This window comes from Lepus europaeus, chromosome 14, assembly GCF_033115175.1.
Source record: "Lepus europaeus isolate LE1 chromosome 14, mLepTim1.pri, whole genome shotgun sequence".
Classification (NCBI taxonomy): Eukaryota; Metazoa; Chordata; class Mammalia; order Lagomorpha; family Leporidae; genus Lepus; species Lepus europaeus.
In genome coordinates, this window is record NC_084840.1 from 88,997,825 (window position 1) to 89,119,720 (window position 121,896).

The 121,896-nt window shown below is 45.8% G+C and overlaps 2 protein-coding genes and 1 pseudogene across 6 annotated transcripts; all 3 read right to left on the bottom strand.

Moving 5' to 3' along the window:
- Nucleotides 1–1,870: 1,870 nt before the first annotated feature.
- On the bottom strand, nucleotides 1,871–8,856 carry BAMBI (BMP and activin membrane bound inhibitor). Its single transcript, XM_062211096.1, has 3 exons — nucleotides 8,732–8,856; nucleotides 4,146–4,433; nucleotides 1,871–3,641 (listed from the first exon to the last, which is right to left on the bottom strand). Exons 1-3 carry the CDS (start codon nucleotides 8,805–8,807, stop codon nucleotides 3,223–3,225), a joined length of 783 nt encoding a protein of 260 aa, XP_062067080.1. The 5' UTR covers nucleotides 8,808–8,856; the 3' UTR covers nucleotides 1,871–3,222.
- A 22,228-nt stretch (nucleotides 8,857–31,084) lies between these two features.
- On the bottom strand, nucleotides 31,085–121,472 carry WAC (WW domain containing adaptor with coiled-coil). Of its 5 annotated transcripts, none has more exons than XM_062211099.1 (14): nucleotides 121,375–121,472; nucleotides 120,361–120,397; nucleotides 118,807–119,002; nucleotides 67,815–67,921; nucleotides 62,183–62,298; nucleotides 61,512–61,624; nucleotides 56,100–56,408; nucleotides 46,086–46,331; nucleotides 42,909–43,031; nucleotides 41,702–41,850; nucleotides 38,562–38,680; nucleotides 36,939–37,125; nucleotides 35,587–35,714; nucleotides 31,085–32,521 (listed from the first exon to the last, which is right to left on the bottom strand). In XM_062211099.1, exons 3-14 carry the CDS (start codon nucleotides 118,943–118,945, stop codon nucleotides 32,452–32,454), a joined length of 1,806 nt encoding a protein of 601 aa, XP_062067083.1. In that variant the 5' UTR covers nucleotides 118,946–119,002; nucleotides 120,361–120,397; nucleotides 121,375–121,472; the 3' UTR covers nucleotides 31,085–32,451. The 5 variants fall into 5 exon arrangements, with proteins under 5 accessions (XP_062067083.1, XP_062067082.1, XP_062067081.1 ...); XM_062211098.1 differs by lacking the exon at nucleotides 121,375–121,472 and adding an exon at nucleotides 120,749–121,063 and having other exon boundaries at nucleotides 36,939–37,122; XM_062211097.1 differs by lacking the exon at nucleotides 121,375–121,472 and adding an exon at nucleotides 120,749–120,885.
- LOC133773845 (cyclin-K-like) lies at nucleotides 92,259–99,514 on the bottom strand (annotated as a pseudogene).
- Nucleotides 121,473–121,896: the final 424 nt, after the last annotated feature.

The following is a 121,896-nucleotide window of genomic DNA, read 5'->3' on the forward strand; positions in this document are numbered from 1 at the left end:
ATTAAAAAAAAAAAAAAAAAAAAAAAAAGTCAAGTAAAACCTCCACTGTATAAATAAAGGGCCCATGTTCACAAATTTCATGGAATATTGCTGGGCTACTCGAGTACTAGCTGCTAGTAGAATCAGCTATAGGGCCTTCCAGAATAATCCTATCGTGTCATTTCCCCCAACTTGCAGGCCACAAAACTGAGGCTTCCGACAGCTTACAGAATTTGCCTGAGTTCACACAGCTATGCAGGTTGAAAAGTTATTTGAGCCAAGAGGCGGGAGAGAGACGGCCAATTAGAGGTAAGGGGAAAAAGCTGGCCTGGCCAGCCACCAGTGTCCCCAGCACTGGGAGCCGCTGCTTTCAAGCTCTCGGCCTGTAATCAAGCCATATTGAAACCAGATTTACGAGCGAGCGCTTCAGAGGAGAGCTTTGTGATTTTCTAAAGCAGACATGTTTGGTATTTTAGAAGGTCAACCCCCCTGTGGTGCAGTGTTTTTAATAAAATCAGTACAGCAGAAATTAGACACACACTAGCCAACCTCCAGGAAGCTCCTGAGCTGTTCGAAGGAAGAGGAGAAATCACTTACAAAGTCAGAACCACGCACACGCCAATTTTTTGCAAACGGGCAGGTATAGAAACATCCTGGCTATTTGAGTCCCATTTGTCTCTGGTTTGGGCAAATTTCCACTTAAAAAGGGGAATTCCTTTTGGGAGTTGTAAGTCAACGCCAGATACAGAGCTGCTCCTGGGAAGCCCACCTTGTACTGACAGCTCAGAACAAGCAAAAGCAAACCCCTCACGCAGCTCTTAGTAACGTTCAAAGTGGAGAAATCCGCGGCATACCCTTGGAATAGCCAAGTTACATGCAGGTCTGGTGTCCAGGTTGGTTGGTGTTGGTGAGGACGGTTGTGAACAGTAAATGAAAGCTATGAGAGGCCGGCACCTTGGCTCACTTGGTTAATCCTCTGCCTGCAGCGCTGGCACCCTGGGTTCTATTCCTGCTTGTTCCTCTTCCAGTCAAGCTCTCTGCTGTGGCCCTGGAGGGCAGCAGAGGATGGCCCACGTGCTTTGGCCCTGCACCCGCATGGGAGACCAGGAGGAAGCACCTGGCTCCTGGCTTCAGATAGGCGCAGTGCCGGTTGTAGCGACCATTAGGGGAGTGAACCAACGGAAGGAAAACCTGTCTCTCACTGTTTATAACTCTGTGTCTCTCTCTCTAACTCTGCCTGGCACTCATTTTTAGGAGACCAGCTGATCTATGATATGGCTAGAACCTGAGCCCTAGAACCTAGGGGCCATCAACATGGCGCCAGGACCCCAGGGCACAGGAGCTGTGAACAGCAGGCAGCTGGAAGGGAGGCAGGTCAGGGCACACAGAACCAGGCAGACACTTGGCACTGACCTCTGTTACAGTTCCGGAATCACCCCACGCCAGCCCCAGGCCTTTCCTGGAGGGTGGAATCTACATTTCCAAGTCGATTCCTAGTGTCTAACTTTAAATGCTGCGCACATAGTCAACCAGTGCTTGGAAGAAAGAGTCCCCACACAGCTCACCCAAAGGCTGATGCTGTAGCCGCACTGAGAGTCTGAGGGCCAAGCAGGCTTTCCCCCTTTGTGCCACAAGATGACTCTCCTATGATGGATCAGAGCCGTGGAGTGCAGCAAACGGTGGGAACTTCACCGACCACCAACTCTGATCAATTCTCTTCTCTACGCAGGTTTGAATGGTTGTGTCCAAGGTCTTGCTCCCTTAAGAACGGCCACACATTAAGACTTAACATCTTTTAGACTTCATAGGCAAGAGCGGTTGATCTCAAAAAGCACAATACAAACTTCATCATTTAGGAAAATGGGCATTTATTCCATTGCCTGATTTGTTGGGGGGCAGTGATCTACTGCTTGTTAAATAATCTAGGTACTCAGTTTTCTACTAGATTCTTCCATGAATGTGCTTATACCTGTTGTCTGAAGGGACTACGAAATATTCTGGTAAAAAATATGCCAAAAAAATCTTCCTTAAATAAAACGCCATACTCAAATATGCAGGCCATAAGCAAAGGTCTCAATTATACAGAATTGAGGAAAAAAAACTTTTGACAGCAAATTATTCTCACAGTTAACATAACCAAGATCCATTTGATGGCCAAGTACACAACATGGCACAGGTTTAAGTTCAGGCTGGCCAGTTATTACCACACAGGAAAGTCTCATTGTTCCTTAACTGTATTACTGGCTGAAGCCAACGTTCCACTGGGTTCTATTAACAAAAGGATCATTTGGGGGGCAAGAAACCAGTTACTTAAATCTCAATCAGCTTAACATTCATTGAAAGAAGTTTTTAAAAAGTGTAACAAATTGAAGGTTGGAAAACTAGGAGCATTATACAATAAAATTTGGCTTATCTGAGGACCAAACATTTAATTTGGTTTGAGATAGAATACATCAATTCATTAATATCAAATTACAAAAAATTGCATTTCGCTGGTTTTTTATCCCCCCCTCTTCTGAATGGAGCTAGCACATTTTCTAAGGTTTTCCAACACAACCAAATCAAGTTGATAAACATGATAAACCTTTGCTAAGGCAACTTCAGCAGCGAGTTCTCTTCAATGAAAACCAGCAGCCAGAATTTTGCTTACAAAAAGGAGGCGAAGACACCAAATGGTCAGCACAGACGCTTCCTCACTGCTAACAATGTGTGTGCGAGCACACGCAAGATCTTGGCTTCATTAAATAATGGCAATCAAACCAGACCCAATCAAACGTTCGCATTTGTGTAGCTAACGTGCACCTTCTCACACGCTCCACTTGAGTTTTTAATTTATGAAAAGACACCGCTATATTTCAGACAAAATATATATATATATTTTTGAAATCTTTACAATAAATCACGACGTCTGAGCGTCCACAGAGCACAGGTTAGTTTATTGAAGTACTCCGTTCCCACTCCCGGGAATGCAAATAACCCTGGTAACAGTGTGTACACAGTTTCCTCTTTGCTTTTTTTTTTTTTTTTAATCATTTTAAAGCAAATAATACATTTGACTGTAGGTCAGTCTGTGCAAATAATCCTTTGGAAGGAAATCCCCCAGACCCAGGTGGCAGAGGGCGGTTCTGTGTCTGAGATGTGGCCGCAGGTTCCAATTCTTCAGATAAAGTGCTCTTGGCCCTGCCAGCAGAACCCAGAGGCCTGCGAGGCCTGCGAGCGCTGGGGCCGCGCCCTCGGCCTCCGTCATACGAACTCCAGCTTCCCGTGCCCACTGTACATGCCCCAGTGCACCAGGGACAGGACTTTGTCGTGGCTGAGGTCGGCGTGCCGGAGTTTGTCGCAGGCCGCACAGCAGCTCTCGTGCCCGCTGACTGGCACCACGCACTCCAGGTCCAGCTTGGCCACCTGGCCCTTTTTGGAGTGATGTCCGTGGAAGCTGTAGTGCAGCCGGGACAGCATCTGCTGCCTCTGGTCCTGCAGTCTCTTGTTCTCGCTCCGCAGCATCCTCAGGGCCAGCATGATCAGCAGCACGAGGATCAGCCCTCCCGCGATCGGCACGGCGATCACCGCCGCCCGGAACCACAGCTCCTTGGAAGAGGTCAGCTCCTGCACCTTGGTGATGAGGTTTCTGTTCCCGTCATGCTGGTACCTGTTCCCTTGTCCTAGAGGAGTACAAACAAGGACACGATCAGACACTGGGGTGAACTCCTTCCGTGCAGTCGCTGTCACCTTCACCATCACCATCACCACCATCATCACCGTCACCACCATCGTCACCATCCACCCATGTTAAACAAGGACGCAGCCTCTGATGCCATCCAGCACATTTAGAAAATAAATACAGCAAAAACCATCCAGGGCAGCTCACAGCCACATCTGTTTATGGACTGACAAGTAACAGTCTCTGAATGTCTTCAACATGTTGAAAAAACAGGCAAAAACCTATCAGGCAGACAGACCGCTAAGGCTCAGGCAGACATGAAAGGCGCAAGAGAGAAAGGGGGGTGGGGGGAGTCCCTCCAGCAACTCTAATCGCATTAGCAACAGAATCAATGGCAGAGACACACACAGACACACACACACAGACACACACAGAGACACACACACAGCCGCTCACCGGTTGTCACCAGCCTCTGGGGGGAGGGGGCCCGGCTGCTTCCACCTACCTGGGGCCTCTCCCCTGGGCGCAGGGAGAAGGTCGTGCAGCCCTCTGTAATTGCACATGTCCTCATGACAGCATTCCAATGTGGGCACGCCGGTGCCGGAGTGGTTGTGTGTCTGTTTGGCTTGGCACACGTCTGCTGAGCTTGCGACAGACTCCAGGCAGCCGTGGGTGAGTGGGGAGTTTGTGTTCTGAGGATCCAGCAGTCTGGAGAAGCAGGCGCTGAGCTCCGACTTGCACATGTACCCAGTCGCCACGCAGTGGGCAGCATCACAGTAGCACCGGATTTCACCTGGAAGCCAACGAGAGCTGGGGTCAGCCTTGGCCTCAGACACAAGCCACTACCTTGAGCCATTGTGAAATCGCATATCCGGAGACTAGCAGCCTGTCTAAGACTGGAAAAGCCCTTGGAGCAGTTGGGGCTGAAGCGCCAAGTTGCTAAAATGCCATTTCACAAATGTGTTAATCCCAACAGATTTCTGATGAGTTCGTGTCATTAAAAAAATAGTTTTCGGGGGTTGGTGCTGTGGCTTAGAGCATTAAGCCACCGCCTGCAATGCCAGCATCTCATATGGGTGCCAGTGAGAGTCCCGGCTGCTCCACTTCCAATCCACCTCCCTGACGAGGTGCCTGGGAAAGCAGCGGAAGTTGCCCAAGTGCTTGGGTTCCTGCCACCCACGTGGGAGTCCCAGCTGGAGATCCTGGCTCCAGTTTCAGCCTGGCCTAGCCTTGGCTGTTGTACCCATTTGAGGAGTGAACTAGTAGATGGAAGATTCTCTCTCACTCTGTAACTCTTTCAAATAAATAAATACACTTTGGGAAAAAGAAATACATCGGGGGCCGGTGCTGTGGCATAGCGGGTAAAGCCACCACCTGCAATGCCGGCATCCCATACGGGCACCAGGTCGAGTCCTGGCTGCTCCACTTCTGGTCCAGCTCTCTGCTATGGCCTGGGAAAACAGTAGAAGATGGCCCAAGTCCTTGGGGCCCTGCACCCACAAGGGAGACCCGGAAGAAGATCCTGACTCCTGGCTTTGGATCGGCGCAGCTCTGCCCATTGTGGCCATTTGGGGAGTGAACCAGTGGGTGGAAGCTTAAAAAAGTATCTTGGTCCTTCCATAAGGCAAATGAGATTATGTTTTCATTCTAATCCTATACAACAGAAAAATGCTAGGCTTTTCTATTTTGTCAGTATAAATATTTGATCGGAACTACTGAATTGTTTACTATCCCGAAAGTCTGTGCCAAGGTTGAAGAGCTTTAGGTAACACCTTATAAAGTTATTAACTAGAAACACAACTATTAGAAATCGCTGAGGTCAGGTCTAAAACCCATGAAACGGGCAGCCATTTGCAACCTCTCTAAAAAGGCAAACTTTGCCTATAAAGATCTTTCCACGCAGAGGAGCTTTTAGTCAGTATATTGTAAAACAGGAACCAGGCAGTTTACAATTAGTGGTTTGCTTGCCAAAGTCAATTTCTTTCGCCCCAAATGGAAAGTCATAAAAAGGGGGCGGGGAGGAGGGGAGGCGTGCAAAGCTATAAGGCTAACTTCTCCCCCCAGGCTCCCACCCCAGCCTCGCATGTCATTCAACATGTGATCCGACAGGGGAAACGCTAAAGCCGAGAAACCCTCGGGCTTGAATGAAAAACCCGTAAGGAAACCTCGGCTGCTTCTACAGGAAGTGATTACAAGTTTCCTTTATAAAAGCGATTTTGTGAGCTGCACGCCTGCGTTAGCATCCTCTCCCCATGCATGACTTCCAGCCCACATAACCTGGGCTCTCCCAATCACCGCCCCATCCCACACCCACGCCCACGCCGCTGGTCACCGCCAAGAGATGCCCCAGCCCCGCTACTGCAAATGGAAGCCGCGCGCGCACAGCCCCTTCCTGGCTGCCAGGGGCCGGGAACCTCCACTCAGACTCCCAGACCCCGCCCACCTCCACCCTGCTGCCTCCTCTCCATCAAAGCCTGATTAAGGTGTCTCATTTAATTATCCGTCCAAATTCCAGGCCAGCGCTCGGAACCCTTGGTTTTCAACCAGCTCCAGATATGGGAGAAAACACCAGTCCCCCCCACCACACACACACCCCCACTCTGGTGATCCCTAACGGTGCAGAAGTGGAGTCCCGGCTCCGTCATCCGCACGGAGTGTCTCGGCTTTGCTCCGGCTCGCGGTCTGCACAGTGCTCCAGGGTCTTGGGCGGGTCAGCACACCTCCCTACCCCATAAACTCCCCAGAGGCCGGAAGAATCGCACAGAATAGATTCAAACTCCATCCAGGCCACCGGACTCGGACCCAGTGCCGAAAGAGACCTGGCCTGCCTATTTAAGGCTGTTTTCGATGGCCTGAAACACTCTGAATAGAAGTTGGGACAGGTTAACTGGGAAAGGTCTAACAACTTTTTAAAAAAATAAAAATCAAAGCCACGCTGAAGCCGGGAGAATGGACTTTTGTGTAACTGTATGAAAATTGCATTTCTGCAGTTTCATAAAGTTTCTTCCTGGGGCACGATGAAGGCGGGGGCGGGGGGGGGACTGGGGTTCTGAAGCCGAGAACAATGCCCCTGTGTGCCCCCTTTTCCTGGTTACTGTACGTGGTGATTACAGAAAAATGCCTGCTTTCGTCAAGATGGCTACAGGAGACACTGCAGGCTTTTGAAGTCCGCAGCAGTCAGAAATGTCTGATCCCCTAATTATATCATTATCAGGCACATAGTTTCGGTATCTGTGACTTCACGTCGCCCCTCCGCAGGCTGGAGGGCTGTTATTTAGGGTTAATTACACCCTTCCTTCCAAAATAAATAAATACTGTAGCACATCACCCTCGCTGGGGTAGCCGATCCTTTAACCTCCTGCCTGCTCTACATAGCAATTAGAGAAAAGTGGGGGGTGCAGAGCCTGAATAACGCTTCCTATTTAGAAAGAAATGGCCCCTTCCTGGCGAGGCCAGCGGAGTTCAGGGCCGGGAGCCCGGAGTGTGGGCTGCTCCACTCCAGGGGGCTGCCTGCGGGGAGGGGAATGGGGACCGGGCCCACGGCCGTTCTCCTCCGTTCTCCTCCAAATCGGCCGTTCTCCTCCAATCCGAGGCGGTGGGAACCAGCAGCAGGGACGCAGGCACACACCCCGGCCCGACGCTCCCAGGAGATCTGGGCAGTCACAAAGACACACGCTCAAAGGGACTTTTAGACGGAGACCCGCTCCCACACGCCATACAGAGATGCACTCACAAGACTGACACAGTCACAGCCCACACACCTAGGCACACGCACCCCATACATAGAACCTGGACACACCTAGAGACACACATACCCCTACACACTCAAGGAAACACTCATACAACCTAGACACACACTCACACACTCACTGAGACACACTCAAGTGCATACACACCTAAAGACACCGAAACACATACATGTAGACACACACACCTGGAGGCACACTTAGACCCTGGGACACACACACACACTCACACTCACACGTGGAGACACACACGAGACAAACTGACCCAGTGACAGGCACACTAGACTCACACACACACGTAGACACACCTAGAGGCACGCTCAGATCCCGGAACATGCACGCTCAGAGCCACACTCAGACCCCGGGACACACACACACACACGCAGACACACTCACATGTAGACACACAAGAAACAAACTGACCCAGGGACACACACTAGACTCACATACACACATAGAGACACACACCTAGAGGCACACTCAGACCCCAGGACACACACAGGCAGACACTCACACGTGGAGACACGCAAAGAGACAAACTGACTCAGGGACAGGCACGCTAGACTCACACACACACGGAGAGACACACACCTAGAGGCATGCTCAGAATCCGGACATGCACACTCAGAGCCACACTCAGACCCCAAGACACGCACACACGCACACTCACACGTGGAGACAAACTGACCCAGGGACAAGCACACTAGACTCTCTCACACACATACACACACAAACTTAAAGACACAAACCTAGAGCCACACTCAGACCCCGGGACACGCACACCCAGAGCCACGCTCAGACCCCGGGACACGCACACCCGGAGCACGCTCAGATCCCGGGACTCGCACACCCGGAGCCACGCTCAGACCCCGGGACTCGCACACCCGGAGCCACGCTCAGACCCCGGGACTCGCACACCCGGAGCCACGCTCAGACCCCGGGACTCGCACACCCGGAGCCACGCTCAGACCCCGGGACTCGCACACCCGGAGCCACGCTCAGACCCCGGGACTCGCACACCCGGAGCCACGCTCAGACCCCGGGACTCGCACACCCGGAGCCACGCTCAGACCCCGGGACTCGCACACCCGGAGCCACGCTCAGACCCCGGGACACGCACACCCGGAGCCACGCTCAGACCCCGGGACACGCACACCCGGAGCCACGCTCAGACCCCGGGACACGCACACCGCGACGCGCCAGCCGGGGTCGGGCAGGGGGCGGCCGCGACCTCCGAGAGCCGAGCAACGTGTCGCGACCTGCGGCTCCGGCGCGGGAGGGCACGTCGCCCGCCGCCAACAAAGCCTCGGCAGCCGGCTTCGAAGCCCCGCGGCGGGCACCCCACCTCTGGTGAGCAGCACGGCCATGGCGCAGAGCTCGAGCTGCAGCCACACGAAGATGTAGCTGGAGTGGCGATCCATGGACGCCGCCCCTCGGGGCGCGCCGTCAGCGCCGGGGCCAGGGGCCGGGCCGCGGCCGCAGCATGGAGAGCGGCCGCCGGCTCCTCCGGCCTCGCGCGCCGCCCGCGCCGTGGGCTCCCGGCCGCGGTGCGCCCCCGCCCCGAGCGCCCACCCTCACGCCGCCACTCGGCCGAAGATCCCGGGAGCGCCGCCGCCGCCAGCCCCGCCGCGCGCCGTAAATAGCGCCGGGCGCGGGGACCCGGCCCGTGGCGCCCCGCCCCGGCCCCGCCCCGGCCGTGCCAGCGCCCTCCGATTGGCCGCAGGGCTGCTGTCAGTCAGCCCCAGAGCTCGAAGTGGGAGGGGAGGGGAGGGGAGGGGAGGGAGGCGGGCCGGACGCGGCGCCGGCGTCTGAGGTGGCGGCGCCGGCGTCTGAGGCCGTGTCCCGCGCTCCCCCTTGCGGAGGCCCGCGCGCCCCGAGACCCCGAGTTTCCTCGCCCCCGGGGAGAGCCCCGGGGACGGGGTGGCGGCCCCCGGTCGTGGTGCGCGCGCGGGGGACCTCAGGGGTGGTGGTCTGTTTCCCGCCTTCTCCCCTCACCCGCCGGCCGCGTCCGTCTCCAGCCGGCCGGCCCTGGGATCGATAAAAGCGCAGACAGACGGCCGCGGAGGGCCGGGAGCCGCGGGCTTGCTCCCGGGGTGCCGGCTGCAGACGCCTCACGAAAATGAGCAGATGCGAGCGCGCCCGGCGCCAGCGAGACGACGCGGGCCGGCCCGGGCCTCGGGGAGCCGCCCCCGCGCGGCCGCCGGGCGCGCCCTCCCGGGAGCCCCGGGCATTTCCGAGGGGGCTTCGCGGGGCTGCTCGGGGGTTCGCTGTGGAGTGGGTGGGTGTGTTTGCACGGCGAAATTCAGCCGGAAACGGTCCCTGTCTGTCTGAGCGCATGCTCTTTTTTTTCTCCTCTCCCATCGCACAGCAAAAATTCCCTTTTTCGGGTCAGTGATTTTCCTACCTGAGAGGCTGGCGGGAAAGAGAGGGGCGCAGTTGTTCGATGTTTGGAAAGTTCAAGTTGTTAGGCTTGCAGGAAGTGCACACCTGACCGTGGAGTCGAGCGCCCGCAGCCCTGCAGCGGGGAATGAGTGCACCTGCTATTGAGAAAGTGTTCTCTAAATGCAGAAAGACTGAAGTTTTTTTTAAAAATGACTTATTTATTTGAAAGGCAGAGTTAGAGAGGGGAAGGGAGGCAGAGAGAGAATCTTCCAGCCCCTGTTTCACTTCCTCAAATGGCCACAATGGCCAGGCAAAGTCTAGGAGCCAGGAGCTTCCTTCGGGTCTCCTCCGTGGGTGCAGGGCCCTAAGCACTTGGGCCATCTTTGGATGCTTTGCCAAATACATTAGCAGGGAGCTGGATCAGAAGTGGAGCAACCGGGACTTGAACTGGCGCCCCTATGGGATGCCAGCATCACAGGTGGTGGCTTAACTTGCTACACCACAACCTCCTAAATGGAAGTTTTAGAAGTGGGTGTTCTATGTTTGAGTTAAATCAAAAATGCATCTCAAAGGAGAGACAGGCAACACCACCAAAAGTTTTTTGGGGGAAAAACAAACAGGTGTTTCTCAGGGGAGGGGCTGCCAGCCCGTTCTGAGCACTTTGATTGGAACTCCAGAGGGAGGTAGAAATGCTAACGATTCAGACAGTACTCTCTCCATGTCATGACACACTTCCTCTCGCGAGAGTCAGTTATTAGCTAGAAGGAATCTTCTGGGGTCTAGTCTTTCTGTCCTGTTGGAGGCCAGGCTCACAGTGTCTGGGGGTTTCACAGTTCTGGGGAGTCAGAGACGTGGACTTGGGTGATGGGGAGGTTCATGTGCACAGTGTTCCGATGCATAAAAGAGAGGGTAAACTAGCCCAGGAAAGGGAGGAGCTCCAGGAGGCTCTGCTGGAAGCCAGGGAGCAAGAGGATTGTCCCATGGGAAGCAGACAGGACTGGGTGTTTCCAGAGTGAAATGAGGAGGGGGTGGGTAGATGGGACTACAAGAGATTGTAGCTGGAGCCTAAGTGTGAAACAAGGAATGGGAAGAGGCACCTGGAAGTGAATGCCACTTAGCTTTGGTGCAGGTAAGTGCTAGCCGGATGAGTTGACCAGAGTTGTTTTGTAGCAGGCACTAAGCATTTTCCCAGCCTGTTTCAGGGAACACCCCTTCTCACTGGAGTGGCCCTTAGCAAACAGCCTAGAAGGTTCTGCCCTGTGGCCCAAGCTATTAGATTCTGCCCTCTGGGTGGTCGTTGCACCAAAAACGTACAAGTTCTGAGCTACAGGGCCACTGTATCCTGCTTGCAAAGAGACAGTGATGGAGATGTACAAATTGTAAACTCAAATGATTTCTATTCTCCTGGCTCTGCTGTTTAAAAAAGGTTGATTTATTTCAAAGGCAGAATGACAGAGAGAAAGGGAGAGATCTTCCATCTGCTGATTCACTCCCCAGAAGCCTACAACAGCTGGGGCTGGGCCACAGCCAGGGGCCAGGAACTTCCTCAGGGTCGGGTCTCCCAGCTGGGTGTCAGGAGTCCGAATACTTGGACTATCTACCTGCTGCCTTCCAAGCGTTCACATGAGCTGGGAGCTGGGTCAGACGTGGGGTGGGACTTGAACCAGGCTCTGATGTGGAATGAGGGTACCTCAAAATGTAGCTGAGCCCTCTGTCCAAAGTGCCCACCGCGGCTTCACTTCTGGTCCTTGGGTTCGTGCTGCGGTCAATGCAGGAAACTTAAAAAGTCCCTCCGTTTACTAAAAGCTCTTTTACTAGCATCCCAAATGGCCCAGGCTAAACTTTCTATTTTATAAACTCACACTGATTTTTATCACTCCATGTCACTTTGTTGTTGTTGTTGTTGTTGTTCTAAATACAACTCGGTCAGACAGTGATTTCAACTCTTTCGTTTTTATTATTAATGGGCAAATGTTCCAAATGGCTACAAATTAGTTTTAAGAGAAACAAGTCTGCACTTTATCTAATGGTTTTGGAGCAGACGTAGCCTTTTCAACTAAGTGAAGGAGAGTGTTTGAATCAATGTGGAAAATCAAAATTAGTTTAGGGATAATATGTGAATTATGAGGCCATATCAATAGTTGAGTGAATAGGCAACAATTTTAATTCAATTTAAGACTCTTAAGGCAAATTGCTTCTCTACAGAATTTTACTTATGCTCTGGACATAATTCAGTTATGATTTTCCTATGTGAAGGTTGGTAACTAGAGGGAAAGTTAGTAAAATCTAGTGTCCTTTGAAGTTTAAATTAGGAAGTCAATAACCACCACCCCAGTTTATGCATATAAAGAGAAGTCTGAAAAATGTACCTGGGAACAAGCTATCTGTGCCCCCAGAGCAGAAAAGGATTTCTGACAGACTGAAATCATTACACATTATAATACGTTGGTTCCGTTGCCACCAGCTTCTAGATGTGATTTCTCTGTGGTTACAGGTATTATATAATCACAACATCTCACTAGGATACATTCTTACGGTTACCCTGCATCAATGAGATCCCTTTGCCAACAAAACTGTACCTATGCCACCCATCTCTGCTTACTTGGATCACGCCATTGTCCTCCAATGATCCTCTCCTCAGCTATGCCTCTCTCTCTCCTCAATACCAGAGAAAAAGAGCTGTTGGTGTTTTTTATTCCAGGGAAGGGCAGTTGTGTTTGCGTTCCTGGCTAGCAGACAAACAACCCTTGCAGTCTAGTGATAGAATCTAACGATTCTACCTATGGCACAAATTCACCAACTAATAATCCACAGAGCTTGGGTGACACTTTGAATCCCCACTAGCAGATTCTCTTTGAAGTCATTTGTTCTCAGTAGAAGTTAGGAGTTCAAATCTAGACTTTACTTGCAGCGAACAAGCTCAAATGTGAGAAGTTAGCCCAGCTGAAAGGAATGGCTGTCCCTTCAGGGTTTGGGGGGTGGATTGTTTTGTTGTTTTGGGTGGGGGGTTGTTTGTTTTCGTTGGCTGGTTTTTCACTTTTCCTGCAAAATGAAAAATGACAGAAGTCTCCGACAGCCAGGTCTGGAAGATGTGGCAAGAAAGGACAGAACTGAAATTTGTATTCCCCAAAGCCCAGCCTCCTACCAACTAGCAAAGACGTGTTAGGACCCTGTAAATGAATCACAGAAGAGCTAGCTATTGTCTCAAGCTTTCCCTAAGAAGATCTGTTTTAAATTTATGTAAGAAGCAGCGAGAGAGCACTACCATTTACTGGTTCACTCCCCCAAATGCTTGTACCTATGTGGGAGACCCGAAAGAAGTTCATGGCTCCAGGCTTCAGCCTGGCCCAGTCTTGGCTGTCTGGGGAGTGAACCAGCCAATGGAAGATCTCTCTTCCTCTTCTCTTTTTCTCTCTGTAACTTTGCCTTTCAAATAAATAAACCTTTAAGAAATAAAGTCATCAATTGCATTTTGCAAGAATACAATCATCATTAAATATAGTCAATATGTGCTGTGCACTAACTCCCCATACAGGACCTCTGTCCTCAATGAGTTGTATTGAGAGTTAACTGTAAAACCAATTCTCAGTTTTGTGTGTGTGTGTGAATTGTTGAAATCTTTACTTAGTATAGGGTTGGTCTTTTGTGTACAATGTTAATTGCAATTGAATCTTAATGGAGAACGGGACTGGGAAGGGGAGAGGGAGGAGGAGGAGCGGTGGTAGTGTGGATGGGAGGGTGGGTATGGTGGGAAGAATAACTGTGTTCCTAAAGTTGTACTTATGAAACTTGTATTCCTTAAAAAATAAATAAAAAGAAAATGTTTTCAAAATAAATAAATATAGTCAATATGCTGTACCATGGATTTCTTGAATTTCTAAGAATTTTTAAAGTTCATTTATTTTTATTTATTTGAAAGGCAGAGAGACAGATATAGAGATCTCCCATGGCTGAGTCACTACCTAAATGCCTACAACAGCCAGATTGAAGCCAGGAGCCAGGAATTCAATCCGGGTCTCATACCTGTGTGACAGGGACTCAAGGACTTGTGCCATCCTCTGGTGCCCCTCAGAAAGCTGGATGGGAAACACAGCCCAGAGTCCGATCCACACGTTCCACCCTTTCCTTATTTCTAGCTTCTGCTCTCTCCACACCCTGCGTACCTGGAAGCCACACTCCAGAGCGCCCTTTGCCTTCTGCCTATGTCGCAAACCACTCCAGCCATACGGGTTCCCCATTCCTAAGGTACGTCTGACACTCGGGCTGCACTGTTCTGTTCAGTTTATGGAGCTGCCATCCCCAAATGTCCCACCTGTGGTCCACTCGGCTGCTTTAGAGTCCTAGCTGATGTGAACCATGGCTGCTGCCCCCACCCCCAGCCCCCAGAGTGAGGGCTGTGAGCTAGAAAGACCATGTAGAAGGAGGCATTGGAAGGCCGGCTCTGCAGAGCGCGCCACCTATCCACACAGCTAACACGCCTATAGAGAAAAACACTAAGGAGTGCAGTTGAGGTTATCATTCCAAATTATTATTTCTGGGTGAGTCCATCATGTAAATGTTTGCTATCATCTCAAATAAATGTAGGGGCAGGCAGTGGTTCGACCTGGCAGTTAAGACACAGGTTAGCAGCCCGGATTCTACAAAGAGCACTGAAGTTTGAATCCCAGCTCTGGTTCCTGACTCCAGCTTCCTGCTGGTGCATGCTTGGAGGCAGTGAGATGGCTCCAGTAGTTGGGTTCCTGCCACACACGTGGGAGACCTGGGTTGCAGTCCTGGCTTCTGGACTTTGTGAGCGTTTGGAGAGTGGACCAGCAAATGGCATCTCTCTCTCTCAAAAAAAAATTTTTTTAAATAATCTTCACGTGGTTCTGTGAAGAAACAGCATCTTTTTAAAATATATATATTTATTTACTTATTTGAAAGGCGCAGATAGAAAAAATCTTCCACCCATTGGTTCATTCCCTAAATGGCTGCAAATAGCCATGCCTGGGCCAGGGTAAGCCAGGAGCCTGGAACTCCAACCAGGTCTCCCACATGGGTAGCAGGGGACTGTGTACTCAGGCCATCCTCTGCTGCCTGCCCAGGCACATTAGCAGGGAGATGGGTCAGAAGCTGAGGGTGCCCATAGGGGATGCCGGCACCACAGATGGAGGCTTAACCCACTACACTACAGTGCCAGCCCCCAAGAGACAGCATTGTTCACGGGATTAGTTAATGTCCCATTTCTATCCAGTTCCTCAAGGAGATTATACACCCCTTCAAGATAAGAGAGCGCTTCTCTCCTTCTCTGTGTTCCCTTGGGTGCCTCTTGCAAGGTCTGCCTGGCTGAATTTCAGATTTTGAATAAAAAATGTGTAAGTTCTGTAGGAGAAGAAATGGCTCCACAGGAGTAGAATAGGAACCTGGATACCTCAATCTGTATCCAGGTTCCACACTACTCAGTTTTTATTATTATTATTATTATTATTATTTTATTTATTCATTTATGAAGCAGAGCTACAGAGAGAGGGAAAGACACAGATTGATCTTCCATCTGCTGGTTCACCCCCCAAATGGCTGCAATGGCCAGAGCTGAGCTGATCTGATGCCAGGAGTCAGGAGCTTCCTCTGGGTCTCCCACATGGATGCAGGGGTCCAAGCACCTAGACCATGTTCCACTGCTTTCTCAGGCCATAAGCAGGGAGCTGGATCGGAAGAGGAACAGCCGGGACTCGAACTGGCATTCATATGGGATGCTGGCACTGCAAGCGGAGGCTTAGCCCACTAGGCCACAGCGCCAGCCCCTCCTCAGTGTGTTTTTATTATGAGGACAGATGTGGTGGGTAGCCCGGCTGCCTCACAGAGTGTCACGGGGTCAGCAGAAGGGTGCATTATCCACGCAACCCTGCAGACATGTTGCTGACACCAGAGGTGGCACCCCTGGATGACGGTGGCTCAGGACTTCCCAGGTGATTTTAGGGTTTTCTTCTCCCGGCAGCTGAGGATTCCAGGTGCCGGTAGGGCCACTGCCAAGCTGCCTCCAGCATGGCCAGGGGGATGTACTCACTCGCTCTCTTCTTTCTCTCTGTCTCTCTCAACACAGCATGGATCTTGCCAATAATGGTTTGTGCCCAGGAATGGAGATGGTCCAAAAACCAGCAGAGACAAATTGGTCAGGCGGCCTTATCGTTCTGCCAGGAGAGATGGTCAAGCTTCTCTCCCTGAAAACACCCTGCACATAGAAAACCCTGGAGTGTGCCTGGACTGTGGCACAGGGGGTAAAGCCACCACCTGCAGTGCCAGCATCCCATTTGGGAGCTGGTTTGAGTCCCTGCTACTCCTCTTCCAAACCAGCTCCCTGCTGATGCGCCTGGGAGAGCAGTGGAAGATGGTCCAAGTGCTTGGGCCCCTGCACCCACGTGGGAGACCCGGAGGAGGCTCCTGGTCCAGCTCTGCCATTACAGCCATCTGGGGAGTGAACCAGTGGATGGAAGATCTCGCTTTCTCTGTCTCTCCCTCTCTGTGGTTCATTTAAATTAATTAATTTAAAAAGACCCTGGAGGGATCACCATCTCCAAATTCAACGGCATTTTTCAAAGAAGTCCAAGGTTGCTGATTGGACTATCAGATGGACACATCCCCCAGTAAAATCTTCATTAACTGGGGCGGGCATCAAGCCACAGCCTGAAGTGCCAGTATCCCATATGGTTGCTGGTTCAATTCCAGGCTGCTCCACTTCCCATCCAATGTGCCTGGGAAAGCAGCGGAAGATGGCCCAAGTGTTTGAGCCCTTGCACCAACATGGGAGACCCAGAAAAAGCTCCTGGCTTTTGCCTGGCCCAGCCAGCCCTGGCTGTTGCAGCCATTTGGGGAGTGAACCAGCGGATGGAAGATTCTCTGTTTCCCTGTCTGTAACTGTGCCTTTCAAATATATTAACCTTTAAAGAAAGAAAAACCCTCATTACTTAGCGCTATAGTCGTCTTGAATCAGTGAAATCACGGATGTCCCAGCCCTCAAAATGCTTACAACCCAGCGCCTTCCTTTAGGTGATCTGCTCTTTGTAATACAGGCTTGCAGGTGCGACTGGGGGGAGGGGAAGGAGCAGCTTAGCTGCTGGCGGTGCACAAGAAACGAGGCTCAGCGTAGGAGCACCCGGTGCGGTCTCAAGGCACAGCCGAAGCCTTTCCAGGTTGGAAGCCTTTTGGTTTCCATCGTCCCCTGCCCACCCCCCACCCCCGCAGGTAAAAGGAGAGGTGCAACAAGGGAGTGGCAGACCCCGGGAGCTTGGGGCATTCACCGCAGGCCCGGCGCAGGTGCACCCTGCCTGTACGCCGCGCCCGCGTCCGCCCCATCTCCCCAGCACAGGCGTGGGCCTCGTCCCTCGGTGCGGGCTTCGGTGCGGACCAACTCCCAGCCCCATCCCGGCACAGGTGCGGCTCCACCCGTCGGTGCGGGCCGCCCCGAGCGGCGGCAGAGCGTCCTTACTGGCTGCTGGGGGCGGGGAGGCCAGGGCCGGGCCCGGAGCGCGCTCGGAAGCCGGGAGGGCCCGCGGAGCAGGACGGAGAGGCCGCGAGAGGGCCCCCGGGGGGGAGCGGAGGCCGAGCGAGGCGCCAGTTACTGTAATTGGAGGGAATGGCGCTTCGCGCGGCTCTGTGTCGCCAGCCTGGACAGACGCGCGCCCAGCGCGGCCCCGCCCCTGGGCCGGCCAGCGCCCTCTCTGTCTCTCTCTCCACCCCCACCCCCTACCCTGCCCCTCTCTCTCCCCACCCCTCAGCCCTGGGGCCCTGCCGGCCTGTCACTGTCTCGGCTCCCGGTCCCAATCTGGGTCATCAGCGCCTCCCTGCAGGCTTTGGCTCTCAGTCCCACCCCCACCACAACCCTTTCCCTGTCTCCCTTAACTGGGGGAGAATTTAAATGATGAAGTGAGGTCTCTAAGTAGCCTGCGTCCCACAGAGCCTGGTGCACACCCTGGGAGGCAGCGGCTGGTGATGGCTCAAGTGATGGCAGTACAGGTGGTGTACTTGGGCCCCTGCACCCAAGGGGAGACCTGGATGGAGCTCCTGGCTCCCACTACGCCCCGTCCCTGCTGCGGTGGTGGGTGGTTGGGGAGTGAACAGTGGATGGAAGTCTCAGTCTCTCTCTCTCTCTCTCTAACTAAATGAGTTTTCCATCCACTGGTTCACTCCCCAAATGGCCACAACAGCTGCAAGCCAGAAGCCTGGAACTCCATCTAGGCCTCCCACGTGGGTGCAGGGGCCCAAGCACTTGAACCATCTTCCACCTCTTCCCCAGGTGCATTAACAGGGAGCTGGATGAGAAATGGAGCAGCTGAGACTCCAACTGGTCCCCATATGGGATGCTGGCATCACAGGTGGCGGCTTTACCTGCTACACCACAACGCGGGCCCCAGGATGGATTTCTGATTACAAGAGTAATGAGTCGTCCTAGCAAACGTGGACAGATAAAGGGGTGTGGAGGCCATTGGCTGTCACTGTGGCAGGGGGTGGTAGGGGGGTCTCCAAGGGCTGTGCTCAGCAGCGCCACCCGCAGGAGAGAAGTGGGAGTGCAGGGCCCTGAGCAGTGCGTGGCTTGGGCCAGGCATCAGGCTGCCTCTGCAGACTTGGGCTCTGTACTCGTGTCTGTGGAGTTGCAGAGTGACTTCCAGGGCACCTCCAGGCAGGCCCTCCTAACCTGGCAGGACCGGCTCATGGGTGATTACGGCTGGGGCTGCAGAGAGCAGAGGGCCCACGTGAAGACAGCTGTGTAGCTGGCTACACATTTCTCCCAGACCTGCGCTGGACCAGGGGCAGTTCCTGTCTCTCCTTCCTGACAGCTGCTGAAATAATGCCTCTTGTCCATTGTCTTGCCATCAGCAGCTGGACAATTTTCACTTCCTCTCTTTTAAAATAACATTGTTTATTTTATTAGAGAGAGAGAGAGAGAGAGAGAACTCTTCATTTACCAGTTCATTTCCCAAATGCCTGCAACAGCCAGAGCTGAGTCAAAGCCAAAGCCAGGAGCCAGGAACTCAACCTGGGTCTCCCACGTGGGTGGCAGGGACCCAAGCACCTGGGCCATCAGCCGCTGCCTCGAAAGTGTGTTAGGGATCAGGGATTCAAACCCATGCTCTTGCAATGCGGGAGGTAGCTGCCCCAAACACTTGCCCCAGATTTAATTTTCTAAGGGAATAAAGGAAATTCTCTCTACCAATGTGCCTCCTAAGCCAATTCACAGCATAAGATTCCAGACTAAAAAAAAAGGAAAGAAAGATAAAGGGAGGAAGGAGGAGAGAGAGAATGGGAGGAAGACCCCAGGGAAGTCGGGTATCTTTCTCCATGGTAGTCATTTTTGCCGGCTTTTGCTGCACTTTTCTCCACGGTCAATAGGCGTTCCAGAACCAGGGACAAAATGACACCAGTACAGTCCTCCCAGTCCCCGTCCCAAATGCCCAGCAGGACGCGCGGCCCTAGAGCAAGGGAGGCCGCCCTGTGAAGGAGACTTTGTCCCTGAAATCATCACACCTCCTTGCTACACGTGCATCAGTCCATAGAGAAAATTCATTGTTCCAGGTTCTGAAAGGTTGTGGGAAAAACCAACCCCAAAACGAAAAAAAAAAACCCCACCAGAGTAACCTTAGGGCACCCCGGGACTTTGGTATCTGCTATCACTGTTTATTTTCCAGAGAATAATATGCATTGGCCAACGCAGCCCCTCAATTGTCTCATGTTGTCTGGCATTGCAGGTGCACAGGGAGAGGTCCGGTCGCATGTCTGTATCGCCCTCTGGTGGCGAGAGAGGGAAGCACGACCAGCAGGGACGGTGGCTGTTTGCTGTTGATACAAGCAGCAAGGTGAAAAATGTGCCATCCACTGGTTCCCTTCCTGAATCTGGGGCCAGTGCTGTGGCATAGTAAAGCCACCACCTGTACTGCCAGCATCCCATATGGGCGCTGGTTCGAGTCCCAGCTGCTCCTTTTCCAATCCAGCTCCCTGCTAATGCACCTGGGAAAGCAGTGGAAGATGGCCCAAGTGCTTGGACACCTGAACCCATGTGGGAGACCTGGAAGAAGCTCCTGGCTCCTGGCTTCGGTTTAACCCAGTTCTGGCCATTGTGGCAATTTGGGGAGTGAACCAGCAGATGGAAGATTTCTCTCTCTCTCTCTCTCTGTAACTTTGCCTTTCAAATAAAATAAGTCGTTCTTAAAAAAGAAAAGATCTAAATGTGTGGGTTCTTTCTACAAATCTGTAGTTCTGACCCACTTGGGTTTTAAGAAGCCAACAGTAGGCCCCCAAGCCAGTGAATTAGGCCAAGACATGCCCCTTTCCTGACCCATGCGACACCACTGGATGGGCCCCTGCATTTCTCCCTGACTGAGCCTGGCAGTATTGTAATGGATGTGAAAACCCCTCTCAGAGACTCACAGGGAAGTTCAGCCTCCAGCTCCCGCCAGTCATCTGCCTGTACAGTCAGATCGACCCCATAGCTCACGTGAACGCCAAGAGCTGTGTGCGACCATGTCCGCCACTGTTTAAGTCAATGCTGGGACCATCACTGCAACCGTGGAACAGCGATGTTGCAGCCTGCAGTGTAACAGCTCTGAGGCCCCACCGCAGCTGCCTGCTATGTCCTCTGCCTCCCAGAACAAACAGCACCATGCACCTGCTGCTCAGACGGAGGGGAGAGCTAGGAGGACCAAGGGCAGGTGGAGATGTTGGTGGTTGATAACCTACTTACCGCCAACCATCCTGGCTGATGAGAACTCCGTGTTTCCTACCTGTTCGTGGTTGGGCACCCCATGAGGTCTGAGGCTTCCCAGAGAGCATTTCCCCCATGAGAGAGGGCCCAGGTGTGAAGAGAAAACAGCTGCAGGTAAAATCTAGCATCCAGGAATCCAGGGAGGGAGGGAGGGAGATTTTCCACCTGCTGGTTCACCCAAATGCTTGCAACAGCCAGGACTGGGCCAGGCTGAAACCAGGAGCCAGGAACTCCATCTAAATCGCCCACATGACCCAAGTACTTGAGTCATTGGCGCTGTCTTCTAGGGTGAACATTAGCAGAAACTGGGAACCAGGAGCAGAGCTGTGACTTGAACCCCAGAAACCGGGAACCAGGAGCAGAGCTGGGACTTCAACCCAGACATTCCAGTATGGGATGTGGGCAGCCCAAGTGGTGTCTTAACTGCAGTGCCAATGCCCCCCCCCCCAATAGAAGCAGCATTTTTAATGTTACTTTTTTACAGGCAGAGTTAGTGAGAGAGATAGAGAGAAAGGTCTTCCTTCCATTGGTTCACCCCCAAAATGGCTGCTACGGCCGGCGCACCATGCTGATCCGAAGCCAGGAGCCAGGTGCTTCTCTTGGTCTCCCATGGGGTGCAGGGCCCAAGCACTTGGGCCATCCTCCACTGCACTCCCTGGCCACAGCAGAGAGCTGGCCTGGAAGAGGGGCAACCGGGACAGAACTGGCGCCCTGACCGGGACTAGGACCCGGAGTACCGGCACCGCAGGTGGAGGATTAGCCTAGTGAGCTGCGGCACCGGCCTAATGTTATTTACTGTTTAAATTCACATGTTCCTGTCTCCCTGCTCATGGTCCCTGGGTTGCTGACAAACACACAGATGATGCCAAATGCTACCAGAATTTGGGCTGCAGGATCACTAAGGCCCAGGGTATCCCCAACCCAGTCCATGGGCACTGGAGAGACGAGATGGGGGATGGGGGGCAGCAGTGGCCCCAAAGGCATGCCTGTTCCACCTGGATCAGGCCCGGTAGCAAACAGCCAATCTGGCACAACACACAGATGTTTGCCATCCTACCCAGAACGGAACATAGGACGCACAAGAAAAGGAATCCACACATTAGGACAGGTTAGCGCAAGGTTCATTTTCTTTGAAAGCAACAAAAGTCTGACACCCTTTCTGCCCCTCTGGCCTGACTCCATGAGCTCAGGCTGGAATGTGAACTTGAACTTTCACATGTGTGGCACCACCGACTATAACTCAGTGTAAGCGTACTTTTTATTTTTTTAATTTGATTGAGTGTTCCAATTTACAGCACCCTTCCTGAGGCCATTGGGTTAAAACAACATGATCTAATGCCATAAAAACCAGCCAAAAAAAAAAAAATGCATAATTTACTCCCAGTAGCATGAGACCCACTGGATCTGCCCGAAGTACACTTAAATGGTGTTCATCAGCCCAAAGACAAGATGGTTTTTCCCTCCTCCTTGGCGTCCACATAGCCGATGAAAAGGCTGCTCAGTCTTCCAATGGTGTCTGGAAATACAGGCTTTCAGGACCAAGCAAGCATGAGTGAGAGCTGAAAGCAGAGCCTAAGGAGGTTACTGAGTAAGCTGGAGACAGATTAGGCCAAGAAGGAAACGGACTTAGCCTTTAATAATTAATTCTAATTCCGCAACTCCTGCCAGGAATGTGGGGTTCACTCCTGCCAGGAATGTGGGGTGTAAGAACCGTATAATACCCTTGAGAACTTAAAGCCAGGAAAGGGGCCAGGAGAAGAGAGGGCTTCACTTGATCTCAAAGGACAGGACTTGGTGGATAAAAAGGAGAAGCAAAGATACTCTGGGTCATGGAACCCTTCAGGGAGAGGCAGGGAGCTGCAGTTAAGTGTGGCTACTCAACAATACAGATGGATGGCGTACTGGGGTGCCAGGGCCTGGACCAGAGGTTGGGATCTGCCCGTGAACTTGAAATCTCCTGGGAGGGGCAGACAACCACGCAACATGCAGGGGCTCCAGAGCTACCGAAGCACCGTGGGGAAGAACTGAGTGGAGGGAGGAAGTTAGGGTCCCAGGAAGTGAAAACACACTGCCTCTGGGGCTGGTGTTCCGGCACAGCACACTGGGCCGTTTGTGATGGGGATGTCCCATAGCATAATCCTGCATCATCTAGCCACCTACTAATGTGCTTGGGAAGCAGTGGGTGACACCAGGATGGTGGCCACATTTACACAAAACAAAATAGATTTTCAGGCAAAAGCTGTCACAGGACACAAAGAATGATAAAGGCAATGATAGAAGGGTTAAAATTCTCCAAGAAGATCTAACAGTCACAAATATATATGTACTCAACATCAAAGCACCAGGGGCTGGTGCTGTGGTGCCAATGCCCACCCCACAGAAGCAGCATTTTTAATGTTAATTACTGTTTGAGTACATCCAATCCAGCTCTCTGCTGTGGCCTGGGAAAGCAGTAGAAGATGGCCAAGTCCTTGGGCCCCTGCACCCACGTGGGAGACCCGGAAGAAGCTTCTGGCTCTTGGCTTTGGATTGGTGCAACTCCTGCCGTTGCAGCCAATTAGGAAGTGAACCATTGGATGGAAGACCTCGCTCGCTCTCTCTTTTTAAAAAAAAAAAAGAAAGAGAAAAATCAAAATTCATTTGAAATTGCAAAGGGCCTAGGATAGGCCAGCCTTGAGAAAAGAGAATAGGGCTGGAACCTTCACACATCCTGACTTCCAAACAGGCTACCAAGCTGCAGTCACTAAAGCAGTGTGGTACAGTCTTGAAGCCTGACATACATAGGCCGGCACTGTGGCGCAGTAGGTTAAGCCATCGCCTGGGCAGCCAGCATCCCATATGGGTGCTGGTTCGAGTCCCAGCTACTCCACCTCTGATCCAGCTTCCTGCGAAGGCACCTGGGAAAGTAACAGAGGATGGCCGAAGTGTTTGGGCCCCTGCACCCACTTGGGAGACCTGGAAGAAGCTCCTGACTTTAGCCTAGTCCATTGCAGTCACTGCAGCCATTTGGGGAGTGAATCAGTAGATGGAAGCTTCTTTTCCAGCTCCCCTTCTCTCTATCTCTAAGTCTGCCTTTCAAATAATCTTAAAAAAAAAAAAACAAAGAAAACCACCTGACATGTAGACCAGAAATAATGCCATGAATGTCCACTCAAATCATCTTCGACAAGGGTGCTATGAGTCTATGGCAGCAGAAAGAGAACCTTATCAGCTGTGTGAGGACAACTGGGCAGGTGCGCGAAAATCAGGAAATCAGACCCCTGTCTCCTACCAGCCACACAAACCCACTCCAAGGTGGCTGTCTGGTCTAGAGATGATCTGCTGCTCAGGACACGTGCCCCCCACGTCAGCGTGCCGGGGTTCGAGTCCCAGCTTCCTGCTAACGTGCACTTCTGGGAGGGAGCAAAAAAAGGCAATGCAAGTTCTCTTCCGGAGGCTCCCAGGTGACCTCATGTAGACTCAGAGAGTGATAAATGCTGTGTGGGAAATGTGCAGTGACAGGAGAATGAGTGACCAGGGTCAAGCCCAGTCTCAGAAGGCGTGAAGGAATCAGCCAGAGAGAGGACACAGGTAAGACAGGCTTTGCTCAGCAGGGTGAGAGGCGGGAGCGCCTGGCGGCGGGGGAAGAAGTCATTGAAAACCCTGAGTCCTGTCCACTCCACTTAGTGGGGAGGCTGACACCCCCCAACAGGGACCACAGGGTGTTCTGGAGGAAGCTTGGTGAGGCAGCCAGGCTGGGGGCTTGAATGTCTGCAGCCACACTTAATTCCAGGTGGCTGTGCGCAAATATTGATTCTCTCTCTCTCTCTCTCTTTCTCTCTCTCTCTCTCTTTAAAGATTATTTATTTGAGAGGTAGAGTTACAGACAATGAGAGGGAGAGACGGAGAGAGAGAGAGAGGTCTTCCATCCGCTGGTTCACTCCCCAAATGGCTGCATCGGCTGGAGCTGAGTTGATCCGAGGCCAGGAGCCAGGAGCTTCCTCTGGGTCTCCCACATGGGTGCAGGGGCCCAAGCGCTTGGGCCATCTTCTACTGCTTTCCCAGGTCATAGCAGAGAGCTGGATCGGAAGAGGAGCAGCCAGGACTCAAACTGGCACTCTGTTATGGGATACTGCTGTTAAAACTGTCCACTGTGCCACAATGCAAGCCTCTCTCATTTGAAACAGATACACACACACACACACACAGCGCTTTCATCTATCCACTGGCTTACCCCTGCAAATGTCCTCAACAGCCAGAGTTGGGCCAGGCTGAAACCAGGGGCCAAGGACACAGTCCAGGTCGTCCACATGGGTGACAGGGACCCATGCAGTTGAGCCATCACCTGCCGCCTTCCAGGGTGCACATTGGCAGGAAGCCAGAACTGAACCCGGACGCTCCAATACGCAATACCGATGTCTTAAGTGACGCTTTACCCTCTCACCCAACACCTGCTCTTGTGCATGTGATGGAATCCAAGGCAGCCTGCTCTGGCTCTGCCTGTGGTGTAAGTGTGTGAATTAGGATAGGTTCTCTGTCGCTTTGCCACATTTCAGGGTCTCCCTGAAACTCTGCATTTTCTCTCCCAGTGTGACCACCCCTTCTCTCCCTCCCTGCTTTCCGGGGAACAGTGCTGAATGCAGCCCAATGCTGCCACCTGGTGTCGGCAGTGGGACCACGCAGGCAGGTGCCGCACACCCCTCCATGCCGTGGCGATGCCAGGAGCCGCTTTAAAAGGTTTGCATTTCTTTTGTGACTGCAAAAGGACGCGCTCTCTGCAGAAAGTTGAAGTGTGTTTGTAAAGAATCGACTCCAGGGGTCAGCGCTGTAGCATAGTGGGTAAAGCCGCTGCCTGCAGTGCCGGCATCCTTTATGGGCGCCGGCTCGAGCCCCAGATGCTCCACTTCCCATCCAGCTCTCTGCTATGGCCTGGGAAAGCAGTGGAAGATGGCCCAAGTCCTGGGACCCTGTACCCACGTGGGAGATCCGGAAGAAGCTCCTGGCTCCTGGCTTCGGACCAGCGCAACTCTGGCCGTTGCGGTCATCTGTGGAGTGAACCAGCAGATGGAAGACCTCTCTCTCTGCTTCTCCTTCTCTCTTTGTAATCTTTAAAGCCCAGTTTACCCTGATTTGACCTCCATGCAGCTATTTCTTAGTGGTTCTTATGCTCAAATCCCATCAGATTGTACGTGCTCTTTAAAAAAGTATTCATTTGAGGCCAGCGCCACGGCTCAACAGGCTAATCCTCCGCCTTGCGGCGCCAGCACACAGGGTTCTAGTCCCGGTCGGGGCGCCGGATTCTGTCCCTGTTGCCCCTCTTCCAGGCCAGCTCTCTGCTGTGGCCAGGGAGTGCAGTGGAGGATGGCTCAGGTCCTTGGGCCCTGCACCCCATGGGAGACCAGGAGAAGCACCTGGCTCCTGCCTTCGGAACAGCGCGGTGCGCCGGCCGCAGCGCGCCGGCTGCAGCGGCCATTGGAGGGTGAACCAACGGCAAAAGGAAGACCTTTCTCTCTGTCTCCCTCTCTCTACTGTCCACTCTGCCTGTCAAAAAAAAAAATTATTATTCATTTGAAAGTCAGAGTTACAGAGAGAGAGAGAGGTCTTCCATCTGCTGGTTCACTCCCCAATTGGCCGCAACGACCAGAGCTGCACCAATCCAAAGCCATGGGCCATCTTCTACTGCTTTCCCAGGCCATAGCAGAGAGCTGGATCAGGAAGTGGAGCAGCTGGGACTCCAACATGCGGGCACTGGAGGCGGTGCTTTACCCGTTACGCCACAGTGCCAGCCCCTGTATGTGCTCTTGTGAGAACGGGAAGGCGCTATGGTGGGATAATGTCCACCTCAGGCCTGTTTGCTTTTTTGGAGTAGTGCCTCAGTGTCGGCAATTGGTTTGCAGCCATCACTTTTTCATTTTCTACATCTAATAGTTGGTCTGCATTTGACACTGGTTCCCAAAACCTTGTGTGCCAGGCCCTCTGATGGACCGGCAGACTTTGGCCCCACAAACAGCAAAATGAACCATGTTCTCAATTCCCAACTCAGGTCTCCTCCTGAGATCTGTGCTTTCCCTAAGGGCTTGCCTTTTCAAGTATCGCAATCTTTCCCTAAATTTTTTTTTTTGTTATGTTGAATTTGATTTTATATATTTTCCTCCATAGAGATATTTTTAGATTCTTTAAAATGTTTTGTTCATTTATTTTCATTTTTATTTGGAAGGCAGAGACCAAGAGATCTATCTTCCATCTGGGGGCCGGCACTGTAGTGTAGCCAGTAAAGCCACTGCCCTGCAGTGTTGACATCCCAATATGGGTGCTGGTTCAAGTCCCAGCTGCTCCACTTCTGATCCAGCTCTCTGCTGTGGCCTGGGATAGTAGTAGAAGATGGCCCAAGTCCTTGGGCCCCTGCACCTGCGTGGGAGACCTGGAAGAAGCTCTTGGCTCCTGTTCGGTTCAGTTCTGGCCATTAAGCCCATTTCAGGAGTGAACCAGCAGCTGGAAGACCTCTTTGTGCCTCTGCCTCTAACACTGCCTTTCAAAAAAAAAAAAAAAAAAAAAAATTCTTCCATCTGCTAGTTCCCAAGTGCCAGCCAGGGACGGGCCAGGCCAAACCCAGAAGCCTAGGACTCCATATGGGTGTCCCACATGAGTGGCAGAGACTCAAGCCATCATCTGCTGCCTCCCAGGGCACACATTAGCAGGAGTCTGACCTCAAATGTGGGAGCTGGGACTCAAGCCAGGCACTGTGACTCGCGATGCAGATGTCCTAAGCGGCCGCTTAGCTGCCTGCTAGTTTTTAGTCTCTACGCAGCAAAAATTCATCCTTGCACTGCATGGCACCCAGCTTTCGTATCTTTGATTAGGAGCAAACGCACCCATTTCCTCTATTTTTCTAAAACTTGAACATTTATTGTCTGACTCCAGGACTCACTGTGACAAGACAGAGACCTAGATTTGTGACTCCCCTAGTCTTGAATACGTATTCTTTCCACAACAATCGTAAATGTTACCTTCGCCGCACCCTCAATTTCACGCTTCTATTTTGTCTGTCCCGGACTATTGCATTCTCACATTGTCTACTGATCACATGATTTGTACATTTTAAGTATTAAGATGTATACTACATAGCATGTGGTTTTACTTAAACACACGCCCATGAGCCTTTCAATCAAGAATTTCCTAATAATCGGTGCATTTTCCTAAACATAGGTATCATCCTACCACATTAAAAAATCCTAGTGATGTTTTACTTGACATTGAACATATTGAGATTTTATCAAAAATACGCATGTTTTCTTTCAGGTGTTTTCTATTTCCCCAATGGAAAAGTTTCGCTGTTTTTTCACATGGACTGTATCCATGCCTTAAGTTTACTGCTATAATCTAAATTTTTACTTCCATTTTATTTTTTAAAACTTTGAAATGCAGAGATAGGGGAAGGAACCAAAGGAGGGGAGAGAAAGAGAGATCACTACTCAAATGTTCACAAAGCTGGGAAAGGGTCAGGTTGAAGGTAGCAGCCACACAGCTGGTAGGGGCTCAGCTATGTGCCACTGCTGTCGCCCAGGGTCTATGTCCATCAGCAGGCGGTGGAATCAGGGGCTTGACCCCAGGCACTTTGATTCATGACACAGGTGTGCCAGGCGGCGTATTAACCCCCTGCCCCAGAGCTACCGATTTCTGGTTGCTAAATTTGTAACTAGAGCCCCTGTTGGGGTCCCTTTTAATCGTTCTAACAGTTACAGTTGAATGCAGTCACTTTCCTTCCTCTATCCCCACGTTCACAGCTCGTTTTTTCCCTGTCTGGTTGCTTTGGCTGCTGTTGTTCAACATTGAAAGCAGTGGGGCAACATTCCTTCTGGCTCTGGGATGCTCAAGGGTAGCCTGTTCAGCCTCCTCTCTCCCCCTCGGGTGTCAGCCCCAAGGGTCCCGTCTTCAGGAAGCCTCTTCCAGGCTGCATGACCTACAACACCCCTGTGTCAGTCTCTTTTCTTCTCGGCAGTGTCTACTGTACATTATATATCGAATCCCTGTTTTATTTTCTATGTTTACAGTTCAGCTTTTGCCTTCACTTAAATGTAAGCTTTACTAGCACCAAGAACTTGGTCTGCCTAAAGACAGCACCCTTCTACATTCTTCCAGCAGGTGCCACGAACCTATCTGAAACACTGAGGACAGAGAGAGGGTGAGACGGGGACGCCTCATCTCTGGGTCACTCCCTCAAACGTCTCCAACAGTCTGGGCTGCCCAGGTCCAGGGCAGGAGCCTGGAAGTGAAGCTGGATCTCCCGAAGAGTTGAACCATCACCTGCTGCTTCCCAGAGCACACAGCAGCCCAAAGCTGGGATCACGAGTGAATGGGATCTTCAAAGCTTAGGGCCTGGATGAGATCATGAAGGCAGAGTGCACTGACGGACACCCCCAAAATTCAGGGGTCAGGGAGAGGATGGCACGGAGCACTCACAACAGGACCTGAAGAATCCCAACTGCAAATCAGGACTTTCAGAGGACTGAGAAGCTGTAGGACTGAAATGTTCCAACTACCATTAAACCTCCAGCAGTAATCTGGTTATTTAATTTCCTTACTCAATGGCAAAGCATGCATTTCTAAGGTTGCTTCAAAAGCAGTTCTGAAGTGATTGCACAGAACAGTCAGGTGTTAACTTCCCAGTGTCACGCCGTACACCCCCGTACACATCACAACAGAAACCTGTGCATCCAAACCAACGGCTAACCGCAGCAGCTTCAAACCCTAGACTCCTGGGTACCCAGGAGTCTGCTCTCCCTCTTTACAGCCAACCTTAAAACAGGGAAACTGGTTCGGAAATGCTAACAATTCGTTCTTTGCAAGGTTCTAAGCACCTCATTCCCAAGATTTTACAAGTGCAAGACATTTACATGATTTGGGGGGGGGGGGGGGAAGAATTGGTTTACTGTAAGTATACTGTTTCAAAAACCATGGCGCTTTCCCATTGTGCTTAAAATCTATAATTTAGTCCAAATTTTACAGCTAAAATGGAAAAAAGAAAAGGAAGCTGGCTCTCCAGGGAGAACACAATATATTTTGTTACAACAGCAACTTTTAAAGTCTGCATATAGACTAATCTTTAAACAAGAAAAAATAAAACCACAAATCCTAGGATTCCCTTAATGGCTATCTGGTATTTCTATTAAATTATGTAGGATGTGGAGCCATTGCTGTGGAGCAGTGGGTTAACACCCTGGCCTGAAGCGCTGGCATCCCATGCGGGCGCCAGTTCTAGTCCCGGCTGCTCCACTTCTGATCCAGTTCTCTGCTATGGCCTGAGAAAGCAGTAGAAGATGACCCAAGTCCTTGAGCCCCTGCACCCACATGGGAGACCCAGAAGAAACTCTGGCTCCTGGCTTCAGATCCACACAGCTCCAGCTGTTGCAGCCAATTGTGAAGTGAACTATTGGACAGAAGACCTCTCGGACTCTTTGTGTTAACTCTTTCAAATAAATAAATCTTAAAAAAATTATGTAGGGTATGTGTTTGAATCCAAAGCAACAGACCCACTACGTAAAGAACATTCTAGAATATTACGCCTGCATTAAGATACTTCGCAGCTTACCTCAAAGTGCATCAAAAAAATTTCCACATAAAATGTTAACTGTTTCAAAAATCCACCACTAATAATAAATTTCAAATTCTAAGTTACAGGACTAGCTCATTTAGGGGTGTTAAACATTTTTAAAACAAAGGATAACAGTGATACAGATTAATAAACTAATAAAATCAAATTCAGGGTTACCTAAAGCACCAGTCAAGCTGCCATCTCACCATGACGCACCTGCTGATGACATCATCTGCCGAGAAGGGCTCTGCTGTAACAGCTCTTCAGGGTTTCATTTACCCACACATCCCCCATAGGGATGACCGTTTCATGATGAGCTAATCCCTATTTGCCTTTTCTTACATCTATTAGTATTGGGTTGCAAGGAGAAAGTTTTCAGCCAAAGTCCTCCTAACTACACTAGAACATTTTTTATTTAATAAAATATCCAAAGCACTGCTGCTTAGTTTTCTAAGTTATTGAGAAATCTGCACATGAGCTCATCTTAAACATCAGAACACAGCACCGGCTTCTGACATCAAAGGCAAGCTGCTGGAGCTGGCAGTTGAGAGCAGATTATCTGTCCCAACAGGAAACCAAAAGCCTCCAAGTTAGATGCTAAGATTTTCAAGTTAAAGATTCTGGGGACTGGTGTTGTGCCCAAGTGGGTAAAGCTGCCACTTGTGTTGCCAGCCTCTGGTATGGGTGTTGGATGCTGTCCTGGCTGCTCCATTTCCAATCCAGCTTCCTGCTGGTGGCCTGAGAAAGCAGTGGAAGATAGCTGAAGTCCTGGGTCCCTGCTCCCCATGTGGGAGACCAGGATGAAGCTCCTGGTTCCAGCTCGACTCGGCCCAAGGCGCTGCAGCCATCTGGGGAGTGAACCAGCAGATGGAAGATTCTGTCACACACTCTTTCAGTACATAAATCTTAAAATCTGCATACAGAAACCCTTGTGAATTGACACGACACTGGCAGTATCAGCCTAAGGCCACATGACTAACACTTAAGCAAAGAAAAAAAGAAAGCCAAGGTAATTTTATAGTAGCAATAGTTTCTTTTTTATTTTAATATACTTTAGGAAACAATATACAAAGCTGAGCTTTCCCACCATTTTCCGATAACAGCAGGAAGCTCCAATTACACAAATTTAGCATTTTGTGATGGCTAAGAACAGCAGTCAGCACCAGACTTGAACAGTCAGCTACAGCACAAACATCCTTCAACAGGAAATGTCAGAGCGAGACAGGCAAACCAGGGCTTAACGAATGACAACCACTTGGGAAGTGACTTCCTCATTCTTGTTGAATTCTGTATCTCATTAAATATCTCATACACATCTTCCCGTAAATATGCTTTAAACAAAACCTCCTTTTAGGAACTGCTTCAATTAACTATAAATATTCAACAAGAATCCCCAGGTAGTTCAAATTCTAATATGCACTGACCGAAGGAAAAGAAAAATAACAATTTTGTTTGTTTTAACATGTTTATTACAACAGATACAATTCACATCTGACTAGCGGTGTTTCCTCCTTCCCCTCCCACAACCATGTTCATGGGCCATTTCCTCATATTGGAGCAATCACTGTACTTTCAGCACACATGCCCAGCAGTACTTTCAAGTCCATTCTTACAGGGTGCAAATGGATTTCAATAATTTATACAAACAAGTGGGTTATGCTCAATCACTGCAATTGTAAGCTACTGTACACAGGAATGAAAAGGTTATAGAAAAGTGCCATAGCAACAGTGCCTTAAGAAAGGAGGAAAAGAGGAGCCTTACAAAATGGATAAAATCAGATCAGGATTTCAGGGGAAATGGAACACACGGGAAATGAAAACATTTCTCTGCAAACAAATGGAGAAGCACTGCTCTCGATCAGGTGCAGGTGTGGAGACGGTTGTTGGATGGTATTTGTACACTGCCTGTATGGTTCAAAATCGTATCCTTAGACACAGATCGCCTGGCGCTTGCACTGAATTTTTGAAAATGCAAGATTTCTGAATGATAAATTAACCCCCCCCCCCGATTTTTTTTTTTTAAAAAAAGCTAATTTTGCAGACAGGTTTCCATGTAAAAGGCTAGGTATTTAGCCACCTCAGCATTGGTTAGTTTTGGATGTCTAAGCTCTGTTACACATGGCTTCCCATGGCTTCACTCTACAAAACATATTTACAACGTGAAGAATACATCTACAAGAAATCTACACTTCAAGGGTTTTACAAATCAATCTTGTATCTTCCCCCTGAATCGACTCTCACAGACCCCGACCCCTTGTCATTTCCTTTGCCCAGCTTAACGGTCCAAAGTCTACTTAAATGCAGCTCAAAAATGTTAAGATTGGGCAATAGATTTACAGTTCCTGTACTCAAAAACCATGTGCAATTGTTCACATCTTCACACCATGAAGGAATTTTGATTTTTTAGCTTTTCAAGTTCCTTAATTTGTTGTCTCAAAAATAGTATCCTGAAAAAAAAAAAAAAGCAGACATCAGACCCTGTGTGTACGTACATACACTTGTACAGAAGAAACAAACTTTCTCACCATTCTAGGAGCTTATAAGTGAGTCATTAAAACAATAACTCAAAATTTAATAGTTAAGGCAAAGTAACTGTTGACATATGCTACATACTAAAGTGTGGGGATGACAAGAACTAGAATATTTCTTAGTTTTGTAACAATTTCTCAATTATTACTTTTAATATAAAAAATGACTTATGGGGCTGGCATTGTGGCACAGCAGGTTAAGCCACCACTTGCAACAACCACATCCTGCATCCGAGTGCCAGTTCAAGACCTGGCTGCTGTTTCCAACCCAGTTACCTGCTAAGGCACACACACAGGAAGGCAGTGGATGATGGTCCGCAAGTGCTTGGACCCCTGCTAACCACGTGGGAGACCAGGATGAAGTTTGATTCCTGGCTTCGACCTGGCCCAGACCCGGCTGTTGTAGTCATTTGGGGAGTAAATCAGTGGATGAAAACCAACCCCCCACCTGCCTCTGTCATTATGGAGTTGCTTTGCATTCCAAATTAATGAATGAATGCTCTATACACTATTATCACTTCTTAAATTTTTTTTTTTAAAATTTCATTTGAGAGAACGAGAGAGAGAGGGAAAAACAGAGAGAAAGGTCTTTCATCTGCTGTTTCACTACTCAAATGGCTGCAACAGCTGGATCCAAAGCCAGGAGCTTCTTGTGGGTCTCACATGCCAGTGCAGGGACCCAAGCACTCAGGGCCATCCTCTACCACTTTCCTAGACCATAGCAGAGAGCTGGATTCAAAGAGGAGCAGCTGGGACACAAACCAGTATCCACATGGAATGGCAGTGCCACAGGCAGAGGCTTAACCTACTGCGACAAGCGCCAGACCCTATTATCACATTTAAAAAAGGCAATATATCTTAAACATAAGAGAACATGAGACGAACTTGTGTCATACATTGTTCTGGCCCACAATATTTTAAGGCTAGAATTAACCAGATTCAAGAGGCTAATTTTTTAAAAATATCTGTTTATTTGAAAGGCAGAGCTGGGGGTGAGGGGTAAGATATCTTCAATCTACTGGTTCACTTCCCAAATGGCCAGGGCAAGCAGAAGCCAGCAGCCTGGAATTCCATCCTAGTCTCCCACACATGTGTAAGGACCTAAGGACCTGGGCCATCTTCTGCTGCTTTCCCAGTGCACTAGCGGGTAGCTGGGATCAGAACTAGAGCAGCCAGGGCTGCTAGCATGGGACGCTAGCATCACAGGTGGTGGCTTAAGCCCCCATGCCACAATGCAGGCTTCCAAGAGGCTAATCCTTTGCAAGAACAATCTCAACAGGAACACGAAAATTTTGAAGACTTTAAAGTACAAATCCCACAGTTTAGTGACCTGGATTTGCATGAACTCCAACATTTCTCCTCTCCTGTGACCTATAATACTTGTCACTACATGGGTGAATGAGATCCTGGCTTGCTACTTGGTTGTGTATACCTTTTTCCTTAGATGCAATAATAAATAGAATGATTTCCTAAAAGTCAAATGATCTGCCTAGCAAGGCAAAATAAAGTTCGTTTGTCAGAACTCCTCTCAGAACCCTAAGGTAACAGAATCCCAACTGATAGTCATAAAAGCAATTCCAGATAGTTCAGTCATTGAAAACGCTAAAAACTCACTTCCCAAGTTTAATATATCCCAATTTTGTGATCTAGCAAATATTATGTTTTCATGACAAGATTAACCCTATGACCCGGTGGCATATACAATGTTTGTGCTCAATCTTTAAACGGACATTAAAGATGCTTGTGTTATTATCGGGACTTACAAGTTCTGGTTAGGGGAAATAACTAAAGAAACTGGAGAACTGAGCGAGCAGATCTGGCACGCCATGATGTGCCAGCCATCACCAACAGGTCCCTGGAAATCATCATCTAACTAGGAATTTGAAATTTCAGCACTAGAGTGCTCATCTTGAGAGACAACTACTGCTGTCAACATTCTCCTTTTTCAATGATCTAGTGCTGTAAGAGAAGCAGAGTTGTAAGAGAAAAAGACTAAGAAAGCACTAACATGGGTTAAGAGATAAAATTTCACGATTATTTACCAGGAATGTTAAATTATGAAGGTTACAGAATGACGATAAAAGAGGTTCTCTACATAAAATTTGATTACTTCAATTTAAAATATAGCAGTCCCCCACTTATCTATGGTTTCACTTTCCCCAAAGCTTCAGGGTCGCTTGAGGTTAAAAAATATTCACTGGAAAATTTCAGAAACAAGGTGCTCCTAAGGTTTACAATGGTCACGGTTCCAAGTGCCTGAATGAAGTTCATCTTCATCTGCTGCTTGGGGTGTGAAGCACCTCTCGCCACCCAGCACACCAATGGTACTCGCTCCTGCCAGCAGACTGGTGTGGCGCCTCAAGTAACCCTTTACTTCACTGCACAGGCCGCAAAGCACACGAGCAGTGATGCTGCCAATTCCAGCAGAGAGAAGACATAGGATGCAGAAAAAAGAATTCATCTTCAGGGCCAGTGCTGTGGCATGGTGGGTAAAGCTGCCGCCTGCAGTGCTGGGATTCCATACGGGTGCCAGTTCAAATCCTAGTTGCTCTTCTTCTGATCCAGCTCTCTGGCCTGGGAAAGCTGCAGAAGATGGCGCAATTCCTTGGGACCCTGCACTCTCACGGGAAACCTGGAAGAAGCTCCTAGCTTCGGATTGGCTCAGCTCTGGCTATTTCAGCCATTTGGGGAGTGAACAGTGAATGAAGACCTCTCTCTCTCTCTGCCTCTCTGTAACTCCGCCTTTCAAATAAATAAATCTTAAAAAAAAAAGGGGGGGGGGGGGAGAGAAATCCATCCTAGCTTCACTGACACACCTCAAACCACAGAAGTCAGTGGTGAGTACTGAGGATGGAAGAGGGTCACTTTCCATGATCACAACCACTGACTGGAGCTACCAGAACAGACCCAAGCGGGTAAAGGTGTGGGGGTGTAGAAACTGTACGGAACTCTAAGAAACATAAAAATGTCAACAAAAAACCTACCTTTGCTCTCGCAAAGTTGCTTGAATTTCACAGACTCGAACTAAAGATCTTAAGTTTTTTAATTCAGTACAGATTTCTGACATATGAACACTTCCCATATTGTGGGCTTCTTCACGCAATCTTGATGCCTGTAATAAAACACAAAGTACATTATAAAAGAAGTCTGCATACATCAAACACTGTTTCGAAGTCAAACTTATTACAGAATAATTCTCCTTAAAATCTGCAAAAATGCTGGTCAAGAAGTTGGAGGTGAGGTGTATGGGACGGTGGAGTTCTCTTAAGAAACTATGTCTAATCATGGAAAATAATCATTTTAAATTCCCTCTTCAGGTCTTTTAGGAAAACAGCCTTTCCAGTATCAGTATGAGGGTCTCAGTAACATGTGGTTAATACAATGTCGGCTCAGGCAAGGACGGTCGTCATCACGAGTTCAGCTGCAGTGCTGACAGCAGAGCACTGCTACATTTCTGTTTTAGGAGACACAACACATCCTCTGTGAGCTTTCAGAACACCCCAGACGGTCAGTTATAAAAAAGGTAAATGGCAGGGCCAGAGCTGTGGTGCAGTAGGCTGAGCCTCAGCCTGTGGCGCTGGCATCCCATGTGGGCGCCATTTTGTGTCCTGGCTGCTCCTCTTCCAGTCCAGCTCCCTGCTATGGCCTGGGAAAGCATCGGAAGATGGCCCAAGTGCTTGGGCCCCTGCACCTGTGTGGGAAGAAGCTCCTGATCAGCTCAGCTCTGGCCACTGTGGCTATCTGGGGAGTGAACCAGCAGATAGAAAACTTTTCTCTCTGTCTTTAACTCTGCCTCTCAAATAAATTAATAATAAAAATAATAAATTTAAAAAGGGCAAATGGCAGTCACTGCAATGTCCTTAGCTGCTGCTGAGAGTCATGGGATGAATATTCTTTACAGATCCCAGAGCCACCACAGCGGCAGAGTGGAAAAGCACACTGGCTCTGAGCCACATCCCTGGATCAGGTTACCATCCTGGGTAACTTACTAAGTGGCAGGGGCCTCAACAGCAACACAGGAAAACTCACCAGGTGCGCTGCTCAGCAGTTTCACGCAATGGAGAAAATAAACGTTAAGCCACTTAGCATAGACCTAAAGGCTGAGGACTTGATGGTGGTGGCTACAAAACTACTAAAATATTTGTCAGTTTTTTCATCAATTACTCTGTAAGTAGAACACATCAAATTAATTAGAAACTAGCTATGAGTGTCTTCAAAAAGTTCACGAGTAGTGCGCGCTCATTGAATTTCACTTTCCGAAGTCCTATTGTTTAGCTTCAATCCTGTGGTCCAGATGAAAACAGAGTGCTGCTTTGCCAGGCACCCACAGCCGTACCTGCTTCTCCGCGTGGTCTGCAGGCCAGCCCTGGACGTGTTTGATGAGACTCTCGTTGAAGTGTGCTGCTAGTGTGGGCGTTAACGAACAAGCAGGGCGGGCAGATGAATTCTGGGGTACGACTGCTGCATTTGACGCGTTACTACTAGAAGTGTGGTTTGGACCAGGCGACGGACTTCTCTGGCTACTAGAAGAGAAAAGAGAACTGAGTGTGTGATATGTTTAAAAGGAGTTTCTAGGTATCCTAGAAATTGCCTGTTAATCTTCCATTAATTTAAAGATATCCAAATTCCTAAGAAAAATGTTCTTTTAATGTCAAATAAATTAACAACCCAAAGAATACTTTTATCATGTATTCCTCAACACATTTGGGGGCTGCTAAGGGGAGGGGCTAACACTACTGTCAGCAGCACTCTCCAAGGAGGAGCGCACAGCCCGCCTACTTAGCTCACCACACAACTATCGAGATGGTGACTAAGAAATGGCCATCTGATAGCAGACACAGCTGAGAGTTGTGCGCCGTTATCTGTTGGGATAAGGAGGGAGAAAATACATGTCTTTGTCCAACATCGGAACAAAGTGCTGAGTCAGGGAGAGAAATAACGTAAAGTAGAAAACAGGCATTTTGACAGGGCGTCACTGAATGGGCATAGTAGCAAAACAAGACCAAAAACGAACTCTCAGAGATTGGTTATCTTCTTTTAAATCCGAATGGTTTGGGCCAGGGTTTGGGGATATGGTGATGCGAACCAAAACTTTAATCACCCAAGTTGATTTCCTACCTGCTTCACCAGACTTGGCTCTGAGTGAATTTCAGTAATTTTCCAAAAACTAAATCTCCCAAAGGATGAAGAGTTTTCATCACTGAGGATATTTAAAATAATACTGCAGCCTCTAAAGACCGTTTAAAAGAAGAATTTCCCAAAACTGTTCTGAGCAATGGCAACATTGCTGGAGTAAGCAGACAGCTTCCCAAGGTGGTTATTTTGAAGGGAACAACTCTCATTTGGAGGTATAAGTTCTGAAACGCTTGTTTAGAAAACAACAATAAAAACAACAGTTGAATTATTCTGCTACCTCATAGCATAAAATAAAAATAGGAAAATCAATCAATTGAAAATCATTCATTCAACAAGTTTCATTTCAAGTTGATTACTAATGAACACATGAAGTGAAAACAATACAGTGGCAAATAGCAGATCTGAAAACCAATCTGTTTAGGGTCAAGAACAAGCTATCAGGAAAGCCTGCCACACGCCGACTGGGAAACACTGGCCCACGTTTGAGGTGTGTGATCATAGCTTCGATACATTCAGTGAAAACTGCCATGAGGTCAATCAAAAGTGAAATAATTCCAACAAATAAAGGAAAATCGGATGTCTTTTGTACAAGTATGACATAATCCCACCTACTGTAAATTCTAAAGAAAAGGGCCACTGGCTTCAAAATAACCCAGACCGCTCTTTCCTTTGTTGTATGGAAGATCTGTCTTTGTACACTGCTAAGCCAGGCTGTCCATGACCTCTCCCAAGACCAGGTTCTAGTCTCCATAATTACAGCTGAACAATGCACTCTGTCATTTTAAAGAAAACCACGAGGCAGTTTCAACACACATCAAGTTACCTTGAGCGCTGAAGACTTCGAGGAGAGACGGGTTCATGAGCTTGCTGCTTGTCAGCAGTCACAGGCTGCTGTGGGGCTGGCTGGGGCACTGGTCCTTGCTTAACTACTGGAGTACTAACCTGAAACAGCAAAACCTGGTGAGGAAGGCTTCAGTCACACAGCCAGCATCGAAATTAGAGCAAAGTCAAAGTGTTACTGTCAATGAAACTTCCTATCATTTCTACTCTCCAGTGATTTTAACAGTTGTCTTAATTCTGTTTCACAATAAAATACATATAAATACAAAATAAAAAGATACAAGCATATTTAATTGTAAAAATTAAAGTTAGGTTCTCAAATCCAATCCATATCTTACCCCAGCAAACCTAGCTAACAATCTTAAAGACTCTTAAATCCAGAATTTTTTTTTTTTTTTTTTTTTTTTTTGACAGGCAGAGTGGACAGTGAGAGAGAGAGACAGAGAGAAAGGTCTTCCTTTGCCGTTGGTTCACCCTCCAATGGCCGCCGCGGTAGCGCGCTGCGGCCGGCGCACCGCGCTGTTCCGATGGCAGGAGCCAGGTGCTTCTCCTGGTCTCCCATGGGGTGCAGGACCCAAGGACTTGGGCCATCCTCCACTGCACTCCCTAGCCACAGCAGAGAGCTGGCCTGGAAGAGGGGCAACCGGGACAGGATCGGTGCCCCGACCGGGACTAGAACCCGGTGTGCCGGCGCCGCAAGGCGGAGGATTAGCCTGTTGAGCCACGGCGCCGGCCTAAATCCAGAATTTTAAAAGAAGTTATCAAATGCCACATAGCTAGAAGACAGACAGCCCAAGAAACTACTTTTGACTACGGCTTTCCTTCCAACCTACTCTAGTCTCTCTTCATTTACTGCTACTTCTGTAATCAAAACAAAAGCAATTAAACCAATTATCTATGTTCATAAAAACATGCACGCTCAGATTTCAATAACTTCTTGAGAAAATAGAGTGGTCCAACCACAGAATGAGCTACAGCCCCATATCTGATTAACAGAGATGTTTATTACCCCATAAGGTTTATGGCTGCCTATGGGACATGTATGTTATTTTTAATCAGGAGCCAGAGAGGGAAGAAAAAAAATAGTAGTTTAAAATAAAAGCCCTAAATTACAGCAACAAAGTAAAAACAGAGGGAGCCGTTTTGATCAAGTCATATCCTAAAGCAGCAGTGTTTTTGATTTCTAAGCATTCACCCAGACAAATCTGGATAGTCCTGACGCTTCAGAATATTACCTGTCATCTCCAATCAACGCTTCAGAATATTACCTGTCATCTCCAATCAAAAAGTCTTTTCATAAAGAACATTATTTAGGAAGTTCCACATAAGTTCAAATATCCAAGTATTCTTAAAACCAACTTGAAAAGGAATTTTGAAAGTGAAGAACTGACTGCCATTGCTTAAGGGATCTGATGCAGTGATTTTCTCCGGGACTAGAAAACTAATATTACCATGCATTTCACTTTTAGGCACTATTTTAAACGGACTGAAGGTAACTTCTAAGCTCTAGAAATAAGATCTGTTCGCTGAAACTCACATTTTCGTTGCTCCCTCATCAAAATGCAGACAAATAAGGATACTCAAAAATTAACAGTTAACTTGGAACTTTTAAAATCAATCCAGATTAATCATAACACATGCCAAGATCATGGCTGAGAAGAGCAGGGATGGGTAAAAACAGGAAGACCAAAGAGATGGCCTTTCAAGCAAAAGTTTAGTGTGTTTTTATTTTTTAGGCTTCCGTTTAGTATTTTACTTCAATATTCTTTGCCATTAAAAAGTTCAAAAGGGTCACTGTTTCACAGCTACTAAAAAGAATTTCCCCTAAGTTTATAAGAGTTGGGGGGAAAAAACCCCAAAACCAAAAAACCACAAGCTGTGTAACACAAACTCCAAACTTGTGAAGTTTTACTAATGGTATGCTAAGAACCAAAGACCAGGGGCTGGCATTACACTGGCACCCCATACGGCTGCTGGTCTGAGTGCCAGATGTCCAACTTCCAATCCAGCACCTGGATATGGAAAAAAATACTCAGACTGTTGTGACCACTTGGGGAGAGAACAAGCAGATGGAGGACCTTTCTCTGTCTCTACCTATCTCTCTTTTAAATAAAATAAATCCTTAAAAAAATAAATAAAAAAGGTGAGAATGAGCGCAACTTGTGGCCAAGACTCCAATGATGCAGTACAAAATTCTACAGTAGCATCATATAGCTCTTTTCACTGTCCAGCAAGTGCAGACCTGTACTTCTCTGTTCTAAGGAGCGGTCCACATAAAATCCTGCTTCAACAAACACAAGCAGCACAGCATAGTAAAATGCGCTCTGTATTGAGAAACGCTCGACTTTCCAATTCAGGCTCTACCACAGAAAGCAGACTTAACTTAAAGTTGACTTTCCTTACCTAATAAAGGAAGCAAATGGTGGTAGATTCTCATGTGAAAATTAAATGTATGCATAAAATTCTTAGTAGATAAAACAGATTCATTTTTAAAATAAGAGTGTAAAACTGACCCATTTTTGAAACAAACATAAGAAAAAAGTCACTTGATGAGGTTCTCTCATGTCTTAAGAGTGTGCCGACTCCATAAATACTAAGACTCACTTAGCACACCCACTCTATCCTGCTCTCTGTGTCACAAATCCGTCAACAGGGAACAGAATGAAAATGTGTATAAAAGTAAGAGATTCGGGGCCACTGTTGTGGCATATCAGGTTAAGCTGCAGCCTGCAGCACTGGCATCCTAAACAGACAACAACAGGTTAAGTCCCAGCTGCTCCACTTGCTCTCCAGCTTCCTATTAATGTGCCTGAGAAAGCAGCAGCAGATGGCTGGAGCTGGGCCCCTGCACCCATGTGGGAAAACCCGGATGAAGTTCCTGGCTTTGGCCTGTGGCCATGTGGGGATTGAACTAGTAGATGAAAAATTTCTTTCTCTTGTTCTCTAACCTTGCCTTTCAAACAAATAAATCTTAAAAAGAGTTAATAGATTCAAGTCCCCTGCATCTACTTCTCACTCAGCCGTCATTTATTCCAACGTCACCTCATTCTTAGGAAGCTTTTTCTGCACTGTGAATTCCATTAAATGAGTTTCTTCTGCGAATTTCCCTCAGAAGTGACATACCTTTGGCTGCGATGAAACAGGAGGAGTACTAATCAAAGGTTTGACAGGGACTGTGTTAGTCTGAGGTGTGCTTATTCTTGGAGACACATATGATCTTGGGGATGACGCATCAGACGTTAAAGACATTGGAGACTGATTAGATGGCTGGGCTGTGAAAGAGCGAAGTAACCGATTTTAAATAAACCAAGAACTTTTGTAGTATGTGGTGAAGTTCTCTGCATCACTCTACGTACCCCCCACAATCCTAGGTCCCCCAAAGAACATTTACCCAACCAAGTCAGAAACCGACATCCGACGTGGACCTCACTGACTAAACGAACTCTGTGTCCGAGCTCAGCACACCCAGCACAGGACTCCAAGGCCACAGCAAGGAGTTAAGGCTGAGCCTAACCTCACACAGCAGTCCCTCAGCACCCTCATTGCTTCGCTGAGGCTCAGGTACTGTCCTGTGCTCAGTTTCCTGCCGCACAGCCTAGTCAAAGGACTTCAAGAGCCTTTGCGACATTCTACTTGAAGAGGGACCACTAGCTCAAGGCAAGAACTGGGTTGTTTCCATATCACGTAGCCAAAAGTCACCTGACATCAGGACAGGCATTATACAAATCATTGCTTGAGACACCAGATGCCAGCTGGGCAATCCTACTTCAGCTCCTAGCTCCTATGCTTCTGATACACCTCCCTGCTAATGGTCCTCGGAGGCAGCAGAAAATGGCCCAAACATCAGGTTCTTGACCCCCACATCTAAGACCTGGATGGAGGTTCCGGGCTCCTGGCTTTGGCCTGGCCCAGTCCTAGCTGTCGCAGCCAGTTAGAGAGTAAACCACTGGACAGAAGATCTCTTTGTCTCTCCTTCTCAAATGTAATGTATTTTAGAATCATCTAACATTAACCTGCCCTAACTTCAGCTCTTCAAATATATAACAATGCTTCCTGAAGATTGAGGGCATAGCACAGTTTACCTTCAGCTTTGGAGTAAAACACTTTTAATTAGCAACTTAAATCACACTATATTACAGATTTACGGTAATACCTTAAGATAAATTCCAAAGCATCATCTAAAAACATTAAAAAAGAGAAATACATATACTAGTATAATGCTAGTGTTACCAAAACCAGCTAAAATAAAGATAGCTAATCTTTAAAAAACTTTTTAAGAAGTGCTGATAAAATTCCAGACAATTGCAGACATTTCTAAGAATACGGATACCTTGTGTTGAGAGCTGTGCAGCTTGAGAGATCAGAGAGGTTATGTTGAAAGCAGACGGTCCAGCAGTAAGAAACTTATGAATTATGGACTGCAGTGAAGCCTGGGTCACAGCTGCTGTAAGAACTAAAAACATTATTTCCTAAATTCAAATAGAAGAACAGTGGCCTACAAAGTATTAGTAACAACCTGGAAACTTGAACAGCACTGGGAAAACAACTGAAGCGTTTACAACTGGAACTCTTGAAATAAAAACCTAGAAAATGGGTGATGGTGTGCACGGTGGTATAGTGGGTCAGGCCACTGCCTGCAATGCCAGTATCCTATACAGGCGCAGATTCCAGTCCCAGCTGTTCTACTTCTAACCAGTTCCCTGCTAATGGGCCTGGGAAAGTAGCAGAAGACAATCTAAGTGTTAGGGCCTGTGGGAGACACAGATTGAGTTCCAAGTTCCTAGAGCAGCTTGGCCCAACCTCAGATACTGAGTGGAAGATCTCTCTTGGTTAACTCTACCTTTCAAATAAAGGAATCTTTAAAACAAGAGAAACAGGGCCAGCGCCGTGGCTCACTTGGTTAATCCTCCACCTTGTGGCGCCGGCATCCCATATGGATGCCGGGTTCTAGTCCAGGGTGCTCCTCTTCCAGTCCAGCTCTCTGCTGTGGCCCGGGAGCAGTGGAGGATAGCCCAAGTGCCTGGGCCTCTGCATCCGCATGGGAGACCAGGAAGAAGCACCTGGCTCCTGGCTTCGGATCGGCGCAGCACCGGCCATAGTAGCCATTTGGAGAATGAACCAACAGAAGGAAGACCTTTCTCTCTGTCTCTAACTCTACCTGTCAAATAAATAAGTAAAAAATAATTTTAAAAAACCAAGATAGACAAAAAACCAAAGAACAAAAACCTACAAGATGGAATATAATGGGTGTAAAGATTTAAGATGGGGGCCGGTGCTGTGGCATAGCGAGTAAAGCCGCTGCCTCCAGTGACGGCATCCCATATGGGCACTGGTTCATGTCTCGGCTGCTCCACTTCCCATCCAGCTCTCTGCTATGGCCTGGGAAAGCAGTGGAAGATGGCCCTAGTCCTTGGGGCCCTGCACCCACGAGGGAGACCCGGAAGACACTCCTGGCTTCAGATTGGTGCAGCTCCGACCATTTTGGCCAATTGGGGAGTGAACCAGCAGATGGATGACCTCTCTGCCTCCCCTTCTCTCTTTGTAGAACTCTTTCAAATAAATAAATCTTTAAAAAAAAGGCTGCCTGTTCCACTTCTGATTTGGCTTCCTGCTAATGTGCCTAGAAAGGCAGCAGTGACGGCTCAAGTAGTTGAGCCCCTGCCCTCCATGTGGGATACTAGGATGGAGATTCTGGCTCTTAGCATCAGCCTGGCTCAGGCATTGGCTACCATGGCCGCATAGGAAGTAAATCAGAGAATGGATGATCCCTCTCTTTCTGTGTCACTATGCCTTTCAAATAACTAAATCTCTTAAAAAATACTGAAAAAGACTAAAAATAATATGAGGTGGATAGAAACTGAGTGAGTTTACAATAAAGATAAATTAAGATCTACCATTAAAACTCCTCTATGTGAGACTTTTTAGAAAACACTAGAGCGTGGCCGGCACCACGGCTCAACAAGCTAATCCTCTGCCTGTGGCGCACCGGGTTCTAGTCCCGGTCGGGGTGCCGGATTTTGTCCCGGTTGCCCCTCTTCCAGGCCGGGTCTCTGCTATGGCCCAGGAGTGCAGTGGAGGATGGCCCAAGTGCTTGGGCCCTGCACCCGCATAGGAGACCAGGGGAAGCACCTGGCTCCTGGCTTCAGATCAGCGCAGTGTGTCGGCCACAGCGCGCTGGCAGCGGCGGCCATTGGAAAGTGAACCAACGGCAAAAAGGAAGACCTTTCTCTCTCTCTCACTGTCCACTCTGCCTGTCAAAAAAAAAAAAAAAAACCCACAAAAACAAAACACTAGAGCGTGTTCTCAGAACTATGGGTTATCCCAGAAACCTAGCCAATTTTATGGGAAGTGCACAGGGCAGTATTTAAGATTAACCAGATAAATGGCTATTTCATATGATTTTTTTTTTTTTTTTTTTAAGAAAAGCAGCAACTCAAACCCTTCAGCCATACACATTCCAACAACCTTTTAAGAGTGAATAGAAAAAAGTTGGTACTTAGGAAACCATGTACTTTTGATACTTAAGAGGCCAGAATTAAACATTGTAATTAATCAGCAAAATTTTATCCAGTACCTACTCCTTCCTCAGAAAATGTTTCAAGTATTTTATATAACTACCTGAACTCCTCATTTCCTAGTACTTAGCACTTACAGAAGTGATTCATCTCTAATAACTACCAGATACATAGCAAGTCTTGAAAAATATACACAAATAAGTATCACTAACCCAATTATATGCCATGACTTTAAGCTATGTGGAACATAAATTCTAAATTCTGAGAAGCTCAAATACCAATTTGAAAAGGGAAAAAAGACTAGTACTAAAGCAGAGATTTACTAATTTTATACAACACAAATACATTTTACAATTTTTTTTTTTAATTTGACAGAGTTAGACAGTGAGACCGACAGACAAAGGTCTTCCTTCCGTTGGTTCACCCCCCAAATGGCTGCTACGGCTGGAGCTACACCGATCCGAAACCAGGAGCCAGGTGCTTCTTTCTGGTCTCCCATGCGGGTGCAGGGGCCCAAGCACTTGGGCTATCCTCCACTGCTCCCGGGCCACAGCAGAGAGCTGGCCTGGAAGAGGAGCAACCGGGGCTAGAACCCAGTGCCCATATGGGATGCCAGCACTGTAGGTGGAGGATTAACCAAGTGAGCCACGGTGCCAGCCCCCATAAATACATTTTAAATACCTTTTCACCATGGGGGCAGGCTTTTAGCTTAGCAGTTAAGAATGCCTGGGTTTGGAGTCCCAGCTCTGTTCCAAATTCCAGCCTCCTGCTAATGCACACGCTGGAAGGCAGCAGGAGACAGCTCCAGTATTTGGGTCCCTATTGCCTACACGGGAGACCTGGACTTCGTTCCTGGCTCCTATTCCTGCCTTGCCAACAGAGTCACGGCAGGTCATTTGGTGAGTGAAACAGCTGGATGGGAGCTTGCTGTTGGTCTCTCAAATCTTTTTGGGGAAAAAAACACGATAACCATTGTTACTATGAAAATTTACCTTCATTTATTTTGGATATGTCCACATTAGAATTATTAAGCTGCAGTGTAGCTTGCAGAGCAGGAAGCAACTGTCTAAGAAGATTTGGGTCCTGAAGTAATGGAGGTATTGGTGACTGCGGAACAGGAGAAACGGGGACTGCTGAAGCGGATGTCGGAGGTGCAGACGTGGGATTCAGTCCAGAGGCAGAAGACGTGGAAGGAGTTGTGCAAGAATGTGATACTGCCTTGTCTCCTGGTGCAGATTCTAAATAAATAAGACAATATGGCTGAAAAAAGTTACCTGAATTTGGCAAAGCAGAACAAGCAAACATATGAGAAACGTCTGATTTCATTTAGTCCGTACAATGGAGCGCAGGAAGTGCTCAGTAAGTACCTGACAAGGTGACATAAACCCAAGTCACAAAACCTGATACCGCATTCCCATGTGTGACATACAAAGCGCCGAGCTCTGCCTACTGGGAATGCTGTCGTGAGCAGTTATATTTAACCGCATATTGAAACAGCTTCCATGATGATAAAGGAACAATTCTACGTGACTAGATTTAGATACTACATAAAATAAGGTGGAAAAAAATGTTATGACCGTGGCAACAACCTACCTATGTGAGACAATGGCCTTACTCTACAAGTCAGGACAGACATCACAGCAGTCACCTCCCACACAGACCGAGGATGTCATGTACTAGAGCTCTGTATTAGCTCAGTTTCAGAACTACAAAGTTCCCTGCTGTAATATTACATGAGGCCATGATTTATCTGTTTGTGTCAGCACTAAAATGAAGTCTTCTACTAGTAAAACGTTTAGTATTTAGAAATTAAAAAACATAAAACACGCATGGAAAATCATGACTATTTGGAAGTTTCTATTTCAAACTCTTTATTTATGGAGATTGGATGCAACAACCACCAAAGCCCTAACAGTGCTTCCGAAACATCTGACAAGCTGGTAATGTAAATTCTAAATGCTCTGAAGATTCCTGGGGTGGCTGAAGAACACAATAAGCAAGACAAGTTCTGTCAGATAAAATCAATTTAAGGTGGACTCAACTTTTAAGTCTTTAAAAACCTTTGTAGTTTTAAAAATCTTTTATAGTTACAAAAAGCTTAACAATTACATCCAAAGTATTAGCAGTCATAATATTTTTAAAAACTTCTATAAATCAAGACTATTCAATAGGAAAGCATTTTTAAAACAAGACATAAAAAGATTTTAGCAAAAACTTGAATGGCTAAGAAATGGGAAAAAAAAAAAGATGCTCCACTTCATTAATGATCACAAAAACATAAAACAGAGGAAGATATTCATTTATATCACCACAAAGATGTAAAGCCTAACAATGACAACTGTGGGCAAGAAGCAAAGCAAGGCTTACTTCACGTTTCTAATGGAGAACACCCACATCAGAGAGCCACTTGGCATTTCTAGAAAAGGATCCACTCTCTGTGCTTAGGTGTACACCCTCAGAAGAACTCAGAGATGTAAGGCAGGTTGTAAGAAAGAGCACCACACCTGCTTTATTTCAGCACAACACCAGAAGTACATGGAGGCTGGACGAGACAAAGAGCACAAAATGCCATCTTCATGCCATGAAATTGTCAACACAGCGGGGCTCTAATGCAAAAACACAGACCCTCAGGCAGCAACACACACTCCACACTGACAAGGCTGGTCTGAAGACCAAAGATGGACACTTGTCAAAGCATTTTTTTGTAGACAGTTAAGATAGCACATACAACATATGACCTTTAGACTTGTTATGAAGTCATGCAGGTTTCAGGAGTACCACAGTTGAGCAGTAACTTTAAATCTTCATTTTCAACTCTCAGAACTAAACATTCACCATCCTTCACATTCCTGGGCAGGTGCCAAATTACTAGCAAGCTTACAGAAAAGGGCCTCCCCATCAGTCTTTGTACAACACTATTACAACGGTCATCAGAATTAGGGACAACAGCTCTCTACAAATGACATATCTCAGAGCTGCTTTCCTTGCATTTCAAAGACATGCTGCTACCCATGCTCCACTGGGTAGGGCTAAGACGCTCTTCTCTACTAAGGCATGCATCTTAAATCATGGTCCTAGATCCAGCAGACTTTGTGCTTGGCTTTCGCTGGTCTGGACTGATAGACAAATAAACCCGAATGAAATGATAAAACATGTATGTTGTATCAGCACATTTCTCCAGATCATATCCCTTAAAGGTTCTTCCACATACAGCTTACAGACATGTTGATTAACGTTCACAATGAAGAAGGTAGAAGGCGATGCAAGGTGTTTTCAATTTTGCCTGGGTGCCGTCCAATCTTTTCACAGACTTGCAAAGTTACAGAGGACCATCCAGCCCCTGGCCCACAAAATTAAATCTATAGCAGGCCAATTTTTAAGTTGATGATTCTGTATGACCTGAGCATGATGCTAGAAATATCCAAATGGTCCTCAGTAGATAAAGGGTCCGTACCCCTTAAAAATTTTTCAGTTGGCCCCTCATGTCAAGCAAAGGAAACACTCCAAATCAGAAAGCCAATATGCATCACTTCAAAGGAACAAAAGTAACAAAAACTTCAACACCCCTAATTTCCAATTACAACAGGGTTATTTATCCTGACTTTTTCAATTTTGTGAGGAATTAAAAATGCAAAAATCATTGTGAAAATCAGTGGAGTCTTCTTCAGACTTGGGCGACCCACTGGGGAAAGGACATCTCTGGAAGTCGGTAGTTCTCTGCTAAAAGGTTTGGTTTTACATGTAAGTTCTCAATAAACAGGAACAGAATCACCTCAGAAGTTTAGAGCCCTCGCCTCTATCTGATGAACCTAGGGAAGCCTACACATACATACGACCCGTGGGAAGTTCAACTTGAGACTCTGGCAACCCTTGCTGGCTCTGAAGAAACATAGTAAACCTCCAAAAACATTTTAAAAGACTGCACAAGGCGGAGTTCAGAGCGGAGTAAGAACAAAACCAGAGAAAGCGGAGACTGTTCAGACAGGTTCTCAGAGTGCCACGCTCACCATCTGTCACAGCCTCCAGGCCTCCCACAAGACACACCACATAAACACCCTTCAGAGCAGCTGCAGGTTATTCAGTTCGTTATATCAGATGTTTCAAAGTACACACGTAACTGAATGTAACACAAATGTAACAATGCGAGTCCAAGTTTCATATTGAAGGTCCTCGTTGGGTAGCACTCCCCTGTGCCCAGAGAGCCCTCAGATCCACCACACTGCCCAGCACCTTTTTACGGTGTAACAACAGTAATTTTCCCTCGCTTCTACTTTAACATAGCTCCTCCAGGAACGGAATCTTGCTTTATTTGCCTCAGTCAGCCCTAGTGCAAGAATCGGAACTGGCACCAGAATGACACCAACATAGATTCGTTGACTGGATGCCTGGTTCTGCTACACAGGCATGGGTACCTATCTATGCATGCTCCATTTCGTAACTTAATCTCTTTTGAAGGCATTTTAAACTTACTTTTCCAATTGACATCTCTATGACTTTAGGCCTCTAACCAATTCTGCAACACACACAACTGTGTGTATATACTGTTTGAATAGGTAAAACTGCTTTCCCTCCTTTTATGTTGTAATTATGAACTGATGTGTACTTCCAATTACTGCCAGAAGGGGGAGGAAACTGCCAAAAGTACTTGTTACTACAAAGTATCTTTTAAAGACTGAACCTAGAATAGCATGGCAACTATTCTAAAGATCCTTTTAAAATACCCCAAAGAACATAAACCAAAGTTTCTTTGTGAGCTATTTCTCTTTGTGATACACAATACAATCTAAAAAGAAACTGATAAAAACAGCACTTTTATCATTAACTTCCTACGGTTTTGACAGTGTGTAACACTAAACAGGACACTAAAGCTCAGTCTGCCTTCTACCCTCTGCAGTGGTGCTCCACAGGAGACGTGGAACACGTTTTGAAGGAAAGAAGATGACACAGCAAATGTAGCAGAGAAAACAAGGCAGCTAGGCCCAATCTCTGTTCCCCGTCTTCCTATGACTTGCATTTCAAGTTACTTGACATACACATAATGAGTATCTTTAGGCATGTATCCTTTCAGAACCTTTTCCATGTATTTATAAATGTACATAAATTTGCTTTACAATAGATATTAACTTTTGCAACTCATCTCATTAAGCTGAAAAAAATATTCGCACTATACAGATAAAACATTAGTGCATTTTTAAACCTTTGACAGATTTTGAAAAACTGACCGCCACATGAGCATTACCTTGCACATTCCCGCCAACTGTTTCTCCACATCCAAACAGTAACTGTCACTAACCATACGCAAAACAGCAGCTCACGTTTTAACCTTAGTTTCCAATATGTATCGGCAATCTTATCCTTGTACCAGCGTAAAAGCATTGCAACATAGCAGACAAAATGTTCCACTCTAAGTGTACAATGCAGGGACGTTAAGTACATGTCAGTCTTGTGCACTGACCACCACCACACATCTCCAGAACCATTCCATCTTCCCAAACACTGCCCACTACGTGGCTAACTCATCACTCACACTGCCTGCCAGCTCCTGTACCCACTGTTCTGTCTCCACAGGAATTTACGTGTGGCCTCTGCACGCAATCATACACGTATTTACCCTTGTGCTCCTGCCTTGTTCCTCAAGGCTCATTCATGCTGTGTCAGGGTATCAGAGCTCCATTTCTTTCATGGTGGCTAAGGCTGCACATACAAAGTATCACACTGTTCATCTTCTCATATCCGATGGCAATGGACGCTGGGGTTGTTTCTATCTAGTATCTGCTGTCAATAATTGCTACCAACAGTGGTGTCTCTGCCTTTATCCAGGAGTGAAACTGCTGGATGCCACAGGTAATCCTCTCAATTCTTTGAGGAACTGCCAAACTGTGTTCCACAGGGGCTCTATCATAAGCAGTGCACAGGGTTCCAATTTCTCTACACCCTAAAACAAACAAATCTGCTCTTTATTTCTACTTTAAAAAACCACAACTACTCATACTAATGGGCATGACAGGCACGGAATTGTGGTTCTGATTTGCGTTTCCCTGGTGATTAACGATGCTGACCATCTTCTCATGTGTCCACTGGCCACCAGAATATGTTCTTTGGAGAAGGATCACTTAGGTAAAGTCTGCCCACATTTGAATTGGGTTTTCTGATGTTACTGTTACACTCCTTTATATATTCTAGATATTAACCCTGTATCACATGTATGATTTATAAATATTTTCTCACTCTAGGGTTGCCTCTTCTTGACTGTATCCTTGACACACAGAGGTTAATACTGGTGAATTCAATTTATTTTTCCTTTAGTTGCCTATGCTTTTGGTGTCATATTCAAGAAATCACTGATAAAAAGTAACATCACGAAGGTAAGCCTCCTATAGTTTTTTTCTGAGTCTATTTTCTTTGACCCAATGTTCTGTATAAATTCTTAACGTATCTTATCAAAATACTGCAAATATTTTCTCCCAAAAGTTGTCTGTCAGTTGACTGTACCTCTGTTATAAAGAAATCTTAGATGTCTTACCTGGTCAGATTTATCAACTTTTTAAAAGGCAAATGCATTTTAGGTCTTAAGAAGGTCTTCCTGGGCCGGCTCTGTGGCACAGGGGTTAAGCCTCTGCCTGCCGTGCTGGCATTCCAATTAGGTGCCAGTTCAAGTCCCGACTACTCCATTTCTGATCCAGCTCTCTGCTATGGCCTGGGACAGCAGCAGCAGATGGCCCCTAGTGCTTGGGCCCCTGCACCCACATGGGAGACCTGGAGGAAGCTCCAGGCTCCTGGTTTCACATCAGCCAGCTTCAGTCAGTGTGGCCAACTGGGGAGTGAACCAGAAGACTTTTCTCTTTCAAGTAAATAGATCTTTAAATTTAAATAATAAAAGTTTTTCTTTAATTAGCATCAAATAATACCCAATGTTTTCTAAAGTTCTTTTGTGTCATAGTTGTTTCTCTTGCGTACCTGTTCAAAATGCCACCTCTAAGAAGTTGATCAAATACTATTTAGTTTAACTAACCAAGATTAAATTCCTCCACAAATATATACTCAGTTACTTAACAAATATTGGAGTAATTTTATGGCCAGTCTTTCTAATTTTTCATGAGATTCAGTATTCCTAAAAATCATTTTGAAGCAAAGCATCTGAGGACTGAAGATGATCCACTATAGCCAATTAATGAACTTCTATGGCTAATGACTTAACACATAATGAAGACTTCAGTTCATTCAAATTTCATGCAGTTGCCATGTACCATAAAAACACACGAGAACTTTATTCTAAGTGACTTACACGTCAAATTACTGCATCACACAAAATCTCCACCCCGCCATGAGGAAATGAGCCATGCTGTTTAGACAGGCTAATCCTCTGAGACCTAAACATCAGGTCACTGAACAGGTCTGCTTCGGTAGCTATTTTGTTTCACTTTCAAACTTACCTATGCCACTAAATCCTAACTCTAAAATACTGAATGAGAAAACTGCTTTTTATGCTCACTAAATTCTTCTAGGGGCAGGCATTTGGCACAGAAGTTAAGCCACTATCTGGGACAACTTCAGCCCACACTGGAGTGCTGGGTTTGAGTCCTGGCTCTAAGCTCCAGTCCAGCTTCCTGCTTATGTGCACCCTGGGAGGCAGCAGGCGATGGCTCAAGTAGTTGGGTTCCTGCCACTCACATGAGAGAACTGGATGGAGTTCTGGGCGCCTAGTTTTGACCTGGCACAGTTCTGGCTGTTGTAGGCTTTTCAAATAAATAACACATTTTTAAAAAATTTATAATTCTGTGCCGGCGCCACGGCTCAATAGGCTAATCCTCCACCTTGCAGTGCTGGCACCCCGGGTTCTAGTCCTGGTCGGAGCGCTGGATTCTGTCCTGGTTGCCCCTCTTCCAGGCCAGCTCTCTGCTGTGGCCTTGGAGTGCAGTAGAAGATGGCCCAAGTCATTGGGCCCTGCACCCCATGGGAGACCAGGAGAAGCACCTGGCTCCTGGCTTTGGATCGGTGCGGTGCGCCAGCCGTAGAGGCCACTGAGGGGTGAACCAACAGCAAAAAGGAAGACCTTTCTCTCTCTCTCTCTCTCTCACTGTCCAAAACACACACACACACACACACCCCAGAAAACAGGAAGCTCAACATGAGTAACATGGATATCTTCACTGAGGAAAAAAAAATTTAGCGTAATGAACATTTCATAAATTTAGAGTAACTAGAACAATCTGAAAGTATCGAAACTGTTAGACTTCTTTTTTTTTTTTTTTGGACAGGCAGAGTGGACAGTGAGAGACAGACAGAAAGGTCTTCCTTTTTGTCGTTGGTTCACCCTCCAATGGTCGCTGCGGCCGGCTCATCTCGCTGATCCGAAGCCAGGAGCCAGGTGCTTATCCTGGTCTCCCATGGGGTGCAGGGCCCAAGCACTTGGGCCATCCTCCACTGCCTTCCCAGGCCACAGCAGAGAGCTGGCCTGGAAGAGGGGCAACCGGGACAGAATCCGGTGCCCCGACCGGTACTAGAACCCGGTGTGCTGGCGCTGCTAGGCGGAGGATTAGCCTGTTGAGCCACGGCCAGACATCTTCCTTAAGGAAGTAAAATCGTCTGATTTACACACAAGGAAAGTACTTGGAAAGACTATACAATTTCCCCTATAAAACAGGCAATTCACCAAGTTTATCAAATTTCTTCCTCTAAGTTTAAAATTACCATACATAAAATTCTGTATATAGTACCTGATTAGCAAATACACTTTGTACAATTTACACTTGAGTCACCTCCAATTTGTTCACAATTTTAAATTACCAAAGTCTTAACTGATAATTTGTTATCTTTCATTACATATGGTTTTGGGGAAAGATTTTGGAGAAGCCACCTGAAATACTCTAACACGTGTTTGAACTGTTCAGGCCTCCCATTTCTACGGTAAGAGATAGTCTCTTCCTTTCTAGTGTTGTTTCAAGGAATACATTAAGTATATGTAAAATAATTAGCACCGACTCTGGTTCACAGTCATGTTTAACTAAGGTTGTCGGAAACGGTGACTGAAGCATGGGGAATGAGGGGAAAGAAGGTGAGCACAGCACAAAATGCAGTAAAACACAATGTCTAACCTAAACATAACTGTCTGAAAAAACTAAAATAGTGTGATGAGCACTAAAATAGACAAAGGGCCAAGTGCCTGGGAAATGGACTGGGAGAGGTTAACTGACAGTTAAGAACCTGAAGGATGTGAGATTTTGACTTTCAAGAAAGAATACTGAGTTCAGCAGGACAGGAACAGACAAGGAACGTCCAGAAACACACACGCCTGCAACAGAGCAATTGTAGGGAATGTGGAGTGGAATGCCTGGAGGTCAAACTAGGGAGACACACGGCTTACTTAGGAGTATAGACTTTATCCTCTGCATAATGGCAAACCAGTACAAGCCTTTAAGCAAGAAAGCAACAGAGTCCAGTCTCAACTTTAGGATGGTGGTGCTGCAGTGAGTGAGCGGACCGGGCAGGAAGGACAGGGAGATAATCAGAAGCCTGCTTCAAGAGAGATGACCTGAGTTTCAATAATGGAAGTAGCAGTAACAATAGAAAGGGTACACACAAATGAAATACAGCAAAGAGTGCAAAGATTGTCAAAAGGTGGCAGAAATGTGCCTGGTCTTGAGAATACCAGAGAACAAGCTGACACTTAATTCTGTTAGTTACTGAGAATCTAATAAATTGTGGGAAAGGGAGAAATTTGGGACACTCTGTATCCGAGGACATTTAACAAATACAGCATGCAGAAGGGAATAAAACCAAAGATAATGATAAAAAGAGGACACGTTAAGCAAGACAAAGTATGGTGCTACCGTTTAAGGAGAAGAGACTAGAACAAGGAACCTGCATGACAGTACTATCACAGAAGCCCAGGAGAGCTGTGAAGTGTTGTTAGATGAACAAATGGGAACCTGAATAAAGACTTCAGAAGGTCTCAAGGTTTTTAACTTTAGGGTTTTTCTAAATAAGTTTTTCTGTGATCAGATAAACAAAATTATAGGAACTGGGGGAAAAAACCTATCAATTTTGGTACAAAGGACTTTAACATTTGAAACAAGCATTAATCTGTTTAACTGTATACTGTATAGTAAAAATATTAGTTTAGTACTCTGAAACACACTGCTGTAGTACAAAGGAAAATCAAATAGCACACACAAGAGAAAACCAGAGGCAAAAGTAAAGCAGCTATGTGACTCCTTCGTCAACAGTCCAAAACAATTCGTCAAGCAATTGACTGGGCTTAAAAACTCAAACTCTTCATCTCCTAAACTCACAGGACATTTCAAAAATTCATCAACACTTACTAATGGCCTGCCAACTGGTCTAACCATGAAAATTTGTCTTTTAACTTCCTTAGTTAAAAAAAAAAATACTGTGAGGTAAAAGTCAGAGTCAACAGTTCATGCAAATGTACTTCTTATCACACAGCTTCCACCTCCCAAGTAGTTGTTGTCACACTTCTTTTTTGAATATGCTATGGTTATTAACAGAGTTGGCTAAACATAATTTGTATTGCAATGTTTCACTTCAGACTTAAAATCAAATTCAGACATTAGTTAACTTGAGACTCATGACTCAGTTTTCTAACTCACAAAACAAAACCAACGAGTTCATGTTGTACAAAAACAAGCTTTGTCTGTTCATAGTAGACTTTAATTAAGAGAAAATCAATTTCTAGACTATCGAGACAACTACCACAAGAGTATTTTACATAAGTACAAAGGGACAGTTATTAGACTGACAAGTTACTTAAACCACTTTTGTTATAAATTAAGCACTTGATGTCAGTGTCAAAGGAAAACATGGTTCTGAGGCTTGATAATAAATTACAAGAAAAGGCAAAGTACTGCTAACTCTAGACCTAAATTTATGCAGCAACAGTCTAAAAAACTTAAAAAAACTTATCGATAAGAGTCTTAAGCCAAAGGAAATAATGTACTATAGCAGAAACTCTAGTTCACGCGCAGCATCTAGTAGTAACGGCATACCTTTTCTTTCTGTTTTCTGTGCAGGGACAGAAGATGTGGGTGTAGGCAGTTTTGATAAAGTAGATGCTCCATTAGCATCAAATGATTTCTTTGGCTGGTGATCAGACTGCAGCGTAAATGGACTAGAAGGAAGAGTGCCTGGGGCAGCAGTTGGATGAACCACTGGTTTGATGGGGTGCTGTACTGGCGCAGAACTACTGTGAGTCTCTGCTCTTGGCAGTCTGTAGTCTCTGTCATTGTGTCTGCTTGTCTGAGACAGAATATTCTGTGGGAGCAAACTACTGGCATCACTGGAATGCTTGTCTTCCACTTTAGTTCACAGTTCGAAAAAAGATGTTGGAATGACAGAAGGGGGAAGAAAAAAGATTACGTTAGAATCCTGTCTTTAACATCAGCTGATTCAGCAACATTCTTGTTCTTATATATCTTTCAATAAAACTGCAAGCCCAGTTAGTTTCTGCAGTTTTACCACTGGTATATAAATATCCAAATAGTAAAAGAGTTTTACTCAACTATAAATATCTATACTCAAATTTCCGGTGGGCTATTCATTCCTTAGGATTCTTCAGAACCACACTGTTGTTCAAACAAAACATAAAAAAAAAAAAAAAAAATCAGTATTTAGAGTTACACCATTTCACTCAAAAAATTTTAATGTTATAAAACAGAAAAAGTGTTTTTCTGTAACATATGGACCATAAATTCAAATTAAATTATCCACAGTGGTTCAACTGCAAAGAAATATCAGCTTTATTAGCCTGATTCCTCTAAAAACTATGGTACTAAACAGCAGCTCTAAAGTAGTTTATGCCAGAATGTAAATGGCCTCATGTAAGATGACTGAGCAAACCATCTAGTATGTAAACCAATTCAGCTTTCTTAATACTAACAAACACCAGAGTAACAAAATCATGTTACTTTCAGATAATGCTATCTGAAAATAGAAATCCTACAAACTGGTATCACCGATTATATTAAAACAGATTCTCTGTCAATCTAAAACCAAAAGAAATTTTAAATTCAGAAACAGGCACGGAAAAGTCTAAGCTCTACCCATAAATTGATGGGAAGCACTATTTCCACAAAACAACATGACAAAAGGAAAATCTGGACAATCACGTTCACTAAGTTTATATTTACCAAAAAAATCTCTACCCTGAACTCCAAAATGCCAATCAGTAACTGGACTTAAAGTAACCAAGGAAACACTAACATTCCAGTATATGATGCACCACCACTCCCATTTACTGCTGCTTTTCCCAATTCAAAGACCAATATAGCAAAGAAAGACACACAAACTGCAAGTCAATTTTAAATCTGTCAGTACAAAACCACTGTGTCATAACACAATAAAACGCATTGGGATAGTCAAAAATGCCAATCACATCAAAACCCAAGGTCTTTTGACAGTGACAATATATGAAATTAGTAGACTGAGGTATCTCAGCCTGTAATGCCATTGCATCGTAAACTACCAACCTCCATGGACATAAAATACTCAAAGTTTTATTCCAGAGTTTTTATTACAATAGAAACCTCGTGATTGAATAGGAATAATATCACCCTCAGTTCTACCACTTTACTACCAAGAACTTTTCATTGACTATAAGAAAATTACATTTCCAGTTCACATGCTATAGTCAAATGTATTAAATATACTCAAGATAAACATTAAAAATCATACTTGTACTATTTCTAAGTGTTAAAAAGCAGTGTGTGTGTGTGAGGGGGCATTACAGGATCCAAGGAAGCCACTGCCACACAGCCTATCACAACTCTAAACAGAAGGCACTGAGGTAGCCAACTGTGTGTAAACGACCCCTGGGAATACGCTGCTAGCACCTAGCAAGTACATGCAGGGTGTTGGGTGTCGTGTTCAACAACCTACACCAAGACAGCTTCCCACAACCAAGACCTGCCAGACTTAAAAATGCCACTAATGCTAAGAGAAACCCCAACAAGGTTTCTCTAAATACACAGCATTCACTCTAATAAGCCACAGTTCAGAGATGGAAACATTCTACTAATAAGCTTTTCAATGTCAAGTTGTACTAACATATCCCTCAAAACTTAATGTATCTTCCCAAACCTTCCCCCTCTTAGCCATCACACTTCTGTGGGTAGTCACCAACAGGTTTTCAGCCTCACCCTATGGACTGGACATACAGGAAAACTGCCAACATTTTTTGATAGGCAAACGAACACTTAAATGGCTTACTGACCATTACTACCACAGCAATTACAGCTCACTTGATCACTAAAAAGGAAAAAGCAATGATACAAAGTGAAGTCCCTTCTCAACCATTTCAAAATGCCAAGGGAAAAAAGGTGTTAGAGCAGAATTTCATTTCAATATAGCCACAGACCCACTAAATCCTCATTTGCTTAGGACTCAGGTTAAGTGTGCAGGTAAGAACCACAATTTCATTTGTAGCAGAAAAGGACGAAAACTACCCACATGTCCACAAAGAAGGTACATCAAAACAATGCAATACTGGGCAGACAAGAGAGCAAATATGCAATTACAAATGCACATAAAAACACAGCCCTAAAATATTACTGAGAAAAAAAAACAGCTCAAAGCCAGTAATATACAATCCCATTTTTGGTATAAAAGATACATACATAATTTCAACACAAACAAAGGAATAATTCTCAAAATGTTACTATGTGTTTTTTTTTTAAACCCTCTTACCTGTCCTGTAATTTTTTTATTATTATTATTTTTTTAAATAAAAATGCCTTCCTTTGCAATCATGAAGAAGGAGCTGGTGTTGTGGCACAGCAGGTTAAACCACTGCCCGTGACACCAGCATCTCAGATCAGAGAGCCAACTCAAATCCTGGCTCCTCCACTTCCCATTCAGCTCTCTCCTAACACACCTGGGAAAGCAGTCACATACAAATGCTTGGGCCCCTGCCACCCTCATGAGACCTGGATGAAGCTCCTGGCTTTGGCCTGGCCCAGACATTGCAGCCATTTGGGAATGAATCAGTGGATGGAAGATCTCTCTCTCTCTCTCTCTCTCTTGCTATAACTCTGCCCTTCAAATCTTTTTTAAAAGGTCATAAAGAAAAAAACAATAAACTACTGAGTCTAAGAAACAGATGCATACAGATAAACAATTTAAAAACATAAAAATAGTTATTTTCACTTTCTGTCAGATCTTGATAAATTTCTCCCTTCATTTATTATACCCAAAGGGAAAGAGGTTATTTTCAAAAAAAGATACTAGGCTCTGCTCTTTCTCCTCTTTGGGAATCCTCACCCACTAAATGAAGAAGCTGGCCCAATCCAGTGTTGCACAACTTCAGGATCTAGTCAGCCAGGACAAGACACCTGCTGTGCCAACAAATCTTTACTTACTTAAAAAAAAAAAAAAAAAAAAAAAAAGAAGGGGGTGTTTTTCATCTCTCAATAATCCTCTATGTATGTACCCCCTCAGTTTGATCAGAATGCCCGGAAGCTGGGTGCTCTTAGTTACTTCAAAAGGAATGCCTCCTGTGCAGAGTGATGATGACTTCAGTGCGTGGGCCTCTGTCACTCGATGTGGGAGAGCTGACTCAGAGTTCCCAGCCCCAGGCTTTGGCAATGCCCAGTCAGGTTGAGGACATTCAGGGAGAAACCAGCAGATGGAAGCATTCTCTGTCTCTCAAACAAGGGGTTGTGAGGAGGTGTGCTGTCTTGCTTTTGTTTGCCAGAAGTCAATGACTTAATAGAAAACCCAAGTCTTTTGTCACAAAATAGTGTTCTTTAATATCCAGTTATTTAAAATCAATGTTTTTTAAAAACTGAGTATAATTTCATTAATAAATTTAAAATTTTAATGTTCCTAGGAAAACACTTTAAACAGTCATCCAGAACTATGTTTTATCTTAAGCTATTTTCCCCTAAATAATCAGCATTCCTTCCTAAAACCAAAACACACCCCTAGTTTTTGTTAAGTTACAGAAGCAGGATTCAAATGCTCAAGTCTAAGAATTTCCAGAACCCATTATTTTTAAATTCTTTTCAAACCTAAAGCTCAGTAAAGAATTCTACATGAAATTTAAATTTCATTCTGGGCAGAAGACAACACTGGAAATAGAGTATCTTCAAGTGAAACTTCAAATTTAGAAAACAAATCAAAAAACAAATGTGTAATGTTCCTCAAACCATTCTATTTGTATTAAATTTGCTTTCAAAAGATCAGTAGGACATGCCTACAATTTGATTTATAGAAGAGTACCTTAGAAGAAAGGGCTCTATAAAAGTTTTTTAAGAAGCATTTTTATCACTGTTGTACAAGCTCCATACAGAGATGTCTAACAGACCTACGATCAGGGAGAAAGGCACATATTCTCCACTTACAAAGGGGTTACACCCTGACAAACCCGTTAAGTTGAAAAGATCATTAAATTGAAAATGCATTTAATAACACCCAAGCTACCAAAAATCACAGCTTTGCCTAGCCCACCTCAAACATGCTCAGAACACTTAAAAGTGCCCTATGGCCTACGGCAGGGGGCGGTGAGGGGACAGAAGAGCACCATCTAGCAAAAAACCTATTTTATAATAAAGCACTGTCTCATGTAATTTATTGAGCTGTACTGAAAGTGAAACAAAAATGATTGTATGGGTATATATTTAGGCCACTGCAAGTAAAAAATCCTGAGTTAAACTATCTACATCTGAACAGAAAAGTTTCTCATTGATAACGAACAGTCATTACGTCACTATGCCGGTACCCATGATTCAATTACTGGATTGAAATCCACTCAGTTTTGTATCTGGATAGAAAAGCCAATCCTGGCTGGCGCCATGGCTTAACAGGCTAATCCTCCACCTTGCGGCGATGGCACACCAGGTTCTAGTCCCGGTTGGGGTGCCGGATTCCATCCCGGTTGCCCCTCTTCCAGGCCAGCTCTCTGCTGTGGCCCGGGAGTGCAGTGGAGGATGGCCCAAGTGCTTGGGCCCTGCACCCACATGGGAGACCAGGAGAAGCACCTGGCTCCTGGCTTCGGATCAGCGAGATGCGCCAGCTGCAGCTGCCATTGGAGGGTGAACCAACGGCAAAAAGGAAGACCTTTCTCTCTGTCTCTCTCTCTCTCACTATCCACTCTGCCTCTCAAAAAAAAAAAAAAAGAAAAAAGAAAAAAGAAAAGAAAAGCCAATCCCAAACATAAGATTTTATCAGCTACCATCCTGATCACATTTTAGCTACTATGGGTGGTGAGATAGACACACATGTCCTATTCCACTGTGTACCCTTCACTTCTCAAGAAAGAAGCTGGGGGAGGCTAGGTAGGAAAGACTAAGCAGAGTGCTGGTTCTATTTACTTTGATTAATGCATAGCAATGCACAGATTTGTGATGTATGAATGACAGCAATAATCCAACATTACAGTGGTTAGAGACAAAATTAATACTTACTTCCACTGGCAAACCCACTAGTGGCTGTCGCCTGCATCACCTCTCTTCTGTAATCTCTGTCTTTCGGGAAGCTATTAACTGCCATCTTGTTTGCTTCTTTTTGTCTCTGTTCTCTAAAAATAGAAAATAGATAAGCCCATAAAAATCACATCAAGGACATGGGTACCCATAATAGCTCCTGCCAAATATTCAAACAGTATATAGAAAATCAAAGAACTGAATATGGTCTATAATTTACCTGGTATGGAGGTAAGCACACAGAACACTAATGTTTCTTCATGATGGCAAAAGTATACCAAGTATTTAAACCACTAACAGCACAGAAAACTTCACAGTATTAATTCTACATATGTAAAAGACATGAGCATGATTGTCCCAAAAGATCTACAAACCTGTATTATAAATTATAACAGAAATGCACAAATGGAGATTAACAATGTAAGCATTTTATTAAATATACTAACTGCTCATAAGAACCTTATGGGCAGCTACTTTCCTACATTTTAAGACAAATTATAGAAAACACAGTAAACAGGTCAACAACTGCAATTGAAAGAGGGAGTGATGGTGTCTCCATAAAGAATCTAAAATTCAAATGTATAACACCATAAGATATTAACCTGTAGAATCAAGAATGGTAAATATAGCTCAACTAGATTAAAAGCAAATACCTTTCAAGCCACTCTTTTGGTTTTTCCCACTGTGAAACTTCTGTTCGACAGTTGTAGTAGTATTTTTTCCCAGAAGAGCTAATATGCTCAGACCAGTCATCTGCAGAATCATAAGGCTTAAAAATAATTTTAAACATGAGAAAATATTATTTAATAACTTGATAGCATCAATGATTTCCAAACCATACACACGGAAACAAAAGCATACCTATGAGACCAAAGCACCTTACTCTGTACTGCTAATTATCTGAGTACATATAACACAGTAGACTGGAAATCTTCATAAATCACAGAAAACCTTAAAAAAAAAATCAAAAAAGGAAAAACACAGAAGCCCTCAATCACCATGGCCGAAATACAACATCATGGTGACGAGGAGGAGAAATCACTGCCAAGTGACTAATAAAGACACGAGACCCTCAGTTCTAACTGCAGCACGCTAGTGGTCACACACAGTGCAACAGAGAACAGTCTGCCTGTAGGTACTGCAACACAGTGGAAAAGGGAACCAAAATTTTTAAAATATAGACTGAAAATTCTTTATAAAATCCATGAGATGAGTCAAGCATTAAGTAAGACCCACTGGTCTCATGTAATCATGACCAGCAGTATCACTCATTTTCCCACAACCAGAGCTAGTCTTCCGGATATTCTCACATATAGTCTCTTGCAGGTATCTTAGAGGAAATGTAACAATCACAATGACAGTAGAAAAATCTGAGAAGTCTAAGCTAAGTGTCTGCACTGAGCACAGGAAATGCAGTAAAATGTCAAGTATTCTTCTAGTTGAGAGCCTTAACTATTTTTTTTTTAAAAAAGATTTATTTATTTGAAAGGCAGAGTTACAGAGAGGCAGAGGCAGAGAGAGAGAGGAGACAGAGGTCTTCCATTCTCTGGTTCACTTCCCACATGGCCACAATGGCCGGAGCTACACCAATCTGAATGCAGAAGCCAGGAGCTTCTTCCTGGTCGCCCACGCAGGTGCAGGGGTCCGAGGACTTGGACCATCTTCTACTGCTTTCCCAGGCCACAGCAGAGAACTGGATCAGAACCGGCACCTATATGGGATGCCAGCACTACAGGTGGTGGCTTCACTCACTATGTGACAGCACCGGCCCCAACCTTAACTATTTTTTCCAAGAGGTGTGAGATTAAAATGAATGTTATACAATGTAGCCTAACCTTCTGGGTTTGCCAAAGTGTATAATGACACAGTTTTATTTATTTTGAAATTTTTACTTGTTCGAGAGGCATAGAGACTGAAAGAGAGATTTTGTCCATCTGTGGTTCACTTCTCAAATGCCTGCAACAGCTCTGCCCAGGGACAAAGCTGTGAGCCAGGAACTCAATCCAGGTCTCCCACATGGGCGGCAGGATCTCACCAACTTGAGCTATCACTATTGCATTCCAGGTCTGTATCTGCATGAAAAAGTCAGGAGCCAGAGGCAGATGTTAAACCCTTGGACTTTGTACAGGAGATGCAGCAATGTGGCTGCCAAGCTACACGCCCACTCAGTGACACAATTTTGAAGCTTGAGAAATCAACTTTTACTCAATGCCTTGCCCTACCCAGTTTAATATTACCAGTTAGGAAACATGCTGAGAGAACTTAATGAGTTGTCCATGGGTCAGAAAACTAATTAGTGGTATTTACAAGGATCAAAATTCTGATTTCTGAATGCCAATTATTTCCATTAAATAGACATCAATTCTGGAAATGCTTTAAAAATGTTGAGAACAGTTGGAGAAATGCTGCAGACTCTGCCATATGTTTATATTCTGCAGTTTACATCTCAAAATAAGGAAAATATTGGACTTCAGCCCTGTGCTTCTAAGTCTCTAAAAGCAGTGGGGAGTTAATTTTCAATCATGAGCAGCTAGAAATAAGTTATGACCAATGTTAGCAGGCCAGTCACAGATGCCAAATTCATAAAGTTCTCCATCACTCACTTCACCCTGTACATAAATTACACAAAATCACCCTCCTCTTATAGATGTTATCAACAGATTTGCTCTGCTTGGTTACATGGGGTTCCCGGATTGGCCAAAGGGGTGGAAAGTGGGATCTGAAGCTAGCAGACAGAAGATATGGGTAGCAGAGGGGAGACCAGCGTGATCTAGAGCAGCACTCTGCAAACTGCCCAAGCGCAGCCCTGCACCTTTCCTAGAGGAGATAGAGTTAGCACAACACACACACACCACACACACCTCTCTCACCAGGAATCTCCTTAAGATTCTGCTGCAACCTCCTGACAGTTACTAACTCGCAGACCAGAACCTACAGAACCCTGGACTGTGACACTATGTGGATTTTGCCCATCAAATCTTAAGTCAGCATATACTAATGTCTTAAACCATGTTCCAAGGTATAGCATTACAGCCAAATACCAGTAACTTCTGCCTATATTCTCCCAACTTTCGTCCTCAAGGAGATAGGAAAGAAAATCAAGTAATGGAATAATTTTTAAGATACTAATGTGCAACAGATGTCAATTTTTTTTTTTTTAACTAAAAGAATCAAATTGAAAATCAAACACAAGGACTATAGCCATTTCAAGTATTCTAAATTAGGCTTGAGATGATTGCCAGCACAGGTGCTAAGTAAGTTCAAAGTGGTATCCAAGAATCCTTAGGGAACCTGGGGAACCTTAGGGAACAAGATCTAGACTGTTTTCACAGAAGACCAAGATGACTTTGTCTTCTTCATGTACCACAAGCATACAGGGAGTTTATTAAGAGCTGTCCAGGACATCTGCTTTCACAAAAGATTGGATACAGAAGCAGATAGGAAATTCTAAATGTCATCTACTAAGTCAGACACTAAAGAGATGCTTGGAGTCTTGTTGTTCTAAAATTTGTTCATACAGATACGCCTATATCAACGTCTAACAGTTTTATGATTGCCATTTTAAGTAAATGATTTTAATCTCTTAAATTTATGTTTTTAGATGTTACTCTGACAGGACACAGAGCACGTGCCAAGCAGCTGGTTCATTCCACAAAGGCCTGCAGCAGATGGAAACTCCACCTAAATCTCCCATGCAGGGTGGCAGGAGGCCAACCATTCAAACCATTGACTGATACCTTCAGAGCGTGCAGCAGTGGGAAGCTTCAATGTAGAGTGGAGCCAACACTTGAACCCATGGGATTTAGCAAAAAAACTACATGTTCCTATCTTAATCTAATGCTAGGGGGAGGGAAAAGTTCCCAATATGTGATACAGGCATTCTGATCAGCATCTTAAGTCGGATCAACTATCGCTCAGTTTTAATCTTTTTAAAAAGACTGACTTATTTAAGAGGTAGAGATACAGATAGGGAGAGACAGAAAGGTCTTCCATCTGCTGGTTCATTCCCAAATGGAAGCCAGGAGCTTCTCCCAGGTGTCCCAGGTCTCTTGGGTGCAGGGGACCAAGCACTTGGGCCATCTTCTACTGCTATCCCAGGCCACAGCAGAGAGCTGGATTGGAAGAGGAGCAGCCAGGACTTGAACGGGTGCCCATGTGGTTTGTCGACATTGTAGGCGGAGGCTTAGCCCTATATGCCACAGCACCTGCTCAGTTTTAATTTCTAATATAACTGTTGATGACAGATCACATATAAACAACAGATTTCAGATTTTCCAGAAGAAAATGGCTCCTCATTTTGGTTTGGTTCAGTACCAGCTGCTCCTGCAGCAATCTAGGGGAGTGAACCAGCAGGTGAAAATCCGTGTCCCTCTTTCAAATCAATCAATCCTTTATTTATGTAAATTAACTGGCCATTTTCCATGAATAAAGAAGATTCACACGGTTTGCTGGTAGCACCTGCCAAAGTCCCTCAGCTTCAATCCCACCTCAAGTCTGCTCTGTAATGCTGATCTTAGTCCAAGTGCTGGAACAATGCAAATTACTTCCTCCCAGAAACACCAGAAGATGAAACCACAGTGGGTTCTGATCTCCAGCTCGCCAGTACAGTCCACAACATGAACTAGCTTCAGAGGCACTGTCTCCAGCTCTGTGGATGCCTCCTCACCATCAGGTTCCGAAAATCTAAACTTCCTGCTATTGTATCACAGCCCTCTTGGTTTCCTCCTCTTTTATCCCCCCTCCCAACTTTTAATACCTATCATATCTGCTTACCAGTATATTAAGTTCTGTGTTAAAATACCCTAGTGTAATTTTTTTTCTAACTGACCTCAGACTAACACTCAGAACTATTCTAGATTTATGTGTACCTTAATATCCTTTTTTTCTATCCACACTACTTCAGTGAGACCAAAAAAAAAAAAAAAAAAAAAAAAAAAAAACAAAAAAACACCAACCTGAAAGGTCTTGCCAATTAAGGTATAAAAATCACTCAAACACGCAAGCAAAACCTGCACCTTCGATGGTTTTCTGTCTAATTGTTGCTTTCTTTCCTATACATTCCCACATTGCTACCTCAGATGACTTTCTGATTATAATTATGATACTGCTTTACTGATTAGATCCTTCAATAACTTTCTATTGCCTTTGTACATAATTTGTATTCCTTGCCAAAACAGACATTTTACCATCTAAATTACACTTATCCCTCATCTTAGGCTCCTGCCATTTTTCCACATCATCAAATCCTCCCAGTTCTTCAAACATGCTGTGCCATCTCATACTTCCATGTTATTCCTCTGTATGCTACACAATGTTCACACCTATTCTACTGGCTAAGCCATATTTAAACCTGTTAAGAAGCGTTACTTACAGTTTCTATCTTCTTCATCTAAGCTCTGGGTCTTTATCCTGAGTGCCCTCCAGAGCAACTTTAACAAACACTGTTTTTTACTTTTCTATCTCCCCAAGTCAAAAAGTTCCTTGAAATGTGGTACTTCCCAGTGTTGTGGCTGAGCGGTTTAAGCCACCGCTTGCAGCATCAACATCCTATACAAGTGCCAGTTAGAGTCCCCACTGCTCCATTTCTGATCCAGCTTCCTAATAAAGCAGGTGGAAAAGCAGTGGAAGATACCTCCCAAGTGCTTGGGACCCCACAACCCACGAAGGAAACCTGAATGGAATCCCAGGCTCTTGGTTTCAGCCTGGCCCAGCCTCAGCTGTGACTGCCATTTGGGGGAGTGAATCAGTGGATGGAAGATCTCTCCGCCCCTTTCTGTAACTCTGCATTTCAAATAAACAAGCTTTTGTATCAAACATTTCTTAAAATTAGATGGGTCACATTAACTTGATTCTGTAGGCTTACATTCTAGCATATACCTAGTAAAATGAAATTTTAAATTATTTCTGGTTAAATGAATACATTAGAAATCTGTGTTTAATCTGGACACTGAATAGAAAAATCCAAACTGAGTAACAGTTACTTCAGTCTTAAAACACTTTAACCACGGAAGTTTCATCTGAAGTTCTTTATAACTCACATATTGCAAAGACAAAACTCTGCTTAAGGTAATGCCAAGATAGTATTTCGTGACTATCCTCAATTCTACTAACACCTGTAAAGTTTACCCACTACTTTAAAAGTGTTATTATTGTAGCAAATAAATACATTAAGAAAACGTCAATTTTGGTTAGAACATAAGAACAGACTGGATATAAGGAGCTTTGCCATCAGATTTTTGTAATGAATTTCAAAAAATAAAATTGGGCATGTGTATTAATACTTACTGCATCTGAAGTTTTGCTTGGATTATTGCTTGGATTAGAAGAATGTGAATTTGAACTATGAAGAGCACTGTGGTTGTGTGAATTTTCTTGTGGAGAGTAACTGGTCCCTTTAAAAATAAAGAGGAAAGTGAATTACAGGTAAATTGTATTCCATCTGATTTTTATCATACTACAGACCATTATTACACTTCAGTATCAGGAATACAGTTTTATAATACATAAAAAATCTGAGCCTACTATAGATGCAGCTTATTATACTACATAGCTGATAACCTATGGAACAACGATGTTTAATTAGATGAGGATACAAAATCCTGTGTAATTTCTAGAAAAAACTTTTTAAAGACAAGTTTCACTGGAAAAAAAGCAATGCAGAGTGTAAAAGTTCCAATGATCCAATACTGAAAGTCACTAGTAGCAGTATGTTTTCCAACTATATACTTCCATCTCTTCAGTTTCTGCACCTCACTTTTTAAATAATCTAGTCAATTTTTCACTGAAACAGCATCAAGTTTTCAAAAAGGCTCACAAAGAAAATTCTCAAAGTCCAATCTTGCAAAAACACTTTGGTTAATGATATAAAAAGGTTCCCTACAAAGCCTAATGTTAGTATTTCAATTTCACTCCATATACCTAGGGGCCTTCAGCAACAATTCAACTGGTATTTGGAAAGAAAGGAAGGAAAGAAGTAAGGAAAGCTGGCAATGGTATGGAGGTTGGTTACACTTATAAACAAAACTGAAAGCAGCAGAGTAAATTAAATGGTCTAGTCATTTAGGAATTAGCAGTCAGAACCAGGTAAGACCAGAAATTAGTATGAATTATTTCAATTAACAGGAAAAACTAAACGGTAAGAGGGAATGTATACTTAGAGATTATGACTATAAAAGTTTCAGATTATCCAAGTGGAAATGGTCAACAGATCTATGTAAAACTAGGAATCTAAGAGAAAGGTAGCACACAGTTGTAAATTTGGAAGTATTTTTCCATCAGACATCAATGGTTATTAGACTGACTTTGGCATGCATACAATACACATTCGTGGATGAAATAATGGGATAACAATGGTCAAGGTTTAAGACTGCAAGGGAGAGGCCGGTGCCATGGCTCACCTCGGCCTGCGGCGCCAGCATCCCATATGGGCGCCGGGTTCTAGTCCCGGCTGCTTCTCTTCGATTCCAGCTCTCTGCTGTGGCCCGCGAAGGCAGTGGAGGATGGCCCAAGTGCTTGGGCCCCTGCACCCGCATGGGAGACCAGGAAGAAGCACCTGGCTCCTGGCTTTGGATCAGCGCAGCACCGGCGGTAGCAGCCATTGGGGAGTGAACCAACGGAAGACCTTTCTGTCTAACTCTGTCAAAAAAGACTTCAAGGGAAGCTATATGCAGACTCCAAGACCCAAAAGCCTACTGATGTCATGGTTACTTAACAGGTAATGCAAATATTACAAAAAATAAAGTCCCCAAGAAGCTTTGATGCTAGGAAATACCCAATGTTTCTTCTACTTGTTAGATTTATTAACTTACTTTATAAAAAAGTAATACTTTTAATTCAACAGGAATTAAGTAAATCCTTCAATAAACGCCAGTAAGAATGAACACGATCAAGAAGAAATCAGTTAAAGACTAGTAGCTCAGTGGTTAAGGAGTTGGTTGGAATGTGACCATCTCAAAGTCAAGTGCCTGGATTTCAGTCCTAGCTGTTTGAGTCCAGCTTCCAGCTAATGCACAGAGTACAAGACTGGGTCCCTGCCACCCACATGAGGGACTGGGACTGGGTTCCCGGCTCTTTTGTGGCTCAGCTCCAGCAACCATAGACATTTAGGGAAGTAAACCAGCAGGTGGTTGCTGCTTCTCTCATTGCCTCTAAAATTAACTGATTTTTTGAGAAGTACCATCAGTCAAAAATAAGTTCAGTGTACAGGAAAGCTAACAGAGCAGACCTCACATTACTACCTTACCAAGGCCCGCTTGTGTGGCGTGGAATTTCAGAGTTCTCAGATCTCTAACTGCTCGCTATTCCTATGCTGGTTGAACACCTGATATCCAATTCTACGTCTGAAATTTGTGGTACATGCTAAGCAGAGTATACTTATCTAAGTGGCCAAATCCAAATCTTGGGCACTCAATCTCTAATGAGATTTTCCGGTACACAACATTTCATAAGAGTTGTCACTATTTGTTTGAAGAAGAATCAAGTCAGACACAGTTGGTTTCAGTCCGGGGGGGGGGGGGGGGGGTACTGCACCCTGATTCTTCTTCCACTTTGTCTCATCCCTTTTGTTTTGTACCCTCATTCATAGCAGTTAAGTCACAGCTGTGACAGTGACTATATACAACACCTCAGACCGAGTTTTTGAGAATCACTAAACCTGGGGGTGGACTTAGGATCCTCAAATGATAACAAAGAAAAATAACCCAATTTTTTAAGAAAATCTTAGACCTATGATACAATTTCTACTTTTCAGGCATAAAAATTGTTTTATAGATTCACAGCTAAATTACAGATAAGAAAAAACTAGTAATATGACTACTAGAAGATGAATTTATATACAACTCAAAGCAATGAGATAAATTTCAGTATGCTGACAATAAGGAGAAAAAGCCAATTTTATTGAATGAAATGAACCCCATTAAGTAGCTCAAATGGGGCCAGCACTGTGGCATAGCAGGTACAGCCACTTCCTGCAGCGCGAGCATCCCACATGGACACTAGTTTGAATCCTGGCTGCTCCATTTTTGATCCAACTCTCTACTATGGCCTGGGAAAGCAACAGAAGATGGCCCAAGTCCTCGGGCCCTGCACCTGTGTGGAAAAGCCAGAAGAAGCTCCTGGCTCCTGATGAGCCTACCTCCGGCCATTGTAGCCATTTGTGGAGTGAAACAGTGAATGGAAGACCCCCCGTCTGCCTCTATTTGCAACCCTACCTTTCAAATGAATAAATGAATCTTAAAAAAAAAACAAAAAAAAACACAAAGCCTCAAAAACACAAGTGACAGGTTGATTATGCACATACAATATATAATACATGAGGTCTACTGATTTCTCATAAGGTTAAAATCTAGGAATTCACTCTATTTTAGTGGTTAGTTTTAATCAAAGAAAACCTGGGGTCGGCACTGTGGTGCAGTGGGTTAAATGTAATTCAACTCAAAGAAAAAAAAAAAAAAAAGATGAAGGTATTCTGGTAAAACTAGAATAAACTAACATTCTTACGAGAATCCAAATCTAGGCAGTTGTTTTATAGGAAGCATGGTGTAAGGTAGGCAGGCAGCAGATCCTCAGACTCTAGCCAGCAGGAAAGGCAGATAGTCCCTTGAGTGACATGACAATACTAAGCTAAATGAAAAATCAGGCCAACTTTTTAAATTAAAATTACTACTTCTATTTGGCAAAACAATTTTTGAGGTACCACATCTGAACCTTTTAGTAAAGGTGCGAAGTCAACCTACCAAACTGATGTGACTATACAAACAGAAGGGCAAAGTGATTATTCCCCCTGACCGTGAGGGCAGAGTAACATGGCAGCAGTGTCAGTTTTCCAGAGTAGTACCTAGAGAAGTGCTACAACACAACACTCCTTTGAGACCTCCCATTTTTTTCTTTGAATCTCATGTGACTTTATTAGAATCCATGAAGGACTTGTTTTAGAAATAAAAGCAAAGGTTTCATATTCTTATTAAAATGCAGAATCTAAGTGGTTTTTGGACGGTAGCAAAGAAAAACAGAACATAAAACCCGAATTCAGAATTTCAGTCCCAAATCCAAGGGCACAAAGGAAGACAAAATATACAACCTGTTGAGAGCTATCTTTGACCCAAAGAAACAATGGAAGCAATGCTGATTATACAGTCCTGTGCTCTCTGTTCTCTCTGTACACTACTAAGAAACTCACAGGGGTTTTATGAATCTTTTCTCTTATTTGCGGTAATTAATATACAGAGCACAACAATTAACTGAGATTTCATTATCGTTTACAGCCCTTCCCTACACTCTTGAGGAACAGTAGTTTTTCTACTTACTACTTGTTGAATTCTTCATTTGGTGGAGGGGGAAAAAAAAAAAGGATGTAGGTGGAAGGGAGGATAGGGTGAGAAGTATCATTATGCTCTTCAATTTGTATATGAAATACATTTGTTCACCTTGTATAAGGAAATCTAAAAAAGTTTAGCACAGAAGTATGCAAAATACATTAATGTTTTTCACACTAATTACGACAAAACATTTTATATTTTAGTATATATAATTAAAATTAATTCCAGGCAAACATTTGGTACAGTGGTTAAGACACCTGTTAGGACACTAGCATCCCATATCCAAGTGCCTGGTTCAAACCCCAGTTACTCCATTTCTGATCCAGTTTCCTGCTAACGTGCATCCTGTGAGGTATCTGATTTGGGAGAGAACAGATTGAGTTCCAGGTTTCTGGCTTCAGCCTGGCCCACCTCCAACTTCTGCAGGATTTAGGGAATGAACCAGCAGATGGAAGAGCTCTCCCTCTGTCTGCTTCTCAAATAAAATTAAAAAGCAGACATTAGTCCCTAACAAATTTACAGTCACATTCCTGACTCCATGAGGACACTGCTCCAGATGGACAAGCCCACTGACACTGAGGGGAAAAGAGCTAGAGATGCCTACATTTTCCAAAGAACAGTCAGTCCCATGTCACAAAAAAGTTTCCAATTACCAGAATCTAGAACGTAATTCTGTTTAGCACAGTGGACGCAATTCTCCAGGAAAATAACAGCAGAAATAGCAGCGGAAGATGGCCTAAGTGTCTGGGCCCTGCTATCCACATGGGAGGTTCAGATGAAGCTCCTGGCCACTCCTCTTCTGATCCAGCTCTCTGCTGTGGCCTGGGAAAACAGTGGAAGATGGCCCAAGTCCTGGGGCCCCTGCACCCGCATGGGAGACCCAGAAGAAGCTCCTGGCTGCTGGCTTTGGATTGGCGCAGCTCCAGCCAATTGGGGAGTGAACCAGCGGATGGAAGACCCCCCCCCCCGACTTTCAAATAAATAATAAATCTTTTTAAAAGATTGTAAAATATAGCCATGCAAAATATTTTAGGTCTACCCAGGTTGAGAACCGTTTACTGTGAACACTATCAGATTATGCATCTATCTTACTAAATAAAAATGTGAAGGACACACAATCCGAGGTCATCTTCAATTGTCAAGTAAGATTCTCTGGAGTGGACATTTAGCCCAGTGATAAAGAGGTCAGCTGCGACACAGCACTCCTGAGGTCAGGTCTCAACTCTGTTCCTGACTCCAACTTCCTGCTTGAGTAGACCCTGAGAGGCAGCTGGTGAGAATCAAATGGCTGGGTTACTACACCCCATGTGAGACCAGGACTAAGTTACGGGTTCCCAGCTTTGGCCTAGGTCCAGCGCCAGCTGTGGTGTGCACTGGGCGAGTGAACCAATAGATCGGAGTCCTCTCTGTATGTCTGCCTCTAAAAAGAATAAAAGTTTGAGAAAAAAAAAATTATTTTTTTTTGACAGGCAGAGTGGACAGAGAGAGACAGAGAGAAAGGTCTTCCTTTGACGTTGGTTCACCCTCCAATGGCTGCCGAGGCTGGTGCGCTGCGGCAGGCGCACCGCGCTGATCTGATGGCAGGAGCCAGCTGCTTCTCCTGGTCTCCCATGGGGTGCAGGGCCCAAGCACTTGGGCCATCCTCCACTGCACTCCCGGGCCACAGCAGAGAGCTGGCCTGGAAGAGGGGCAACCGGGACAGAATCGGTGTCCCGACCGGGACTAGAACCCGATGTGCCAGCGCCGCAAGGCAGAGGATTAGCCTATTGAGCCGCGGTGCCGGCCAAAGTTTGAAAATTTTTAATGATAGTCCCTAACTTGCAGGATTGCAAAGTCACAATAAAGTCTGAAATGCTGTACTTAACAGTGTTACTAACCTCTTCTGATTCCTGCCTTCTGGTTTGCATTAAGGGATTAGTTAATACTTCAGGATAAAATTCTAGCTCCTTCATACAGTCTATCTCTTTCATTCTGCCTCCCTCTCTGCCTCTCTACTTCTCAACCACAGATCTCACTAGGATGTAAATGTCCCATCCTCAAAAAAGCCATTCTTTATCACCCAATTCAAAGTGAGCCCTACGGCACCCACCTTTCCTCAAGAGCAATTTTTATGTATTGGAATTGAAACTATATGCCACACGGCTCCTTATTTTAAATTAACTAAGTGGCTGGTCTCAGAAAAAAGCATTCCTGAGAAAACAATGAGTTAGTATGGAAAGTAAATTCAGTTCTATGAACTTACCAAGTTACTGTAAGATTCTAAAAAGGGTGAATACGCAATGAAGCTGAAAACTTACTCTTCTTTCCCAAGCAGATACCTCTACAGTTCTGACAGCAGAGCTGGGCAATGTCACACTGTATGAGGCCTGCAAAATCATCTGGTCTGGTTGCCAAGGCAACTACAGGCAGGACTCGAAGTTTAGTAAATGTATAATGGACTAATTTTAAAACTGATGATTTTCAGTATGCTCTCAATGAGTTCATTGGTGAAGCAGTGTATCTGAAAGGAAAGTGAACCAAGCCTATGTGTGGATGGTGGTTTGAGAAAGCCATGGCCAAGACAGCTGTGGCAGGCTTTCCACGCTGGGGCTGAGTTTTTAAGAAGGGATGTGCTTGGAGGCCTTTCCCAAGAATGGACTTTCCTTGTGGCCAGTGCTTGCTGGCCACAGCAGTTAACCACCATGGGGCATTCTGGGAAGAGGCCGTGGTGTTGACAAAGCCCCCACCTGAGGGACGGCTCCTGTAGCATGAACACTGTGCAAACGGCTCCTGTGCCCAGCCCAGAGTTCTACAACATATCAGGATTTCTCAATGCCAAGTGCTACTGACTCCAGGTTCAACTATTCCGCTTCACCCGAGCAGGTCTCCGGCCTCTCATTGAAGGGCTCGTTCTGCAGGGACCAGAGTTACATACAAGTGAGCTAAACAAGAGGGTTTTCCATATGGGATTGGATTAAATTCCTTTCAACTTTATTCAGGTTGGAACGCGTTTCTTTCTGGTGGATCACAGCTGCCCAGATGTTGTGATTGATTTTTATGTTTCTGTAGAGAAGTATTTTTCTTTCCTCTTCAGGATTTTTGCACCAAAAGAAAACATCAGAACTCTGTGTCCCTCTCTTGATTGTGACCTAACCAGTGTTGACATTTGAGTCCTTAGTGTCGTAGGTCCCAGCCCACCAACACTATATCAAACACTGTTATGCACATAACACAGCACTGTGATCTAATTTAAATACTTTATTGTTATTTATGCTACTATATATAACATACACCAACACTTTTTGCTATCTAACCTAAGTGATAACCCTCTTTTAGTTATCTGCCAAACTCTGGACTTTGGTTTCTTATTGCAGTCGTAATGGTGTCTTTCCCTCCCTTCGTGAGGGCATGTGTAAATCAGAGTACATACATTGTATGGTATTCTTGTTTCTGGAGACTCCTGAGGATATACAAACGGCATTCGGTGTTCTGTAGAGATCCGCCCACCTTTGTGGCGGATCTGTTAAGCCCTCTTCCTCTGAGAGAGCACCAGCAATGGTGGTTAACTCCCATTCTCTCTCTCTCTCTCTCATGCTGGTTATTCTTGAATTAAGCACAGACTCATCACCTCAGTTGCTGTATCATGAATAATGTGTGTGACCCTGTAATTCTTCCACAGTTCAAACAAGTGCTAGTTTCACTGACCAAAAATTATGGAAGGAACACACAATTTTTTTAAACAGTCCATCTTTTAATGGCTGAAACCGATGTGTCTATGGTGCTGCTTCTTGCTGTGGGATTTCTGAAATCACACCCATTTCTGACTTACTGTGAGATGCTCACAAGTACCCTTCCTGTTGTTCTGTTAGCACTGAAATCTATTTATTTGGAATCTATACAACAGTGTGGTTCCACTATATTTCATTTGCAAAAGCGGGGAACAGCCATCTCCACCTTTTGCAAATAATAGATACTCCATATTGGATTCTCAAAGACTTCAATATGGCGAACCTATCAAACCTAGAAACTCTATTCCATCCTCTCATGACTGTGGCCTGAGCTCCCCAGTCCCTTCCCCCTCTCGTTAGATGAACCTCAGCACCCTTTCAGTTATTTAAGCCTTCAGCATTTCTGGAGTATGTGTCGTTGAGACCATCTGAGCTCATGGCTGATGCAGTAACCAGTTTCCTGCTGTGTCATCACACTACTTACACTGCCTTGGTGAACATGTGGAGGAAGAACAGTCTGTGTGTCTGGGAAGCATATACACTTGTACATTTTTTTATACTCTGATTCTTAACATTTCTTGAGTTTTGTTTTTGTTTTACAGGAAAAAACAAACAAAAAAAAAAAACACACAGTGATAAAGCAATCAGAAGACCAAGAGGTTGGCTTGGGGTCATCTGACCTTTCCTGGTCAATAGATCTATATGGCCAAATTAATTTACAGGAGTAATAATTTTTCAAAAGCCAATTTTCTTTTCTGTATGAAACTGCCAATATCATGAATAGAAAGGGAGAACCATAAAGGAAAAAGAACGTGACGTTCATTTGTGTTTGTGCTAACCTAAAGAAGCAGTGTTGAGACAGACGCCATCAGCTGAACCTAGGGACTTGGTGGCGCTGCTTTGGAGGCATCCATACTTACATCTTGCATTCTTCGTGTGTAATCATATTGCCAAAGACAAAAAATTTCATCATTTATTGAAAATAACACTTTCCCCCAGACCTACCATAAAGTTTCTGTGATATATTCCAGTTGCAGTAAAAATTACTGAGTTGCATCAATTGGAAAAAAAAACACTGACGATTTTGTATGGCCCACAAATGATGTTATTAATATTCAAATAGCCCTTGGCAGAAAAAAGCCCTGCATAGCACAGCAAACAAAGGAGAAACAGAGAGGCAAGAGCTGGTGTGCCTGTAGGTGTCTCCAAGGAAGTTTACCATCTGACTTTACAACAGAGCAAGGAGTAACAGACTTCCACTTTGAAGCCATATGGATTCCAAATTCAATTCAGACTTCCAACAAAGCATTAAGCAACTAACTACAAGAATAACAGAATATTTCCTTAATATGAAAGATTTCATTTCCCAAAGGCATGATTTTTTTTTTTTTTTGGACAGGCAGAGTGGACAGTAGAGGGAGACAGAGAGAAAGGTCTTCCTTTTGCCGTTCGTTCACCCTCCAATGGCCACCACGGAGGCGCGCTGCGGCCGGCGCACCGCACCGTTCAGATGGCAGGAGCCAGGTGCTTCTCCTGGTCTCCCATGGGGTGCAGGGCCCAAGCACTTGGGCCATCCTCCACTGCACTCCCTGGCCACAGCAGAGAGCTGGCCTGGAAGAGGGGCAACCGGGACAGAATCCGGCGCCCCAACCGGGACTAGAACCCGGTGTGCCGGCGCCACAAGGCGGAGTATTAGCCTAGACAAAGGCATGATTTTTACATAATGATCATTTTCCATCAGGTATACCTTTCAGTATCAAGAACAATATTCCAAGTTGATTTTTGTTACTATTAGTTAATTTCAATATCATTTTATATGGTTCTCTAAAATAAAGATTATACAGAAAATAGAGGGTTTTTTTCCCCTTAAATTTGAAAAGTAGAGAGGACAGACACACACACACACTCACACTCTCCTTCATTTGCTGGTTTACTCCTCAAATGCCTGCAACAGCCAGTGCTGGGCCAGGCTGAAGCCAGGAACTCAGAACTCAATCTAGGTCCCCCACATGGGTAGAACGGACCCAAGTACTTGAGACCCCTGGGGTATACCAGGAAGCTGGTATCAGAAGTGGAGCTGAGACTCAAATCCAGGCACTCCAATACTTATGCAAGCAGGAGCCTCAAGTGGCCTCTTAATCTCTATGCCAAATGCTAGTCCCTGGGCCAACCTAATTCCAACCTTATGAGCTTTATCTACATGTATATGTAAAACCAAAACAAAAATCACACTACCTTATATATGAATTTTCCTACTTAATATCCAAGAACATCTTCCTTTATCAGTAAACAGTGCCTCTACATCACCTTTTTTTTTTTTTTTTTTTTTTTTTGGACAGGCAGCGTTAGAGAGAGAGGAGAGAGAGAGAAAAAAGGTCTTCCTCTTCCGTTGGTTCATCCCCGAAATGGCCGCTACGGCCGGCGCTGTGCCGATCTGAAGCCAGGAGCCAGGTGCTTCCTCCTGGTCCTCCCATGCAGGTGCGCAGGGCCCAAGCACTTGGGCCATCCTCCACTGCCCCTCACCCTGGGCCACAGCAGAGAGCTGGACTGGAAGAGGAGCTACCGGGACAGAATCTGGCACCCCGAAAAACTAGAACCTGGGGTGCTGGAGCCGCGGGCGGAGATTAATCAAGTGAGCCACAGCGCAGGCCTACATCATCATTCTTAACAATTCCACATGTATGCATATGTCATAGTGTGCAATCAGAAGGAAATCTGTGCTGTCTACCATTTATCTGGGTGTTGCAATTCACAATTCTTTATTTATTAATTATTTTTTGACAGGCAGAGTTAGTGAGAGAAAGACAGAGAGAAAGGTCTTCCTTTTTCCGTTGCTTCACCACCCCAAGTGGCTGCTATGGCCGGCGCGTTGTGGCAGGCCGATCCAAAGCCAGGAGCCAGGTGCTTCTCCTGGTCTCCCATGCGGGTGCAGGGCCCAAGCACTTGGGCCATCCTCTACTGCACTCCTGGGCCACAGCAGAGAGCTGGACTGGAAGAGGAACAACTGGGACAGAATCCGGCGCCCCAACCAGGACTAGAATCTGGGGTGCCGGCGCCGCAGGTGGAGGATTAGCCAAGTGAGCCGGGTGCCAGCCCCACAATTCTTTATATAAAACTAGCAAAATTGGCCGGCGCCGTGGCTTAACAGGCTAATCCTCCGCCTTGCGGCGCCGGCACACTGGGTTCTAGTCTCGTTTGGGGCGCCGGATTCTGTCCCGGTTGCCCCTCTTCCAGGCCAGCTCTCTGCTATGGCCCGGGAAGGCAGTGGAGGATGGCCCAAGTGCTTGGGCCCTGCACGCGCATGGGAGACCAGGAGAAGCACCTGGCTCCTGGCTTCGTCCTCTTCAGATCAGCGAGATGCGCTGGCCGCAGCGGCCATTGGAGGGTGAACCAACGGCAAAAAGGAAGACCTTTCCCTCTGTCTCTCTCTCACTATCCACTCTGCCTGTCAAAAAAAAAAAAAAAGCAAAATCCGATAGTAAGAATTACATGAAGTTATCTTAAGAGATTTCTAAATTGACTTTAAAAAGCCGTTAGTTCAATCACTGAAATGATGAATATTTTAATAACTGTTATTAATATTTTAACAACTGATACTGTAACTACATTAAAAGCAAACTCACAGCACAAGTGCATGTTTTCTTTGCCCTCTATAGCATCTATCAAAACCAAAAATTGGAAAAAAAAAAAAAAAATGTAACCAAATCCAACAAGGGACAAGTCATGGCACTGACAAGAGTTTCAAGAAAAATTAAGATCCATACTAAGTACAGGAAAGTACTAAACTCCAATTCCTGTCAAGTCTACATATTTTGAACACTTAAGCCAGACGCAAGAGAGGAAAGATCACTTGCCCCATCAAATTGACTTTTTGGCCCACTAAGCTAGAGAACTTAAACCTTTGCCCAGACCCCTACGTGTGATCCATGGAAAGAGAATTTAGAATATAGTCAAAGTTTAAAGAAAGGCTAACCTCTGGCACTTTATCACTCTCTTTTCCAAGTACATGCTTTACACACCTCTTTCTCTAGCGTCCGGGGGGCAGACATTAGAATCATCGAAGGCAAAGTATTCACGCCAGTCACCCAACTCTAAGTCTACCATACATGTACCCGTTGAACGACACTTAGACAAGCACCAGGAAGCTTCCCACACACAGCAGGCACACACCCAAGTGGGGGTATACAGCACAAGCAGGTGAAGAAAGAATCTCAGGAACTCAAGAACCTTTTAAACTCAGAGAACACAGACTGCATGAAATGAAACAAAAAGGTAAGACAATGCAAAAAGTGCGTGAGGGTGGCTAGAATAAGGAGAATTTAAAAGATGACGTTGAATTAAAAATTACATTAAAAGTAATAAGACGTGGAGGGTGGCACTATAGCATAGTAGGCGAAGCCACTGCCTGCACTGCTGACATCCCACATGGGCACCAGAGTCTCAGCTGCTCCTGGCTTTGGATAGGCCCAGCTCTGGCCACTGCCATTTGGGGAGTGAACCAGTAGATGGGAGACCTCTCTGCTTCTGTCTCTTTGAAACTCTGCATTTCAAATAAATAAATATTAAAAAAAAGTACTAGGCTGGCGCCGTGGCTTAACAGGCTAATCCTCTGCCTTGCGGTGCCGGCACACCAGGTTCTAGGCAGTGGAGGATGGCCCAAATGCTTGGGCCCTGCACCCGCATGGGAGACCAGGAGAAGCACCTGGCTGGCTCCTGGTTTCGGATCAGCGAGATGCGCCGGCCACAGCGGCCATTGGAGGGTGAACCAACGGCAAAAAGAAGACCTTTCTCTGTCTCTCTCACTATCCATTCTGTCAAAAAAAAAAAGTACTAAAACATTAACCACAAGGGACAGAAAACAAAGAAAATAAGCAAAAAAGACAAAGAGGAAAGCTCTTGGAGAGAAGATGCTACATACGAATGATGAGGCCAACATACACAAAACTAGACATCCTGAAAGAGAAAGTAGAGAGGAATCTCAAGAGTATAATAAAGTAAAACTTCCCTTAAATACAGGAAGATCTGAATCTACACACCGAAGGAAGCTCACCATATGCCAGGAAAGTAATACCCAATAAAATTGTACTTATTCTTATACCCTAGTGAAGTTGCTGGATTTTATACAAAAATTCTAAAAACATCCAGGCAGATGTATGCTGGAGAATAAAAAATAATGTCCTTTCTATGCGAACAGGGGAAAAGGAGTAGTACTCAATTACCCTTCCAGTCAGTATGTCCTATTCCTAAGTAATAAGGTAAAAGGAAAACATTCTCAAATACAAAATAATTCAAAGATCAAAGCACTTATGACTTAGGAAAGAGGGAGCTACCAATCACAAGAAATACCAAAAAAAAAAAAAAAAAAAAAACACCAAATCTGCAGAGAGAGTAGTTGTACTTTGAACAGTGGCAGTATGCATATAATCTAGGCAAACTTGTTTGCTTAGTTATCTGGATCAATAGCCACTCTTATAATAATCAAGTTCCCATTTTGACAATTGTTACTTTCTTTGATTTAAACAACTGAAAGTATACAGTGAATGTTAACTAGACTCTTTAAGCGTTTTTGTTTTTTTTTTTTTTTTTCCTGGCAGGCAGAGTGGATAGTGAGAGAGAGAGAGAGAGAGAGAGAGAGAGAGAGAGAGAGAGAAAGGTCTTCCTTTTTGCCGTTGGTTCACCCTCCAATGGCTGCCGTGGCCAGCGCGCTACAGCCGATACACCGCGCTGATCCAAAGCCGGGAGCCAGGTGCTTCTCCTGGTCTCCCATGCGGGTGCAGGGCCCAAGGGCTTGGGCCATCCTCCACTGCCCTCCCGGGCCATAGCAGAGAGCTGGCCTGGAAGAGGGGCAACCGGGACAGAATCCGGCGCCCCAAACGAGACTAGAACCCAGTGTGCCGGCGCCGCAAAGCGGAGGATTAGCCTGTTTGAGCCACAGCGCTGGTTTAAGCTTTTCATTTATTTTATAAAAGCAGTCAAAAGCACTCTCACCACCCCACACCCAACGCCCACACATTGCATACACTTAATTTATTTAGTATTGACTACATGCCAATGTTGATGTAAGGCACCAACAGAATCACTCTTTCCTGGAGTTCTAGTTTTCTAAACTTAGTATTTATCAAATGAAACTGCAGTTTGGTTTTGTTTTGACACACTAAGATTCCTAGTCCCATACCAGCACACTTAATAATCTGGCGTTTTTCGGATATGTTTTAACTTCTCTGATGATTCTAAAGAGAGCCAGGCTTACAAACTGCATGCCTACAATAGTACAACATATACTACAACTTCTTGAGTCTTCTAAAGCCTCAGAGGCGGATTAAGTAGCATCCAGTAATGTACTTTACTCTAAATCGTTTTTTATTTTTACAATGGCAGTTTAACAGGTATGGAACTCTGCCATAAATGTCAGATTCTGAAAATACATATTTTAAAGTAACTAAATATACTTAATAAATACCTTATTTGTTCTACAATATGTACTAAAAAGTCTTGCTTATGTTATTTTAAGAAAGGCAAATCTACTATATTTTTTCATTCAACCCTGGACATAAATATTAAAACATCCAAATAGAACACAGTAATTAAACTTATTTCCTTAACAAAATTCAGGTATTTGTGTAACAGCTTACAGAAGAATGTGTTTACAGAGAAGACAACAGAAAAGGAAAGTTCTGGCAGCTAATAATAATCTTTAATAACACTTTTTGATCCTTGACAACAAAGTGAAGACTTCTGTGCTCCTAACTCTAAAACATTTCATGTTTGGCAAAGCAGTTAAGACACCACTGGGGGATGGGGGACAGCGCTGTGGCATAGCAAGTAAAGCCACTGCCTGCAGTGCTGGCATCCCATATGGGCGCCGGTTGTTCTACTTCCTATCCAGTTCTCTGCTATGGCCTGGAAAAGCAGAAGATGGCTCAAAGTCCTTGGGCCCTGCATCTGCATCGGAGACCCGGAAGAAGCTTCTGGCTCGAGTTCAGATCACAGCTCCAGCTGTTGCAGCCAATGGGGGAGTGAACCAGCGGATGGAAGAACTCTGCCTCTCCTCTCTTTGTAACTCTTTCAAATAAATAAATCTTAAAAAAAGACACCACTCAGGATGCCCACATCCTGTACCCAGGTTTGAGTCCTGGACCAGCTCTTAATTTCAGCTTCCTGCTATTATACACTCTGGGAGGCACCAGGTGATGCCTCCAGGAATGAAATCCCTACCACCCAGGTGGGAGACCCAGAGTGAGTTCTCAGCTCCAAGCTTTAGCCCAGCCCCACCCAGGCTGGTGCAGGCATTTGGGAAAGGGACCAGAAGATGATATTTTTAAAAACTTTTTTACAGAGAAAAATCTATTTTTTAAAGATTTCTTTATTGAAAGAGTTACAAAAAGCAAGTGGGAAAGATAGGGAGAGATCTTCAATCCACTGGTTCTACTCCCCACATGGCCACAATGGCCAGGCTGATGCCAAGAGCTTCATCCAGGTCTCTCATGTGGATGGCAGGGGTCCAAACGCTTGGACCATCTTCTGATGCTTTTCCAGGGCATTACCAGGGAGCCGGATCAGAAGTAGAGCAGGCCAGCGCCGCGGCTCACTAGGCTAATCCTCCGCCTAGCGGCACCGGCACCAGGGGTTCTAGTCCCAGTTGGGGCGCCGGATTCTATCCCGGTTGCCCCCTTCCAGGCCAGCTCTCTGCTGTGGCCCGGGAGTGCAGTGGAGGATGGCCCAAGTGCTTGGGCCCTGCACCCGCATGGGAGACCAGGAGAAGCACCTGGCTCCTGGTTTCGGATCAGCGCGGTACACTGGCCACGGCAACCACTGGAGAGTGAACCAACAGAAAAAGGAAGACCTTTCTCTCTGTGTCTCTCTCTCTCACTATCCACTCTGCCTGTCAAAAAAAAAAAAAAGTAGAGCAGCCAGGACATGAACCAGCACTTACATGAGATGCCAATGTCACAGGTGGTGACTTTATCCCTTAAATATGTAAGTGCAGCCTACTGTGTGATCCAACAAATACAATCTTTGGAATTTAATCTGAGAAATGAAAAGCTGTTTTCGCACAAAAAAGCTGTAATAAATGTTCTAGCACTTGTATTGTTAACAGCCCCAAATCAGAAATAATACAAATGTCTTCCACTGGCATATTGTTAAATAATTACAGTATGTTATACCATGGAATATTACACAGCAATAAAACAGGAACGAGTTACTGAAACTCAGATGGTTCTCAAGAGATTTATGCCTAAGAGAGTCAATCTCAAAAGGTTAAGGTTGAGGCCAATGCTGTGGCACAGCAGGTCAAGCAGCAGCCTGCAGTGCCAGCATCAGTTTCATTACTGCTCCACTTCCAATCCAGCGCCCTGCTAATGCACCTGGGAAAGCAGCAAAAGGTGGCCCAAGTCCCTGGGCCCCTACACCCATTTAATGGACCCAGAAGAAGCTCCTGACTCCTGGCATTAGCCTGGCACAGCCCTAGCTGTTGTGGCCACTGGGGGGTGAACCAGCAGATACAAGATCTGTCTCTCCTCTAACTGTATTTTTCAAATAAATAAATGTTTGAAAAAAATGTTAGTGCTGAGCATCATACACACATACCCAGACACAAGTATACACATCCTTGAAATGACAGAATTATAGAGACTAAGGAAGAGTGAAGACAGATCATGGCTATGGCTTGGAAGCACAGATTCTTGTGATGAACCTGTTCTCTGTGGTGACTGTTGCAGTCACATTAACTTAAATGGACAAAGGGTATATTGGATTTCTCTACACTAGTTTATACAATTTCAGGGAAATCTACAATCATCTCAAAATTCAACAAAATTTTTTATTTAAACTTAATTAGCACAACAAACAGCTACCACTTTAACCCAAGTGTGGCGGCTCTGTCTACAGCCCTGCCTCTAAGAGAGGGTCACTGTGGTTTTTGTCCTGTTTCTCCCATCAGAGTCCTGCAACAATTCCCACTACCACTCCCCACCCCTCCCTGCACATTCATGTTTAGTAACTCCTACCCGCTCTCCTGACTCCCAGAGCTCTGCAGTTAGACTTACCCTGAATCCCATCTCCCTGACTTCAGCCTCCGCCCTTTCCCAGTCACCTTGCCTCCTAGTTACAACACTGACAGCTCATGTCAATGAACCTCACAGGGCACTTCTCCTCCACTGCTCTTCCTCTTCCTTCTGGATTTGATGTCATTCCAGAAAGCAAGCTTCTAGTTCAAAGGGTTTACTCAGATTCTCCTTGAAGATACAGGATACTGAGTGTTACAGTCACTAAACTGCCATCAGTTTGAAGCTACAAATCAGCCCAGCATCCACCATTACGGCTATTTAGGGAGTGAACCAGCGGATCGAAGAGCTCTAACTCTGCCTCTCAAATCTTTTAAAAAATACAACAGAAAGTGGTACACCTTATCTGTAATGTTTAATTTCTTAAACTGGATGGGGACCAATACGTATTTCCGGAGAGCTACAGTTGGTCATCACCTTGCAATACTGTTCTTTTAATTGTGGCATTCACTGTTTCATGTCATGAGAGAATGTAAACTAAAAAAGAAAAAGAAATCCTTCCAAAATGAAATATTGGGGGCCAGCATTGTGTGGTGCAGTGGATTCGGTGGGCTGTCTGCTACCTGTGATGCCAGCATCCCATATGAAAACCAGTTCAAGTCCCAGCTCCCCTACTTCCAATCCAGCTCTCTGCTAAGGCATCAGAGAAGATGACCCAAGTACATAGGCCTTTACCATCCACATAGGAGACCTGTATGGAGTTCCAGGTTCCTGGCTTCGGCCTGGCCCAGCTCTGGCTATAGTAGCCATTTGGGGAGTGAACCAGCAGATGGAAGATCCCTCTCTCCGTCTTTCCTTCTAACTTTGCCTTGCAATTAAAACTTAAAAAAAAAAAAAAAAAAAATTTAAACTGGTATTTTCCCTCCTGCTCCTAACAGTGACCCACAAGGCCTTTCTGCAGCACAGCCATAGCACCAAAGGCAAACTATGAAACACCAAGGACACAGGCATTTACCAACTATAACCTTTTTTTTTTTTTTTTTGACAGGCAGAGTGGACAGTGAGAGAAAGAGTCAGACAGAGAGAAAGGTCTTCCTTTTCCGTTGGTTCACTCCCCAATGGCCACTGCGGCCGGTGTGCTGCAGCTGGCGCACCGCGCTGATCCAAAGCCAGGAGCCAAGTGCTTCTTCCTGGTTTCCCATGGGGGTGCAGGGCCCAAGGACTTGGGCCATCCTCCACTGCACTCCCAGGCCACAACAGAGAGCTGGACTGGAAGACGAGCAACTGGGACAGAATCTGGCGCCCCAACCGGGACTAGAACCCGTGTGCCAGCACCGCAGGCAGAAATTAGCCTAGTGAGCCGCGGTGCCAACCACAACTATAACCTTGAATAAGCTTTCTCACATGTAACTTTAAAATAGTGCTTATCTTTAATGGAGTGAGTTTTCCAGCTATAATTAAATAAATGGTAAATAATCATCAGCATATACACTATAATAGTAAACAGCCGCCTTATTATCAACAAACTGTTAGTACACAATTAAAGGGTTGGCCTTAGATTGGAGCATCAAGTCTCAGTGACATTTCTCCAGCAACTGCACCCCCTCCTGCCAGCCCAGCAACTTCTCTTCAGGATCTGCTCTATCAGCATGTGAGTATGCTGACGGTAGTTGCCATAAAAAAGAAAAACAAAAAGAACGCTTTTCTTTAATCCACATACCACTGCAGCCATAGCATTATTCTCCATTCCCCTTTTGAAACAAACTTCAACAGTTTACGACGTCCATAGGTCCGGCTCCCATTAGCACCAATGTTCCCTCCTAGGTCCTCTTCCTAGTCACCTGGCCACATCTCAGTCTCTTGTTAATCCCTCTTCACAGCCCTAACCTTGAACATCTGAAGTAACACAGGGATGATTAATCCCCAGCTCACTTTCTTTTCTCTCTACAGAAGAGGCAGACAAGCTTTACACTAGCCAATCCTGGTCACTCATTTATATACTACCCAAGGCTACTTAGTAGTGTCAACCCAGTTTCCTACTATTGGACACCCCTGGGAGGTAGCAGATGATAGCTCAAGTACTCTGCTTCCTGCAACTTATGTGAGAAACCTGGACTGAGGTCTGGGGTCCTGGCCCAGCTTGGCTGTTTTGGGCATTTATGGAGTGAACCAGCAGATGGATGCTATCTTGATCTCTCCACTTTTCAAATATAATAGAATTTAAAACTAAAACTATGTGATAAAGTTAAAGTAATTAAAACAGTATAGCGGGGCCAGCGCTGTGGCACAGTGGGTTAAAGTCCTGGCCTGAAGCACCAGCATCCCATATGGGTGCCGATTCTAGTTCTTGCTGCCCCGCTTCCATTCCAGCTCTCTGCTATGGCCTGGGAAAGCAGTAGAAGATGGCCCAAGGACTTGGGCCCCTGCAACCATGTGGAAGACCCAAAGGCGGCTCCTGGCTACTGGCATTGGATCGGCGCAGCTCCAGCCGTTGATGCCACTTGGGGGAGTGGACCAGCAGAAGGAAGACCTTTTTCTCTCTCTCTCTCTCTCCCTCTGTGTCTGTAACTCTACCTCTCAAATAAATAAAATCTTAAAAAAAAAAAAAAAAAAAAAAAAGGGCCAATGCAGTGGCTTAACAGGCTAATCCTCCGCCTTGCGGCGCCAGCACACCAGGTTCTAGTCCCGGTTGGGGCGCCGGATTCTATCCCGGTTGCCCCTCTTCCAGACCAGCTCTCTGCTATGGCCCGGGAAGGCAGTGGAGGATGGCCCAAGTCCTTGGGCCCTGCACCCGCATGGGAGACCAGGAGAAGCACCTGGCTCCTGGCTTCGGATCAGCGAGATGCACTGGCCGCAGCGGCCATTGGAGGGTGAACCAACGGCAAAGGAAGACCTTTCTCTTTCTCTCACTATCCACTCCGCCTGTAAAAAAAAACAAAACAAACAAACAAAAAAAACACAGACAAACCAAAAAAAACAGTATGGTATTATAGAAATAAGATACACAGAACAAAGCAACAGGGAAGTCTAGAAATTAATCCATGAATATATGTTCAACTAACCCTTGCCAAGAATATCAAGCATATACAGCTGGGAAAGGAAATGTTCTTCAATAAACAGTGATGGGAAAACTGTACAGCCACATGCAGGGTGTCTTTACATCGTAGTAAAAAGTAACTCAAGGCTGGTGCTGCGGCTCACTAGGCTAATCCTCCACCTGCGGCTCTGTCACCCCGGTTCTAGTCCCGGTTGGGGCACCAGATTCTGTCCCGGTTGCTCCTCTTCCAGTCCAGCTCTCTGTTGTGGCCCGGGAGTGCAGTGGAGGATGGCCCAAGTCCTTGGGCCCTGTACCCACATGAGAGACCAGGAGGAAGCACCTGGCTCCTGGCTTTGGATCGGCACAGTGCGCCAGCCACAGCAGCCATTAGGGGGGTGAACCAAAGGAAGGAAGACCTTTCTTTCTCTCTGTCTCTCTCACTGTCTAACTCTGTAAGGAAAAAAAAAAAAAGTAATTCAAAATGGATTAAAACTTGAAGTTTAAGGTCTGAAATTGCAAAGCACGTAGAAGACTACCCGAGGATAAAGCTCCCCAACACTGGTATCAGCAGTATTTTGTACATCTGACATCAAAAACACAGGCAGGACCAGCATTGTGGTGTGTCAGGCCAAACCGAGACCTGTGATGCAGGCATCCCATGAGGGTGTGGGCTCCTGTCCCGGTTGCTCCATTTCCGACCCAGCTCCCTGCTAATGGCCTGGGAAAAGCAGTAGAGGATGGGCTAAGTACTTGGGCCCCTGCACTCACATGAACAATCTCCTGGCTTTGGCCTTGCCTAGCCTGGGCCATTGTAGGCACCTGGGAGTGAACCAGCAGATAGAAGATGTCTATTCTTTGTCTCTCCTGCTGTCTGTGTGACTTTTCAAATAAACAAATCTTTAAAAAAAAAAAAAAAAAAAAAAAGGCAGCTCAGGCAACAGGAACAACAGTCTGTATCAAACTATAAAAAGCTTTTGTGCAAAGGAAACAAAAAAAATGGCAACCTACAAAACAAAGAATTATCTATAAACCATGTATCTGACAAAGTATTAATATCCAGAATATGTAAGGTACTTGATAACTTCACAAGGAAAAAGAAAAGTCAATTAAAAATTCGGCAAGCAACCCAATACATTTTCCAAGACGACATAAAAGTGAACAACAGATATGAGAAAGACCACAGCATCCATAGTCATTAGAGGAAAAAAACCAATACCACAATAATCTACTACTTCACAACTATTAGGATGGCTGTAATGAAAATAAGACAAGTGTGGGAAAGGCAAGGGGAAAAGGGAGCCCTTGTAAACTACAGGTGGAAATGTAAACTGGTATAGCTATTATGGAAATCAGTATTCAGGTTTCTCAAAAAATTAAAAATAGAACTACTATATGATCCAGTAATCTCATTTATATGCATAAATACAAAGGAAGGAAGTATGCCTAAGAGATGTCTACACTCCCATTGCTCATTGCAATTCATAACTATTCAGAACCACCAAGATACAGAAACAAACCAAGCATTAAAGAACAAAAAATGTACACAAACACACACACACACACACACACACGGAACATTAAGTCACACAGAGAGATCCTGTCGTTTGCAACACTGATGAGCCCAGAGGGCATTATTATGCTAATGGAATAAGACAGAAAAGACAAACACTGTATGGTCTCACTTATATGTGGAATCTGAAGGGATGAATTCACTAAACTACACAAAACAAAGGTGGTTGCCAGGTGTTGAGGAAGATACAGGAGGATGCTGGTCAAAGACAAACTTTCAGTTTTAAGAAGTAGTTCTGGTGGGGCAGAATGCCAGATTCCAGTTCCAGCTACTGTTCTTCAGATCTGGCTTCCTTGTAATGCACTTGAAAGGCAATGTATATGGGTCCAAATATCTGAGTTCCTGGCCCCCATGTGGTAGACCTGGTGTCAGTCAGCGTGGCCTAGCCCTGGTTGTTGCCAGCATTTGGGGAGTGAAGCAGCAGACAGAAGATTCATCTCTTTCCCACAATGTTCATGTATTTCAAGTCATCACAATGTGCATCTCAAATACATTCCATCTCGAAATTTTTAAAAAGGGAACTACAACTATTATTACAAACAAGGTAGAAAAAATGTGATCTTAGTAACAAAACCAAGTAGTTACCAGCCCCTCAAAATTTGATTTAGCAGCCATTTCAGGAATATAATCAGCATGCAATTACCAATCTCAAATGTTTAAGACAAATCTCCACTTACTACTGGTATACACTGAATGGACTAAAAGGACAAACTTCCCATTTATCAAAAGGACTACTAGCAGGAAAAACACAGCATTCCTAAACACGAAATAATCCATTCATAGCCAGGCTAATGTATGACAGTTCACCATTACTGCGACAAACTGAGGAGTTGTGATGGCCAAGCCCCCAGCAGAAAAGAGACAATTCCCTAGAAAACAGGGGTTTATAGAAGTATTTATAGTTTTGTATAAATGTTCTGGTGGTTTTAATCTAACAGTATTCTCAAGGTTCTCCAGTTTTAACTCCCATGCGGTTATACGTCGCAAGGAGTTAAAAGGTCTACCTATTGGGAACTCCAAGTGAGTTTTATTCAGTCCCCAAATGTTACATTTGCTTTAAGAAAAAAAAAAGATGCAGTCAGCCCTCCATATCCATGAATTCCTACAACCAAAGATCCAACCAACCACGAATCAAAAATACTTAAAGGGAGGGGTCAGTGCTGTGGCATAGCAGGTAGAGCTGCCTCCTGCAGAGTTGGTATCCCATAATGGGTGCTGGTTTAAGTCCCAGATGTTCCACTCCCAATCCAGCTCCCTGCTAATGCACCTGGAACAGCAGAAGATGGCCTAACGTTTGGGCCCCTGCACCCACGTGGGAGACCCAGATGAGGCTCCTGGCTTCAGACAGGCCCAGTTCCAGGCACTGGGGAGTGAACCAGTGGATGGGAGACCCCTCCCCCACGTCTCTTTCTCTGCCTTCTGCGAAACTCCTTCGAATAAATAAATACATCTAAAAAAAATACTTGGAGGAAAATAGTGCACCTGTACAGAACATGCAGTTTTTTCCTCCTCATTATTTCCCTAAATACAAACTATTTACACAGTATTTAGCTGTGAGGCAGGATGCCCCCGGAGCTCATGGAGATCCCGGACAAAAAGTCAGGGAGCCAACAGGGAGGCAGCCCCAGGGACATCTGAGTGCTGCTTAGAGAAAAGGTAGGAAAGCAGAAAGACTGGTCAGGAAGGAAGCTGAAGATGACTGGCATCAGCAATGGGGAGGCTTTAGTCTGCATTTTAACAAATTACACAAGGCTGTGAGAAAAGTTCAGTCTGGGAGAAGAAAACAGGCAATTCAATTTGAGATGTTATAATAACCATAAAATGTTACCTGAGATCATCAAAGTGCTAAATAATCCAGCCTGGGGATGCCAGGTTAGAGCAACTAATTCCCAACTGAAGCCAGAAAAACAGGAAATGAACTACCTGGACAGGAAAGAAATGTTACCATCTTCAAAGAGCTGAAGCACACAAGAGTCAGTCAAGTGGAAATGGATGCAGCTGGCTCTTCCTCGGGGTGTCTGTACCCAGTCTTAGAGGTAACGGGGAAACACAGGAAGACTGTTCCACAAGAGAGCATACGTGCTTTTTCTTTTCACAAGCTATTTCGTTGGCTAAGTGAAAGAGCCTCGTTTGTAACCAAGATAGAACTCACAGTATGTTGTTACGTTCACACTTAAGGAAATTCACTCCTTACTGAAGCTGTTTATTGAGCCAATAGGGCTGGTGAGCACTTTACTCAGAAAGTAGCCCAGTACAGGCAAGACTCCCACAACGCTAGCAGGAAGCCCTTGCAGACAGGTACTGCCCAAACCACACTGAAGCCCCTGTCCCCATCTCACGCGCAGAGCACCCCAATTTCATCTGGGATACCCTCTTCCTTTCTATACTGCAATTGTCAAGCATGACTCAAGGTATCCTGCTGCTAACTGGCTTAACTAATCTTCAAGTTGATCAGAAAAACTCTGGTTAAAAACCAAGGAAAAATGTGGCCAAGTTACCTCATCCAGGCTGCTCATTCAAGCAGCTCCCAGAACAGGCAGGATGCCGGGTGGGGGGACGGGTTGGGGAACAGGTGGCTATCCCCTAGGAGAGAACTGCGGGAGGTGGGCAGCTAGCCTGTGGCACGCCCAGGCCCAGAAGAGGCTGTGGTGGGACTGCGTTATAAGACCCCTGCTAAAAGTAAATATTAAAATAATTCTAGCAAGGGTTAAAAAGTTTGGCTGCTGACAGTAGCCATTCCTTAAGATAACTGTGTCTCCACCTGCCTGCAGAATAACCTTGGGAAACTGCCTTGTGAAACTGCTCTGTGTCTGTGTAACTGTCTCACGCGATAACACTTGCAGGAGTCCAGAAAAGAGTTACAATAAGGTTCTGTGACTGAAACATACTAAGGTTTTACTGTTCTACTGCCATCCTCGTCCTTGCTTGCTTTGGCTGATAAGAAGAAACTGCCCGTGACCCCCATCCCAAGCCCCTTACCTAGCAACCATTAGCTTACCCAATAAAATGCTAGTAACCTGTAGCTTGCCCAATAGAATTGTAACACAATCAAATATGCTAATGCTGTGGTTTTAAGCTTTAAATACTCTGTAAGCTATTGTTCGAGGCCGCGGCCGCTCTCTCTCTCTCTGCACCCTACCAGAGGGTGCTGCTGAGACGGCCCATTTGCAAATGTAATAAACTTTCCTCTTGCCTTTTGCATCGATTGGAGTGGAGTCTGTGTTTCTGGGGTCCGGTTTGTGGGTTTGTGGGACGCCTGCTTAAGGGGTCTTACAGCGTGAGTGGGAAGTAGGCATGGGGATGGGGCGGAAAAGTTGGGGTTGTAGGTGGGCAGCAGCCAGGGGTTGGGGTAAGGAGGCTGGGAGGGCAGTAGGGCAGGTGAGCAGGAGGTCATAGGCAGAGAGGAGATTGTGGGGAGACAGGTAGTGGGAGAAAAGGATAGGGCATTATAACAGGGGCTCTGGGTCTTCCATCATGGACTGCAGGCTCTGGTAGTCTGCTCCAGGCATGTAGGAGCTGGTGGTGGACATCCCCATAATGGAGCTGGAGGGAGGCAGGGGCATGGTGGGCTGGAAGAGGTATCTGGACTTTGGGGAGGTGCAGCCACCATGTCTGACGACTAAGCCTGTTCCAAGGTGGTATCAAGAGGCAGTTTTCTGGTCTGGAGGTGGGTGGGCTGGTGGCAAGGGCAGGTGAGCAGTCTCGGTTTGGGGATTTTAGGTGGCAGTGGTCCTGCTTTGTTCTCTTTGGGAGAGACAACCATGACTCATGTAACCTGCCGTGGTTGCGAAGATTGGCTTCATGGGCTGCTGCTCTGGAGCTGATGGCCGGGAGTCCTCCTACTGGGGCTGCCAGGTCTGAGAGCCTCAGTTATGCTTTGTGGCCCTTGCAGTGTGGTCTGAAGAGATGGGGCCTGTGATGAGAAATCACTTCCCCTTGGGAGTAAAGGTCCAGGATCTGGTGGCAGAGGTCTTCCAAAACATCCACAGGGACATCCTGAACAGAATGCTCCCACCATCATGTCCAATCTTGTGTTTCCAGTTTGCACAAACTTCCTGAAAGATAGATGGCTGCAGCTGCTCTGACGTCTGGTTCCTACTGCAGTGACTAGGTGGTACAGAGTCTGTCATCTACAAATGTCCATGGCATTAGAACCAGCTTCTGAATATGGCTTTTATTACTTTTGAGTTGCTCTGCATATCTGAATAGGAACTGGCATCAATGTTCTACCTGTAAGTCAGACTTTATGGTTCACAGTAAGATTCTCTCCAGAACCATTACCTCATCCTTCGGGTCGTCTCCAAACTGACCAAACTGGACATCATTTAAGAAACTACAAGTTGTCTGATCTCACCCTTCTCGGCAGTACTGTCTCAGTGGCTGGGTCAAGTCCTCCCGTCTGAGCCAAGTCTTTTTTACCCAGTACTAACATGCTTCCCTGCGGCCCAGGTCTGCCAGTTACTGAAGGGTTTACATTTTCTTCATTCTACTTCATTTACTGAAGTACACTTGTTTCTTTCCAAAAGATCTCTGAAAATGTTAAGACTCCCCTTGCCTCAGGCATGCCCCTTGGCTAAGTCCCCTTGCCCACTGTGGCCATCTAGGATGTACAATCTCTGTTCTTAAAAGGTGTACTTGAGGCCGGCGCCGCGGCTCACTAGGCTAATCCTCCACCGTGTGGCGCCGGCACACCGGGTTCTAGTCCTGGTCAAGGCGCCGGATTCTGTCCCGGTTGCCCTTCTTCCAGGCCAGCTCTCTCTATGGCCAGGGAGTGCAGTGGAGGATGGCCCAAGTCCTTGGGCCCTGCACCCCATGGGAGACCAGGATAGGCAGGGCTCACCTGGCTTCTGCCATCGGATCAGCGCGGTGCGCCAGCCGCGGTGGCCATTGGAAGGTGAACCAACGGCAAAGGAAGACCTTTCTCTCTGTCTTTCTCTCTCACTGTCCACTCTGCCTGTCAAAATAAAAAAAAAAGTGTACTTGAAAGAGCCACAGAGAGGGGGGAGACAGAACTCCATGCAGGTCTCCCAGAGGTGGCAGAGACCCAGTTCTTGGGCCATCATCTACTGCCTTCCCAGGCACATTTGCAGGAAGCTGGATCAAAAGCAGAGCAACCAGGACACAAAGCTGCACTCCAACATGGGAAGCCAGCAGCATCACAAGCAGCGGCTTAACTCACTTTGCCACACTACTGGCTTCCAAACATGTTTGCTTAAGACAGCACTGTAAAATATAAAATCGCACTGCATGCATTTTGTTCTATGGCACCCTTAAATATCTGTGAGGTGAAAACCAGGAAGCACACACTTAAAAATACTCTGGAGGGGGCTGGCGCTTTGGCGCAGTGGGTAAAGCTGCTGCCTGCAGTGCTGGCATCCCAAATGGGTGCCGGTTCGAGACCCAGCTGCTCCACTTCCGATCTGGTCCCTGGGAAAGCAGTACAAGATGGCCCAAGTCCTTGGGCCCCTATACACTCATGTGGGAGACCCAGAAGAAGCTCCTGCTCAGATCGGCTTAGCTCTGGCCATTGCAGCCAACTGGGGAATGAACCAGTGGATGGAAGACCTCTCTTTCTCTCTGCCTCTATTCCTCTCTCTCTGTAACTCTTTCAAATAAAGAAATCTTAAAAAAAAAAAAATTCTGGAACGTGAAATTAGCGTTTTCATTTTTAATAAGTAAACCCATCACAAGCAGAAATTAGTATGTGTTCAATAGCTTAACTTAAAAAACGTTTACCATACCCAGTACTGAGAGCTATTTCCTGGAACCAGCACTGTGGCATAGTAGGCTAAGTCTCTGCCTGTGGCGCCGGTATCCCATATGGGCACCAGCTAGAGTCCTGGCTGCTCTATTTCTGATCCAGCTCCCTGTGCTAATGGCCTGAGAAAGCAGTAGAAGATGGCCCAAGAGCTTGGGCCCCTGCACCCATATGGGAGACCTGGAAGAAGATCCTGGCTCCTGGCTTCAGATCGGCCCAGCTCCGGATGTTGCAGCCATTTGAGGAATGAACCAGAACACTGAAGATCTCCGTCTTTCCCTCTCAAATAAAATATTCCTAACCTGATGCAGAAGACAAATACTGTAACTGGTAGACAACTTGAGAATAAATTGGAAGCTTTAATAACTAGGTGACAAACCACACTACTTTGTACATCAACAAAACCGATTAAAAAAAAAAAGCACAACTAAAAAGGACTTCTGTTTATCATAGTTTTGAAAATACTTCAATTTCAACTCAACAAACACAGAGACAATTATTTTTCCCATTTACTCTTTATAAACTGATAATAATACTCAACGAAACCTGGTGGGAAGTATTCCAAAGGGCCGCACACAAACAAAGGCCGCCACACTTTATTACTTCTCTGGCAGGACAGTCTTTTAAGTTACCACAGGTCAGAACACACGGGAAGTATCTGAAAGCAAAAATTAAATACAGAAAGTAGGAGATTCTCCTATTCAGGTCTCAACCAACTTATCTGGAAAGGACTTGAGACTATCAAATTCAATGTCATTCTTTAGCAAGAAACAAGGAGAAAGCAGCAGTCAAGTGACTGTATGATTTGCTCACAGAGAGATCACTAATAATCAGCAAAACCACAACGTCCACATTGAGACCAATCTACTGCTCTTCCCACTTCAGTTTCTCACTTTGATTCTTTTACCAAAAACCAATGAAATACATACATGCAGACTCAGAAGGCAGACTTTATCAGACACTGAATCTAGTCAGTACTGAGTATTCAAAGAATTCTGGCTATATGATTCAACTGTAGAGGAAATAAGACCACAGCCAGAGACAAAGGAAGGAAAGGGGACCCCGACACTCACCCTGAAAAGTGGCTGCTCCAGCTATCTGGTGAAGCAGCTGTGCGCGGTTACCTCGTCCAGGGAGGGAAGATGTCCTCAGCTCAGCTTCTGTAACTCCTGTCCTGCCCCAGGTATCTTTTATAAACACACCGGACCCAAATGATTCAAAGTGTGGTCCTAAGTTACATAAGACTACAACTTAAACCCACCAGTGCTCTAATGGGTAAGGTATGATGCTGATGAGCCTGTAAATATTGTAAGAGACCTGGGTTAGATGCTCAGTTCTCAGAAAATGATTCCCACCGAGCTCACTGGCATTAATAAACTTTACATCTTCCACTGTCTCTGGTGTCTGTATGAATGGAGTTTTCTCATCAAGGCTTCTAACAATTCGGTAAACTGTCCTGGAACCCCTGCTGTACCCATTAAGAAATGCTGGGAGATACACACCCCCGCTATGTTCATACAAGGCTGGCCCTTTCAGCCTTGACCGGCAGGAATCAGCTGGAGCCCTAGGCTCTGGAAAAGCCCATGGCATGCCTCCAGACTCACTCGGGGATCCTAACTCCCCGAGCCATGGCCTGCTCCCCAAGACTAACTCTCCATGGCCAACTGAACAGGACAATTGGACAGATCCTCCTGGACTTCAGGACATGGCAGAATGCCCCGGAGTGCCCAGTACTCAGGCCTGCCTCTGTGTGGAAGCAGGAGACTGATCACCTCGCAGCAATCCTTGTGATTGCTCCTGGTGGGTCCTCACACGGAGGTACCCGTCTGGTGTAAGGGAAAAGTGCATGGGTGTGTGTGTGGGGGGGGTATGAACATGACTCCAGCGCCCTGTGGCTACCTAACCTGAGCACTCACATGGAGGTACCTGTCTGGTGTAAGGGAAAAGTGTGTGTGTGTGTGTGTGTGTGTGGTATGAACGTAACTCCACCGCCCTGTGGCTACCTAACCTGAGCACTCACATGGAGGTACCTGTCTGGTGTAAGGGAAAAGTACGTTGGGGGGGGGGGGGGGGTAATGAACGTGACTCCAGCACCCCATGGCTACCTAATCTGAGTCCTCACAGGGAGGTACCTGTCTGGTGTCTGTAAGGGAAAGTGTGTGTGTGTGTGTGTGTGTGTGTTGTGAACGTTTGTGATCCCACCACCCTGCAGCTGCCTGGTCTGAATGAACCCTAAGCTGCCCTGCTCTTGGCAGACAGCGACCAGGTGGGTGAAGCGATTAACGGTCCAGAGCAGTGCCTGTTCAGAGTTCTGTCTCTTGCTTTTCAACTCCAGCCAAGGGTGGCACATTATGGGAGAATCCTATTTAAAACCAACTTTCTTAGACTGCATGATCAAAAACCTTAAGAAAGTCACAGCATAAAAATTTGTTCCAAGTTGGGGTGGGAGAGAGAAAGGCAGTTTGAACTTTTTTCCTCTTTGGTTTGCGGTATGTTAACTCCATCCCTTTGCTGGGAGTGGGGTGGGAGAAGGGAAGAGAAAGGTCAGCTGCCTGTCAGCACGAGGCAGTGATACTTAGAAGTCTCCTGAATCAAGTGGACAACCCCCAATGGGCTTCTTGCCCATGACAGCCCAGCCTCTGGCCCACAGTCACCCTTGGGACCTGCCTGAACACATCTGTTGTGGAAATGGTCCCAGATATGACTGTTGAATGGGTGTCAGCCTGGGGGCGCTTGTTTGGCGAAAGACTAGGCTGAAATTCAATTTAAAATCTAGGGAGACAGCATTGATCAATAATCTTGTGCATAAAATTGCCAGAGTAATGACTTCTGTGCTAATTCTGTTCAAATGTAATTGGACATTGAGTATGAAGAAATTTCTCTTTTAAATCTAAAAAGATCACTGCTTTAAAAGAAAAAATTTTTGCTTTGTAATCAGTGGAACTTGTTTTGTTACTAGGTTTAACAGATCCAGCAAAATACCAATGGGTATGGGTAATCAGAACTATTGTCATGGCCTGTAAGGTAAATCTGACAAGTTAAAATTTTTTCATTTAACTTTAAAAAAAAAAAAAAAAGTGAAGTGGAAGGGCTGATTTAACATGGAAGAGGTGCCAGAGGCCACTCCCCATCCAAGATAAGGGCGGAGCCACCACTACCACAGCTGCAAGCCTGGGCTCTTCAGGGAAACCTGTGTGGGGTGTGGAGGAGGGAGTGGCCAAAGGCTGTGCAGGGCCAGGAGCCCCAGTGGGCGCCAAGCCTGGCATTGTGGAGGGAGGAGCAGGTCCAGGAGCCTGTTACCATTAGGGAGCCTGAGGTGTCTGCCCGTCAGGCAGTGTGGAGATGTGTGGGTCCATGATGTTGCTGCTCTGTCTGCTGGGCTGCCACACTGCGGGAGCTCAAGAGGTCACAATGAAGGTGCACCTGGCAATAACCAGGAAGGCAGACCACTCAGGCTAGTTCCCCTATATAAACTCCTGGTTACAAATTGCTTTAATTTAGCACCCCCTGGACAGAGTTCTGAGCTGGCAGGCAGGGACAAAGCAAAATCCCTGTGGCCAGGACTCAGTCCCAGTCAAGAGACCAAGGAACATCCAAGACCCTCACGGCGTATCTGGAAAAGCCCCCACTGTCACCACCTCCCTCTGCCAAGGCCAGAAGCCCCTCCCCTACCAGACAGTCCACCACCATCTGTTTCACTCCTGCCATAACCTGAGAAACCGGAAACCTGAACAGGTAGGGATGCGTCTCCCTTCAGCTCGGAGCCAGTGCCTGCCTCTGTTCTGTTCCCAGACTGGGCGAGAGGCAAGGCCGATGCCCAGGGTGGCAGCAATGGCAGCAACAGCATCAGCTGCAGCTGTGATGGCAGCAGCATTCCAGGACAGGCTTTCCAAATGCCCCTGCAAGATCAGAGGGCCCCTGCAGGCTGACCAAGACAGCACTATGCAAGCGGGACACCCATTCCTACCACTGATTTACTCAGTGGGAAGCAATCCAAGCCCTCCCAACTCCGAAAACCCAGAGGCAGGTCTGAGAGTTTCTAGGGGCAGCCAGCCTCTGTTGCATTTGAATCCCCAACTACTCACTGGTAGGCCCCTCTGTGAAGCTACAAAGAGCTGAGAAAGAACCATCTGAATGGGGGCAACAGCAACAAGAGGCTTCCTTACTCTTAAAAAGGCTCTACTAGAGGCACCTGCTTTAGGACTCCCTGATGTGACCCGCGGATTCAATTTGTTCATGAGAAAACAAGAGAATGGCCCTGAGTGTCCCAGCCCAAAATCCAGGATCCTGGCAGTGACCTGGGGCCTATCCAAACAGTTCAGACACAGGGCAGCTGGGGGTCGGCTTGCCTCCGAGCTGTAGCTGCTACTGCTCTCCTGGCAGAAAAGGCAGACAAACTCTGGCAGAGACTGAATGTGAAAGTCCCACAGGCAGTCACAGCCCTGATGGATCACCAAGGACACTGCTGGCTCACCAACTCGTGTATGACCACTGCCAGGGCTTCCTCTGCGAGAAGCCCCGAGGACATCTGGAAACCGTCCAAACGCTGAACCCAGCCGCCTTTCTTCCTGCTGGGCCGGATCCTCCAGCATGACTGCCTGAAACAACCTGTTGGTAGGGCTCACTCGAGTCGTCCAGACCTCATGGACCAGCCTCCGCCTTCTCCAGACCGCACCCTCTACCCTGATGAAAGCAGCTTCCTGTTGGAGGGTAAGCGCCTGGCAGGGTCATGCATTGGTAACAAATAGAGTCAGGGCCCTCCCGGTGGGCTGGTCAGCCATCAGGCAGAGCTGCCAGCCTTCATGAGAGCCCTGGAAATTGAGCAAGGGATGAAAGGTAAACATCTACATGGACTCGAGTTGGGCTTTCACCACTCTGCACATACACAGAGCTCTGTACCGGGAAAGAAGACTTCTCAGTGCAGGAGGAGAGGCCGTTAAAAACTGAACTGAGATCCTGCTGCTTCTGGAAGTGGTCTGGGAGCCAGCAGCTGTTTCTCAGAGGCAACAGGCAGCCCCAGAGGAAGAGAACTGGGTAAGAGGAGAAAAGGGTATCAAGAGTTCAGACTGATGGTGGCTTCTCCCTGACAAGATGCCTTTCTGTCCCAGGTCACTTGGCCCACACCCTGGCTTGTCAGCTTCATGAAAACTCACATGGGAAAAACAGCGTTAGAAGCTCTGGGAAACTGGTATGTGGCTAAGCTCCCCACGCTTTGCAGAAGTGTAATGGCTCTCTTAATGGCTCTCCCAGATCAATTAGACTACTTAGCTGCCGTGGACCTGCAGAACAGGAGGGGACTTGACCTGCTAACTCTAGAAAAGGGGGAAGTTTGCCTTTTCTTAAATGAAGAGTGTTGTTTCTATGTCAACAGCTGGGGAGCAGTCAGAGATATGGTCCAACAACTTAACGGGAGGGTAAGAAAAAGCAAAGAAGAAATAGCTAACTCTTAGAGCTTTTGGAATAATATGTGGAGCTCGGCATCCTGGCTCCTCCCGCTGCTCGGATCTCTTCTTGTAATCTTTCTGGCACTTCTGTTTGGTCCCTGCATCATTACCATGCTAACCGGATTTGTCACTGCTTGCCTGGAGGCCTAAAGTTCCAAAGGCTCCTCCAGAGCTAGCAGCCAGTTAATTTAGAAGATGTAACAGAAGATGGTGCCCCTCAGAATGGTTAAGAGTGGACCAAAGGGGAGCGGAATGTAGAGGAAACATAACCAGAGACAAAGGAAGGAAAGGGGACCCCGACACTCACCCTGAAAAGTGGCTGCTCCCAGCTATCTGGTGAAGCAGCTGTGCGCGGTTACCTCGTCTACGGAGGGAAGATGTCCTAAGCTCAGCTTCTGTAACTCCAGGCATAAATCTGCCCTAGGTATCTCTTATAAACATACTGGACCCACCGACCATTGGTGTGGTCCTAAGTCACGTTAAGACTGCAATTTAAACCCGCCAGTGCTCTAACGGTTAAGGTATGATGCTGGTAAGCCTATAAATATTGTAAGAAACTTGGGTTTGATGCTCAGTTCTCAGGAAATGATTCCCATCGAGCTCGCTGGCGTTACTAAACTGCTTTCCATACTCCATTGTCTCTGGTGTCTGTCTGAATGGAGTTTTCCCACCCCAAGTGTCTGTAACACAACGTTTTTCAAGTTTTTATCTTGTAGGTCCTTAACATGATGTTCTGACATGTACTCAAAGTCCAATGAATAAAGTCTTGGAAATAGCACCACACAAAACAAACCAGAAGCCCCGGATGTACTTCCTAGCCTTCCTCCACGGACACCAAAATTATCTGGAAGGATTAGAGAGGGGTAACTTCTAACACGAAGAAACACGGCTAACAAACCAAAACTGGAGGAGTACCCTGACCAAAACTCCAAGTATCTCCACCTGATCTTGATCAATTCCAAGCCTAAGCAAAGGGGAAGAAACCAAAATGACACAGAATCCTAGTGTCTACAAAATTTCATGCGTTGTTAAATCGAAGGATGGCTTTTTAAAAACCACACACATTCTTAAGATAAGTAGTACTAGGAAAAAATTAATAACAATTTTTTAAAAGTAAACATTACAATATTCACTCAAGACAAATTCATCTTAAAGAATCCAAAATTCCAAATTTTTCAAAACACTGGTAGAGAAACAATTTCAGAGCCTATAATTCATTCATTCAAATATCTTCACTTCATTCTTTTTTTTTTTTATAATTTTATTTATTTATTTAGACAGGCAGAGTGGATAGTGAGAGACAGAGAGAAAGGTCCTCCCCTTTGCCGTCGGTTCACCCTCCAATGGCCACTGCGGCCAGCGCATCTCGCTGATCCGAAACCAGAAGCCAGGTGCCTCCCCTGGTCTCCCATGCGGGTGCAGGGCCCAAGGACTTGGGCCATCCTCCACTGCCTTCCCGGGCCATAGCAGAGAGCTGGCCTGGAAGAGGGGCAACCGGGACAGAATCCGGCGCCCTGACCGGGACTAGAACTCGGTGTGCCGGCGCCACAAGGCGGAGGATTAGCCTGTTAAGCCACGGCGCCGGCCCACTTCACTCTTTAGTCACTGAGAATAAGTTTTAATTATTACAAGCAATGAATAATCAGAAAATACAGGAAAATAAGACAAGTCAAGTGGCTTATATTGTTTCAGATCAAAAATAAGATGGGATTAAAGAGTTGGGTCTGATCTGCTAAGTGGCCCTATGGCTTTTCAGCAAGATGAGAATTCGATCAAGCGACTGTTTGGATTGGAACAGATAGCTCATATGGTTTCACAGCTTTGGTTTCAACACTCATAAGTTCAAAGGTGAAGTCTGCTCACATAATGGCTGCATTCTCCCTCCCCCACCTCTACAAAATGACCTTCAGCTAACAGAGTCACTTATTAAAACAGATTCTGAAGGACAAAGGAAATGGAGACCTACACATCAGAACTTCTAGGGATGCACAAGTGGCTTGCATTGGGCTATACTTGGAAAAGGCCACCACTCATCACCACAAAATCCCCTATTATTCTATCTAATATACTATGGAAACTAAAACATTTAAGGTTTGAAAAAAATGATTTACAGAAAGCACAGTAAAAAATTAGCAAAAGTTTGAGATGTAGGATTTTAAATGATTTCATTCTTCAAGTATATACAGATCTTATAGGATTATAATAAAGCAACTGACACTAGTCTAACAAGTAAGGCTACTTAAGGGATTAGTCATAATAGTTTGCAATTAACACACCAACTATGTACACAATTTGTCAAGTTTATAAGCTAATTGATCATATATTTTCTTAGAAAGTCTGAATAAATTATGTACTTTATAAGTTGTACAAAAATATTAAAACAATTAGCTAGAATTCATATAAAGATCTGCTCACTTACTTGAAACACAGAGCATCAAAGAGGCACAGAAAGAGAGATCTTCGATTTGCTAGTTCACTCTTCTAAATGACTACAACATCCAGGGATACACCAGACCAATCCAGGAGCAAACTCCTCTGCCACACAGGTGGCAGTGTTCCAAGCACTTGCACCATCACCCACTGCCTTCCCAGTCACATAAGCAGAAGTTCAATCACAAATGGAGCAGCCAGAACTCTGATATGGAATGCAAGCATGTTGCAAGTGGTGGCTTAACCTGCTGCACCACAATACCAGCCCTGTAAGAGTTAATCTTGTAATTTCACTCTAATCTTAAATGCAAATGGAAAAAAAAAACCTGACATCAACTCTCTGAAGGTTATTGCCCCTCATTTCTGAATATATCAAATGGCATATAAAACGGGAATTTACCACCTACATTTATAAGCCAGACTGATAATAAAGTCACTACCTACCATGCAAACCACCTATGTAAATAATTACAAAGTAGAAAAGAGATAGGTTCCAAGAATGCTTCATAAAATCAGCTGTTATTCTGAAGGAGAAAGGTAGGTAGGAGTGGACAAAAGATCATTTTGTGACTTTGAACAGCCCTTGTCTCAACTGTTGAGGAACATGTTTTCTTCTGTGCAAACTGTTGAACTCTTCATAGTATAGAGTTGGTCTTCTGTGTATAAAGTTAATTGAAAATGGATCTTAGTGGAGAATGGGAGAGGGAGAAGGAGAAGGGGTGGGAGTGTGGATGGGAGGGTGGGTATACAGTGGTACTTACAAAACACATGAAGTTTAATTCCTTAAACAAAAGTTTTCTTTGGGGTTAGGGGAGACCATTATGGCTTGAAAATCCATACAAAGCGACCATAGCAGAGATGTTCTGGGTTCGGAGCTTCACACTGGGGCAAGTGGTGGATTTAGCAACAGGAGACTTGAAAGAATGAGAACTTCAAACTTTCAGTAATGGTGATTCAGAATATTTTACCTCCTCAAATCTTCAAGATGCATATAGAAGCAGAAAATCTGGCCTGAGAGGCCAACTTCCATGCATCAGAGAACAACGTTTTCATTGCCGTGTCCTCCAAATACACTGGATGGGATGATTACCTCCATAAGGATGTGAGGGAAACATATCCATCTGGACAACTGTGTTGCCAATGCAACATAATCAAGACCTGAAAATCCAGGCTTAAAATAAAGGACATGTATTTAACTTTGTAGTCGAACATTTTCACTCAGGCAGAAAGGGGTAAGGAAGACGACGTGCAGAAGGCAAGGCCAAGTGAGGTAGAGGCTCCCGAGAACCCAGGAGAAGGAGTCAAGGACAGCATCCCCAACATTAGGCAAAGACAGGAACACTCAAGTAGGGAACAGGCTTAGGAGTGTCCACTGAACACATAAGTGGTGGCTGCTCAACGAACAGACATATTTGGGCTTGAAATCAAAGGAGTGACAGAAGCTTTGGATACCTACCTACACCCCCACCACCACCACCAAAAAAAAGCAGCCATCTAATAGTTCTAAATGCAGTGGAGTCAAAAACAATTACAAAAGCAGAAGGGATGGAGATGACTGTAAGGGCTATCTTCAGACCAAAAAAAAAAAAAAAACCCAAGCAAAAGTTAAGAGAACACAATTAACAGTTACAAAGAGACTGAGGAAATTTTAGACCTAAAGACCAAAGAGAAAAAACTCCTAGGAAAGGCAGGGTAAGCCACTGCCCACACAGGCAGGCCAGTTCAGATTCCAGTCACTACGGCTCTAGCTGCTAATGCTCCTGGGAAGCAGCAGATGCCGGCTCACATACTTGAGTCCCTGCCACCGTGCGAGAGACCACAACTGGGTTCCTGGCTCTTGGATTTGGCCTTGCCCAGTCCTGGCTGCTGCAGTCAATAGGAGAGTGAACCAGCAGATGGAAAAATATCTGTCACTCTGCCTTTCAAAGAAATCCATCTTTTCTAAAAATAGGGACACCACTTAAAAAAAATCCTAAAGGCTCTCAAGCCGGGAGGGGAGTGCAAAGCAGAAAATGGACCTCCTACTGACCTCTACCTATAAACAGAACTGGGCAAACAATGAACGATAATGAAAAGTACCTTCAGGGGAAAAAATGCCCAAGGAAAAATGTTTTTATCTACCTGAAAAACCATTCTTCAGACATGCCCCCACATACAGTCTCAGAAAATCATCCACAAAAATAGTTACACATCTTTTTGCAAACGTGAAGACAGGACACATAAAGCAAACAACACTTTACAAGTGAGAAATGAAATCAACTATATTAGAAATTAATTTCACCTGTCAGAGAAAGGCAGCTCAAGTAAAGTTGATATAAAAGCTTTGTATTACATATTTATTATTATTAAGACCCTGGCCTATGAACAGAGATCTCCATAACATCTGAAGACTTGAATATCCAAAGATTTTCACAACTAACAAAGTATCCAGACGAGGAGAAAATCTTAATTCCAAAAGCCATAAAAATTAGATTTAACAAAAGAAGGACAAACAATAGTTTGCAGATTTAAAACACCCTTCTGAACAGATGCGGGCTAAACAGGAGACAAATCAAAACAAATCACATTTAGAATTTTTAAAAAATGACATCACTCTTCAAGCCTGCCTCAAAATCTATGCAGCATGAAGAAAGCAGCAAAGCTTAAAAAAACTTACATGCTGACAAATAAAACTGGTCTGGGTAAAACTAAACAGGAAACTGAGGGCCTGGGGATTTTATTCCATTTTTCAAAAACAGTCAATACTGGTAGTTCTATGAAAGTTGTATTTTAAAATTACACAAAAATATAAAATTATTAACCCTAGAGTTCCGAAAAGTGCAGTTTTACAAGTAAACCCTTAGTACTAGTTGCTTCTATCCTGTAAGTGCCTCCCAACAGCAGTTTCAGATGTGTGTGTACTGGTACATATGATTTACGTTTACAGGAACAGCAATCAGCACAAACCCCAGAGGGAGGGCAGAGGGCAGACCCTCACTCTGCAGCCTATCCCACCTCCAGAGCCGTCTCCACCACAATGCAAATGCTTCTATGCAAAACAGCTCTTCACAAGCCAACCACAAAGGCATTTTATTTATCACTCTTCCTACCCAAAATCCTCCAGGACATGTTTTACTAGTACTTTTTTTTTTTTTTTTTTTTTGGGCTACCAGCAGATAGGTGCTCTATGTCCATCTGTCTTTCACATAATCAACTCTCAAGCAAACTTGGCAGAGGACCAGTCAAATACCCATATTCTTAATGATAAAACGCATTCTTTACCGTCTAGTTCAGAGTTCCTCCATTCTCTGGTACTCTCCCTGTATCTGCAGTGTATGAGTATTTAAGTCAAACTTGCACATCTATCCCAAAACTCCTTGAACTACAAACTGCAAGATATGGGTAAGTGTCCCCAGTTTGTCCTAACAGCTCTCATTTGCCAACTGCCCAGCATTTCCCTGCCAACTCTACAGGAAGAAGCCCTAGTTGACACCCAGGGCTGCTGATCTCAAAATAATAGCTTTTGGCCGACGCCACGGCTCAACAGGCTAATCCTCCACCTGCGGCACCGGCACACTGGGTTCTAGTCCCGGTCGGGGCGCCAGATTCTGTCCCAGTTGCCCCTCTTCCAGGCCAGCTCTCTGCTGTGGCCCGGGAAGGCAGTGGAGGATGGCCCAAGTGCTTGGGCCCTGCACCCGCATGGGAAACCAGGAGAAGCACGTGGCTGCAGCAGTCATTGGAGGGTGAACCAACGGTTCTGTCTCTGTCTCTCTCTCACTTTCCACTCTGCCTGTCAAAAAATAATAATAAAATAGTAGCTTTTATTTGAAAGTCAGAAAGAGACAGCTTGACGGGTGAGATCTTTCATCCGCTGACTCACTACCCAAAATGCCTGTAATATCCAGGGCCAGTCCAGGGCAAAGCCGGGAGTCAGGAACTCAAGCCAGGTCTACCACATGAGTGGCAGGGACCCAACCTCTTGAGCCATTACCTGCTGCCTCCCCCAGGGGGTGGAAAGGAAGCCAGAAGCTGAACGCAGGCCCTCCAATACAGATGTGGGTGTCCCAAGCTCTGCTGAACTGCTATGCCAAATGACTGTTCCCCGACACTTTATGATCAGAAGGGTAAACCTAATCATTTGTTGCATTATCGTTCAGGACCTTAACTAAGTGCTTTAAAATTGTTGTATACATCTATTTACATTTAGCCTCATGACATTCATATGGAGTAGACACAAAAACTCAGGAATGTGCCTACTGTCATCTAACTCTAGGCACCTGGACTTAAGCTAACTGAAAGAACACTTCTCTCACAAATTAGGAATACAGGCAGGTATCACTACTCCCTGAGCACTAGAAGTACGCAGTCACTCCTCCCACACTCACACTGTCTACAATGAGTACCTGCTGAATCCACCATGCAAATATTAAATACAAGCATATCAAACTTTTATCAAACACTCGAGACAATCCTACTTATTTTATGGCATAAAAAAACCCATCCCTTAAGGATACTATGATTGACTGACTAAATGACAGTGAGTGTGGTGATTTCATTTTTCCTCCATTCTGTTTCCTACGTTTTCTATAATGAACGTGCACCAAAGAAAAACCTCAGTATAGACAGCACCATGTGGCCCAAGGACTCATCAAGTCAAACCTGGCTTTGCATAAACATGGGACTGCAGAAATCACACACGTAAAATTTTCTTTTGAGAAATACAAGGATATGTCAAGCAAAGCTAGACAGTATTCTTCAGAACTGTACTGTCCCATCCAGGGGCCACCACCAATCACATGCTGCACACCGGACACACTCAATGTGGCCAAGCAAAGCTGCAACATGCTGTAAATGCAAAATACACACCACATTTTAAAGATTCTGTACAAAAAAAGAAATGTAAAACTACTTATCAATTACATGTTGAAATGATAATACTTTGGACAGGTCAGGTTGAAAACCACTAAAATTCACTGTTTAAATGAGGCTACTAGAAAAGCGCAGTTTGCACTAACGGCTAACACTATTTCACTGGACAGTGCTGCTCCAGGACCAAATGCTTCAGATGAGGCCAGCAGCAGGGGCACCATCTGGCCATCTCATTAAAAAACAGATCCCAGAAGTGCTGAAGCAGACTGTGCATTTTAACAAGCCTCCCAGAAGATCAACATGCACATTTAAGACTGAGAGGATTGTGACAGAATCCCATGACTTCCCTGAATCATGACAATCTTTTAACATACCTATTTACTGAAATGCTACAAGGTGTCAGGGCCTTTCTAGACATCAGGAAACAAGGTGGATAAAGTAGATATAAAAATAAATTCACTACCTGTTTTAGTGGAGCTTGCATTCCACAGAAGACAAATACAGAAAGAAAAAGTTTTCTAACACTTGTTTAAATCTGTTCAAATACAACTGATATATCATGAAGAGTAACACTTCTGTGCAATTTCACAAGCTACGCAGGAATTTACAGCAGTCAAGATACATCTCAAACATCTGCCAGCTATCTTATTAGCTCATGCTGAGTTTACCAGTCACATCCATGGTGACAACTTCCTGTAAGATTTTAGATAAGCATCTATCCATCATTTCATAATTTACAGCATTTCAACCCTTCCAATGGACACCCTCTTCCACAAGAAGAGTGCAGGTTATTGTCAGAGTAAAATACCACTTATTGCAGTGCTAAAGTATTCCTTAACCATTATGTACAACAGCACTTTAAGAAGATGCTGAAAAAGGGGCTGGCGTCATGGTGCAGGTTAATCCTCCACCTGCAGCGCCAGCATCTCAGATGGATGCTAGTTCTAGTCCCAGCTGTTCTTCTTCCAATCCAGCTCTCTGTTATGGCCTGGGAAGGCAGTAGAGGGTGGCCCAAGTCCTTGGGCCCCTACACCCACGTGGGAGACCCAGAGGAAGCTCCTGGCTTCAGATCTGGCATAGCTCCAGCCATTGTGGCCATTTGGGGAGTGAGCCAATGGAAGGAAGACCTTTCGGTCTCTCCCTCTCACCGTTTGTAACTCTACCTCTCAAATAAAATCTTTTTTAAAAAAAAAGACCCTGGAAAAACAACAGAACTGACAACACAGGACAGGGATTTGGCCTTGCAGTTGAGACACCCATATTCCACACCCACACCAGAGTATCTGGGTTCAAGTGCAGTTTCCTGCTAACACAGACCCTGGGAGGCAGCAGTTACTCAAGTAACTGGGTTCCTGCCGCCTATGTGGAGACCTGAGTGGAGTTCCTGGCTCCTGTCTTCAGTCTAGTGCAGCCCTAGCTGCTGTGCTTGAGGAGTGAAGCAGTGGATGGGCGCTATCTAGCTAGATTATCTGAGTCTTTAGAAAACCCATAAAGCACATCGTTCACAAACTTTCTGAAGACCTCCTCATAGAAATCTATGCTGCACAGGTAAAGCTGCCGCCAACAATGCAGCACCCATATGGGCACTGGTTCTCCTGGCTGCTCCACTTCCAGTACAGTTCACTGCCTGGGAAAAGCAGCAGAGAATGGCCCAATTACTTGGGCCCCTGCTACCCACGTGGGAGACCTGGAAGAAGCTCCTGGCTTCGGCCTGGCCCAGTCCCAGCCATCACAGCCAGCTGGAGAGTAAACCAGCAGGTGGAAGATGCCTCTGTTTCAATTCTTTCAAATAAATAAACAAATCCTAAGAAAAACCTATGCTACTTTTTAAAAATCATGTCCTTGTCTTTTCCTAATGAGTCACTACAACTTTGAGTACTGCAGCTCTCAACTCTGCTTCTCACAGACCGGTGGTGCAGTTTGCACAGCGTGGTGACTTTCGCATCACAGCGGATGTAGCCATCAACAAAAGCAACAGGAGAGAGGACAGTGATGACAGCTGCAGAGTGGTCAGGAAGTGCAATGAGCAGCACTCGAGCAGACACACTCGGGAAGTGAGACGGAGCACCAGAACATAGAGCAGCTCAAGAAACCAGCATAGCATGCAGAACCCTAAGAGAACAAACTTGTTGGCAGGGTCAGGACAAACAGGGCAACACAGACAAGAAGGAACAAAAGGCTGCAGACCCAGATACTGGGTTACACAGGGCCCTTGGGCTCGGTAAGTAACGGTCACTAGAAGGCTGTGTGGGTGGTGTGAGCCGATGGGCAGTTTACCTGCAGCGCTCTGCTTGTCACCTGGGGAAATTCAAAACTTTGTGGGAAATTAAACTGAAAGACAGGTTTCTTTTGGTGCAACAAATTTTTGAAATCCATGCAGTTTTTCTCAGAGTATAAATTTTTCATGAGTGTAAGATTCCTCATACTCATGATTTAAAAAATTTCTGCGGGGCTGGTGCCGTGGTACAGCAGATTAAAGCCCTGGCCCGAATTGCCAGTATCCCATATGGGCGCTGGTTCTAGTCCTGGCTGCTCCTCTTCCGGTCCAGCTCTCTGCTATGGCCTGGGATAGCAGTGGAAGATGGCCCATCCACGTGGGAGACCCGGAAGAAGCTCCTGGCTCCTGGCTCCGGATCAGCGCAGATCCAGCTGTTGCAGCCAATTGGGGAGTGAACCATAGGATGAAATACCTCTCCCTCCCTCCCTCTCTCTCTGCCTCTCCTTCACTCTCTGTGTAACTCTGATTTTCAAATAAATAAGTAAATGTATGTATGTCCTAAAGGGCTGGCACTGTGACACAATGGGTTAAGCCACCACTTCCAACAACAGCATTCCATACTGGAGCCTAGGAAAGCAGATGACAAAGTGCGGAGGCCTCCACCACATGTGCAAGACCCAGATGGAGTTACATGTTACTGGTATTAGCTTGTGTCAGCCCTTGCCATTGCTACCATTTGGGGAGTGAACCAGCGGATGAAAAGACCTCATTCTCCGTCTTTCCAAAAAAGTCTTTAAAAAAAAAAAAAAAAAAAAATTTCCTGTAGGGTCAAAGTAAACCACTGCAAAAAACATTTATGACTATAATAAATACCATTAAATCGGGGCCGGCACTGTGGCGTAGCGGATAAAGTCACCACCTGCAGTGCTGGCATCCCATATAGGCGCCGGTTGGAGTCCCGGCTGCTTCACTTTCAATCCAGCTCTCTGCTATGGCCTGGGAAAACAGTAGAGGATGGCCCAAGTCCTTGGGCCCTTGCACCCACGTGGGAGACCAGGAAGAAGCTCCTGGCTCCTGGCTTCAGATCAGCACAGCTCTGGCCGTTGTGGCCAATTAGGGAGTGAACCAGCAGATGGAAGACCTCTCTGTCTCTCCTTCTCTCTCTGTGGAACTCTCAAATAAATCTTTTTTAAAAATACCATTAAATCACAAATACATAATAACTATCCATTGATAAGTACCAAAATGGGGCCCAACATCGTGGCATGGCTGGTTAAGCAGCCACTTGGTGTCAGCATCCCACCACTGTGAAGTGCCAGTTTGAATGCTGGCTGCCCCACCTCTGAGGCAGCTTCCTGCTAATACACTGGAAGGCAGTGGACAACAGCCCAAGCACTTGGGCCCCTGCCACCCGACTGGGAGACTAGGATGGAGTTTTGGGCTCCGAAGGCTGTGGCTCTGACCAACTTGACTGCTGCAGCCATTTGGGGAGTGAAGCAGCAGATAAAGATCTGTCTCTTCCCCGCTCTGCAAGTAAATAAACATTTTTAAAATGTTAAGGAAAAGGATGACAAGAAGCCATTCGACAACCTGACACAATGTTTAAATATCACAGTTTACACACACAGCAGATTCTTAGCTCACATTTATGAAAACTTCAAAAAAGTTTGTAGAAAAATGGAGCTGAAAGATAAATTTTGGTGCCAAAAATATTTGAAATCCATGCAGAATTCTTCGTGCTATTTTCCATTAACTTTAGGAAGATTTCTTGTATCATTTTCTAAAATTATGGAAAAAATACTAGAGTTGAAACATGAAAACTGCTTATCATTCAACTTCACTCTATTTTCCTTACAATCAAGTTTCCTTTTTAAACTGGCCTACAGAAATCCAATGCAAACATTTCTGTCTAGTTTTCCACTTAGTACACATCACAAATCAATTTTTTAAAAGATCATATTTCCTCTTATCATTAGGCCAAATTTAAAAATGAGCCAATGGTTGTTATATACATGCAAACATTAGTACATCAGATTGTTGAAAATTTCCAAGTTTCTTTTTAAATTTATGAGCTTATTCCAAAGAAAACTGGCTTCTTCCCAAGGAAATTTCTGAAATGCTCAAAGCTTTTTAAAAAAAACATGTTAACAACTTGACCTAGAATACACACATCCATTTGTACCAACAGTGTCCCTGTCCTGGCTTTGATTTTTATAGTGAAATCTGTAAGATGTAAGTACTGAAGGAAGCTGGGTGAAATTATTAAGATAAAAGCAACAACACCTTCACATTGATTCCTACCATAGTCAAGAACACCAGTTAAGGGGCAGGCGATTTTCCACAGCAGCTTGTTAAAGCCCCAGCAGCCCACCTCTCTTGAAAACTCTTTCAGATAAATAAATCTTTAGAAAAAAAATAACACCAATTGAGTTTTTTAACACATCTGTTTCATCCCTGACAGTGTAGTTAGTTCTATCTACTCTCAGATAAACTTATGTTTGCAGTCAAATGTCATTGTTTTGCTCATTTTTATACAAGTAAAATTTCTCACTTGTTAAATAGGAATACTATGTGTTCTATCTATCTTCCAATGTCAGTATGTGGATTTAATAAGATTTTTCATTTTTACAGTACTTCCTCATATTACTAATGTTAAGCACATTTCATTTTACTCAAAACATAAAAGTTACACTAAATTATATTTAAAAGAATTTTAAGACCCAAGGGCTGGCACTGTGGTACGGTGGGTAACGCCATTGTCTGCAATGCTGGCAACCCATATGGATGCCGGTTTGAGTCCTGGCTGCTCCACTTCTGATCCAGTTCTCTGCCTGAAAAAGCAGGGGAAGATGGCCCAAGTGCTTGGACCCTTGCACCCTCCTGGGACACCCGGAAGAAGTTCCAGGCTCCTGGCTTCAGATCGGCCCAGCTCCAGCCGTTGTGGCCATTTGGGGAGTCAACCAGCAAATGGAAGACCTCTCTCTGTAACTCTGCCTTTCAAATAACACACCACTCTTTAGAAAAACAAAATTATAAGACCAATTATCCCCAAATGGCATCCCTACTAAATATTCTTCCAAAATGTTAATATAAGTTGAGTATCCCTTAAGCAAAATGCTCAGAACTTGACACCCTTCAGAGTTCTTAGGTTTTCAGAACACATGCACAGATTTACCAGCAGAGCATCCCTCACCCTAAACATCCAAAAGCAAGCACGCAGTGCTAAGCAAGTTCCAGATTCTGGAGCGCTTAACGATTTCAGATTAAGATGCTCAACTGTAGACATCTTTGGACGAAAATCAGAGATGGGTCGGGTGTTAGGTCCAGAGGTTAAGACACCCATGACCCCCATCACATCCTACACTGAAGTACCAAGGTTCAACACCCACTGCCAACCCAATCCTAGAAAGGCTGGAAGGCAGGCTGACAGCTCAAAGGAACTGGGCAGCTACCACCAAGTAAGAGCCCTGGATTGGGCTCCTGGCTTTTGTAGGCAACTGGGTATTGAGACTGTGGATGACAGCATGTTCTGTCTCTCTGCCCATCTGCTTCTGATTTTTTTTTTAAATTAGGAGATGAAAATACATTTTCCAAACTTCTCCAAAGATGTGACTGACAAACACTTCACTATGCAGTTATAAGTATTCAATCTTTAAAAAACAGTGCTTACCTACCTTATAAAGGCAGTTTTACCTAACAATGCTAAGCTAAAAACCACTGCAAGTGGAGGATGGCCCAAGTGCTTGGGCCCTGCACCCGCATGGGAGACCAGGAGAAGTACCTGGCTCCTGGCTTCGGATCAGCGCAAAAAGGAAGACCTTTCTCTCTATGTCTTCTCTCACTATCCACTCTATCAAAAAAACAAAAACAAAAACAAAAAACCACCACTGCAAATCTACTATAAGCTCCACTGTAAGAACCAATATTATTTCACTAACCAACTGACCCATAGCCTCAGAAAATAACTTTTTTTTTTTTGACAGGCAGAGTGGATAGTGATAGTGAGAGAGAGAGAGAGAGAGAGAGAGAGAGAGAGAAAGGTCTTCCTTTTTGCCGTTGGTTCACCCTCCAATGGCTGCCGCGGCCAGCGCATCGCGCTGATCCGAAGCCAGAAGCCACGTGCTTCTCCTGGTCTCCCATGCGGGTGCAGGGCCCAAGGACTTGGGCCATCCTCCACTGCCTTCCCGGGCCATAGCAAAGAGCTGGTCTGGAAGAGGGGCAACCGGGATAGAATCTGGTGCCCCAACCAGGACTAGAACCCAGTGTGCTGGCGCCGCAAGGCGGAGGATTAGCCTGTTAAGCCACGGTGCCGGCCAGAAAATAACATTTCTAACAAGTATTCCAAGCATATTTGTAAGTTTCTGTACCAATTCTAGGAGGGAAGATGGGGGGGGGGGAAAGCCCTCCAAGACAAAGTTCTATAGAACAGCTTCATAGAACACCTATAAAGATACCCTTCAGGGGCTGGTGCTGTGGTGTAGCGGGTAAAGCCCCAGTCAGCAGTGCTGGCATCCCATATGGGTGCCAGTTCAAGTCCTGGTTGCTCCACTTTTGATCCAGTTCTCTGCTATGGCCTGGGAAGCAGCAGAAGATAGCCCAAGTCCTTGGGCCCCTGTACCCACATGGAAGACCCAGAAGAAGCTCCTGGCTTCAGATGGGCGCAGCTCTGGCAGTTGCAGCCAACTGGGGAGTGAACCATTGGATGGAAGACCTCTCTCTCTCTCTCTGTCTTTCCTCTCTCTCTGTAACTGTAACTCTGGCTTTCAAATAAATAAATCTTTAAAAAAAAAAAAAGTCTGGCCAGCGCCGTGGCTTAACAATCTAATCCTCCACCTTGCGGCACCAGCACACTCGGTTCTAGTCCCGGTTGGGGTGCCGGATTCTATCCCGGTTGCCCCTCTTCCAGGCCAGCTCTCTGCTATGGCCCGGGAAGGCAGTGGAGGATGGCCCAAGTGCTTGGGCCCTGCACCCGCATGGGAGACCAGAAGAACCTGGCTCCTGGCTTCAGATCAGCGCGATGCGCTGGCCGCGGCGGCCATTGGAGGGTGAACCAACGGCAAAAAGGAAGACCTTTCTCTCTCTCTCTCTCTCACTATCCACTCTGTCAAAATAAATAAATAAATAAAAATTAAAAAAAAAAGTCTAAGATATAAAAATCTAACGATTGCTTTTTGGTTACTTTTAATAGTTTATTTTGCTATTGTTGTTTTTTAATTTCTGAAGCAAGCAGACAGCAAGCTCCCATCCACTGGTTCACTCCCCAAATGTTATCAAGGTTGGGACTGGGCCAGGCAAAAACTGGGGGCCAGCACTCACCAAGGTCTTCCATATGGGTAGGTAGCAGGGACCCAAACACTTGGGTCATCACCACTGATCCCAGGGTCTGTGTTACTAAAAAAAGCTAAAAATTGAACCCAGGTACTCCAATATGAAATGTGGGTATCTTTTTCTTTTTTAAAAGATGCATTTATTTGAAAGTCAGAGATAGACACACTTCACATACACACAGAGATAGGTAACTTCACTCCCTCAATGGCTGTAATGGCCAGGGAGTCTAGGTCAAAGCCAGGGGCTTTATCTACATTTCCCACGTGGGTGCAGGGGCCATCTTCCCTTGCTTTCCCAGGCACATTAGCAGGGAATTGGATCAGAAGCGAAGCAGCTGGGACTCGAACCCATGACCATATTAAATGCTGGCATTGCACACAGTGGCTAAACACCACAACACTGACCTCAGGATGTGAGTATCTAAACCAGCGTCATTTTATTATGTGAAGTGTGTCTTTTATTTTTGGGACAGGGGGAGGAGAGTCTGTTAGAGAGATATGTTGTACCCAACTGGTTACTCCCGAAATGCAGGCCAAAGCTAGGAGACAGGAACTCCATCCAGGTCTCCCACATGGTAGCAAGCACTCAAGTACTTAAGTCATTACCTGCTGTTTCCCAGGGAAGCTAGAATCAGAAGCAGAGTCAAGACTGGAACCTAGGTACTCTGATCTGGGATGTGAGAGGGTCCTAAGCACCAGACAGTTCCAGGTACAGAGTAACATTCATACTGGCTCTCAGTAATGATGCTTGTAATTGCTACTAGAACAAAATGTTGTAAATAAAAATACCCAACAATACAGATTGTGTTAAATTATGGTTAATGTAAAGACTGTTAGGAGTAAAAAAAAAACAATCCTCCTCAATGCCTGCTCTCTTACAGCATATCTTAAAAAGTCCTTTTAGACATGACTTCCGAACAGGCATTTTTAAAAGAATATCCATAGATTTCTTTCTTGGCATCTTGAAAAAAGCATGCTCTAACACCAGTGAAGCCCAATCCTGACGAAAGCATTTTCTCCAATTTACACTTCTGTTTAGCTTGCTTTGTAAAATGCACGCTACAAATCAGAACACCAAGGCTTTTCAGTTTAGGTATATACAAAGTTCTTAAATTTAAAACACCCTAAAATAAAACGATCTAAGTAGCTCAATGAATACAGTAATTGCTCTTATATTACACTGTTACATACACATGCAAGAAGAAAGAAATCTAATTCACTTGCATTTTGGGCTTTTGACAGTGTTCAATTTATATATATATAAATGATAAAAAACCTAAAGAAATTTATAATGTCTAATAAATTCATATACTTTTAAAAGCTCAGGATTTCCTTTTCTGTCTTCTCTTTAAACAAAGGAAAAATAGCAAAGTAAAAATTCACAAAAACATAAAGTCCAACTATACTGTGTGTTCATATTTTTGATTTGACTGACAGCTATGTCTCAGCCATAAAAATCCAACACCTATTAGCAATAAAAAATTGTATATACCTGAAGCAAACTATTAAGTATTAAATGAGGGAAGAAGCATCATTCTATATCTTAAAAGGTAAAATTAACATCAAAGATGGTCTCTGGACCGCAGACTAGAGATCTCCTACTTTACAGTACTATTATTCTTTCACAGTATAGAACACAGTGGCCACACCTATTAGGGACAGGACAGACAGGAACAGAGTAGGAGGCCCCAGAGGAGCAGCTGGAAAGCAAATTACAAAGTGAGGTCTGACTTGGCAAATGACTAGTTCAGAAAAATAAGTAACAAGTTTCTTACAAATGGAGCTGAGGAAACACCAGCAAAGACACAAAAAAAGGAAACAAAATGCCAAGAAGTACCTGGAGTTCACACAGCAAGAATGAAAACCAAAGAAAAACAGGGGAACAGTAAAAATAAGCAGCTGTAACACCACTAGTTCAAGAATCAAAGTCTTTAAGAACAGCTTCAAGGCCAAGGTCTCATCTTGACTTCCAGGAGTGTGACAACTGTTGGCACACAGTGGATGCCCAACGTTTTTCAATGAATACACCACGACTGTTCTTGGGATTATTTTACCTGTGAAAGAATTGACTTGGGACAGTTTATTTTACATGGATGAAAGGACTCATAGAAGTTTCCTCACTCCCTGAGTTGAGTGCCCACACGGACTTCTTCCTGGACATGGGTTATAGACAGATAACCTGGAGCAGTCACTGAAGAACCTGAGAGCCTACCTACAAGGAAACGAGGTGTCATGTCCTGTTTTGCCACAATTACCAAAATTTTCAGAAGGAAGCACAGTATAGGACAACTAGTACGTGTCCTCCAGGAGCTAACATTTCAGATGAATTCACTATAGAAAAGTGGCTGACAATATCTCATGCTACAGCTAACACTGAGAAATTTACACACAAACACTAAATCTGATTTCACCAAAGAACTCCTAACACTTTATCAAATCCACCTGCTACTATTACTTCTGAACTAGAATGTGATTTCTATGAATAAGCAGCACAAAGCGATAGCTATAGCTACAGAAAACTACTTCTTCCCATCTAACCATCCAAATTGCTCTATCCCAATGCTACCTTCTGACCACTGTTAACTTCCTCAACCCAGTGATTACATACTGAAAACATGGCATCCTCTAAATAATCACACTGAATAAAATGGATTTCTATCCTAGCAAGAAAAAAAAAGTAAAAGCAAAGACCAGCAGATACAGAGTATTTTTAAAAAGTCAAGCAAACTACTGAGAAACTAGCTGTCAATGGGCAAATACTAACATGATACAATATTTTCTTGGAAGCTTTCAATTAATATTGTATAGGTTATCTCAAATATGGTATTTCTGCTTCAGCTATGAGATCTCATAGCTGCGAGAAAATATCTCTTAATCACCTTAGTGAAATTGGTTTGATTCTTAATGTACACTTTAGACATGAAATAAATTGCCCAAAATTTACCAGAGCAAAATAAGTCTCAATTATTGAGAGCTGGTTTTATTTATTCCCTCAGTCTCCCAACCATAAATAAAAAGCTTGAGGCAAAGTAGTAACTGAAGGATACCAGCGATGTGCAAGATGAATGAAGCTAACTTTTGAAAAGTTCAATGTTTCAATGAACACACTACAGAATACTAGCAATGCTATAATATGGAAAAGTTTCAATGTTTACAACAGAAAAACCAAATCTGCATTTTCTCAGGCATAATTTTTTTTTTTTAAATCTCTTAAGGGTCTTGAAAAGCCCAAGTTTTTAAGCTCATTAATTTTCACATTTGAACTCCTTAAAAACTCAGCTGAAGCAGCAACAAGGGTCTCAAAGCAAGGCAAACACAAATCTCTACTTGAAAAAGTGAAAGTTCCTTCCCCAGAAAATGCCCCGCGTTTCTCCCACCATTAACAAGGCACTCGGCAGACCATGTTGCCTCGCTGTCGGACACTGGAGGCCACTTTTTACCTGCGATGCCAGCACCGTCCGTCTACAGCAGTCTGCTTATCGAAACAAAACTGACAGAACTAAAACACTCTTACAGTACAAGCGAGTAGCCCATTCAGTTGGAAGTTATGTGTTTCATACAAAGCTAGTATTGTTAACATAGACAAAATAGATAGTTCAGACAAGAAAGCTACTCACCACCTTCCCTCTCTCTAACTCTGTGAGTATGCACATTTTTGGCCTTGCTGTGGCCTGTGCTGTCACTGTATTTGTTTTCAGGACTGTCAGACCTCCGCAGCATCTTATTTGGTGGTGAAGGGTCTGTGGCGTCTCGCATCTTCTCATGTCTGTGATCACCACTACTGGGGTGACTCTTCGATGAATACTTAAGTGCCTGTAAAACATCACCCCCCAAACAAGAGAGAAAAAATTGAAACTTCAACTCTCCAGACTAACTTAATAATCACTGACACATCATTAGCTTTATTCACGGTTTTGAATTTCCAAAGTTAAAACTCTCATTTTCAATTTTGCCTTCATAGTATGAAGACAGAAACGTGGAAGTCGCTGTAAGGCTCCCGATACTATTCCACCACATTTTAGCCAAGAAAAAAAAAATCACTATCACCCTGTAAATAAAATAATTAACCATCAAGGCATACTGATACCGCAAAAAATTTCCCATGGACTAGCTAAAGGCCTTTTTTCCAGGATTAATCAAAGAGACTAGAAACTCAGTTCACTGCTACACATGGGCAACTCACACGCACAGGGTGTATGTACATAAGCATATGTTCCTGCAAACTTCCAAACCATGACTTCTCCAATTCCTGGGCTCACATAAAAACTTCTCAGACCTCATTACCTACTCCTGCAGGTGTGGGAACTATTGGTCAAAATAAACTGATTTAAATTGCCAATATTTGGAGAAAGCATAACGGAACTTAATGAGAACACTTAATACTTGGGTTTAATTCTAACTCATCTGAGGAGGCCATGTTCTACTCGTCTTCAGCAGTGGGCAGACTCAGTGAGACTGGGGGCGCGGGGTCTCCACTGGTGCACAGCAGTGACCTCTCGGGCCAGCAGCCTGCCCTTCTATCTTTCCGTGACCACACGCGGCTAGTACACTGCGAAGCGCTCCGGCCCTGGGAGCCGGAGCCCCTGCAGGATCCTAACAGACACACCCCTGCGTCCGAGGCAGCCAGGGATCTCAACTCCTGAACAAGAACAGAAGGGCAGCCTCTCACGGGGCAGCTACCTGGGCCAAAACGGCCACCCCTCTCCCCATTCCCAAAAAGAAAAAAAAAACCACCCGGCAAGGACTGGCCATCGCAGCCGAGCGAGGCGTGAACCACAGGCCACTCGGCTCTTTCCCAGCAACTTTCCGAGCCCCGTGCGCCCAGCAAGCAGGCAGGCCTCTCCCGTGGCACCCATCACCTCCTCCCAGCGATCCCTCCACACCCAAATTAACCGGGCCAGGGATGCCTGGCTGCCAATCATCGCCCACCGCCCCCACTCCCCCCCAAAAAAGAACTACTGAGCTCTCTCGAGTCCCCCGTGACCCCAAGTCCCTAAGCCCCGCGGCGGAGCGCGCAGGGCACCCGGCCCCACACTCCCCGGGGCCCCGCGGGGCTCGTGTCGGCCGAGGGGCCTGCAGCGACTTCTGAAGCCTGCGCTCGAGTAGCCGTCCCTTCCCCTTCCCCCCGGGCCGGCCCCTGGCACTCCCCGCGCCCCGGCCTCGGCTGGTACCTGGTAAGGCTGCGAGTCCCCCCTCCGGTCGTGACAGCTGAAACACAGGAAGAGACAGGGCGACATGAGAACCCCCCTGCCTGGCTGCCTGGCCGGGCGCCGAAGCACAGCCGAGCCCGCAGGCCGCCCCTCCCCGCGCGCGCCCCCGGGTGGGCGCACACCCTGGGGGCTCCCCCCTCGGACGCGGCGCCGCGGGCCCCCGCAGCGCCCGCCGCGCCGGCCCCCGCGGCCCCCGCACGCGCCGCCGCCGCCTCCCCCAGCCCGAGCCGGATCAGGGTTAACAACAAAAATGGCGGCGCGGCCAGCTCCAGATAAGGAGGAACAACCCCCCCACCCCGACGCCGCCCCCCGCCTCCGCCGCGGCCCGAAAACCAGAAAGGCGATTTACCCATCACTGAGTCTCTGCTGTTTCCTCGCATACATTACCATCAATGCCCGGCCTGTGAGTGTGTGTCGGGGAGGGGGGAGAGCGGCCGCGAGAGGCGGGCGGGCGGACGGACGCACGGGCGGGCGGGCGGGCGAGCAGGCGGCGGCGGCGGCGCGCCCTCGGCGACTCTCAGCACCTCCCCGTTACTGGCGCCGGCGCTCCCGGGCCATCTCCTTCCGCCGACACCACGCTCACTTTCAGCCCGGGGCAGCGGCGCCAACTACACGGCGGCAGCGCGAACCGGGGAGGGGGGAGGGGGAAGGGGAGGGGAGGGGCAAGAAGCCGCGTCCGGTTCAGCCCCGCGGAGAGCCGCCGCCTCCTCCGCCCTCTCCGCCTCCTGCTCCGCCGCCTCCCCTCCTCCTCCTCCTCCTCCCCCCCGCCGCCGCCGCCGCCGCCGCCGCCTGGTCCTCCTTCTCCTTCTCCTCCTCCTCCCGCCGCCGCCGCCGCCGCCGCCGCCGGTGCCGCCGCTGCCGCTCCACCAACTACATCCGGGCAACTCGGACGCCGCCGCCTTCGGCAAACCTCGGCAGTTTCCGCCGCGCCCACCCTCGGCCCGGCGGCTCCCGAATCGCCGCCTTTCGGCAAACCTCGGCTCGCTCCGGCCTTCCTCTTCCTCCGAGGCCCGGCTTGCCTCTCTCTCGCGACCTGTCAGCCCTTTCCGGTCGCCGCCGCTTTTCCTCACACGCAAGTCCGGCCGCCGCCGTTCCAGTTTAGGGGTAGTCCTGCTCGGGGACCCGCTCGAGGCTGGTCCCAGGGGCTCCGGGCTGCGCTGGGAGGGAGCCGCCTTCGGGAGGAGGCCGGTGGGGCGCGAGCGGAGCCATCGCAGACTAAATAAGGGCGGCGGCGGCGGCTGCGCGTGCGCCCGGCGGTGCCGCGGGCGGGGGCGCCCCTCGGCGAGCGCTCCGGCCCCCGCCCCTCCGGGCTGCGGGCGCCGGGGGTCGGCAGCCCGCAGCGCGCGGACGGGCGGTTCCTCGAGGGGCGAAGTAGCCTCAGGCCGGCGCGGGAGCGTGGAGCCTGCGCGCCCCTGGCCCCCCGGGCCCGGGCACCGGACGCCGAGCGCGGGAGCGGCCCTCGCGGAGGTGCGGGCGCCGCGAGCCGGGGCGGGGGCG

Excerpts from the sequence above, each read along its gene's own strand:
- WAC (XM_062211097.1), bottom strand. The coding sequence starts at position 120,789 with ATGGTAATGTATGCGAGGAAACAGCAGAGACTCAGTGATGG. Across the intron at positions 119,003-120,360 it reads GGGACTCGCAGCCTTACCAG|GCACTTAAGTATTCATCGAA; the intron begins GTACCAGCCGAG and ends GATGTTTTACAG. Across the intron at positions 38,681-41,701 it reads CTGTTTCATCGCAGCCAAAG|GTTAGTACTCCAGTAGTTAA; the intron begins GTATGTCACTTC and ends TTGCTGTTTCAG.
- BAMBI (XM_062211096.1), bottom strand. The coding sequence starts at position 8,807 with ATGGATCGCCACTCCAGCTACATCTTCGTGTGGCTGCAGCTCGAGCTC. Across the intron at positions 4,434-8,731 it reads GGCCGTGCTGCTCACCAGAG|GTGAAATCCGGTGCTACTGT; the intron begins GTGGGGTGCCCG and ends GTTGGCTTCCAG. Across the intron at positions 3,642-4,145 it reads GCCCAGGGGAGAGGCCCCAG|GACAAGGGAACAGGTACCAG; the intron begins GTAGGTGGAAGC and ends GTACTCCTCTAG.